At 43.1% G+C, this 144,179-nt stretch overlaps 1 protein-coding gene and 1 long non-coding RNA gene across 2 annotated transcripts; one reads left to right on the top strand and one right to left on the bottom strand.

The window, feature by feature from the left end:
• Window positions 1–62,768: 62,768 nt before the first annotated feature.
• Window positions 62,769–121,274, bottom strand: LOC140185156 (A disintegrin and metalloproteinase with thrombospondin motifs 15-like). Its single transcript, XM_072238545.1, has 9 exons — window positions 120,521–121,274; window positions 112,116–112,504; window positions 91,622–91,754; window positions 85,353–85,520; window positions 77,026–77,309; window positions 72,167–72,344; window positions 68,473–68,648; window positions 66,887–67,062; window positions 62,769–64,991 (listed from the first exon to the last, which is right to left on the bottom strand). The coding sequence occupies exons 1-9, from the start codon at window positions 121,050–121,052 to the stop codon at window positions 64,205–64,207; spliced, it is 2,823 nt and encodes a 940-aa protein (XP_072094646.1). The 5' UTR covers window positions 121,053–121,274; the 3' UTR covers window positions 62,769–64,204.
• LOC140185157 (uncharacterized) lies at window positions 118,732–129,054 on the top strand. Its single transcript, XR_011882508.1, has 3 exons — window positions 118,732–118,900; window positions 127,709–127,791; window positions 128,816–129,054. It is a non-coding gene; the product is annotated as an uncharacterized lncRNA (long non-coding RNA).
• Window positions 129,055–144,179: the final 15,125 nt, after the last annotated feature.

The raw sequence follows: 144,179 nt of genomic DNA, 5'->3' as shown, positions 1-144,179 counted from the left end.
TCCAGGTGAGGCAAAACTTCACCTGTGAGTCTGTTAGGATCATTTATTATGTTCAGTGCTCCCAGTGTGGCTTCCTGTATTTCAGTGAGACTCGACATAGATTGGGAGACTGGTTCACCAAGCACCTACGCTCCGTCTGCTAGAAAAAGCAGAATCTCCCAGTGGCCGCCAATTTTAATTCCAATTCCCATTCCCATTCCAAAATGTCAGTCCATGCCCTCCTCTATTGTTGCGATGAGGCTACACTCACTCAGGTTGAAAGAGCAACAGCTTATATTCCGTCAAGGAAGCCGCCAACCTGATGGCTTGAACATCGATTTCTCGAATGTCCGGTAATGTTCTCCCTTCACCATTCCCCATTCCCATTTCCCTCTTTCACTGAATCCCCTTACCTGCCCATCACCTCCCACTGGTGCTTCTCCCCCTTTACTTTCTTCTATGGCCTTCTGTCCTTTCCTATTAGATTCCCCCTTCTCCGGCCCTGTATCTCTTTCACCAATCAACTTCACATCTCTTTACTTCATCCTTCCCCCTCCCAGTTTCATGTATCACCTTGTGTTTCTCTCTCCCTTCCCCCCATTTCTTACTCTGACCTCATCTTTTTACCTCCAGTCCTGATGAGGGGTCTTGACCTGAAATGTTGACTACACTATTTTCCATAGATACTGCCTGGTCTGCTGAGTTCCTCCAGCACTTTGTGTGTTGCTTGGATTTACAGCACCTGCAGATTTCTCGTGTTTGTTGATAGTTTCTTGATTAGTAAGGGCATCAGAGGTTACTGGGCAGAAAAAAGGAGAACGAGCTTGAGAAGGGTAACAAATCAGCCATGATGGAATGGCAGAGCAGACTCAATGGGCTAAATAGCTTAATTCTGCTCCAATGTTTTATGGACTAGAGTAGTTGCTCCAAAGGCCCTGTCTCTATGTTGTGTGACTCACTGACTCTAACCTCTTGTTGCTTCTTTCAATGCAACAGCCCTCTATGTTTATTTACCACATGTGTCTGGCAGACTGACCGAAGTACATCTCAGATAAAATGGCTCTTTCACTTTTGTCATGGAAACCTGTGTTTGCCCTTCCTAAATAAGCACCCATTTGGCTCCTAGATTAAGCTGTTGGAATCTACAACTGTTCATCGATAGTTCTATAAAGAATCTTCATGAATTAGAGTCTGTATTGGACAAAGGACAGGTGAGAACCCTTGTAGCAAAATAGCTTCTTCAATGATCAACTCTCTCTAAATGAGAACCTCCATTTTCTACAGAGGACAACTTAGACAACAGATTTAAAAACACATCTGGTGTGCGTTGTTCTACAGAATACAGCTGGAACAATAAATCTACAACTGTTTTTATGTTGCTGTGATCTGGAGCCATTTTTGATACTTTCTGATTATTAAAATAATATTGAATAACAGTGAAACCTGCCACATGAAACTCACACAACAGGAAGCACATGGGCTGGCAGGGAATATCTGAGCTGCATCACACCCAATGTTATTTCGGCCAGAGTGAATTAAATCGGGTGTGAAATCAATGTTATGTCTCATCTCATCCATTTCATGATGTGGGGGTTAGATTTTAAAATTGGGTGTGAATTCCAAAACCTGCCTCATGCCTCATCATTGGTGTGTGTTCCCCGATGTATGGAGAAACATATTTCATCTGGGAGCTGAAATCCAACTCAGAGTTTGACAGATTGTGGTTTTACTTTAACTTTTGAGCCAAGCTCGGTCCACACACCCTGCTGTATTTAAACACCAGCTGACTGACACTGTGTAGAGGGAGAGGTCCAATAACTGCTTACAGTACACCAGAGCCAATGTGATATTGTACTGTAACTATCTGGAGAAGAAAAGTATGAGTAAAATAGTGTGATGCGGTGTTAGGACACCCAAGGTGGCCAAGCATATCTCAGTTTAGCTCTTGGAATTGACCATTAGCCCTTGAGAGTCCAATGACTCAGAATCAGATTTATTATCATTGAATTAGACACTCATTGGATATTTTTTGTTTTTTGCACCATCCTCTGACCTCTCTCATTAGCAAGATATTTTTCCCATAGAACTGCAGCTCATTGGATGTGTTTTTGCTTTTCGCACAGTCCTCTGTAAACTCTGGAGACTGTTTTGTGTGGAAATCCTAGGAGTTGCTGAGATACCCAAATCACCCCATTTGGCACCAACAATCATTCCACAGTCAAAGTCACTTAGATCACATTTCATCACATTCTGATGTTTGGTCTGAACACCAACTGAATTTTATGAACATGTCTGCATGCTTTTATGCATTAAGTTGCTGTCACATTATTGGCTGATTAGAAGAGGCCTCTGTTGCTCAGATTCAGTCAAGCTTGTTGCATCCTACCTGCTTAGATACGCAAGCCAGGACAGTATGATATGGAGAGCAAGGTGTTGCCTATGTAACAAGCTTTCCCTCTCCATGCATCTGATAAACCCAAAGGAACTGATACATTTTGGTACCAGCAGCGTTGCAGGAGTTGCCAGTCGGTGTTGAACTCAATGTAGGACTCCCATAGTGACTCCAGCTCCAAACATTTCCTCAGAGTTTACTCCAGAAGCCTTCCCCATGAGTGAGTATAGCCACAAGGCAGTGGAGGTTTGAGAGCAGAGTCTTCCTTCTCCTAGATGAGTTGGCTGACGAGCCCCATCTTCCTGAAGCGACTGATTTTAAGGTGTCAGTAACCCACCTTTGCCTCTTCTCCTGTCAGTAGAAACAGGTCCGCCGGGCTTAGTTGCCAAGCCACATGTGAAGGCTGGGAGATGGATCTGGTAGTGAGAGGCTATTTGAGACGCACACCACTGGAAGCATTTAATAGGTAGTGGGAGCTTGTCCCCATTACTATCCCCGGCAAGCCAACCTTCAGGAACCAATGATTAGCTGATCAGATATTTCCATTAATAGAGAGGTGTACAGGTGTACCTAATAAAGTGGTCTCTGAGTGTATGACGTGAAATTTGTGGCATTGTGGCAGAAGTGCAGTGCAAAGACGTAAAAGGTATTAGAAACGAACAGTGCAAAAAAAAACCCGGAAAGAATGAAGGTAGAGTTCATGGGTTCATGAACCATTCAGAAATCGGATGGCAGATGGGAAGAAGTGCTTTCTGAATCATTAAATGTGGTTTTTCAGGCTGCTGTTCATCCTCTCCAGTGGTAGTAATGAGAACTTACTTCAAAGATTGATGTTGAGTTGCACAAGTTACAAAGACCACAACCCTGATTCAGATTTATTCTGAGTCTAAACAACACAAAACAGATCTACCAGGATGAAAGTTGTCTGGCAGAGTGACTTATTTCAGTTACTGTTACAGCATTTGTCTCACCCGTCTTCACAAAGCTTTCATTGTGAATCTCACCACAGTTAGCATGATGCAATTACAGCTCAGGGTGGTGGAGTCCTGAGCAACATTCTGTCTAATTTTTTTACAGCTGCATCGACCAGCCATTGCTTTGATCAGGAACTTTTTACACAGCCTGAAAACTACGCGGTACTTTAAATGGTTTTTCTCGCAATTTGTATACTATGAGTATTTATACTTTACACTTCATTGTCGCCAAACAATTGGTACTAGAACGTACAATCATCACAGCGATATTTGATTCTGCGCTTCCCACTCCCTGGATTACAAATATTAAACATTAAAAATAGTTAAAATTAGTAAATATTAAAAATTTAAATTACAAATTATAAATAGAAAATAGAAAAATGGGAGGTAAGGTAGTGCAAAAAAAACCGAGAGGCAGGTCCGGATATTTGGAGGGTACGGCCCAGATCCGGGTCAGGATCCGTTCAGCAGTCTTATCACAGTTGGAAAGAAGCTGTTTCCAAATCTGGCCGTACGAGTCTTCAAGCTCCTGAGCCTTCTCCCGGAGGGAAGAGGGACAAAAAGTGTGTTGGCTGGGTGGGTCGTGTCCTTGATTATCCTGGCAGCACTGCTCCAACAGCGTGCGGTGTAAAGTGAGTCCACGGACGGAAGATTGGTTTGTATGATGTGCTGCGCCGTGTTCGCGATCTTCTGCAGCTTCTTTCGGTCTTGGACAGGACAACTTCCATACCAGGTTGTGATGCACCAGAGAAGAATGCTTTCGACAGTGCAGTTATAAAAATTAGAGAGGGTTTTAGGGGACAGGCCAAATTTCTTTAGTTTTCTCAGGAAGTAAAGGCGTTGGTGGGCCTTCTTGGCAGTGAACTCTGCTTCGTTGGACCAAGTCAGGTCATTTGTGATATTGACCCCGAGGAACTTAAAGCTTTTGACCTGTTCCACTTGCGCACCACTGATGTAAATTGGGTCGTGCGGTTTGCTACTCGTTCTGAAGTCAACAACCAATTCCTTTGTCTTGCTGATGTTGAGAGATAGGTTATTGTCTTCGCACCATACCACCAGGTTCTTAATTTCTTCTCTGTACTCAAACTCATCACTACCTGAGATACGGCCTACAATTGTTGTGTCATCAGCAAACTTATATATTGAGTTTGATGGAAACTTGGCTACACTATCATGGGTGTACAGTGAGTACAGCAGGGGGCTGAGTACACAGCCTTGTGGGGCACCGGTGCTCAGAGTGATTGTAGAGGAGAGCTTGTCCCCTATTTTTACAGCCTGGGTCCTGCCTGTGAGGAAGTTGAGGAGAATGAGGAAATTATAGATCGTAGCTACAGGGAGGTAGTTACGCCAAAGGAGCAGAGGACAGGAAATTGGGTCACTGTCAGGCGAGGGAAGAGGAAAGGGCAGGCAGAGCAGGGTTCCCCTGTGGCCATTCCCCTCAACAACAAGTATACCGCATTGGATACTGTTGGGGGGGATGACTTACCTGGGACTAGCTGCAGTAGCCGGATCTCTGGCACTGAGTCTGGCTCTGCAGTGCAGAAGGGAGGGGGGAAAAAGAGGAGAGCGGTACTGATAGGGGACTCGATAGTTAGAGGTGCAGATAGAAGGTTCTGTGGTCGTGACAGAGAATCCAGGATGGTTTGTTGCCTCCCAGGTGCCGGGGTCAAGGATGTCTCTGATCGATTGCATGACATTCTGAAGTGGGAGGGTGACCAGCCAGATGTCGTGGTGAATATCGGTACCAATGACATAGCAAGGAAGAGTGAAGAGGTCCTGGACAGTGAGTATAGAGAGCTTGGTAGGAAGTTGAAAAGCAGGACCTCAAGGGTGGTAATCTCAGGATTGCTACCTGTGCTACGTGCCAGTGAGGGTAGGAATAGGATGCTCTGGAGGAGGAACAAGTGGCTGAGGAACTGGTGTAGGGGGCAGGGTTTCAGATTTCAGAATCATTGGGACCTCTTCTGGGGTAGGTGGGACCTGTACAAGAGAGACGGGTTACACTTGAACCACAGGGGGACCAATATCCTTTCAGGGAGGTTTGTTAGTGCTATTGGGGAGGCTTTAAACTAGATTTGCAGGGGAATGGGAACCAGAGTGCCAGAGCTGACAGTGTGGCTGGGGTGAAAATAAATGATATTGAAAGTTTAAGCAAATCCGCTTATGGAAAGGTTGTGAGTGGTGGTAAAAATCTGAGGTGTATATATTTCAATGCTAGGAGTATTGCGGGGAAGGCGGATGAGTTGAGGGCGTGGATTGACACGTGGAATTATGATGTTGTAGCAATTAGTGAAACTTGGCTACAGGAGGGGCAGGACTGGCAGCTTAATATTCCAGGGTTCCGATGTTTCAGATGTGATCGAGGCAGAGGAATGAAAGGTGGGGGAGTAGCATTGCTTGTTAGGGAAAATATTACAGCAGTGCTCAGGCAGGACAGATTAGAGGGCTTGTCTACTGAGTCCTTATGGGTGGAGCTGAGAAACAGGAAAGGTATGGCCACATTAGTGGGATTGTATTACAGACCACCCAATAGTCAACGAGACTTGGAAGAGCAAATCTGCAGAGTGATAGCAGGTAACTGCAGGAAACATAAAGTTGTGGTGGTAGGGGATTTTAATTTTCCATACATTGATTGGGACTCCCATACTGTTAGGGGTCTAGATGGTTCAGAGTTTGTAAAATGTGTTCAGGAAAGTTTTCTAAGTCAGTATATAGAGGGACCAACTAGAGGGGATGCAATATTGGATCTCCTGTTCAGAAACAAATTAGGGCAAGTGACAGAAGTCTGTGTAGGGGAGCACTTTGGTTCCAGTGATCATAACACCATTAGTTTCAATTTGATCATGGACAAGGATAGATCTGGTCCTAGGGTTGAGGTTCTGAACTGGAAGAAGGCCAAATTTGAAGAAATGAGAAAGGATCTAAAAAGCGTGGATTGGGACAGGTTGTTCTCTGGCAAAGATGTGATTGGTAGGTGGGAAGCCTTCAAAGGGGAAATTTTGAGAGTGCAGAGTTTGTATGTTCCTGTCAGGATTAAAGGCAAATTGAATAGGAATAAGGAACCTTGGTTCTCAAGGGATATTGCAACCCTGATAAAGAAGAAGAGGGAGTTGTATGAAATGTATAGGAAACAGGGGGTAAACCAGGTGCTTGAGGAGTATAAGAAGTGCAAGAAAATACTTAAGAAAGAAATCAGGAGGGCAAAAAGAAGACATGAGGTTGCCTTGGCAGTCAAAGTGAAGGATAATCCAAAGAGCTTTTACAAGTATATTAAGAGCAAAAGGATTGTAAGGGATAAAATTGGTCCTCTTCAAGATCAGAGTGGTCGGCTTTGTGCAGAACCAAAGGAAATGGGGGAGATCTTAAATAGGTTTTTTGCGTCTGTATTTACTAAGGAAGCTGGCATGAAATCTATGGAATTGAGGGAATCAAGTAGTGAGACCATGGAAACTGTACAGATTGAAAAGGAGGAGGTGCTTGCTGTCCTGAGGAAAATTAAAGTGGATAAATCCACGGGACCTGACAGAGTGTTCCCTCGGACCTTGAAGGAGACTAGTGTTGAAATTGCGGGGGTCCTGGCAGAAATATTTAAAATGTCGCTGTCTACGGGTGAAGTGCCGGAGGATTGGAGAGTGTCTCATGTTGTTCCATTGTTTAAAAAAGGATCAAAAAGTAATCCGGGAAATTATAGGCCGGTGAGTTTAACGTCAGTAGTAGGTAAGTTATTGGAGGGGGTACTAAGAGACAGAATCTACAAGCATTTGGATAGACAGGAGCTTATTAGGGAGAGTCAACATGGCTTTGTGCGTGGTAGGTCATGTTTGACCAATCTGTTGGAGTTTTTCAAGGAGGTTACCAGGAAAGTGGATGAAGGGAAGGCAGTGGATATTGTCTACATGGACTTCAGTAAGGCCTTTGACAAGGTCCCGCATGGGAGGTTAGTTAGGAAAATCCAGTCGCTAGGTATACATGGAGAGGTGGTAAATTGGATTAGACATTGGCTCGATGGAAGAAGCCAGACAGTGGTGGTAGAGAATTGCTTCTCTGAGTGGAGGCCTGTGACTAGTGGTGTGCCACAGGGATCAGTGCTGGGTCCATTGTTATTTGTCATCTATATCAATGATCTGGATGATAATGTGGTAAATTGGATCAGCAAGTTTGCTAATGATACAAAGATTGGAGGTGTAGTAGGCAGTGAGGAAGGTTTTCAGAGCCTGCAGAGGGACTTGGACCAGCTGGAAAAATGGGCTGAAAAATGGAAGATGGAGTTTAATACTGACAAGTGTGAGGTATTGCACGTTGGAAGGACAAACCAACGTAGAACATACAGGGTTAATGGTAAGGCACTGAGGAGTGCAGTGGAACAGAGGGATCTTGGAATACAGATACAAAATTCCCTAAAAGTGTCGTCACAGGTAGATAGGGTCGTAAAGAGAGCTTTTGGTACATTGGCCTTTATTAATTAAAGTATTGAGTATAAGAGCTGGAACGTTATGATGAGGTTGTATAAGGCATTGGTGAGGCCGAATCTGGAGTATTGTGTTCAGTTTTGGTCACCAAATTACAGGAAGGATATAAATAAGGTTGAAAGAGTGCAGAGAATGTTTACAAGGATGTTGCCGGGACTTGAGAAACTCAGTTACAGAGAAAGGTTGAATAGGTTAGGACTTTATTCCCTGGAGCGTAGAAGAATGAGGGGAGATTTGATAGAGGTATATAAAATTATGATGGGTATAGATAGAGTGAATGCAAGCAGGCTTTTTCCACTGAGGCAAGGGGAGAAAAAAACCAGAGGACATGGGTTAAGGGTGAGGGGGGAAAAGTTTAAAGGGAACATTAGAGGGGGGCTTCTTCACACAGAGAGTGGTGGGAGTATGGAATGAGCTGCCAGACGAGGTGGTAAATGCGGGTTCTTTTTTAACATTTAAGAATAAATTGGACAGATACATGGATGGGAGGTGTATGGAGGGATATGGTCCGTGTGCAGGTCAGTGGGACTAGGCAGAAAATGGTTTGGCACAGCCAAGAAGGGCCAAAAGGCCTGTTTCTGTGCTGTAGTTTCTATGGTTCTATGGTTCTATGGTGAAGATCCAGCTGCAGATCTGAGTGCTAAGGCCCAGGTTCCGGAGCTGAAAATTGAAAGGTCACATACTGTTGATTTCATTTATTAATTGAAGGGTTATAATGAAATACAGTACAACTAAGAAAATCTTTCACACTTCATAAACCTTTTCTAGGTGCATCCAGTTCCAGCTGCACAGTAAAGATGTACCAGTAAGGAGGTTAATCGGCCATTGTAAATTGTCCTGTAGAAGGCTAGGGTTAAATAGGTGGGTCACTCACTGCATTATATCTCTAAGTAAATAAAAATAAAATGTTATAATCAGAATCAAAATCAGGTTTATTATCATCGGCAGACGTCATGGAAGTTGTTGTTATGTGGCAGCTGTACAATGCAATACATAATAATAGAAAAAAACTGAATTCCAGTAAGTATATATATATAAAATTGTTAAATTAAGTAAATAGTGCAAAAAAGAAAATAAAAAGTAGTGAGGTAGTGTCCATGGATTCAATGTCCATTCAGAAATCGGATGACAGAGGGGAAGAAGCTGTTCCTGAATAGTTGAATGTGTGCCTTCAGGCTCCTGTACCTCCTCCCTGATAGGACCAATGAGAAAAGGGCATGTCCTGGGTGAAGGGGGTCCTTAATGATGGACACCGCCTTTTTGAGGCATGTCTTGGATACCACGGAAGCTAGTGCCCATGATGGAACTCACTAAGTTTACAAATCTCTGCAGCTTACTTTCATCCCGTGCAGTACCCCCCACCCCACCCCATACCATACTAGAAATTTGCATGTGTCTTTGGTGACATAGCAAATCCTCTCAAATCTCTAATGAAATATAACCGCTGTAAATGTATGTGGGACCAGAACAATGCACACTGCAGAAATAACACTATGCACAAGTATGTTTGCTGAGACTATATTTGGAATATATATTCTAATCAGATATTTTTACAGATGCTGGAAATCCAGAGCAACATACACAAAATGGTGGAGGAACCCAGCAGGTCAGGCAGCGTTTCTACTTTTGTTTCATATTGAATCATTTCACTCTGTTGCTGAGCAGAGTTTGAAGGCAATATACTTCAGAGTCATAAAGTCATAGAGATACAACATGAAAACAGGCCTTTCAACCCACTGAATCCACGTTGAACATCGGCCCCCTATTTACACTAATCTTATATTGATCCCATCTTTTATTTTACCCACATTTTCATTTTCTTTCCCCCACTTCTATAACTAACGTACATACTAAGAGCAGTCCAGAGTGAGCAATTAACCCATCAAAGCATGCAACTTTGGGATGTACAGTGCTGTGCAAAAGTCTTACACACACATATATAGTTATACAGTATACTGTATACAGCTAGGGTGCCAAGGACTTTTGCATAGTATGGTATTTGTCAACATGGAGCAGAGAGCAAGTTTGTAAAACAGGCGGGAGCAAAAGATGTTGGGAATGGTGAAGGTGGAGCACCACGGGAGGGGTGTGGGACAGGAGGCAGAGAAGGAATGCCAGGGTAGGGGCTGGTGCGGGTGCAGACACACCCAGCCCTTAGACCCAGGCAACGTCATTTGATTCCAAACAACTGCTTTATTAAACATTACAAAATGTCACTCTGGTGACATCTTCCTGATCCCTCCTCCCTCCCTTCCCCTTTTTCCAACCATGGCTCCCCTCTCTCTGCCCCCCTCCCACTCTCAGTCCACAATAGGGAAGCATATCAGAATCAGATTATCATCACTCACATATGTCATGAAACTTGTTTTTTTTAGTGGCAACAGGACGGTGCAATACATACAATTACTACGTGCCTGAGGCTTTGTCACAGTACATTAGGAGGAAACCAAAGCACCAGGAAGATATCCATGCAGTGACAGAAAGATCGTGCAAACTCCAAATCGACAGCATCCTAGATCAAGATTGAATCTGGGTCGTTGGCATTGTGAAGTTGCAATTGTACGAGTAGAATCAATTGTTGCCTATTGGGCACATCTGAAACTCAGTGATTAAAATTTAACTCAACTATGCATTAGATTCCATCTGAAACTCATAATGAGGAAACAGAGCAAATGTGTCCTGAAGGATTTGGGCTTCTGAGCAATGGGATCTTTGTTACAATAATGGTATGAGAAGTCAAACCCACATAAACTTGGCAAGTTCAGTCACACTGGGCTACATCTGGGCTTAAATCACCGCGGTTTGGGAGAAGTGTAGTCCATAGAAATTGGCACAAATAGATTTTTATTTGTGCCGTAATTTTACCTGTGTGATTAGTTTTGAGCTAAATTTTGGCTTGATGTTGATCTCAGTTTGGGTTGGATCAAGGCTGGTTTACTCATTGGACTTGTTTGTTTAATCCTGAGACAAAAAATGTATTATATTGTTAGAAAATCCCATAACAGCATCTTCTGCTTAAACTAGAAACGAATATCATTTTTTTTTGAATTTGTATGCAATATTCCCATAAATGGATTAGATATTGATAAGGATGAATAATGTGCAAGAGTTCAAAAATATAAGTACTTTGCTTCTCAACACTCTGACATTAGAGGAAGGAGCATCAGTAGGAGATTGTAAAAAAGTATGGCTTCACTCAAGATAACTACAACCTTGCTGTAAGGTTTGGTGGTTGCTGTGCCTTAATGACCCAGAGAGCTATGCTGCCTGAAGTCAGGGCCTTGTGCTTTGACTCTTAGTGGGATCACCCATGCAAAACAGGTCAAAGGGTAGAGGCCAGACTAAGAGTGGGCCACCGGTTCTCGAGATTCGGGGGTTGCTCAGGGCTAACAGCCCTAAATGGTAAAAAAACAAATTGTTACAAAAATTGCAATGAAGAATCCTTTTACATCTGAGTGTGACAGTATTCTTGGCCAAGGGCAAACAATGATGGAAGACCTTCATTGCTGTCCTAAGTACCAATGGTATAATGGGCTGTAAGCAACTGTAATGCCCTGGTTAAAATTTTTACTGCTATGCTGTAGGTATTTTATCTTAGTCATTCTGTAAGAGCAGTCTGTTTTGCTTTTAACATGTTTGGGTTTGAGCTGAGTTAAGGGGCTTTGTGGTTCAACTTAGGAATGTTGTGTCAGCCAATCAGGATGGTGGAATTAGGAAAAGATTCTGGAAAATGCTGGGCGGAGAGGTTTTGGTGACAGGCACTGGTGTGGGTCGAGATCTTTTTGGCAGGAGCTTGGAGAAAACAGGAGGAAAAGTGGCTGAGGATGCCATCCCTGTTGCACAAGGTGCTTTGTGCAGATTATTGGTTTCAAGGAGGAAGGACCAATACAACCGTGGAGGAGTCCATTTGTTCAAGACGGCTTGCGAGTGACATTCGGAAGGTGGTATGTGATTTCACGCAGACCAAGGGTCCAGCGCATGAGTTAAAGACAACTTCAAGATGAGCTCCAACTTATGTGCACATTTGGACTGGGTTAACTGTAATGGGCATATAAAAGTTGCTGGTGAACGCAGCAGGCCAGGCAGCATCTCTAGGAAGAGGTGCAGTCGACATTTCAGACCGAGGTCTCGGCCTGAAATGTCGACTGCACCTCTTCCTAGAGATGCTGCCTGGCCTGCTGCGTTCACCAGCAACTTTTATGTGTGTTGCTTGAATTTCCAGCATCTGCAGAATTCCTGTTGTTAACTGTAATGGGCTTTTTTTTATTTTTTTCCTTTTCTTTTCCCTACTAGCTGTTCAATAAAGCTGACATTTGTAAATATACTTACTTTATAATTGTATGCAGCGTATGATCTGTTATTTCTTGCTGACAGCTAACTGCATAGGGGCTGTAGTTACACAGATCGAGGTTCAGGTGGGCGGGACATCCCAACTTCCTGGTTTTGGTGGGAAGTCATACTGACCCTAAACCTACGGAGTTTGAGAAAAGTAGTTTTCTCACCACTGCATCCGGTGGCTGCTCACAAGGGGCTAATGAGCCGCATCTCTCGAGATGCCTGGTAATAAAGAGGTTTCATAAGTATTCAAGAGCTGCTGAAATATAGTGTCATGTAGTTCTTTGCAACATATACAGAGGTACTCAGTGGCAACATTGGGAGGCGCTGGACATCTCCAAGCAGAAAGAACTGGATTTGCATTTCACTCCAAATTAAATGGATTCAGATCAGGAGAAGCAGTTACATCATCTGGGATTCATAGAGTAATATAATCATAGAGTGCTACAGCACTGATAATCATAGTCATACTTTATTGATCCCGGGGAAATTGGTTTTCATTACAGTTGCTCCATAAATAATAAATAGCAATAAAACCATAAATAATTAAATAGTAATATGTAAATTATGCCAGTAAATTATGAAATAAGTCCAGGACCAGCCTATTGGCTCAGGGTGTCTGACCCTCCAAGGGAGGAGTTGAAAAGTTTGATGGCCACAGGCAGGAATGACTTCCTATGACGCTCTGTGTTGCATGTCGGTGGAATGAGTCTCTGGCTGAATGTACTCCTGTGCCCAACCAGTACATTATGTAGTGATGGGAGACATTGTCCAAGATGGCATGCAACTTAGACAGCATTCTCTTTTCAGACGCCACCGTCAGAGAGTCCAGTTCCATCTCCACAACATCACTGGCCTTACGAATGAGTTTGTTGATTCTGTTGGTGTCTGCTACCCTCAGCCTGCTGCCCCAGCACACAACAGCAAACGTGATAGCACCGGCCACCACAGACTTGTAGAACATCCTCAGCATCGTCCGACAGATGTTAAAGGACCTCAGTCTCCTCAGGAAATGGAGATGGCTCTGACCCTTCTTGTAGACAGCCTCAGTGTTCTTTGACCAGTCCAGTTTATTGTCAATTCGTATCCCCAGGTATTTGTAATCCTCCACCATGTCCACACTGACCCCCTGGATGGAAACAGGGGTCACCAGTACCTTAGCTCTCCTCAGGTCTACCACCAGCTCCTTAGTCTTTTTCACATTAAGCTGCAGATAATTCTGCTCACACCATGTGACAAAGTTTCCTACCGTAGCCCTGTACTCAGCCTCATCTCCCTTGCTGATGCATCCAGCTATGGCAGAGTTATCCGAAAACTTCTGAAGATGACAAGACTCTGTGCAGTAGTTGAAGTCCGAGGCGTAAATGGTGAAGAGAAAGGGAGACAAGACAGTCCCCTGTGGAGTCCCAGTGCTGCTGATCACTCTGTCGGACACACAGTGTTGCAAGCACACGTACTGTGGTCTGCCAGTCAGGTAATCAAGAATGCATGACACCAGGAAAGCATCCACCTGCATCGCTTGTCAGCTTCTCCCCCAGCAGAGCAGGGTGGATGGTGTTGAACGCACTGGAGAAGTCAAAGAACATGACCCTCACAGTGCTCGCTGGCTTGTCCAGGTGGGCGTAGCCACGGTTCAGCAGGTAGACAATGGCATCCTCAACTCCTAGTTGGGGCTGGTAGGCGAACTGGAGGGGATCTAAGTGTGGCCTAACCATAGGCTGGAGCAGCTCCAGAGCAAGTCTCTACAGGGTCTTCATGATGTGGGAGGTCAATGCCACCGGTCTGTAGTCATTGAGGCCGCTGGGGCATGGCGTCTTCGGCACAGGGACGAGGCAGGATGTCTTCCACAGCACAGGAACCCTCTGGAGCCTCAGGCTCAGGTTGAATACATGGCGAAGTACTCCACATAGCTGAGGGGCACAGGCTTTGAGCACCCTGGTACTGACACCATCCGGTCCTGCAGCCTTGCTTGGGTTGAGATGTTTCAGCTGTCTTCTCACCTGTTCAGCTGTGAAGCCCACCGTGGTGGTTTCGTGTGGGGGAGGGGTATAGTCATGAGAGCAGGGTGGGGGACAGTGAGGAGTGGTAGGAGGGGAGAGTGGAATATGTTGGTTGGGGACCGACAACAGATGGCTCATGTGGGGGATGGGCAGGGGCCACAATGTCAAATCTGTTAAAGAACAGGTTAAGTTCGTTGGCCCTGTCCACACTGCCTTCAGCTCCTCTGTTGCTAGATTGCCAGAACCCAGTGATGGTCCTCATCCCACTCCAGACCTCTCTCATGTTGTTCTGCTGGAGTTTCCACTCAAGCTTCCTCCTATACCTGTCTTTAGCCTCCCTGATCCTGGCTTTCAGGTCCCTCTGTATTGCCCTCAGCTCTTCCCTATTTCCATCTCTAAACGCCCTCTTTTTAGCATTCAGGATGTCCATAATGTCCTTTGTCACCCATGGCTTGTTATTTGAATAACAAAGGACAGTTCTTGGTGGAACAGGCCATTCAGCCCATTTAATAAGTGTAGAACTGTTATTCTGTCCATTACCCCATACTTGGACCACAGCCCTCCATACGCCTCCCATCCATGTATGTATCCAAACTTCTCCTAAACATTGAAACCAAACCCACATCCACCACTTGTGCCAGCAGCTCATTCCATACTCTCACCATCCTCTAAGTGAAGAAGTTTCCTCTTAGTTTCCATTAAATATTTCATCTTTCACCCTTAACCTATGACCTCTAGTTCCAGTATCTTTTAACTTCAGTAGGACAAAGACTGCTTCCACCTACCCTTTCTGCACCCCTCATAATTTTGAATAGCTCTGTCGAATATCCCCTCATTCTCCGATGGTCCAGGAAGTAAAGTTCTAACCTATTCAACCTTTCTCTATAACTCAGTTTCTCAAGGCAAAAACTACGTCGACTCAGGCCTAGGGGGCCAGCATCAGGCACGATGACAGACTCTCCACTTCTCCCTCTCCGTCATCAGTGTGTTCAGTTCATCTACATTAGCCGCGCCGCTGTCTTCCAGGAGCGTGTTGACCATAGTCTTGGGAGGGCGCATAGGGTTCCTCATCAAGGCAACTTACTTGTAAATTTTCAGGGAATGAGATGGACATTTTCCAAAATATTTCATGCTGTTTTAACCTGGCAGGCTCTCCCACCACCAAGGACATGCTACCTTCCCATTTCTACCATCTGGGAGGAGGTACAGAAGCCTGAAGATACACATTCAATGTTTTGAAACAGCTTCTTCCTCTCTGCCATCAGATTTCTGAACAGACAATGAAACAACTCAGGAACACTATTCACTATTTTTTGTTTTCTTTATGCACTACTTATTTAATTTAATATATATATCTTATTAGCTGGTTCATTAAGGGAGAGGTTAGTGGGGATAAGCTCCCACTACCTATTAAATGCTCCCAATGGTGTGCACCTCAAATAGCCTCTGACAACCAAGTCTAACTCCTGGCCTTCACATGAGGCTTACCTACTAAGCCCGGTGGAGCCATTTCTACTGACAGGAGAAGGGGCAAAGTGGGGGGTGAATGGTGCTTAAAACCCATCACTTCTGGCAGATGGGGTTCGTCATCCATGGCTGCAGCTCATCTAGGAGAAGGAAAATTCTGATCTCAAACGTCCACTGCCTTGCGTCTATACCCAATCATGGGGAAGGCTTCAGGTGTAAAAATCTGGAGCTAGAATCCCTAAGGCAGTTCTGTGTTGAAATCAATGCTGACTGGCAACTCCTACGTCACTGCTGGTGCCAAACTGTATCGGTCTCTGCCGTTCCTTTAGTTCATCAGATTCATGGAGAGGGGATGTTTGTTATATGGGCATATCGTACTGCCCAGGCTTGCATATCTAAACAGCTCGAATGCAATACCATGGTTGACCCTGACCAGCGGAGACCTCATAACAATATATATTTCTTATTGTAATTTATAGTTTGTTATGTATTGCACCGTACTGCTGCTGCAAAATAACAAATTACATGACATATGTCAGTGATATTAAGATTCTGATTCTGTCTCCTTAAATGTTTTTTTTCCTGAGATTCTGGGAGTAAAAAATACTGAAGTTCTCTAAGGAAAGTTTTATATACATAGGGGGTCAATACCCATATCCCTCAGTGCTGGGCTGTGGATTTGTTTCAGCATCAGTTCACCCTAATCATTCCCACAGTTACATTCTCATTGAACATTGAACATTTCCACTGTAGGTCAGGGCACTTCTCTTTATAGCACCTCACTCATGAGATACTATTGCTTTCCCATGACATGGTCTCTATATACTTCCCTGTCGCCAAGCTGAGAACATGGGTTACAAAATTATTTGCCTCATCACTGGAGTGATAGGAATGTGCGGAAAAACCAGCCTGTTAGCTCATCACTTGTGGATTTCCATCAGGGTATGCCCTGCTCAGAAGCCTGCTGCAGAGCTCTCTTCTCGCTGCTACCATGGGGCAGGAGGTACAGGAGCCTTAGGTCCCACACCACCAAGTTCAGAAACAATTATTAACCTTCAGCCATCAGGCTCCTGGACCAGTGTGAATAACTTCACTCCCCTCAACACTGAACTGACCCCATAACCTACAGGCTCACTTTCAAGGATGCATAACTCATGTTTTCAGTATTATTTATTTTTATTTGTACAGTTTGTCTTCTTTTGCACGTTGGTCATTTGTCTGTCTTTGTTTAGGTATAGTTTTCATAAATTCTGTTGTATTTCTTTATTTCCCTTTAGCTGACCGAAAGAAAATGAATCTCAGGGTAGTATATGGTGACATATACATTCTTTGACAATTAGTTTACTTTGAGCCCAGCGGAGCAGTGGGCTGACGAAGCACCACTCCCATGTGTATTGCAGAAGGACTTGCGGCAGATCATTCCACACACAGTTAATTCTCCATTTCAACAAGGAATTTCCTGTCATTAGGAATGAGAAACATTAGACATCCCAGAGCACTAGTTCATACTTCCCAGCGACTGATTGGATGACACCTGTGGGAGCCGAGGAGAAAATCACTATGAGTACATGAAAACAATCATTCTTAAGGAGACAGCCATGGTACCGAATATTTGATAAGCTAGTTAGAATATCTTGGAAATCATCCTTATATCCACATTCAACAGGTCAGGCAGCATCTAAGGAGGGGAGATGTCTCCCCAAAACCACAACTGTTTATTTATCTCCTTAGATCAGGGGTTCCCTAACCTTTTACATGCTGTGGACCACAGGTGGGAAGCTTTGCCTTAGATGCTGCCTGACCTGCTGAGTTTCTCCAGCATTTTGTGTGTGTTACTCTGGATTTCCAGCATCTGCAGAATCTCGTGTCATTGTATCCACATTCCACTATTTGCCTTCCTTCCCATTGTAAGTGACAGACCCTTTCTTTTGAATAAAAAGTTATCAGGAGAATAGGTTCTTTCTGCTTTCAAGGAAATGCTGCAAGATTCTACAAAATTATCTGTATTATTTTTTCTGAAATCCCAAATTTAAGTTTCTAGGAAATTAGGCTATACAGGCTTTTGCTCGTACTGATTATAATATTGGGGGAAATTTTTAATGCCAGGAACCTAACCAAAGTATTAGTCCCGAGTGACTTCAGAGTGGAAAGAGCTCTTGTCATAACACAAAATGTGGATGATCATGGTCTTTCCATGACCATGATTGCCTTTGGCAATTTTTTCTACAGAAATAATTCGCCATTGCCTTTTTCTGGATAGAATTATTACAAGATGTGTGACCCCATTCATTATCAATACTCTTCAGAGACTGTCTGCCTAGCATCAGTGGTCACATAACCAAGTTTTGTGAGATGCACCAGCTACTCATACGACCATCCATCACCTGCTCCCATGGCTTCACGTGACCCTGATCGGGAGGAGCTAAGCAGGTGTTACACCTTGCCCAAGGATAACCTGCAGGCTAGAGGAGGGAAGGAGCGTCTTGCACCTCCTTTGGTAGAGACGTATCTCCACCCTACCACACAACAAAATAATTAGTCCAATTTTTGTGTTTGAAATAAAGATTAAAATAAAAATTCCCTTTATTTATCACACGTGCGTTGAAACACATAGTGAAATGAGCCATTTGCATCCAATCAAATCAGTGAGGATCGTACTGGGGACAGCCCACAAGTGTCACCATGCTTCTGGCACCAACATAGCATGCCCACAACCTTACATCTTTTGGAATGTGTGAGGAAATTGGAGCACCCTAAGGAAGCCCATACAGTCAAGGGGAGAACGCACAAACTCCTTACAGAGAGCGGAGTGAATCAAACCCTAACCTTACTGCTGACACTGTAAAGCTATGTGCTAACCACTATGCTACCATACTTCCCTACAAGAGCAGCTGAGGATTGCTTTGTGAATATTTGTCTACTAATATCAACGATTGTAGCATCAGTCCTTATCCTTGGATTCCATCAACTCTGTGATACTTTGATTGCCGTCACCCTCAACCTTTGACTTTGATTGCCCATTAACAAGTAGTTATTAATTTCTCTTTTAACTTCCTGCTCTATAACTAAGTTTCCAGAGTTGCAAATTGGAGAGGAGATAGTCAGTATAAAAAGGTGAAGGGAGGGTTGGAGAAAGAGCTAGCAGGTGAATCCAGGTGAGGGGTTGCTCGGCCGATGGAGGAGGGGAGAGACTGGGAATGGTGTCGGGAGCTGGGAGGTGATAGGTGGAAATACCAAAGAGCTGAAGATGAAGGAAATCCTTTATGGATATACAAAACAATTACCAAGGACAAAATGCAGGTTCACTGGTTTTGAGGGAGAACGTCTGATAATAGCTGTGAGAAGATGGTCCAGAGGGTTGGGATCTTTGATGAATGTTGCCTGTCCAATCAAATCAAATGAATGGTAGGGGTATGGAGGTCTATGGACTGGTTGTGGGTTGATGGGAGTAGATGGTTTAAATGGACAGTACAGACTAGATGGGGCGAGGAGCCTGTTACTGTGCTGTACCTTTCTATGACTCTGACTCCAAATTGATTCAATCAAATAAAAATGTTGAAAATCAAAAAAAAATCTGAAGATGATGAAAATCTGTAAAGACAACATCTGGAAACACTCAGCAACATCTGTGGAAAGAGAAACTGGTTTAACACCATTGTAGTGTAGCGGTAAGCACAATGCTATTACAGCTCCGGGCGTCCTGGAGTTCAGAGTTCAATTCTGGCTCCGTCTATAAGGAGTTTGCATGTTCTCCCCAATGACCACCTGAGTTTCATCCAGATACTCCAGTTTCCTCCCACTGTTCAAAGACGTAGCGGTAAGTATATTGATTGGTCATTGTAAATTTTCCTGTGATTAGGCTAGTGTTAGATAGATGGGGTGCAGAGCGGTGCAGTTCTTTGGGCTGGAAGGGCCTGTTCTCTAAATAAATAACATTGCAAGTTGGAGTTCCAACAAAAGGCTTTTCACCTGAAAGATGAGTTCTGCTCCTCTTTCCACAGAAACTGCCCAATATACCACATTAGTAGAATTTTCTATTTTTTTTTTATTGCACGTTTCTCCCAGCAGCCAAATTTTGCTGTAAACTTCAATGGGTTAAGCTGGGACATGTTCAGTGGGCACAGTTAAGAAACCTGCAGAAGTTGGAGCTGAGTTGGTGGACAGGTACTGGCAGATGATTTTTAAAGTCCATTTTCAATAACAAACCATCACCTTTGAATATAGGTTGCATCCGTGGCAGTTTGGTGTGTTAATGTAATTCTGATATGCTGAGATTTCCTGTTGAATTTCTGAGAAGAATTCAGGGTCAAGTTGGCTTCTCGCTAATGTACAAAGGTGATAGGATTTGGAACTTTGCAGCTGTAGTCTCAGCAGCTTAATCTGAGTCCCATGGTAATCGAACCCTGTAGAGTTCACAAGTATCTGCCACAATAGAAAAGCAGTAACTTTCACATCTTCAGGGCCCCTGATTAATAACAGGTGTGGAGCTGCCTTTTACCAAAAAAACCCTGCTGTCAAGAAGATAAAGTTGTTCCAAATATCTTACCAAGTTTAAAAATAAGTTAGTAGACTAATTTTTTCAAGTTGATAAGGTCCCTAATACATTTGATATCACTTAATCTTCCACATCCATACTTTGTCAAGGTCTTGACATTATTTGGTAATCTCTCCTACCACAAATTTTGACCTTATATTAGATGGCTGCATGAAACCTGGTGAAGCAGTAACATTCTGCAGTCTGCTGCAGAAACCCAGCTGGAGACCGACATACCTGATGGTTGGGGAAGTCTGCCCTGGAGTAATTACTGTGCCTGAGACAAGACAGTCAATTTTAAAGCACCTTAGATGCTCCTTCAACCAGCAACCTCAAACACACGAAATTCTGCAGATGCTGGAGGTGTCGAGCGACACCCCACAAACTGCTGGAGGAACTCAGCAGGTCAAGCAGTATCTATGGAGAGGAACAAAGAGTTGGCGTTTCAGGCAGAAACCCTTCATTAGGAACTAGAGAGGACAGTAGGAGAAGTCAGAATAAGAAGATGGAGGGAGGGGAAGGAAGCATGTTATACAAGATGATGGTGGAGACAAGTTCCCAACAAGGAATTGTGGCTGTGTTAGTGAGTCTGGTTCAGCACATGGTCGAAGAGGTGGACAACAACAGAGAGGGGGGAGGGGGGGATGCGAAAATAGAAGACATCTTCCGGGTAGACATCCCTCAAAGAGACTTTGGAGCGGAGCAGCAAATCGTAAACACAAGTGATTTGCAGATGCTGGAGATTCAGATCAACACACACAAAATGCTGGAGGAACTCAGCCGGTCAGGCAGCATCTATGGAAATCAATAAACAGTCAATATTTTGGACTGAGACCTTTCATCAGGACTAAGGAAGTGGGAAGAAGCCAGATTAAGAAGATGGGTAGACAGGAAAGAAGCCATGGGGAACAAGACAGTGACAAAGACAAGTTCAGAGACATAAATGGTATAAACACACTGTAGTTACTTTCATTTGACCCATTCACTGTTCTTTAGGCATTAACCTATTTTCTTTCTGTGTTGATCTATTTTGTTAAGATAAAGATAATCTTTATTTATCACATGTAGAGTTCTATACAATAAAGCTTTCGTTGTGTGTATATATATTATATATAGCTAAAGTGCCTAAGATTTTTGCACAGCGCTGTCTCTGTCAACATGGAGCAGAGAGCGAGTTTGTAAATCTGGTGAGACCAAAGGATGTTGGGAATGGTGAGGGTGGAGCACCACCGGGGTGTGTGAGACAGGTGGCAGAAAAGGAGAACCAAAGGCCACGAGTGGCGTGGGTACAGACGCACTCAGCCCTGAGACACAAGGCAAGGTCATTTGATTCCAAATAATTGGTTTATTGATCATTACAGAATGTCTCTCTGGTGCTTCTCACTCCCTCCCTTCTCCTTTTCCCAAACATGATTCCCCTATCCCTGCTCCCTTCCCACTCTCAGTCCACAATACAGACCCATATCAGAATCAGGTTTATCATCACTCACATATGTCACGAACTCACATGATCACGGACAACATACAAATTCCTTACTGACAGTGGTGGGTGTCGAGCCCCAATCTTACAGCTGGTGCTGTAAAGTGTTGCGCTGACCGCTAAGCTACAGTTGTACCAAAGGAAGTTAATAATGGTGTTAAGCCAGCAAAATCAGAAAAAAATTGCACTTGAATGTGTTGGCCATGTAACAATCTCCTCCTGATATTAGTCCACTGTGGCTGCCTGGATCTCCTGGTTGCCAGTCATTTTAATACTCCTTCCTATTGGTTACCAGCCAGTTTAATTCTCCTCCACTGATTTGTCCATCACCTACTGGGGTCTTCCTTCGTTGCAGTGGATGACCATAACTTCTTCTGTGCCTCATCATCCAATTCACTTCCAGAGAGAACTGCCTTCCTGGCCTTTGGATCTCATTGTAGATCTCATCCATTCAGTCTGCCAGAGCTGACTTCACATGCTAGGATAGGACAGCATGGTTCTATCTCACTAGGTATGAGGCACACCACCTGCCTTCACCTGGTTCAGACCACCTGTCGGGTGCTGTACCAGAGTGTGTCTACTTTGAACCATGGGTGAGGGCTGAGTGTCTGTCCAGTGGGGACCAAAGGAGTGTGAGCTGCCTGAGACTGGACACAAAAAGCCCGTTCACCACAGGTGCTACCTGACTCTGGACACCACATACACCCCAGGTCATTAGATGCTGTTGAAATACCTTTAATGGCATTGCATTGCTCCTTTGTAGATGGTGTAGATAGACTTTGACTCATTAAACAATATCTCTTGATATTGTACAATGGGCTGTTAAGATGGTAGCAAGTGGCTGCCTCTTCGAGCTCATCTGCAGAAACAGCTAAAATCCCTCTCTTTAGTGTCTCTTTTTTTCCCATTTCAAGGTAGGTGGAGTTCTGTTGAGGTCCTGATCTGCAACGGCACTCAATCTGTGTTTTTTTTTAAATGTTGGATAAGTTCCCGTTCCTGGAGCTCACCGGCTGACGGTTTTCATACATTCTCCAGGCATGACTTGGAAGTTGAGGCCTCCAGGGTGTAGCCCTGTGGACAGCCAATTCCAGGCCAGTATTGCTGACTGAGGCGTCGCAGGAGAAGAAACATCATGGTGCTGTGGACTGAGGTCTCTGTACCCGAGTGATCGCGCTCTCTTTCTCCCGAAGGTGGGGAGAGTTTGCTGCTGATTCTCAAGTCAGAGAATCTTGGAATAAAAATGACGCGGCAGACTGTAACATTGTAACAGTGACCGCCAGTGAAAATGGGTGACACCTCTCTGTCCCTTGTTAGTGAGGGAGAGCCTGTGGCATGTTGAACTGTCGGTTAAACAATAGTTTGCATTGACGGCATATGATGGTCTCCCTTTGGGTGCTTTGTTATTGGCGGTGGGGTCTGATGCTTTTTGATGAAGCGGACAGTGGGGAGAGTTGATGCTTTGCTGCTGCTCGAGCGGGGAGGTGGGAGGGGGGCTTTGGGGTTCTAATCTTTTTCTGTTGTTCATTCTTTTGGGGTTCTTCTAATTTTCATGGATGTCTGTGAAGACTAAATATTTCAGGTTGTATGCTGTATACATTCTCTGATAATAAACAGAACTACTTGAACCATTTGATTTGATCTATTTGACTTAAATCCAGCCTTATGGATAATATCAATATGGAACTGTAGAATCAGAGATTCATACAACACAGAAAGAAGCTTTCTGTCCATTGAGTCTGCACTGAAAACCAATCATCCATTTACACCAGTCTTACACTCAGTCCATTTTATTCTCCCCAATTACCATCAGATCCCCCCAGATTCAACTACGCACCTACACACAGTGGCCAATTAACCTAGCAATCAACACATCTATGGGATGTGGAAGTGGGGATGGGGGGAATGGAGTCTTCAGGAAAATCCATGGGGTCATAGGGAGAGCATGCATTGAAAGTCTGGAGATTTGGTGTGTCACCAAAGACTTTCATGAACTTCTATATAGATGGAGGGATATGGTCCGTGTGCAGGTCAGTGGGACTAGGCAGAAAATGGTTCGGCACAGCCAAGAAGGGCCAAAGGGCCTGTTTCTATGCTGTAGTTTCTATGGTTCTATGATTCTATATACAGTGTAAAACATTCTAACTGGTTGCATCAAAGATATCTTCAAGAGGTAGTGCCTCTGGAAGGCTGTATATCCATCACTAAAGAACTTCACCATCTAGGATATACCCTCTTCTCATTATGACTAGAGAGCCTGATGACCCACACTCAATGATCCAGAAACACCTTCTCCACCACCATCCATGAAAGAATGGTCCATGAATCCAGAAACATTCAATATTCCCAAACACAAGAGATTCTGCAGATACTAGAAATCTTGGGTAACACACACACAATGCTGGGGGAACTCAGCTAGCCAGGCAGCATCTATGGAGGGGAGCAAACAGTCGATGTTTTGGAATGAGACTCTTCATCAGGAGTGGAAAGGAAGGGAGAAGAAGCCAGAATAAGAAGGTGGGTGAGGGGAAAGCATGCAAGCTGACAGGTGATAGGTGAGACAAGGTGAGTGGGTGTGGTAAGAAGCTGGGAGGTGGTAGGTGGAAGAAGTGAAGGGCTGAAGAAGAAGGGATCTAATAGGAGAGAACAGTAGACCATGAAAGAACAGGAAGGAGGAGAGGCACCAGAGGAAGGTAATGGGCAGGTGAAGAGAAGAGATACTATTTCTTTATTTTTGTCATTTATAGTAATTTTATGTCTGGGACTGTACTGCTGCCACAAAACAACAGATTTCACTCCATCTAAATGAGTAATAATAAACCAGATTTTGATCTGGATTCTGATTCTGATCACTGGACATATGAAGCACCAGCTTCACAAGACATGCCACTGAACCACGCTGAAACTATTGATATCAAACATGTATATTTCTATATTTTGGAAGCAAGGTCCAAAATAATAGAACAATTAAAAAGTTCATTAATTGCTTCTATCCGTTATTTTTTACAGAAGGGTATATGGTTTCAGTCCCTGCAGAAAGATAAAGAATAAAACTTGCTCCAGTCTTAGCAATAGTTGACACAATTTGAGACACATTTTGACAAATGCCTCCAGTAGATTTCCCAGGAATTTGTAAATCTGTGCTGCCTCCTTGCAGTGCAATGCCAATGTCAGGATTTCACAAGGTCCACATTGCTCCTTCATAATTCAAAATGAATTTTATTGGAATTGCAGTTGGTTTATTATTGTCACTTATACAGAGATACAGTGACAAACTTGTTTTGCACACTGTTCATACAGATCAAATCATTACACAGTGCATTGAGGTAGAACAAGGGAAGAAGGGAAAACAATAATGATGCAGAATAAAGTGTAAAAACTATTGAAAAAGTGAAGGTTAACAATATAACACTACACTAACATGGCATAGTTCTCTTGTATATTCATGCAGCAGAATTGGACCAAACACTAGAAGATAAAGATATCTATATTTTGTTAGCTATTACAACATGTAAGATAGATGAAAAGAGACGTATATCAAGTAGATGGACACAGACTTTTTCTCAGAGCTTAAGTAACTAATATACGGATCATAATTTTAACACCTGCATCATGATCTCCATCAGCTTTATACTTATGACTGTGTGGCTAAGCACAGCTCCAATATCGTATTTAAATTTGCTGATGACACCACTGTCGTAGAATAAATCAAAGGTGGTGATGAATCAGCGTATAGGAGGGAGATTGGAAATCTCACAGGGTGGTGCCATAACAACCTCCTACTCAATATCAGCAAGACCAAGGATCTGATTATTGACTTTAGGAGAAGGAAACCAGAGGTCCATGAGCCAGTCCTCACTGGGGGATCAGAGGTGGAGAGGGTCGGCAACTTTAAATTCCTCAGTATTATTATTTCGGAGGACCTGTCCTGATCCCAGCACGCAAGTCCAATTATGAAGAAAGCACGGCATTTAAAACCTTGACAAACTTCTTTAGATGTAATGGAGAGTATAGTGCCAACAGTGAAATATTCCTAAAACCAATGGATTAACTTTCAAGGACTCTTCTCATGTTCTTGATATTTATTGCTTATTTATTTATTATTATTATTTCCTTTTTTTATTTGCACAGTTTGTTGTCTTCTGCACATTGGTTAAACGTTCAAGTTTATGCAGTCTTTCATTGATTCTGTTATGATTATTATTCTATAGATTTATTGAGTATGCCCACAAGAAAATGAATCTCAGATTTTATATATATAGTGACATATATGTACTTTGATAATAAATTTACTTTGGACTTTGGAAATATAGGGGGATATGAGAGAAATTTTTTTGATAGAGAGTGATAGGCGCATGGAACACCCTGCCAGGGTCTGGTGATAGAGGCGGATACATTAATAGCATTTAAGGAACCTTTACATAGGCACAAGTATGATAGAAAGATGAAGGTTTATATAGGAGGGAAGGTTTAGATTGATATTTGAGTAGGTTAGGGTTAAAAGATCGGTACAACATCATAAGCTGAAAGGCCTGTATAGTGCTAGAGTCAGAGTCAAACAGTACAGCCCATCTAGTTCATGCCAAATCATTACTCTGCTTAGTCGCATAGACCTACCCCTGGAAAATAGCCCTCCATACCACTCCCATCCATGTACCTAGCCAAAATTTTTGTTAGTGGTGAAATTGAACCAGCTTCTACCACTTGCACTGGCAACCCATTCCACACTCTTACTACCCTCCGAGTGAACATATTCACACTCATGTTCCCCTTGAACATTTCGCCTTTCACCCTTCACCCATGACTTCAAGTTATTGTCTCACCCAACCTCAGTAAAAAAAAACAACTTGCATTTACATTATATATACAGTATCTCTCAAATCTCCCTTCAATCTTCTACATTCTTGGGAATAAAGTCATAATCTATTCAACCCTTCCCAAAAACTCAGGTCCCCAAATCCCAGCAACATCCTTCCTAAATTTTGTCTGCATGCTTTCAATCTTATTTACAAATTTCCTGAATGTACATGACCAAAACTGCACACAATACTCTAAATTAGGCCAAACCAATATCTTATACAACTTTAACATAACATCCCAACTCCTGTACTCATTGCATTGATTTATGAAGGCCAATGTGCCAAAATCTGTCCTTGCAATTCTATCCACCTATGACACCACTTTCAAGGAATTATAGACCAGTATTCTCAAATTCCTTTGCTCTACCACACTCCTTAGTGCCCTACTGCTCGCTGTGTAAGACCTACCTTGGTTGGTCCTACCAAAGTGCAACAACTCACACTTGTCTGCATTAAATTCCATCTGCCATTTTTTAGCCTATTTTTCCAGCTGATGCAGATCTCTCTTCAAGCCATGATAGCACCCTCACTATTCACTACACCCCCAATCTTAGCGTCATCTGCAAATATGATGATTCATATTTGCATTTCGGGCCGGAACCCTTCATCAGCACTGTAGAGGGAAGGGGCAGAGGCCATATAAAGAAGGTGGGGGGAGGGTGGGAAGGAGAAGGCTGGTAGGTTCCAGGTGAAAAACCAGTAAGGGGAAAGATAAAGGGGTGGGGGAGGGAAGCAGGAAGGTGATAGGCAGGAAAGGTGAAGAAGGAATAGGGGAAAACACAATGGGTAGTAGAACCTCCGCTCCGTCCGCCACAACAGACAGGATCTCCCAGTAGCCACCCAATTCAACTCTGCTTCCCACTCCCATTCAGATATGTCCATACATGGCCTCCTCTACTGCCATGATGAGGCTAAACTCAGGTTGGAGGAGCAACACCTCATATACCGTCTAGGTAGTCTCAGCCCCTTGGTATGAACATAGAATTCTCCAACTTCTGGTAATTCCCTTCCCCTCCCTTCCCCTATCCCTATGTCACTCTGCCCCCTTCTCCAGCTGCCTACCACCTCCCTCTTGGTTCCGCCTCCTTCTACTACCCATTGTGTTTTCCCCTATTCTTTCTTCACCTTTCCTGCCTATCACTTCCCTGCCTCCCCCCCCCACCCCTTTATCTTTCCCCTTACCGGTTTTTCACCTGGAACCTACTAGCCTTCTCCTTCCCACCCTCCCCCCACCTTCTTTATAGGGCCTCTGCACCTTCTCCCTACAGTCCTGACAAAAGGTTTCGGCCCGAAACGTCAACCGATCTTTTCCATGGATGCTGCCTGACCAGCTGAGTTCCTCCAGCGTGTTGTGAGTGTTGCACCTACCACATACAAAACCATGTAGACTATCCTTAATCAATCCATGTCTATCCAAGTATTTATATATCTGATCCCTTGGAATACCTTCTGTAGCAACTTCTGCTTTGAAAAAGGCACACTCGGTAAATTCATGCCAAAGAAACAACTTCATCTTGAACATCAAAACCGATATGTATATACAGAGGCTTTCACAACCCGTACGGCATGGCAGGAACACTATATACAGAGCACACCGGAAGTAAAAAAAAACGGAAGTGAAACCCACCCCTCCCCATTATCCTAATTAGTATTAACTTATTTTTAATAATGCTCAAATTACAACACTTCTCCCCCCTTTAAAATCCAACATTCACCAGATGTGAAAAAAACTAGGAGATGTGTGGAGTTATTAATGTGCGTACCCCTGAAAACCTATACTAGTATCTCACCAACAGTTTATCAATACAGCACATCTGGAAAACATGACAGATTCAACATTCAGTCTAACTACGACAAAAAAAAACTATCCCATCAAAGATTTAGTCTGTCAGGAGGTTTACAAGTGCGCTGTGATCTGTGCACTACCCCCAGTGACCCAGCAGGCACCACTGGTGATGGTGTTTTGGGTGGGTCTGGTATTGGGGGCATGAGAGGGGTCTGTGTGTCCGCGTGAGAATGTCCATCCTCCTCAGGGGATTTCGACCCCTCTGCCAGCATCTCTCCCTCAGGCAAAGTCACTGGTGGACATGCTTCCACCGCAGTCTGTCTCACAAATGGAAACTCTATGGAACTGTCTGCCTCTGAGCCGGTATCATGACTCAGGCGCACATGGTCCTGATGTCTGCGGAAAACCCGCCCATCAGTCAGCTTAACAACATAGGAGACGGGACCACTCTGGTTAGGAATAACCCCAGGCAGCCATTGCTGATTATTTCTCACATAGACATTGTCATCCGGTTTCAACTGCCTCTCTCACACATGTTGATCATGTCCCTCCTTCTGCTTTTCCTGCCTTCTCTCCACTTTCACCTTCATGTCCGGGCACAGCAGGTCCAATCTTGACTTGGATCAGCATCTCTGCTGGAGTGCGGGCAGTCGTAGTCTGTGGCGTGAGGCGGTATTTAAACAGGAAACGTGAAAGCCACATGCTAAGAGAGTCCCCTGTCATCAGTTTCAGGCCTTCCTTCACTGTCTGAACAGCCCGCTCAGCCAAACCGTTGGAGGCTGGGTGGAAAGGGGCCGTCCAAATGTGACGAATGCCTTTCTGCTGCATGAGCTCACTGTACAGCTCATTGGTGAACGTCGGGCCATTATCAGTGACCAGAATGTCAGGCAACCCATGGACTGCAAACACTTGCCTGAGTTTGTCTATGGTTGAGGGGGCTGTGATGTTGCTCATGATGTGAGCTTCGATCTATTTAGAATGCGCATCTACTATGACAAGAAACATCTGCCCCATAAAAGGGCCAGCAAAATCCAAATGTAGCCTAGACCAGGGGTGGTCTGGCCACTCCCATGGGTGCGAAGGAGCTGGTGGCATATTCTGATTAGTCTGACATTGCGTGCATGGTTTTACCTTGTTCTCCAGATCCTGATCCATTCTTGGCCACCAAACGTAGGATCTTGCAAGGCTTTTCATTCGAGACACCCCTGAATGAGTCTCATGAATTTCCTCCACAATCTGTGAACGGCCAGGGGGAGGCACGATAACCCTCGCCCCCCCCAGAAAATGCAGCCATCCTGCAGACTGAGTTCTGTCTTGCGTTTGGCATAAGGCCTCAGTTCCTCTCCTTCCACGACTCTGGGCCCACCTTTTAAAAGAAAAGTCTTGACTTAGGACAGGACTGGGTCCCTCTCTGTCCACTGCTTGATCTGGGTCACCTTTATAAGTATCTCTGACAGCCTCTCCAATGAAAACACAGTCTCTGGAGGCACATATGTAGTAACAGGTGTCTCAGATAAAGGTAGTCGACACAGTGCATCAGCATTTGCATTATTCCCACCCGCTCCGTACACTATAGTATACAGGTTTCCCCTGCCATCCAAAGGTAGAGCGTTCCTATGAAACGGTTCGTAAGCCGGAATGTCGTAAAGCGAAGAAGCAATTACCATTTATTTATATGGGAAAATTTTATGAGCGTTCACAGACCCAAAAATAACCTACCAAATCATGCCAAATAACACATAAAACCTAAAATAACAGTAGCATATAGAAAAAGCAGGAATGATATGATAAATACACAGCCTATATAAAGTAGAAATACTTCTCCACAATCATTGCCGGCACTGTTCTCCGTAGCAAAAATCTCACGCAAGCGCTGTTGGCAAAAACACTCTCTCCAGTGACCTTTAAGCTATGAAGCTGCCAAACCATACCAAATAACACGTAAAAATACACAGCCGATATAAAGTAGAAATATGTATGTACAGTGTAGTATCACTTATCGGAATTGGGAAAGTGCAGAGCACACTGATGATGGTGTGTTAGACTTGTTGGAGTTTGGGTGGTGCAGTGGCCCCCACCCTCCAGGCCGCCGAGCGATATATTGCCGCGAAGCATGCAGGGGTACAGCGGTAGCCGGGAGGCACACAGCACATCTTTAAGAAAAAAGCCGAAATAAACATGCTAATTAATTAGGTGCTGCCTGGCACGTAATTGTCAGCCCAGATCAGTGTCGACTACCGATTGCGTCACCTCTGATCTGGGCCGACAATTACATGTCGGGTGGCACCTAATTAATTAGCTTGTTTATTTCGGCTTTTTTCTTAAAGATGTGCTGTGTGTCTCCCAGCTACTGCTGCATTCTCCGCGAATTGGAACAGTATCTGTCCGGGGCCCGGGGGTTGGGGTGGTGGGACACGGGGGTGTCATCTCATTGTCGATCAGGGCAGGTAGCTCATCTTCTCCTATGACTGCCCGCCTCGATGTCGAAGGTCGAGGTTCATCGTCTGCTGTGGCTGATGTGGAAGGCTTGCTTGACTGCTGAGCCTCGGACATTTATAGATAATACAGTTCTTTGTAAGCACTCAAACCATCCTGCAAATATCCCCTAAACCGACGTACCCTTTAAAAATTAAAGTTGTACTTTATCATTTCTTATTCGGTTTCGATTGTTATCCTTTCCTCTTCCAATTGCATCAGCTCTTCACCTATCAGTTCTTGGTCATGGGATGCCAAAACCTCTTCAACATCATCTTCGTCAGCTTCCACAAGCCAAACTCACTTAGGCCTTACTTCGTTCACCACGATTGAAATGCCTAATTATGTCTAGTTTTACACTAAGTGTAACACCCTTACGAGCTCTTTCAGGCTTTTCTGATACCATAGAACTCATCTTACAAACGGCTGCTCACAGACACGTGTTTAAGCAATGCTGACCAGAATGCAGTTCCGAATCTGGGGAAGAGCGGCTGCTCGGGGTGCACGCTGCCTTTTATCACACGCTGCTTTTTCGTAACAGGCAAAACACATTCTGTTAGCGAAAACAGGGAACTAATGTAGGTCTTTCGTAACAGTGAGGTTTCGTAAAGCGAACGTTCGAAAAGCGGGGAAAACCTGTACTGGTAGGCTGACACTGTAAGAGCCCAGTGCTGTACCCTGGCTGAGGCTAGCGGTGGGATGCATCTAGTCTCACTGTACAGGCTCAGTGGTTTATGGTCCGTATAAATTGTAAAAACACACCCATAAAGGTACTGATGAAAGCATTTGACTACAAAAACAATGGCCAGACCTTCTTTGTCTAGCTGTGAATATTTCTTCTCAGCAGCTGTCAGGGTACGTGAAGCAAAACCAATAGGCTTCTCTGAATGGTCCTTCATTACATGTGAGAGAACTGGCCCGACTCCATAGGGCGAGGCAGCGCATGCCAGGGTGATCTCCTTGTCTGGGTCATAGTGAACAAGCAGCTTCGCTGAGTGGAGTTCTTTCACTTCCTTGAAAGCTTTCTCCTGCTCTTCACCCCACTGCCACTTAGTGTCATTGTGAAGCAGCTTATACAGTGGGGTCAAAACCCTTGAGAGGTCAGGAAGAAACTTGCTATAATAATTCACCATGCCCAAAAATGATCTGAGTTCCGTGATGGACTTAGGGTTTGGGGCTTCCTTAATAGCTCTCACGTTGTCCTCCACAGGGAAAAGCCTCTCAGCTGTGATCTTGTGTCCCAGGTAAGTCACACTCGATGCCAGGAACACACATTTTCCACGTTTCAACCACAGCCCTGCGTCTGAGAGCCTCTTCAGCACCTTTTCTAAATTAGCCAGATGCTCCACCTCCGTAGCCCCTGTGATCAAAATATCATCAGGGTACACTGCTACGTGCGGAATCCCCTGCAGCAAAGTGTCCATTGTCCTTTGGAAAATGGCAGGGCTGGACGCCACTCCAAACACCAGGCGATTGTACTTGAATATGTCATATGGGGGCGGGGGGGCGCAAGGAGCAGACCCAAATGCAAGACACAGACACTGAAGTACGAGGAACAGGACTTGACTAAAGACCTAGGACAAGAACACAGACTTGGGCTAGGACATTGGCTAGGCAAGCGGGACCAGGACAAGGAACTGGGGACTAGGAGCCTGGACTTGGACTCCGAGCCAGAGACTGGACGAGGACCCAGAACCTGGGTCTTAACTCGGGCTCAGACCCCAGAACCAGGCGAGGACATGACGTGGCTTGAGTTCTTCATGGCTTGGGTTCTTCAAGGCGAGGACATGACAAGGCTTGGGTTCTTTGAGGCAAGGACATGATGAGGCTTGGGTTCTGACTCCGACTCAGAGACCGGACAAGGACCCAGAACCTGGGTCTTGACTTGGGCTCGGACTCCGGAACTAGGCGAAGACATGACGTGGTCTTGGGAGACAGGACTAGGTGAGGTTACAGGACAGAACGAGAGACTTCTGGGCAAGATGAGGGAACTCCAGCACAGGACAAAGTGCATGGACAGGACGAGGCACATGGACGGGACGGGAACATGAAGCCTTAACTTGGTACTCAGGAACAGCCGAGCCTTGGACTTGGGTTGACAGGAATGCAGAACACAGAGCCTTGGTCTTGGGAAGTACAGGAACACAGAGCCTTGGTCTAGAGCACAGGAACACAAAGCCTTGGACTTGAGAGACAGGAACACAGGGACATGGAACACAGAGCCAGGACCCCTCCTTGGGTACAGGACTTAGGGCCGGAACTCATACACAGAACACAGAACCAGGACCCCTCCTTGGGAAAAGGACTTGGAGCCAGGGCTCTACACAGAATGCTGAACACGACGAGACAGATCCCAACACTAGGTGGCGGCAAACGGCCGGGCCTACCTAGCAAAGGCGAGGACACAGAGACAGTTCCAACTCAACAATAGCCAGTTCCTTATCTGGACACAGCAAGGCTCCTGTCACTCTCCAGTGGCAGAATTTGACAAGGTTGCAGGCAAGGCTCCAGAAGGAAGGGGAAGGGAAAGGGAAGGGAACAGTCCAGCCTCAGGGTAACAGCAAAGACAGCCTGGCTAACCCAAAAGAGGCAAGGACAGGATACTGACAAGACAAACCAGCACCCACACTTGAACCCAAGGTCACTTATATTCCCAGCCCTAAGATGAGCATCAGGTGCCTATGATTAAGCCCAACTGAAACAAGGGACAGCCAGAAGACCCAGAGTCCGGAGTCCATGGACTGGCCCGTGAGCCGGAATGCAGACTTCACGGACCAGATCTTGACAGAATAATCCGTTGTGCGTATTAATTGAAACGTATTCCTTTGAATCCTTGTCGAGCAGCAGCTGTTGGTAAGCGTGGCTCATGTCCAGCTTTGTGAACAGCTTACCCCCTGACAGGGTCATTCACCCATGGCAATGGGTACTCCTCCAGCCTAGAGACCTGATTCACCGTAAACTTATAATCCCCACATATCCTCACCATTTTGTCTTCCTTCAAAGCTGGAACAATGGGAGCCGTCCACCTTGAAAACTGGACGGGCTCAATAATGCCCAGCCTCTGTAAACGTTCCAGCTCCTCCTCGACTTTGCCTTTCATGGCATAGGGCACTGACCTGGGCCTAAAAAAACGTCGTGTAGCCTCAGGGTCGACATGGAGTTTCACTGTCACGCCCTTTAGTGTTCTTAGCTCGTCCCTGAAAACATCACTGTACCACTGCAGAATGTCCTCCGTCGTGTGCGCATACTTAATTTCATGCCAGTTTAGCTGGATTTTGCGAAGCCAATTGCAACCCAAAAGACTGGGTCCCCTGCCCTTAGCTATCACTAGCCTGGCTTCAGCCTTCTGACCCCCGGCTGAAATGTCCACATATAACACCCCTAAATGAGGTATAGGCTGCCTCGTATAGGTTCTGAGTTTGAGCTTTGACAGTCTAATGGGAGGCAGGTTGGACCCCCATGTCCTCCTGTAGGTCTCCTCACTAATGACTGATGCGGTAGCCCCTGAATCAATCTCAAACTTAATGTCCTTTCCCCTGACAGTGACTGTGGCATAATATGGTTCAGGTGGTTCCTCATGTTTCCACTCCAAACATGTTGTAGGCACACGCTGCCTCTTCATCTGCTTCTTCTAGATGGTGTGTGGCTGCCTGAGCCTGTTGAGCTTTCCCCTGCCCAGGCTTAATCTTACCCTTTAAACTTCTGCACTTTTTAGCTAAATGTCTCTTTTTGCTACAAGCATGGCAGAGAGTGTCTTTGAATTTGCAGTTATTTGCATAGTGCGTCCCTCCACACTGGAAGCATTCCACCCGCTTTGCCTGTTTACCAGTCTCCCTCCTGACTTGGTGCACTGCCACCGACTGCGACCCCCCATATCCTTTCTGGATATCCTTGACATTATTAGCAGCCATCTCCATGCCTTGGGCAATCTCTAAGACTTTCTTGAAAGTCAACGGTGGGGTCTCCCCTGACAGGTGGCGTTGTATGCCGACATCATTAATACCGCATACTAATCTATCACGGAGCATGTCTTCTAACACCGCTCTGAAATCACAATGCTCCAACAGCTGCCGAAGCTTGGCCACAAAATTGGCCACAGACTGACCTGGCTTCCTGAAACGGCTGTGAAACTTACACCACTGGACTATCACAGAAGGTTTCGGATTGTAGTGGCTCCCCACAAGCTTGACCAGTTCGTCATATGGAATGTCTCCCGGTTTTCAAGGTGCGGCTAAATTCCTTATTAGATTATAAGTCCTGGCCCCACACACACTCAGGAGAATAGAGCGCAACTTAGCCTCCTCAGTAATTCCATTAGCACAGAAAAAGTGTCCCAACCTTTCCTCATACTCTGGCCAGTCCTCCGTTACCTCCACAAATTCAACGATAGTCCCAAACGTAGCCATCTGAACGTGAGGCCCCTTATCGGTGCTGCTGCTCCCGTTCGAAACTTGCCGACACGTCAACAAAACCAGTTCACCTCATCGTCAAAAATATGTATTAACTTCTGCTTTGAAAAAGGCACACTCGACAACTTCATGCCAAAGAAACAACTTTATCTCAGATGTCAAAACCGATATGTATATACAGAGGCTTTCACAACCCGTACGGCATGGCAGGAATACTATATACAAAGCACACCAGAAGTTAAAAGAACGGAAGTGAACCCGCCCCCCTCCATTATTCTAATTAGTATTAACTTACTTTTAATAATGCTCGCATTACAACACCTTCCAAACTTTCCCACAACTGATATCAGACTCACTGGTCTATAATTTCCTGGTTTCTGCTCAGTGCTTTTTACAAACAGCAGGACATCATTAGTCATCCTCCAATCCTCTGGTACCTCTCCTGTCACTAGGGATAATTTAAATATCCCTGCTAGGACCCTGGCAATTTCTGTACGAGTTTCCCGTAGGGTCCGAGGGAACACCTCATCAGACCCCGGGGATTTATCCACCCTGATTTGCCTCAGGGCAGCAAACACCTCCTCCTGTACAGGGTCCATGAAGTTGATGCTACTTTGCCTCACTTCTATAGACTTTGTATCCATATCCCGAGTAAATACAGATGCAAAGAATGCATTTAAGTCGAGACCATTAGACATAGGAGCAGAATTAGGCTATTCAGCTCATTGGATCCGCTCCACCATTCAATTATGGCTGATCCTTTCTCTCCCTCTTCAGCCCTACTTCCTGGCCTTCTCCCCGTAACCTTTGATGCCGTGTCCAATCAAGAACCTATCAAGCTCTGCCTTAAATACGCCCAATGACCTGGCCTCCACAGCAGCATATAGTAACAAATTCCACAAATTCACCACCCTCTGGCTGAAGAAACTGCTCCACATCTCTGTTTTAAATGGACGCCCCTCTATCCTGAGGCTGTGCCCTCTTGTCCTAGACTCCCCCACCATGGGAAACAGCCTTTCCACATCTACTCTGTCTAAGCTTTTCAACATTCAAAATGTTTCAATGAGATCCTCCCTTCATCCTTCAAAGTTCCAGCAAGTTCAGACCCAGAGCTATCAAAGGTTCCTCGTATGATAACCCTTTCATTCCTGGAATGATCCTTGTGAACCTCTTCTGAACCTTCTCCAATGCCAGCACATCTTTTCTTAGATAAGAAGCCCAAAAACATAGAGTGATGTCTTGTGGTGTGCTCAGCTGTGTCTATAACTCACTGTAGTCTCTTGCATTCGTGTGCAAAGCAGTAGCTATTCCAAGCTATTATGCATCCAGATAGGATGCTTCTTTATGGTAAGGGTCAACAGGGACACTGTAAGTGGTTCCAACTGAAGAGTGGCAGGCATCCAAGTTTCATTGCTCCAATTCCCCGGAGTATGGTTTGCTGCCACTGTCCCTTTAACACATAGACTGTCAATTACTTCCTGCCACGTTCCTTCATGGAATGTCTGTACTTAAATCTTTGTGTTAAGCACTCTGTGCTCAATCATAGGAGTCCCATTTCTAGTACTGCTGTTTGTGATTTTGTCTTTGGATTTCGTTTGTGACACCTTGTTTAATTTCGAGTTTGAGTCAATTCTAGACCTTACTCTGCACCTGGGTTCGCCAATATCCATAGCTCTCTCATTTACAGACAGCTAAATTTCTTAAAGCCTCCCGAGGAAGTAGAGGTGTTGGTAATCTTTCTTGGCTCTAGCATCTACGTAGTTGGACCAGGTCAGGTTATTGGTGATGTTCACACCTAAGAACTTGAAACTCTCAACCAACATTGTTGATATAGACAGGATCATATGCAGCACCCCCCTCTTTCTGAAGTCAATAACAGACTCTAGTTTTGCTGACATTGAGAGAAAAGTTGTTGACGTGTGACCATGTCATTAAGCTCTCTGTCTAGGACTGAGACTGACTTCCAATCATGTGTCAGTTCAATACAATGAGGGAAAAATATTCGGATTTGTATATTTTTATACCATGTTTACTAGCTTTCATTTCAACATTCCTTCTGGAATCCTCCTGACCTCACAGCTTTCTACAAATTGACAATGTAAAACAAAAGCCACTGCTACCTGTAAGGAGTTCGTACGTTTTCCCCTTGACCACATGGTTTCCTCTGGGTGCTCTGGATTCCTCCCACAGTCCAAAGAGACACCAATTGGTAAGTCAATTGGTCAGTGTAGATTGTCCTGTGATTAGGCTAGGGTTAAACCAGGAGAATGCTGGGTTGTGCAGCTCAAAGGGCCGGAAGGACCTACCCCGTGTTGTATCTCAATAAATAAATAAATAATAATGCTACACTGACTGCAGCCACTTCAGTCGTCTGGGGATCAGTAATTTCACATAAGCGGAGGATTATTTGCTTGGTCACCACAGGACATTTTCCAAAACAAACACTGCACATCAACTTTATTCTTGGCTGTTTATAACATCATGTCCTCCCCAACTTTTGTTTGTTTCACCACAGATATCTTCTTAGAAAGTAAAATGGGAAAAAAGAAAATGTAGGCCATTTCTTTCCAAAGAAAACCAATGACCAGCAACGCTCATCATTGTCAGTTAGCCTACAACACTCCACTGTGGTTTAAGATTATTAGGTATTTGAGACCTTGTGTTGATCTAGATCATGGTCATATCTAGCTCTTGCATAAGTATTTCACTGAACTTTAAAAATCAGCTTTATTTGTCACATGTATATCTAAACATAGAATGAAATGCAGGCAGTGTAATGAGTCCTCATGAAGGGATTCGGCCCAAACTGTGAGCTGTTTACTCCTTTCCACAGATGCTGTCTGACCTGCTGAGTTCCTCCACCATTTTGTGTGTGTTACTCTGGATTTCCAGCATCTGCACAATTGCTTGTGTTTGCGAAGTGCATTGTTTGCATCAACAGCCAATGGAGTCTGAGGGTGTGCTGGGGGCAGTCTGCAAGTGTCACCATTCTTCCGCCACCAAGGATGACCACAACTTTCTAGCTGTAACCTGTCTGTCTTAGGGAACCAGAGCACCTAAAGGAAACCCACACAATCAATAGACAATAGACAATAGACAATAGGTACAGGAGTAGGCTATTCGGCCCTTCGAGCTAGCACCGCCATTCACTGTGATCATCGCTGAACATCCACAATCAGTATCCAGTTCCTGCCTTATCCCCATAACCTTTGATTCCGCTATTTTTAAGAGCTCTATCCATCTCTTTTTTGAAAGCATCCAGAGACTTGGCCTCCACAGCCTTCTGGGGCAGAGCATTCCATATATCCACCACTCTCTGGGTGAAAAAGTTTTTCCTCAACTCCATTCTAAATGGCCTACGCCTTATTCTTAAACTGTGGCCTCTGGTTCTGGACTCACCCATCAGTGAGAACATGCTTCCTGCCTCCAGCATGTGCAATCCCTTAATAATCTTATATGTTTCAATAAGATCCCCTCTCAGCCTTCTAAGTTCCAGAGTATACAAGCCCAGTTGCTCTAATCTTTCGACATATGACAGTCCCACCATGCTGGGAATTAACCTTGTGAACCTACGTTGCACTCCCTCAATAGCAAGAATGTCCTTCCTCAAATTTGGAGACCAAAACTGCACACAGTACTCCAGGTGTGGTCTCACTAGGGCCCTGCACAGCTGCAGAAGGACCTCTTTGCTCCTATACTCAATTCCCCTTGTTATGAAGGCCAGCATGCCATTAGCTTTCTTCACTGCCTGCTGTACTTGCATGCTTGCTTTCAGTGACTGATGTACAAGAACACCTAGATCTCGTTGTACTTCCCCTTTTCCTAACTTGACTCCATTTAGATAATAATCTGCCTTCCTGTTCTTACCACCAAAGTGGATAACCTCACATTTATCCACATTAAACTGCATCTGCCATGCATCTGCCCACTCACCCAGTCTGTCCAAGTCACCCTGCATTCTCATAACATCCTCCTCACATTTCACACTGCCACCCAGCTTTGTGTCATCGGCAAATTTGCTAATGTTACTTCTAATTCCCTCGTCTAAATCGTCAATATATTTTGTAAACAGCTGCAGTCCCAGCACTGAACCTGCGGTACCCCACTGGCCACCGCCTGCCATTCCGAAAGGGACCCGTTAACCGCTACTCTTCGTTTTCTGTCAGCCAGCCAATTTTCAATCCATGTCAGTACTCTGCCCCCAATGCCATGTGCCCTAATTTTGCCCACGAATCTCCTATGTGGGACTTTATCAAAGGCTTTCTGAAAGTCCAGGTACACTACATCCACTGGCTCTCCCTTGTCCATTTTCATAGTTACATCCTCAAAAAATTCCAGAAGATTAGTCAAGCACGGCTTCCCCTTCGTAAATCCATGCTGACTCAGACCAATCCTGTTACTGCTATCCAGATGTGTTGTAATTTCATCTTTTATAATTGACTCCAGCATCTTTCCCACCACCGACGTCAGGCTAACTGGTCTATAATTCCCTGCTTTCTCTCTTCCTCCCTTCTTGAAGAGAGGGACAACATTAGCCACCCTCCAATCCACAGGAACTGATCCTGAATCTATAGAACATTGGAAAATGATTACCAATGCATCCACAATTTCTAAAGCCACCTCCTTAAGTACCCTGGGATGCAGACCATCAGGTCCCAGGGACTTATCAGCCTTCAGACCCAACAGTCTATCCAACACCATTTCCTGCCTAATATAAATTTCCTTCATCCATTACCCTAGGTCCTTTGGCCACTGTTACATCTGGGAGATTGTTTGTGTCTTCCCTAGTGAAGACAGATCCAAAGTACCTGTTCAGCTCATCTGCCATTTCCTTGTTCCCCATAATAAATTCACCCGTTTCTGTCTTCAAGGGCTCAATTTTGGTCTTAACTATTTTTTTCCTTTTCACATACCTAAAGAAGCTTTTACTATCCTCCTTTATATTCTTGGTTAGTTTACCTCCATACTTCATTTTTTCTCTGCATATTGCCTTTTTAGTTACCTTCTGTTGCTCTTTAGAAGTTCCCCAATCCTCTGGCTTCCCACTCATCTTTGCTATGTTATACTTCTTCTCTTTTATTTTTATACTGTCCATTACTTCCCTTGTCAGCCACGGCTTCCCCTTACTCCCCTTAGGATCTTTCTTCCTCTTTGGAACGAAATGATCCTGCACCTTCCGCATTATTCCCAGAAACTCTTGCCATTGCGGTTCCACTGTCATCCCTGCTAGGGTATTGTTCCATTGAACTTTGGCCAGCTCCTCCCTCATAACACCATAGTTCCCTTTGGTGAATCATGGGGAGAACATACAAACTTCTTGACAGTGGCAAGAATTGCACCCCAATCGCTGCTACTGTAAAGTATTACATTAAGAGCTACACTACCGTGCCACCCATGGTAGCCGGAGATGAATTTACCTTCGACTGCTGTAAGAATATGAGGTCATTGAACAATCCTTCCTGGCAGTTTCCTTGTCATTATCAATGTACTCACCAGTCCCTGTGTAAAAACCTACCTACAGTACTGTGCAAATGGCTTAGGCACATGTATATAGTGAGGGTGCCTCAGACCTTTGCATAATACTGTAGCACGGAGAGTGAGTTTGTAAATCAGGCGGGAGTAAAAGATGTTGGAAACAGCAAGGGTGAAGTGCCGCAAGAGGGGTGTGAGGCGGCAAAGGAGGAGAGCCAGATTCGAGGGTTCGCGCAGGTGCAGATACACCCAGACCTGATACACCAGGAAAGGTCATTTGATTCCAAACAATTGGTTTATTGATCATTACAGAATGTCTCTCTGGTGCTTCCCACTCCCTCCCTTCTCCCTTCCCCTTTTCCCAACCATGATTCCCCTCTCCCTGCCCCCTTCCCACTCTCAGTCCACAGTAGAGACCCATATCAGAATTAGGTATATTATCACTGACATATGTCATGAAATTTGTTTTTTTGGCAGCAGTGCAGTGCAATACATAAAATTACTACAGTGCTATGCAAAAGTCTTAGGCACCCTTGGTATATCTATGTGTGCCTAAGACTTTTGCATAGTACTGTACCTCTAACATCCCCTTTTCTCACAGAATCTGTGAGAAAATAGGTTGGAGGTGACATCCCTCCATACACAATATCTTTAATTAGGAAGAGAAAGATCATGGAAGCTGTAACTGATCAACAAAGAAGCTTTGGAGAAACTGAGATCTCATTGAAACCATTGTCGAGTGCATAGAATGTATAATAAAGAACATAGAACAGTACAGTACAGGAACAGGCCCAACAGCCCACAATGTTGAGCTGAACCAATTAAATTAGTGATCATTAGTGACCAACTAAACTAATCTCTTCTGCCTACACAATGTCTATATCCTTCCATTTTCTTCACATTCATGTGCCTGTCTAAACATCTCTAATATTTCTGCCACCACCACCACTCCAGGCAGTGCATTCCAGGTACCCACTAATCTCTGAATAAAAAAATTGCTCCTCCATCCCCTTTGAAATATCCCCCTCTCACCTTAAATGCATGCTATCAGGTATTAGATATTGCAACCCTTGGAAAAAGATTATATCTGCCAATCCATCTATGCCTCTCATAATCTTATAAACATCTGCCCTCAGCCTTTACCACTCCAGAGAAAACAACCCATGTTTGTCCAACCTCTCATTATAGCACATGCCCTCTAAACCAGGCAACATCTTGAAAAATCCCTTCTACGCCCTCTCTATAGCCTCAGCATCCTTCCTGTAACGGGGTGATGAGAACTGTGTGCATCCCAGCTAGAATTTTATAGAGCTGCAACATACTGTAGCTGTGGAGAGTTCAGGCAGGAAGCAAGCCATACTGAGGTTACAGACTTCTACAAAGGTATCGCCTTGTAGGGTTGCTAAACAACTGGAGCTGCTGCAAGGAAAACAGACGGTGAACAGTAGGCAAGCTGTACATTCAGCAGTAGTAAGTCAAATATCCAACAGCCAAGAAATATAAATCAAAGCATGTCACAACTGTACCAAAATGGAAAGCAGAAGTGAGGATGAATCAACAGGGGACCACACAGACAGCTCAGTTACAGGAGACAGTTGATAAGGAGAAATTGAGCAAAGTAGGCAGCACTAAAGCAGCTGGGAATGAGAGCAGAGGATGGGAGGATCAGTGTGATAACATTGCAAAGGCAATGTCAGCATTCATTTCATAGCATATGAAATAAAAGATGTAATACTTTATAAGGCATTGGTCAAACTGCACTTGGAATACTGTGAGCAGCTTTCGGCCACATATCAAATAACAGATGTGCTGCCATTGCAGAGGATCCAGAGGAGGTTCACAAGAATGATTCTGTGAATGAAAAGGTTCGCGTACGAGAAATAGTTGATGGCTTTGGGCCTGTAGTCACTGGAATTTAGAAGGATGAGGAGAGATCTCATAAAAATCTATTGAATATTGAATGGTCGACATAGAGTGGATGAGGAGAGGATGTTTTCAATAGAGGGGGAGTCTAGGACCAAAGGATACAACCTCAGAATACAAGGATGTCCTTTTATATAAAAGGTAAGAAGGAATTTCTTTAGCCAGAGGGTGCTGAATCTGTGGAATTCATTACCACAGACGGCTGTGGAGGCCAAGTCATTGGGTATATTTAAAGCAGAGGTTGATACGTCTTGATTAGTAAGGGTGTCAAAGGTTCCTGGGAGAAGACAGGAGAATGGGGTTGAGAAGGATAATAAATCAGCCATGAATGAATTGTGAAGCAGACCCAAATCACCTAATTCTGTTCCAATATCTTATGGTTCAACAGCAGCACTATCTCATCTGCCTCAGAAAATGAGGGACAGAGATGATAAAGAGCTCAGAAAATTAAAGACAGCAAAGCCAAGAGGTAACACTTGCTGAAGGATGAAGGCCAAATACAACAGGAAGAGCGAGAAGCTAGAAGGGTTGATTCAGACAAATAGAAGTGAACTTTATTTACCACATAAAGCAAGGTCATATTTAACTGAAGTATCCTGATAGTAAGGCTATCAGTCTCTTTAGTATTGAGTAGCATTTAGAAATACAAGAGCCTTTCCTTTAGATTGTTCTTGGTCATATCAATCGGTCTAACAATAAAATTTCACATCACAATCCGTTCAAACCTAGCAGCTGACTGCAGCAGAATATCCTCTGAAAAGTCTATACAAACCCACAAGTGATAAATAATTCTTTTAGGTAAGACCAGAGCAGGCTGCTTCCTGATGTTCTGACCTGAACTCCTCTGTATGTCCCACACTGTGTTTTAGTTCTGTGTTTCTGACCAACAATTGCTGACAGTACAAAGATACATGTTTTGTGAATGTTTTTATGTGTGAATTTACTAAACCAAGATACAATCAAAGTTTTAAGTTGAGTTTATTGTCATATATACAGTACAAATTCATGTATGTACAGGTGCAATGAAAAACTCTCAACACCCCCACCCCATTGAGTGAAGAAGTTTCCTCTCATGTTCCCCTTAAACATTTCACCATTCATTCTTAACCCATCACATCTAATTGTAGTCCCACCCAATCTCAGTAGAAAAAGCCTACTTGCATTTATCCTATCTAGACACCACATAATTTTGTATGCCTCTATCAAGTCTCCCTTCAATCTTCTATATTCTAGAGAATAAAGTCCTAACCTATTCAACCTTTTCCTACAGCTCAGGTCCTCAAGCCCTGGCAACATCCTTGTAAATTTTCTCTGTGCTCTTTCAAACTTATTTACATCTTTCCTGTAGGTAATTGACCAAAACTGCACCCACTACTCCAAATTAGGCCTCACCAACGTCTTATACAAATTCAACAAAACGTCCCAAATTCTGTACTCAGTACATGGATTTATGAAGGTCAATGTGCCAACATCTTTCTTTACACCACTGTTAAGGAATTATTGATCTGTATTCCCAGACTCCTCTGTTCTACCGTGCTCCTCAATGCCATACTGCTCACCATGTAAGACCTACCCTGATTGGTCATTCCAAAATGCAGCATCTCACACTTACCTGCATTAAATTCCATCTGCCATTTTCCCAGCTTTTCTAGATCCCACTACAAGCTTTGATAGTCTTCCTTGCTATCCACTGCACCCCCTATCTTGGTGTCAACTGCAAATTTGCCAACCCAGTTGACCACATTTCAACTTTAAAAGCAGTTTGGTTAGGCACATGGACAGTAGGGATTTGGAGGGCTATGGTCTCAGTGCAGGTCGATGGGAGTGGGTAGTTTAAATAGTTTTAGCATGGACTAGATGGACCTGGGCCTGTTTCTATGCTGTACTTCTCTATGACTCTATAACTCTATGACATTATCGTCCAGATTGTTGATGGCAAACAACAATCGTCTCAAGTTCTTAATATTTATTGCATATTTATTTATTGTTTTTATTTTGTATTTGCACATTGCTTTATTGTCAGCCCTGTTGGGTGTGGTTTTTCATTGATCCTATTGTGTTTCTTGGATTTACTGTGTATGCCCACAAGAAAACAAATTTCAGGGTTGTGTATGGTGGCATGTATGTACTTCGACAATAAATTTATTTAGAAATTTGAACCTTCTACCCTCCAACTCCTACACCCCGAGGTAAGTCTTAGGTTGTGGAATCAGATCAGAGTTGAGGTGAATGAAGTTATTCAAATCAGTTCAGGAGCCTGATGGTTGTAGGGTAATAACTAATTTGTACTACGGCCTGATAAGGAATCACCAATGCCTAGGAACAGAAAAGTGTACAGAAAGTGGTGGATAACAGCCTAGTCTAGCAGAGGCTGCATCCAAGAAGGCACCATCCATCATCAAGGATCCCCACTGTCCAAGCCATGCTCCCTTCTCACTACTTCCATTGGGCAGGATGTACAGGAAGGAGCCTTAAGTACCACATTGCCCATTTCAGGAACAGTTTTTACCCTTCAACCATCAGGGTAATAACTTCATGCACCTCAACTCTGAACTGTTTTCACAACCTACAGGATCACTTTCAAGGACTCCACAATTCATGCTCCTAGTATACAGTGGTGCTAGAAAGTTTGTGAACCCTGTAGAATTTTCTCTATTTCTGCATGAATATGACCTAAAATCTGATCAGATCTTCACATACGTCCTAAAACTTTATCTAGAGAACTCAATTAAATAAATAACACAAAACATTATACTTGTTCATTTATCTATTGAGAAAAATGGTCCAACATTACATGCATTTGTTGGAAAAAGTATGTGAACCTCTGGGGTAATGCTATTTGGAGTCAGGTGTTCCAATCAATGAGGTGCGATTGGAAGTGTGGGTTGTAGAGGTGCCCTGTCCTATAAAAAAAAGACACACAAAGTCAAGTTACTGACAGAGCCTGGTCTTCTCAAGGAAGATCCATTTATATGCACCATGTCGCAATGAAAACAACTTTCAGAGGATCTTAGAAGATGAATTGTAGAGATGCATGAAGCTGGAAAAGGCTACAAAAGCATTTCTAAAGACCTGAGTGTTCATCACACCACGGTAAGAGAAATTGTCTAAAAATGGAGGAAACTCAGTACTGTTGCTACTCTCCCTAGGAGAGGGCATCCTGCAAAGATCACACCAAGAGCACAACATGCAATGCTGAAGGAGGTGAAAAAGAACCCAAGAGTAACAACAAGAGACCTGCAGAAATCTCTAGAGCTTGTGTCCACTATAAGAAAAACACTGAACAAGAATGGTGTTCACGGAAAGACATCACAGAGGAAACTACTGCTCTCCAAAAAAAAAAACTGTTGCATATCTCAAGTTTGTAAAACAGCACCTGAATGTTCTACAATGCTTCTGGGACAACGTTCCGTGGACAGATGAGACAGAAATTGAACAATGTGGCCAAAATGCACATTGCTATGTTTGGGGGAAAGGGGACACTGCACACCAACACCAAAATCTCATCCTAATTGTGAAGCATGGTGGAAGGAGCAACATGGTTTTGGGGTGCTTTGTTGTCTCAGGGCCTGGACAGCTTGCAATTGTTGAAGGAACATTGATTTCAAAATTGTATCAAGACATTTTACAGAAGAATATCAGGGTAGCAGTCCATCACCTGAAGCTTAATAGAAGTTGTACAATGCAACAAGACAATGATCCAAAAGTCAAGAGTAAATCAACAACAAAATGGTTTAAATAGAAGAAAATTCATGTTTTGGAACAGCCGAGTCAAAGTCCTGAACTTAATCCGTTGTGGAAGGACCTGAAGCAAGCTGTTCAGGGAAGGAGGCCCACCAACATCCCAGAGTTTTTTAAGGGTGAATGGCCAAAACTTCTCCAAGCTGATGTGCAGGACTGATCAAAAGTTACCGGAAACATCTGGTTGAAGCTATTGTTGTACAACGGGGTCACACCAGTTACTGAAAGCAAAGGTTCACATACATTTTCCAACAAATACATGTAATATTGGATAATTTTTCTCAATAAATAAATGAACAAGCATAATGTTTTTAGTGTTATTTATTTAATTGGGTTCTCTTTATCTAGTTTTAGGACGCATGTGAAGATCTGATCACATTTTAGGTCATATTTATGCAAAAATAGAGAAAATTCTACAGGGTTCACAAACTTTCTAGCACCACTGTACATGAAAATCAATGGATTCCTGTCACCTGTAAGTTGAAGACCCCACCAAAATCAAAGTAAAATAAATGTACCATCAAAGTATGTATATGTCAGCACATGCTAGCAGGCATTTAAAAGGAAATAAAGAAATACAATAGAATATATTTGAAAACTATACATAAACAAAGACGAACAACAAGCCAATGTGTAAAAGAAGACATGGTGCAAATACAGAACTGTGCAAATGTTTTAGGCACATACTGCGAGGGTGCCTAAGACTTTTGCACAGTACTGTAAATAACTAAATGAGTAATACTGAGAGCATGTGCTAGAGCCTTGAAAGGAGGGTGTCCTTGATGATGGTTGCTGCCTTCTTGTGGCACTCTGTGTAAAAAAAAGCTGCCTCAGATGGATTGTGGTGTGGGGAGGAAGTGGAAGGTGAAGGTTGGAGACAGCTGCTGGAGGAGGCTAAGCAGGAACACAAAGAGCCTCCTGTGCTGGAGATTCTGAGGTTGGAACTAGATGTTGAGGGGAGGAGGAAATCTGCCTGTGAAGTGGGTGGATGGTACCTGGATATTTCTTCCAAAATCTTTTCTCTCTATGTACAATATTGTGCAAAAAGCTTAGGCACATATATGTATAGCTAGGGTGCCTCAGATTTTTGCCCAGTACTGTACCTATCCAAATATCTTTCAAATGTTGTTATTGCACCTGCCTCAATACCTTTAACTGTATTCAGTGACTTAGCCTCCAGAGCATTCTGTGGTACAGAATTTGACATTCACCTTCCTCTGAGTGAAGGAATTTATTCTCATCTGCCTAAAGACACACATTCAATAATTCAGGAACAGCTTCTTCCCCTCTGCCATCCAATTTCTGAATGGACATTGAACCCATCAACACTACCTCACTACTCTTTTATTTATATTTATTTATTGTGCTACTTATTTAATTTAATGATTTAATACATATATATTCATACATAATTCACAGTTTTTTTCTCTTTTATTAAGTATTGCATTGTACTACTGCTGCAAAGTTAACAAATTTCACAACAATACAGAAGCCTTCAATTGTAGAATTGTTAGAAACAGACTCAAATTAAAGTATTAGGGTTAATATCATTTGGCAGGCCCAGGGTGAAATTTTACATCTCACAATGCCCTCCATTGGTTGGGGTCTACCATGGGTATTGCATCCTAGCTGTCTAAGTGATTCACAAGCCAGGGCAGAAAGAACATGGAGAACAAGCTGTTTCCCATGTAGCAGGCTCCCCCTCTCCATGCAGCTAAGGAACCCAAAGGAATGGCAGAATCCAATACAGTTTTATACCCACCAGTGGTGTCGCAGGTGTTGCCAGTCAGTGTTGAACTCGACATAGGACTGCCTTAGGGACTCCAGCTCCGGATTTCTCCCTTAGGGTTTATCCTGAAGTCTTCCTGCCTTCCTCAAGAGTGGGTATAGCTGCAAGGCAGCAGATTTTTGAGCTTAGAGCTTTCCTCCTCCTAGGTGAGCTGCCAACCATGGTTGACGAGCCCCATCTGCCCAGAGTGACTGGTTTTAAGGCGCCAGTAACCTGCCTTTACTCCTTTTCCCGTCATTAGAAACGGTTCCACCAGGCTTAGTAGCTAAGCCACATGTGAAGATTGGAAGCTGGATTTATATGTCAGAGACTATTTCAGGTGCATGCTCTTGGGAGTATTTAATAGATAGTGGGAGCTTATCCCCACTACCACCCCTGGTAATGACAACATAAGGGAACCTATAAACCTTTAGCTAATGCCTCTTTTAAAAAACAGACTTTAAATTGACCTTAAATAGTGAAAAATAAGTATTGTGTAAACTTGCTAAGTTATCGGCCAGGTAATGAGATAATCATTGCATTATTCTTGTATGTATCTAAGAACAACTGTTTAAGCAGAATAAGCGATTGGTATTCAAGAGAACCTATTTACCATGTCTATGGCCCATTTGTTGAGAGTTTAAATGGATTCATTTCAACATCAGATGAACTCAAATGTAGGGAGAATAATTTTTTTTATATTAAAGGCTGCAGTTTGCTAACATTCAATTCCAATATGCATCTGTGCCAGAGAAGATTTTCCCTGAACAAGTTCATGGAGCTGAGAGGCACTGTAACTGAAATGCTCCTGCTCTGTTGACAGGCAGCAGGAATTTTCTTTTATATAATATAAATATAATTTTGAAATCAATGTTAATATAATTGTGTAATACTCTGTAATTATGTGTTAATGAATATAATCTATAAATATTCTAAATAATAAACGTACTACAACTTTTACTTTGAACCATTTTAGGCTTCAATGTATTTACATTGTCAGTATTTCAAGTTACACCACTGTTACAAATTGTAACAATAAAGACAGAATGGAAGTCAATAGCTCTTTTTTAATAAACCAGCTGAATGCCGACTCCACCTAGTCAAAGCTTTTAATTTTTTTTCATTGTGCCTGCCAGTTGTTTTGACTACCTGACATCATTTACTGGTGTTGTAAATTGTGGTTTGCATTTGTTTGATATGCATATTACTAAAATAACCATTTAAAGTGTCACACAGTTTTCAGGCCACATAAAAATTTCATGCTCAGATGCACAGCTGTAAAAAAACTAGAGGGAACATTGTTGAGTAGCATTACTTAAATTGCAGTCATTAGAATTGTCCAAGTCCAGATCAGGTGACTCAACTTATTGCTGCTTTGCTGCATTTATACTTCTGATCCAAGTTTCATTCTAGTAAAAATTGAGCCACAATCTAGCCGTTAAGATTCTTTTATTAAAAAGGAATTTACTCTGGTGGCAGAAGAATGCAGGAAGGCAACGCAGTGTGAGAAAGAGCTGTGAGTGATAGTTAGTGAGAGGTAACTTGATAGAGGTGTACAAGATGATAAGAGGCAAAAATCGAGTGGACAGCCAGAGACTTCTTCCTACGCTTGAAATTACTAACACGAGGGATCAAAACTTCGATGTATTTGGAGGAAAGTATGGGGGAGACGGGTTCAGAGATAGTTATTTTATGGAGGGAGTAGTGGGTGAGTGGAATGTGCTGCTAGGGGTGGTGGTAGAGGCAGTGAAAACAAGCACCAAATGTAAATGGAGCTGCGTGCAGAAAAAGTGCAAGGAAAACTCCAAAAATACAGGAAAGTAAATAACAGAAATCTGATTAAGGATGTGGGAACCTGACAGGACATGCTCTTATATTGGAATAACATCATCCAAGTATTCTGGAGCAACTGGAAGAACTAGCATTGCAAGTGACGTTTATGAAATACAATTATTTTATTTTAAATTTTTTCATATTTTAATTGAAAATTCAGTTTTTCATTACTGCTAATGTTCATCTATTGAGAAGCTGTTGTTTTAGCATTTTCTAATTGATTTTGTGTACATCATGGATGAGATCAAAAGTGGAATTTCCCTCAGTTACAATCTGTAAGTTTAACTCATTATCAGTTGCCATTAAAAGTTTACACAGGCAGTTTAAGATTAATAATTACCTCAAGGATGCATGCTCTGCCCACTGTTCTACGCTCTTTCCACCCACGACTGTGTGGGCACTACTTATTTAATCATTACTGATTTTCGCACTACTTATTGAATTTAAATTTTATGAATATATTTCTTATTATAATTTATAGTCTTTTATTATTATATATTGCATTGTACAACTGCTGCAAAACAACAAATTTCATAACATATGCCAGTGATATTAAACCTGATTCTGATAAAGAAATATAGAAATCACTTTTATGTAAGAAGATATTTTGGGTCATGAAGAATGTTTGTTTCCTGAAGCCATTCAAATAGGTCTCAAGCTGCTAAAGGAAACTTTTTAATGGCCAGTGAGGGACTCAGAGTGGATGAGTGCCAGTCTCAACACTAGACAGGAGTAAGCAGGGACTCTGAGTGGATGTATGCCAGTCTCAACACTAAACAGAAGTTAGCAAACAGAAAGACAGCCAGCAACTGTAAGGCAAACCTCTCTCTGCATTTAACCAAGGATCATCAGTAATTAATTGATCCTTGAACTTCTGTCTTTAATGTTACTTCATGGATCCTCTCTGCTCTCTCCACTGCCAGTCAGGCTACACAAGGTGTCTTCAGCCCCCCCTAAATATGACTAGAAGGGAGTTCCTGCCATTTGGCTATTACTGAGCCACAGTTGCCCTGGAACACCCCCATCTCTGGAATATGCAGGTTCTCGTGTCTCCACCCTCTGGGTCTCGGATTACTCGCAGCGCACTCCTTAATTTTTATTCTTCTTGTGAATGTTGTGTCTCTAATGCTATGTGCCTGTGACTTTGCTGCAAGTGAGTTTTTCATTGCACCTGTGCATGCCTGTACTTATGCATATGGCGTAGAACAGAACAGTACAGCACAGTGAAGAATCAGAATCAGGTTTAACAGCACCAGCATATGTCATGAGGTTTGTTGATTTTACAGCACATTGCAACACATAATAATAAAAATTATTAATTACGGTAAGGATATGTATTAAATAGTTAAATTAAATAACTAGTGCAAAAAAAGTAGTGAGATAGTGTTCATGGGTTCAATGTCTGTTCAGAAATCTGAGGCAGAGGGAAAGAAGCTGTTCCTGAATCGCTGTGTGTGTATCTTCGGGCTCCTGTACCTCCTCCCTGATGGTAGCAATGAGAAGAGGGCATGTCCTGGTTGATGGGGGTCCTTCATGATGGATGCCGCCTTTTTGAGGCACCACTCCTTGAAGTTGTCCTGGAACTACTAGTGCCCATGATGGAGCTAAATGAGTTTACAGCTTTCTGCAGCCTCTTTCAATCCTGTGCAGTAGCCCCCTCCCCCTTACCAGATGGTGATGCAACCAGTTAGAATGCATGGTACACCTGTATAAATCTGCATGTGTCTTTGGTGACATACCAAATCTCCTAATGAAATGTAGCCACTGTTCTTTCTTTGTAACTGCATCGATATGTATATATCCTCAGAGATAATGACAACCTTTGGCCTATGATGTTGTGCCCACCTTTTAACTTACTCCAGGATCAGTCTAACACTTATGTCCCACATGGCCCTCTATTTTTATTTATCTTTCCTTTAATAGACTTGACTTTGACTGTAACTAAGTACATGCTATGCCAATGGTGACAATGCAAAGTTGGTCCAAGAAGAATCTTGCTGTTAAGATCAGCAGGGCAGAATCAGCTTTATTATCATTAACAGATGTCATAAAGTTTGTTTTGTGGCAGCAGTACAGTGCAAGACATCAAAATTACAATAAGTTATTGTATATGTAAATACATATGTACATAGATATATACTGTACATAATACAAAAGAGAAATAGGAGGTGGAGTTCATGGGTTCATGAACTGTTCAGAAATCTGATGACAGAGTTGAAGAAGCTGTTCCTGAAACATTGAGTGTGGGTCTTCATGCTCCTGTATCCTCCTCCCGATGGCAGCAATGAGAAGAGGGCAAGAACCAGTGAATTCTAGACCCAAAGCCTTTTCCTGTGCCTCTTTATTCATGCAAAACTTTGGGCTTCAGTTTTGTCAACCTATAGATGCACTTTCAAGGACACTTCACCTTAGGGTCTCGATATTACTTGGTTATTTATTTATTATTTTATTATTATTTCTTTTTTTTTGTTTTCTTTTTGTGCCTGCACAGTTTGTTGTTTTATTTTTGCACATCCGCCCTGTTGGGCGCAATCTTTCATTGATTCTGTTGTGTTTGTTGTATTTACTGCGAATGCCTGTGAGAAAATGAACCTTAGGGTTGCATATGTACTTTGATAATAAATTTACTTTGAACGTTGAACTTTCTAATGTATTTTTACATGTTACTTTCTGAAACAGTAAAAGCTATTAATTTTTTTCTTTGCATTTTGCTTCTAAGAAGAGGAAACAGAGGGATAATCTAGCAGTTGCATGCAATATTCATCGACCAATAACGCTGGCAAGGAAATAAAGCCAATGACAGCTTTAATTGCAAGGGAACTAAAATGAATCACGTACTTTATCTTGCCACAGTCTATCCAAGTTATTCAAGAGCAAAGGAGTAAGTGTTTTGTCTAATAAATTCTGGATAATACCTAGAAACAAATATAATTGCCAGAATTCACATGGTTAGTACAGTAATGGTCACAGAGGGGATAATGCTGCTTTCATTATTTATTACTTGTTTCATAGAAAAGAACTCCAGTTCCCTGAGTCACAGTCCAATTGCTGAAAGGCAGATTGGGAGAATGAATTAACTTGTACCATACTTATGTAGGATATTTATTTCTTGTTATTTATTTAGAGATACAGCATGGAATGGGCTCTTCAAGTTGCACTACTCAGCATCCCACCAATTTAACTCTAACCTAATCTCAGGATAATTTACAATGAGCAATTCACCTACTAACTAGTACATCTTTGGACTCTGGGAGGAAACCAATGTGCTCACAGGAGGGATGCACAAACTCCTTACAGGCAGTTTTGGGAATTGAACCCTGGTCGCTGGCACTGTGGAGTGTTGCGCTAACCACTATGCTACCATGCCACCCCAGTTCAATAGGTTTCAATAGGATCCAACCACGCACCCCACCCCACCATTTTTCTAAAGTCCAGCGAGTACAGGCCCAGAGCCTTGAAATATTCCTCATATGTTAACCCTTACATCTTTGGAGTGTGGAGGAAACCAGAGGTCCCGGAGGAAACCCATGTGCTCACAAGTAGGATGTAAAAAAACTCCTTACAGAGGACGCTAGGATTGAACTCGGAACTCCCACTACTATATTAGCCAAATACACAACTGAACTAAGTGGTTTGCAGCTACTGTGTTCTATGCAAGCCAGGCTAAATTGCAGGGGCCTTAGCAGAGATACTTAAAACATCCTTAGCCACTTGTGAGGTGCCAGAGGATTGGAGGATAGATAATGTTGTTCCGTTATTTAAGAAAGGCTCTAAGAATAAGTCTGGAAATTATAGGCCTGTGAGCCACATATCAATTGTGGGAAAGTTATTGGAAGGCATTCTAATGGATTTGATATACAACTATTTGCGTAGACAGGGACTGATTAGGGATAGTCAACATAGCTTTATGTGTGGTAAGTCGTGTCCAACCATCGTTTTTCAAGGAAGTTACCAGGAAAGTTGAGAAGGCAAGGCAATGGATGTTGTCTACATAGACTTTAGCAAGGCCTTTGACAAGGTCTTACATGGAAGGTTTGTCAAGAAGGTTCAATCGCTTGGCATTCAAAATGAGGTAGTAAATTCGATTAGACATTGACCGTGTGGGAGAAACCAGAGAGTGGTTATAGATGGCTGTTTCTCAGACTGGAGCCAGTGACTAGTGGAAAGCAAGCAGGAGCCCCTGTACCTTCTCTCTGATGGCAGCAGCAAGAAGAGAGCACGACCTGGGTGGTGGGAGTCTTTGACGATGAATGTTGCTTCCCTGCATATAGATGCTTTCAGTGGTGGGGAGAGCTTTACCCGTGATGGACCAGACCATTTGAAGGCTTGTCCGTACATTGGTGTTCCCATAACAGGCCGTGATGCAAACAATCAATATACTCTCCACGACACATCTGTGTAAGTTTGTCAAGGTTTTAGATGGCATGCTGGATCTTTGCAAATTTTTAAGGAAGTAGAGGCACTGCTGTGTTTTCTTCATATTGGCGCTGGCGTAAACCTTTTAATCAGAGCGGCGATCGAGATTTGAAGGCAGAGTTTCGCGGCATTTTTTCTGAGTTGCGGAGCGACCAATCAGTAAGCGTCAGTGCGTAAAAAGCGCTACCTTTCAGTCAGGTCCGCGTTCAGGATTTAAAAAGCAGAGTTTCGAGCCAGTATTTTTCCCCCCTGAGTTGTACAGTCAACGTCGGGAGTGCATAAAAATCAGGCCGGCGATCAAAACTTTAAAAGCAGAGCTTCGCGCCGTTTTTCTGGGTCGAGGAGCGACCAATCAGCAAGCGAGAGTCATTAGCAAGGGCCAATTAAAAAGCACACGTGCAAGCGGCGCAGATATTCCTTTTGAGTATGCTAGCGTTTATGGCTTATCGGTCTTGGATGAGGTAAATTGTCTTGTAAATTACTCTCGCTGTCCTTATTTGTTCGTTCTCCATTTGTTAGGGCATAGTAGATTAGTGAGGTTTCGTTGGCTCCAGGGGCTTTGTTTTGTACTATGTGTGGGATGCGGGAAGTCTGAGGATCCTGAGAGAACGTGTTAAAGAACTGGAGCTGCACCTCGATGACCTTCAATTTATACGGGAGAATAAAGAGGTGATAGTCAGGAGTTACAGAAAGATAGTTATCCCTAGATTGCAGGAGACAGGTAACTGGGTGACTGTCAGGAGCAAGGGGAAAATGCACAGTCAGTGCAGAGTACACCTGTGGCCGTTCCCCACAATAATAAGTATACACCTTTAAATACTATTGTGGGAATGATCTATCCGTGGGGGAGCCATAGTGACTGGTCTCTGGTGCTGAGGATCAGAAAACCAGAGAGGTGAAGATGACTGTAGTGTTGATAGGAAATTCCTTGTTCAGAGGAATAGAGACGAGGTTCTGTGGGTGTGATAGAGACACCTGCATGGTATGTTGCCTCCTTGGTGCCAGGATCAGGGATGATTTAGATCAGTTCCATAGCATTCTCAAGGGTGAGAGTGAGCAGTCTGAAGTCTTCATACATATTGACACCAATAACATGGGTAGACCAAGTGAGGAAGTCCTGAAGAGAGATATTAGGGAGCTAGGTCAAAAGCTGAGAAACAGGATTTCTGGGGTAGTCATCTCTGGATTGCTGCCTGTGCCATATGCCAGCAAGGGTAAGAATAGAATGATCTGGAAGATGAAGAACTGGTACAGGGGTTTAGATTTATGGATCGTTGGGATCTCTTCCAGGGAAGTAATGACCTGAGCAAAATGGATGGCTTACACCTGAATCTAAGGGGTCCAATATCCTTGTGGGCAGGTTAACTAGAGTTGTTCGGGAGGGTTTGAACTAATTTGGCAGGGGGTTGGGAACTGGAGTCATAGTGCTGAAGATGAGGTAGTTGGTTTACAAACAGAGGCAATGTAATATTGAGGCGTGCCTCAAGGCCGTGTGCCGAGCCCTCTTCTGTACTCCCTTTTCACCTAGGATTGCGTTCCTGTACATGGTTCTAACTCCATAATCAAGTTCACAGATGACACGATGGTGGTTGGCCTGATCAGAGGGGATGATGAGGCAGCCTACAGGGATGAGGTCCAGCACCTGGCCGTGTGGTGTGCTGACAACAACCTGGCCCTTAACACCCAGAAGACCAAGGAGATCATTGTGGACTTCAGGCATGCTAGGAGTCACACTCACGTCCCCACCTACATCAATGGAGCTGTAGTGGAGCTTGTATCAAGCTTCAAATTCCTTGGTGTCCACATTTCTGAGGATCTCACTTGTTCCCTGAACTCTTCCATCCTGATCAAAAAAAGTGCAATAGTGCCTTTATTTCCTGTGGAGCATCAAGAAAGCTCACCTCTGTCCCAGGATACTGCTGGACTTTTACCGCTGTACCATTGAGAGCATACTCACCAACTGCATCTCAGTGTGGTATGGCAATTGTCCAGAATCGGACCGCAAAGCACTCCAGCATGTGGTGAAAACTGCCCAGCAGATTATTGGCACCCAATTGCCCACCATTGAGAACATCTACCATAAATGCTGCCTGGGCAGGGTGAAAAGCATTATCAAGGATGCATCTCACCCTAACCATGAACTTTTTACTCTCCTCCCATCCGGTAGGTGCTACAGGAGCCTCCGCTCCCACACCAGCAGGCACAGGACGAGCTTCTTCCCTGAGGCTGTGACACTGCTGAACCTCTCATCACAGCGCTAAGCAGTATTGCACCTATATTGTACTGTCTCAGTACTTTTATATTTGTGTGCTGTAGCACTTACTTTTTATTCGCAGTTATTTTGTAAATAACACTATTCTTTGCATTTCTGGTTAGATGCTAACTGCATTTCATTGGCACAATGACAATAAAGTTGAATATAATCTAATGTAGACTGAGGGTCCTGGCAAGGAGAAGCTGATGATGGGGCAAAATTGCATTCAATGGTGTGAGATGCAACATAACAGGCGGACAAAATTGAAAAAGGTGAGTACAGGACTGAAGATGTTATATTTGAATGAGTATATGGAATGAGGTAGATGAACTTGTAGCACAGTTACAGATTGGCAGGTATGATGTTGTAGGCATCACTGAACAGAGGCATGAATTGGCCAGAATTCATTGGAAGGGAACACTGGCAGGGATGATGGTAGAGCAGCAATGGCTGGAACTTCTAGAAGCAATTCAGAAGGCACAGGATATATACTGTACATCCTAAAGAAAAAGACTTGTGTCATCTTGCCTTTAGAACAACCATATCTAACAAGAGGTCAAAGCCAACATTAAGGCCAAAGAGAGAGCATATAATACAGCAAAAATGAGTGGGCAGTTAGAGAATTGGGAAGCTTAAAGTCATTAAGAAGGCAAGCTAGCCAATAATAAAAAGGATGCCAAAAGTTTCTTCAAATACATAAAAGAGGGGTGAAGGTGGATATCGGACCACTGGAAAATGATGCTGGAAAGGTAGTAATAGGGGAATGAGGAAATGGTGGATGAACTGAATACGTATTTTACTTCACTGTGGAAGACACTAGCAGTATGGTGGAAGTTTCAGGGGTCATGAAGTGTGTGAAGTTACCATTACTAGGGAGAAGGTTCTTGGGGAAACTGAAAGGTCTGAAGGTAGATGGTGTACACCCCAGGGTTCTGAAGGAGGTGGCTGTAGAGATCATGGAGGCATTAGTAATGATCTTTCAAGAATTGCTGGAATTGTTTCCAGAAGATGGGAAAATTGCAAATATCACTCCTCTCTTCAAGAATGGAGAGAAACAGAAGAAAGGAAATTGTAAGCCAGTTAGTCTCACCTCAGTGGTTGGGAAGATGTCAGAGTCGATTATCAAGGATGAAGTCTCTTGCCTGACAAATCTATTGGAATTTTTTGAAGAAATAACCAGAAGGATAGACAAAGGAGAATTGTTTGATGTTGTGTACTTGGATTTTCAGAAGACAAGGTGTCGCACATGAGGCTACTTAACAAGCTGAGTCCGTGGTATTGCAGGGAAGATACTAGCATAGTTAAAGTAGTGGCTGACTGGCAGGAGACAGAGTGGGAATAAAGGGAGCATTTTCTGGTTGGCTGCTGGTGACTGGTAGTGTTCCACAGAGGTCTGTAATGGGACTGATTTTTTTTTTACATTATATGTTAATGATTTGGATGATGGAATTTTTTAGATTATGGGGACACTCAGTCCTCGTCTATTGTCATTTAGGAATGCATGCATTAAAAAATGATACAATGTTCCTCCGGTATGATATCGCAGAAACACAAGACAGACCAAGACTAAAACTGACAAAAATCACATTAATTATAACATATAGTTACAACAGTGCAAAGCAATACTGTAATTTGATAAGAACAGACCATGAGCACAGTAAAAAGAAGTCTCGAAGTCCCGATAGCCCCAACATCTCATGCAGATGGTAGAAGGGAGAAACTCTCCCTGCCATGAGCTTCCGGCGCCGCAAACTTGCAGATGCAACACCCGACCACAGCCGACTCTGAGTCCATCCGAAAACTTTGAGCCTCCGACCAGCCCTCCGAGCACCGAGCACCATCTCTGCCGAGCACTTCGACCCTGCCCGGTCGCCGAGCAACGAGCAAAGCCGAGGATTCGGGGCCTTCCTTCCGGAGATTTCAGATCACACAGTAGCGGCGGCAGCGAAACGGGCATTTCAAAGTTTCACCAGATGTTCCTCTGTGCTCTCACATCTGCCTCCATCAAATCAGAATTGTGCACGGCATCCTACTTGACAGATAACAGATATTCATCACCAGAGAGGCCGTGCGCGCTGTACCATACTGCCATTTTCTCCTCCTCCTTTGTTGATGGCTTTGTTTCAAAGTTTGCAGATGATGCCTAAGATGGGTGGAGGTGCTGGTAGTTTAGTGGAAACAGAGAGGCTACAGAAGGAGCAAGACAGGTTAGGATGATGGGCAAAGAAGTGGTGGATGGAATACAGGGTCAGGAAATGTATGGTCATGCACTTTGAAGAAATGAAAGGGTTGACTATTTTCTAAATGGAGAGAAAATGTGAAGAACTGAGAGACAAATGGATTTGGGAGCCTTTGTGCAGGACTCCCTGCAGGTTCATTTGCAGGTTGAGTCTGTGTTAAGGAAAGCAAATGCAATATTTGCATTCACTTCAAGAGGACTAGAATATAAAAGCAAGGATAAAGTGTTGAGACCTTATATTAAAAAAAACTGGTGAGGCCTCACTTGTAGTATCGTGAGCAGTTTTGGGCCCCTTATCTTCAAAAGGATGTGTTGAAACTGGAGAAGGTTCAAAGGAGGTTCATGAAATGATTCCTGGATTGAAAGGCTTGTCATATGAAGAGCGCACGATGGCTCCTGGCCTGTATTCTCTCGAATTCAGAAGAATGGGGGGTGATCTCATTGAAACCTATTGAATGATTAAAGGCCTTGATGGTGTATGTGGAGAGGATGGTGGGGGAGTGTAAGACCAGAGGATACAGCCTCAGAATAGAGGGGTGACCTTTTAGAACAGAAATGAGGATGAATTTCTTTAGCTGGAGTTTGATGAATCTGTGGAATTCATTGCCACAGGCAGCTGTGGAGGCCAACCAGTGTGCAAAAGATGACAACTGCAAATGCAAAGTAAAAGTAACAATAATAAATGAGCTTTAAATATCAGGAATATGAGATGAAGAGTCTGGAAAAGTCCATAGGTAGTGGGAATAGTTATTATTTTTAGTTTTGCATACTTGCATTTTTTTACATTGTCAGTCTGTATACGTATAGTTTGCATAAGTTCTATTATTTCTTACTTTCCTGTAAATGTCTGCATGCCAGTGGGCACCCTTCAGTATTAACCTCATAATCTACTCGTGCATTACCTTCTCTGCTACAAATATAATGATTTCTCTTTCCCGTTTCTGATAAAGTGTCCCAGACCTGAAACATTAACTGTTTCTCTCTCCATGAATGCTGCCTGACTGTTGAGCTTTCCTGACATCTCTTCCACAGCTGGGTAACATCAGATGGTCATTCATTTTACAACTCAGACACAGGTTAAACAAGGCAGTAATTTGAAACTTGTTTTTTTTCAGTTTCTTGATACAACCTATGTGCCTCTGTTTATGATGCCCATTACACGCCTCATAGCTGGCCAATGCATAGTGGCATCAGCACCAGACTTCAAGGCAAATGGTCCTGAGTTCAAATCCAGTCAGCCCTTGCATACTTTCCTTCTGTGCTGGGTTGAGGATCTGGCTAGCAACTCTGCCTCGTTTTTATATTTTTTTGAAAAAAAGGAAACGGCAAAAAAATGCTGCCTGATGTGCCGCAAGCCATGAGAAGGAACAACACGTGCCTCATAGGATCACTATGTCATAGAGGGGGGGGGGGAAAGCACAGAAGTAGGCCTTTCATCCAATTGGGTTCATGCTGTAGATTCTCCACATTCTCACCCAGGTTCTCCCACCTCCTACATACTTGAGGCAATTTACAGTGGGCCAATTAACCTACCAACTGTACATCTTTGTGATGAGGGTGAAGCCAGAGTACCCAAAGGGACATAAATTTAAGGTGGTGTAGTGGCATCTGCACTAGACTTCAAAGCGAGTTGTCCTGAGTTTGAATGCAGCCAGCTCCTTACACACTTTCCATCCGTGCTGCGTTGAGCATCGAGCTAGCAACTTGGCCAAATTTTTTTTTTTTTGAAAAAAAACAAATGCTAAGGAGTCAGCAAGGTTGCCACCTGATGTGTCACGTGGTGTGGAAAAGAACAACAGCACAAAATGCTGGGGGAACTCAGCAGATCTGGCAACATCTATGAAAATGAATAAACAGTCGATGTTTTGGGCTGAGATCCATCTTTTTAAGGTATTTGAAGGAAAGTGTATGGGGGATGTCAGAGATGTGTTTTTTATTTATTATATATACACAGTAGTGGATGTGTGGATCACCTTGCCAGGGGTGGTGGCAAAGGCAGATACTTTGAGAGTCTTAAATAGGCACATGGATAATAGAAAAGTGGAGAGCTATGTGGGAAGAAAGGGTTAGATTGATCTTGGAGTAGATTTTAAAAAGTCAGCACAACTTTGTTGGCCAAAGGTTCTGTACAATGCTGTAGTGTTCTATGAAACACATGTAGTCACAAGGGGAATGTGCAGACTCCACAGAAACAGCATCAGAGGTCAAGATCAAATTGAGGTCACTGGAGATGTAAGATGGTGGCTGCACTCACTCTGCTCACCTGAGGGTTGCTGAGAGACCCAGCACATTAATACAAGGCCATCAAACTGATGCAATTATCTTCTGAATTAAAATTAATTGTTCCAACATCTATACAAGTGTGCTGCCTGTGGTAATGATGTGAAAAGAATAATGGTGCAGTAGCAGTCAGCACAACATTTTACAGCCCCATGACTGTGTAGGTTCCCTCCGGGTGTTCTGGTTTTCAAAGACGTATAGGTTTGAGTTATGCAAACACGAGGAAATCTGCAGATGCTGGAATTTCAAGCAACACACATAAAATCTTCTTTCAGTTAGTCCTGATGAAGGGTCTCGGCCCAATACGTTGACTGTACCTCTTACTAGAGATGCTGCCTGGCCTGCTGCATTCACCAGCAACTTTTATGTGTGTAGGTTTGGGTTAGTAAGTTTTAGGCATGCTATGTTGCTGCTGGAAGCATGGCAACACTTGAAGGTTACCCAGCATAATTCTCGTTGATTTGATTTGGCACGAAATGATGCATTTCACTATATGCTTTGAAACTTTGAAAGAATAGATTCCAGGTAGTACATCTAAGCTGGGAGAATAGAGCTTGGTCATGTAAGTACATTGTGTTAATACACATATGCATTTCACTATGTTTCAATGTACACATGATAAATGTGCAGCCCGAGCAGCCCGAATCCTCATCCAGCTTGTGCACTTATTCAATCTTTCTGCTTTGGAGAAGATATTTGAAATTCATTAGAAATTTGAGTTTTGAAAGTTATTTTTGCAGATATTCTGTGAAATGAGAGATATTGTGAACCACTTGACATTATTTTTATGAGTTGCCTTTAAATATTATACACAGTGGCGTGGGTCGTTAATGCAATAACGTCAATCTAATCAGCCGATCATGTGGCAACAACTCAATTCATAAAAGCATGTAAACATGGTCAAGAGGTTCAGTTGTTCAGATCAAGCATCAGAATGTGGAAGGAATGTGATCTAAGTGACTATGGAAGGATTATTGGCATAAGACATGGTGGTTTATGTATCTTAGAAACTACTGATATCCTAGGATTTTCATGCACAACACAGCTTACAGAGAATGATACAAAAAATATCCATTCAGTGTCAATTTTGTGGGGGGAAAAGTGCCTTGTTAATGAGAGTGGTCAGAGGAGAATAGCCAGACGGGTTTGAGCTGATAGGAAGGTGACAGTAACTCAAATAATCACACATTACAACAGCAGCATACGGAAGAGCATCTCTTAATGCACAGCATGTTGAACCTTAGAGTAGATGGGCTATGTCAGCAGAAGACCACAGGCATACACTTGGTGACCACTTTACTAGGTGCAGGAGGTACCTAACAAAGTGCCCGCTGAGTGTATTCTGTGTGATAAGGGACACTGTGAACTAATCCACTTGACAGTATTGGATGAGATGTCTTTAAATAATTTAGTGGCAAAATTCCCTTTCACTCTTGGCACTAATTGCATGTCAGATCATCCAGCTGGACACAAATCCCCCACATTTTGTCTCATGAAGCTAACCCTAAGCTTAAACACGAGATTCTGCAGATGTTGGGAATCCAGAGCAACACACACACAAAATGCTGAAGGAACTAAGCAGGTCGGGTGGCATCTATGAGGGGAATAAACAGTCAATGTTTCGGGCTGAGACTCCTCATTAGGATAAACCTTTCTATATGTCACTATCAATAAAATGACCAGCAGTTCATAGATAGTTATGGTTTTATTGTGCACAATTAAACAGATGTATACATGGTATACATAACAGCCAATAAACGCTATTTATGCCCTTTGCAATTAAAAAATGCAAAAGAGTAATATAAACCCCAATAACATATGAACCATCTTTTAGATGGAAGAGCAGTAACTGCAGTCCCTCCCAACCAGAACACAAGTGAAAGGGTTACAGAGTCTGGTATAAATGATATTTTCTTTAAAAAAAAAGTACTGCACAATACAAAGAGAAGATTTAACAACCATCGATGCAAGTGGCTTTCAACTTTAGTGAAATACTAAGAATTTGAACCTTTTCTTGGATGAAACATTTGTATGAATTGTTTCTTCATGTAACAAATATATTTCTAGAATTATCACAAATGTTTGCAGGCAAGGTATAAAATGTGCAAACATGGACAAAATGTATCACTTCATAGTTATAATCTCACCACACAAAAAATGACTTGAATTGTCAGTTTGGTTTTACATTGATGGTTTTTGGAACCTAATACACACAATAAATAATGTTGCCAGCATACAGAAAATGATTGATGCACCATGTAATATTGTCCCTATCAGAATAAATTATTATATATAAAACATAGTTTACTAAGAGATTGTCAGAAGAGATCATTTTGCGAACAGGTTCAGCTACCAGATACTATAATGCTCACCTCAGACATAACGTCTGCAGTGTTTAACCTGACTTTAGCAAAAGCCTAACACCTTTTTAAAAAATAGAGTTAGGATCTAGTGTAAAATGTTGCAATGGTGACATCAGTTAAACCTGACCAAATGTCACATTACATGTCACACAATAGTATTACTGGGTAAAATATTCTATTGGTTTCACAAACAAGTTTTATCTTCCTAATATATTTTATTTTAAAAAAGCATATTAAATTCCCTGTTTACAAATGAACTCACTTCCACATCTCTGAAGTTAAGAATGGTCACCTATTACCATTGACCTATTAATATATCACATTAGGACATCCCTGCATTACATTTATTGCAGTTGCACCTACACTGGTCCCTGTATTATTGTTAAACGCTCAATGGTGGAAAAAAAACATCATCAAACCATAGAAATCTTTGACTGCTTCTAACTTGGTGACAAACTGCATTGTGTAAGTGTCCAATAGGCAGTCATCACTTCTTACATTAGTACAAGGTCAATGAAGTCACCAAATCAGTTTAACGCCAACATACAAATGCCAGAGGTAGACTTCAACATGTAAATTTTAGGTAATTTCATTCCTAATTATACATCACAGATCTCCATGTTTCCCAATGTGAAGCAGTTGTTGGTTTTAATATTCCATTTGGGTTCAGGCGTAACAGATATAGCCATCACTTTAAATCACTGATCACCTGCCATTACTAAAGACTATGCTATCTGAAATAATATCCACTGAGGGTTTTCAGCAAGGTCTAACAGTGCAAAAGTCCAGCTCTTGTGGCTTCTTCCTTATACTGCAGTGTTCCCTGGGTAACGCGTGGCCAGTATCAGCCTTACATTTGATTAAACGTCTCTTGAATCCTTTGCCGCAGGTCTTTGAGCATGGTGACCAGCCACCGATCTCCCACACCGGGCAGGGATCTCCACATTGCCGGATGACTTCTGGTTTCTGGGTGGTGTCACAGTCAAATGCTATTTTTCCGAGATTGTCTTCACACTCAACAGATCTGTGCTGCAACCCATTTCCACATGAAACAGAACACTCAGACCAGTTTCTCACTACCCATTTATAAATAGGCCTCTTATAGTCTGGTTGCCGCAAGTTTATTTTATTGAATTTGCTCAAACTTTCATTGTTCAATGAGACTCCTTTTGTGTCTTTTTTATGAGGACTATGCAAAGATTTATCTTCCCTATTGTCCTTGGGTAGGTAGAAGGAGTAGCGGACTCGAGGGGGGGTCATTTTTCCAACTGATAGGACTTCAATAACCAATGGTTCTTGGATGGGTCTAAAGGCTTGAAGGCTTTCAACAGAAGTTGCTGTCCCACTATACCGCAGCAGGCTTCCCTTTATGACAATGTCCCGTTCGACCGCAGAAACAATATAGTGACCATTGAGTATGTACTTTCCATGTTCATTCTTAACAGCCAGATAGTTGTCATCATTAGTCATGCCTCGGTATCCTCTTTGCTTGATATCTATACTGGTGGCTCCGACTGGAATCGTCACAATATAATTATATCCATGTCTGTTGAAAGAAAACAGCTTTAATACTGTAATTATGGTAAATAATATTATTTGAGAATCTCTTCTCTTCACGAATTCTTTATTCCACCTTTCATAATCCCAGACCTTCCTTTTCTCTTTAGAGAGAAAGAGGATGAGAGGTGACTTGATAGAGGCGTGCAATATGATTACAGGCATACATTGAGTAGATAGCCATAGACTTTTTCTCAAGGTGGAAATGGCTAGTATGAGGGGTATAACTTAATGTCTCAAAGACCTTTTCAACCAATTGATTTCTTGAAGTATAGTCACTGTTATAGGACCGTAAGATATAGGAGCAGAATTGGCCCACTTGACCCACTGAGTCTGCTCTGCCGTTTCATCATGGCTGATTCATTTTTCTCTCAGCCCCAACTCCTGCTTTCTCCCCATATCCCTTCATGTTCTGATCAATCAAGAACCTGTCAACATCTGCCTTAAAAATTCCCAATGACTTGGCCTCCACAGCTGCCTGTGGCAACAAATTCCACAGATTCACCACTCTCTGGCTAAAATTTATCCTCATCTCTGTTCTTAATGGAAATGCTTCTATAGGCTGTGTCCTCTGGTTCTAGACCTCCCCACCATTGGAAGCATCCTTATATGAAGGAGCATAATTTTAAAGTGATTGGAAGGGACATCAAAGGTAAGTTATTTACACAGAGAGTGGTTGAAGAATGGAAATTCCCGCCAGGGGTGGTGGTAGAGCCGGATACATTAGGGACATTTAAAAAACATGGATGATAGAAAAAAGGAGGGTTATGTAGGAGGGAAGGGTTAGATTAATCTCAGAGTAGGTTAAAAGGTCAGCACAACATTGTGGATTGAAGGGCCTGTACTGAGTGGTAGTGTTCTATGTTCTATGTTACAAGCCTGAGCTTTCTATATCCCAATCGATGGAATTTTTCAAAAGTGGTCCATTGTTTTCTGAATTGTGAGGCTCTGCAGCTTAATTTTGTTTCCAGCTTTGATCATGTGACCTTGCCAAATGAGAAAATTGCTCACAGTCCCTCAACTCCTACTCTACGTGTTGACCAGAGTAAGTGAACACAGCTCTCAATCTTCTCCCCTCTCCTTGTTTCAAAACTTTGATCCCATCCAGTGTCTTTCCCAGAGTACTCTAACTATTTATCAGTGCTATAACAATGGACACATCAACGTTATCTACAACATGACTAGGTGATTGTTTGTATAGCTAAAGTCTGTACAGAGCTGCACCAACATTGCTCCATTTTCACCGTTCACTTGTTCTAGTCTAGTTCACCTTCAGAGAAGTTTCATTTATTGGGTATTTCCTTAAAGGTTGATAGGCATTTTTCACTATGAAAATATAATGATGTTGACTTTATGATCCCTCTTGTGGCTCCCTCTCCTTGTTTCAGCTCTTTGATCCCATTCAGTGTTTTCCTCAGAGTAGCCTAACTGTATATGGTGCTATAACAATGGACACCTCTATGTTATCTACAACATAACAACATAACAGGGTGATTGCTTGAACATCTCGAGTCTCCACAAAGCTGCACTAATTTTGCTCCATTTACAAAAGAGTTTCACTTATTGGGTGTTTTCTTAAAGATTAAAAGGCATTTTGTCACTATTAAAATGTAATGGTGTTGACATTATATTTCTACTTGTGTATGAAAATGAGAAATTATCTTTGAACTTGTATAAGAGACATAGGGTCAAACACTACGGACACAGGACCTTTGACCCCACTGTGTCCTTGACAACCAAAAATACCTATCTAAACTAATCCAATTTATCAGCATGTAGCATTAGTTAACTCTCAAATTATAATTGTCTTTAATGGTATTAAAGTGAAATAATACTATATTAATAACAATTAAGTATAAATGAAAGGAAAAAGGAGAAACATACATGGGCTTTGTGAATAAGCCTGAAACTTTCTTGCAGCTTTTGTGATCGCCTCCACATATTCCACACTTGTCAAATTTCTTCTTGGAGCCCAGTCTTCCATCACAACCAGCTTTTATACACTTGCCTTGGACACACACGGCTGAAGTGTCTGGCATGCATGGAGTTCCATCCACTACCTGGAGGTTCAAGATCAAGATTGTTTAATGTCATCTCCAGTACACCAGTATAAAGGAGAACAAAATAATTGTTACTCCAGATCCCATGCAGTACAAAATAAATAGAAGATTAAGAACACAATAACAAAATTGAAGCACAATAAAAATAAATACATAAGATAGCTAATATACATAGATTGATTGTATGTCCATAAAGTAACACAAGGCTGTATATGAGGTGACTGACAGGAAATAATAAAATGTTGGGTGGAGATGTTGATCAGCCTTGCTGTTTGAGGAAAGTAGCTGTTTTTGAGTCTGGTGGTCCTGGCATAGACACTATGTAGCCTCCTCCCTGATGGGAGTGGGACAAACAGTTTGGAAGGACATAATAATTTAGGATGCTCTTTCATCCTCTCAATTCTGCTTAACATTTTGTAAAACTTCTCTGCCATGACTCGGTATCCCTTTCGATGTAGGGAACCAGAACTCACATCAATCTCTGTGCAGTGCAGTCAAAGTTCAGCACTCATTCTGAAACATTCCACTGTGTGGAAGGAGCAGATGATGAAACAGATTTCCACCAGGGATGGCAGAAAAGTAGGATGTTTTAAAGTGAGGATGGTGTGTATTTCCACTGTAAAGGGAAATGAAAATCAAACACCTGTAGACACTGGAAACATGAACGAAACGTTCCAGACCATTGAGTCACACTCACAGAATATGGAATAAGACAAGATTGAGATGAGGAGAAATGCCTTTACCCAAATAAGATGAATGCCAGATTCTCTACCACAGAGTGCTCTGGAGGCTAAAGCATTGAATATATTTAAGGAGATAGAGGAAGAAACAAAACAACATTTAAAAGATATTTGGACAGCTATATATGTTCTCGAGTGATGGGGTGGAGATATGTCTCTACCAAATGAGGTGCAAAGTGCTCCTCGCCTCTGCTAGCCTCGGTAAGGTGTAGCACCTGCTTAGTCCCTGATCATGGTCATGTGAAGCCATGGGAACAAGTGGTAGATGGTTGTATGAGTAGCTGGTGCATATCACAAGTCTTGGTTATGCAACCACTGACACCAGGCAGACAATCTCTGAAGAGTATTGATAATGGCTGTGGTCACCCGTCTTGTAAAGACACTGCTCAGAAGAAGGCAAGGGAAAATCACCTCTGTAGAAAAATTTGCTAAGAACAATCATGATCAAAAGACCTTGATTGCCTATTTCATACAAGCAATAAACTTAACAAGTTTAAAAAGAAAGCACCTGGAGTCTGCATTCTAAAGAGCGAGTCACTTGAGAAAAACACAAGGAACTAAATGATTAAAAACTCTCATTAAACAATTCAGGTGCTCTAAAAACCTCACAGCCCAATGCTCTCCAGCATCCCGCACAAGCCCGAAGAGCTCAGTACAATATTATGCTTACCTTGGGTGCAAGAACATAGAAGTATCCAGTTCCATTTGCTCTGCACACAAGCTTGCATTTGTCCCTCAAAGATACTCCTGAGTATTTTGGAACCCACACAACAGATGGGGCAAGTCTATTGGTATTGACATTGTAACCATTGAAGGATTCACACTGCTCCTCCCTGAAACTTTTACCTGTAGTTTGAATGGAAATATAAATAAAAACAAAAACAGCAATCAGAGGGGATTAACCATAACTAATCATCATACCTGTAGTGTGGCAAGACTGTTCCTTCACCCTTGACTATATTGGATCTTGAGGTTTCTGTGATACAAATGTGCTTCCAAAGTCAAGAATGAGGCATAAAACTTATTGCTTATGTCCATTTTACTAAACGTCACAAGAGCAAAGTTAAAGAAGAAATGTTGAGAAATCAAAGAAAAGACCCTATGAAAAAGCTTTTGTGGTCGTCTCATACCCAGACTAGAGATAGCAAAATTTCATTGGTAACAATTAACATAAAATAGCCAGGTTCATGTGATGTGATACCTGCTATGGAAAACTAAAAGGGTTCTAGAAAATACAGAAGCAACTATACCATAATTACTGGAAAATTCAATGAACAATTACCATAGGCCACAGGACTATAACATGTAGGAGCAAAAGTAGGCCATTCAGTCCATGGAGTTTGCTCTGTTATTGAATTGCCTGATTCTGCTATTATTTGGCCTAATAATTAGGCCATTAGTAAGCCAAATAATAGCTTAATTCTGCTCCCATGTCTTATAGACTTACCTGTGAAAAGAGGAACCAGTCAACATTTTCATCAGGAGGAAGGGTCTTCAACATGAAATGTTGACTTGCTTCTCTTTCCAACAGTTCTGTTTTTGTTGCAAATTCCTGCTTTTGTAGTTTTATTACCTGTGACCTCAGCAGTTCTATAACTAGATTTACTCTGTCAACAAATTTTCCATCTTTGGACTCTGACTTACAAATTCTTACCAATGACGGGTAATGAATGGTGTTTCTAGACCTGCTAAATTCTATAACTTCCAATGACAATTCAGAGCATACAAACAAAGAAATTAAAATAAAATGGTCAAATTTTTACTATTCAGATGTTTTTATATACTCCAATGTGTGGTGAATCTGTGGAATTCATTGCCACAAGGGGCTGTTAGAAGCCACGTCATTGGGTATATGGTGGAGATTTATGGGTTCTTGATTAATCAGGATGTCAAAGGTTACACGCAGAGGCAAGGTGAATAGGATAGAGATGGATAATAGAGTAGCCATGATGGAAACCCGATGGGCCGAATAGCCTGATTCAGTTCCTATATCTTATAGTCTTGTGGACAAAGGAGTAAATGTAACATGAAACTTTTGGGGATTTTCTGATGAATCAGTTTCTGCTTTACTCTTACAAATCTGTCCATCATTTTGAGTGATTCCTTTCAACAATGTAATTAAACATAATTTTTGTACTCGAGAAATTCTCCATTATTAATAGATAAAATAGACATTATTCTTCAACTGATATGAATTTAATAGAGTGAATCCACTCTGGTCCTATCTCCGTGTTCCTGGCATCACTGTGGTGAGTGCAGTACTGTGCAAAAGTCCTAGCCACCCTATATTTTTTATATGGATTCAGGTGGTATGGCCTCCACAGACCCCTGATCTCAACATCATCAAGGCTGTCTGTTGAGACAGAAGCAAGTGAGACAGCCAAAGTCTGCAGAAGAACTATGGTAAGTTCTCCAAGGTGCTTGGAACAACCTACCAGCCGATTTTCTTATTAAACTACACAACAGTGTACCAAAGAGAATTAATGTAGATTTAAAGGTAAAGGGTGGTCACACCAAATATTGATTTGATTTAGTTTTTTACTGCTTATAGTATTTCCTTAATATTTAGAAACCTTTCATTTCATTATTTTTGAAAGAATCTTCACTTTACAGAGTTTTTGTTACACGTGCATAAAACTTTTGCACAGTACTGTAAGGTAAAATAGGCATTATTCTTCAATTGTTACAAATTTAATTGAGTGAATCCACTCTGGCCCTATTTCACGGTCCCTGGCATCACTGCGGTGAATATACTGTATGTCTCAGTAATGACTAAAGCGAACATCTGTGCCACTTATGAAAATATTGAACAGAGTCAGGGAAAGTATTGCTGTTTCATTGAACAAATCTTCTGAGCATATGACTGCTTTGAATGTATAACATCTGTTTCCCCTTATTTAAAAAGGATAGTGATTTGGGGATTAAATCTCAGACTTTACAAAACATTTTTGTAAGCGCAAAGTTCAAAATTCAACATTATAAAGAACACTCTTTGCATTTTCTTTCACAAATGAAGTATTAATTACTTCACATGAAGAGCACTACCACTTTCAAGAACTTTTTTTGTTCAGGTTAAGCTGGTTACAAACTGGTTTCAATAAAACTCCTTCATCCTGCTTCAGAATTGTGTATGTTTTCCTCAACTGGGTGCCTCATTATTTGCCTCTCTGGGTGAAATTGCCATCAATATTAACAATCTATAACTTTTCAATACAAAGTGGAACTTTCCAGTGGCTAAACATTTTAATTCCCATTTCCATTTTGATCAGGTTGTATGGAAGACCAGCAGTTGCCCATGCTGCAAGTCTCTCCTCTCCACGCCACCGATGTTGTCCAAGGGAAGGGCACTAGGACCCTTACAGCTTGGCACCGGTGTTGTCGCAGAGCAATGTGTGGTTAAGTGTCTTGCTCAAGGACACAACACGCTGCCTCAGCTGAGGCTCGAACTAGCGACCTTCAGATCACTAGACTGATGCCTTAACCACTTGGCAACACATTTCCATTTTGATATGTCGGTTCATGGCTTCCTCTTGTCCCAAGATAGGGTCACGCTCATGGTGGAAGAGCAACCCCTTTTCTTTCTGGGTAGCCTCCAACCTGATGTCATGAATATCGATTTCTCCTTCCGGTAAGGATTTTTTTTCCCTTCCCCTCCCCTCTTCTTCTGTTCCCCACTCTGGTCTTTTACCTCTTTTTATCTGCCTATCACTTACCCCTAGTTACCCAATCCTTCTCCTCTCCTATCAGATTCCTTCTTCTCCAACCCTTTACCTTTCCCACACACATAGCTTCACCTATCACCTTCTAGGTCATCTCCTTACCCTCCCCCCACATACTTTATTCTGGCATCATTCCCTTGCTCTTCAGTCCTGAAGAAGGGTCTCAGCCTGAAACTTCGACTCTTTATTCATTTCCATAGATACTGCTTGACCTGCTGAGTTCCTCCAGTATTTTGTGTGTGTTGCTTTTCAATATAAAAATTCAAATCACTTCAAAATCAACCCTGAAACAACCAAAACTGATTGCTGGAAAATGCAGCCAGCAAAGTGCCGGAAAAAGGGATGGGTTCTCAGTAACAGAAGGATGAGAGCACTCTATTCCTTGAAAGGTAGTCTGTGTCAAATCAGAAAGGAAGGAGTTGATGAGAGATGAGAAAACAAGGTAATGATGATGTGTTAGATCTCTTGAGGAAACCAGATGGTAAATCATCAGTTTTAACGGTCCTATTTTATTCCTTACTTTACGATAAACTGTGCGTTACAGAATGTATGTAATGGGATGGCCCCAATAAACAGACAGCACAAAATACATCTGTTGTTCAAAGCTGGATAAATAACACAATGTGGCTTCAATAAATGTCTTACCATTGTCAGGGCATGGCTCCAAATTGCATGAACGGTATTTGACACGGATCCCTTCACAATATCGTCCTCCATTGGCCGGGACTGGTTTGTTGCACTCTCTCTTGGCAAGCTGCACACCACCTCCACATGTACGTGAACATGATCCATAAGGACCCCATTTTCCCCATCTTCCATCCACCTGCAACAGATAGAGATCATTTGTACAGGTGCCAGCCCTTTATGCCATGCCTGTATCACATACAATGTACTTGGTGCCAATATTACAAAATAATAAAGTCTCCATGATACCATTAACATTAAATGAAACCCAGCTGTAAGTGAGCCTTAGGTCCCACACCATCAGGTTGAGGAACAGTTATTATCCTTCAACCATCAGGCTCTTGAACCAGCGTGGATAACTTCACTCACCTCAACTCTGAACTGATTCCGCAACCTATGGGCTCACTTTCAGGGACTCCACAACTCATGGTCTCAGTATTTTTTTTTTATTTGGCTGTTTATTTATTTGATTGCTTATTTAGCAAGTTATTTATTTAACTGGTATTTATTTTTTTATTAATTTATTTATTTATGTGCTTTTTGAATTTGCACATTGGTTGCTTTTGTCTTTGTTTTTCTGTATTTTTTCACTGATTCTATTGAATTTCTTTGTTCTACTGTCAATGCATGCAAGAAAATGAATCTAAAGTAGTAAGAGTGGTGCCTCAGAAAGACAGCTTCCATTATTAAGGAACCCCACCACACAGAGCATGCCCTTTTCTCACTGTCACCATCAGGAAGGAGGTACAGAAGCTTGAAGGCACACACTCAGTGATTCAGGAACAGCTTCTTCTCCTCTGCCACCCGATTTCTGAATGGACATTGAATCACTGAATGCTCCCTCAATACTTTTTTTAATTTGTTTCTTTTTTGCACTACTTATTTTAATTAAACCATGTAATATACATATATACTTACTGTAATTTAGTTATTTTTCTATTTTTGTTATGTATTGCATTGCACTGCTGTCACAAAGTTAACAAATTTCACGACATGTGCTGGTGATATTAAACCTGATTCTGATTCTGTTAGTCATTGACACAAGCAACGCATTTCACTGCATGCTTCAAAGTTTTAATGTACATGTGAAGTGTAAAGCTAATCTAATCTAATTGAAGACTGTTCTGTTGACCATAAAGTTTATTGATTTCAATTTCATTATCTATAAGTAGCAATCTTTGCAAACCAGGAGAGCCATATGCTTCTTTGTAATTCATGCAGTATAACGTTGTGCTGTTATACTAAGTAAGATTTTTTTTATTTCTATAACACAAGCCATATCTTGGATGAAGAAAATTGTGCTGGGTCATAATTATCCACTTATATTTCGTTGCTATCCCACAAAATCTTATCCAGATGCTTCATGGCTTGTTATGGCGACGGCTCTGCCCAACATCACAAGAGACTGCAGAGAGTTGTGGACACAGCTCAGCACATCATGGAAACTAGCCTCTCCTCCGTGGACTCTGTCTACACTTATTGCTGATTTGGTAAAGTAGGTACCATAATCAAAGATCTCATTCACCCTGGACTTTTTCTCTTATGCCCCTTCCCATCAGATAGACACAAAACTTTTTGTATGATAGGATATGCTTGACCTCACAATATAATAGCTTCATTTTCTGCCTGCACTGCATTTTCTCCGTAACTGTAACACTTTATTCTGCATTCAGTTATTGGTTTCTCTTGAACTACAGTACTGTGCAAAAGTCTTAGGCACCCTAGATTTTTTATATTGTTTCAGATGGTATGGCCTCCATAGAGCCCTGATTGGAACATCATCGAGGCTGCCTGGGATTACCTGGAGAGACAGAAACAAGCAAGACAGCCAAAAGTCTGCAGAACTGTAGCAGTGGTGAATCTGCAGAATTCTTTGTTACAGGCAGCTGTGGAGCTGTTATTTTAAAATAGTAATCGATCTAATACTATTTGCATTCGGTAAAGTAGCCAGCATAATTAAATCTTGTTGTTTGTCTTCGTCCATCTTCATCCATTACATCACAGTTATTATTTTGTGAGAGCAACAATGCAAGATAAAGCAAATCACGCCTGACGATGTTTCCTGACATTGCTTTGTAACTGTTTTACAGAAGAACTGCTTCTGAACAGCCGATGCACAAGTCTGAGGGTTCACACACCTCAAATATATAGAACATAGAATAGTACAGCACAGTACAGGCCTTTCGGCCCACAATGTTGTGCCGACCCTCAAACCCTGCCTCCCATATAACCCCCCACTTTAAGTTCCTCCATATACCTGTCTAGTAGTCTCTTAAACTTCACTAGTGTATCTGCCTCCACCACTGACTCAGGCAGTGCATTCCACGCACCAACCATTCTCTGAGTAAAAAACCTTCCTCTGATATCCCCCTTGAACTTCCCACCCCTTACTTTAAAGCCATGTCCTCTTGTACTGAGCAGTGGTGCCCTCGGGAAGGGGCACTGGCTATCCACTCTATCTATTCCTCTTATTATCTTATACATCTCTATCATGTCTCCTCTCATCCTCCTTCTCTCCAAAGAGTAAAGCCCTAGCTCCCTTAATCTCTGATCATAATGCATACTTTCTAAACCAGGCAGCATCCTGGTAAATCTCCTCTGTACCCTTTCCAATGCTTCTACATCCTTCCTATAGTGAGGTGACCAGAACTGGACACAATACTCCAAGTGTGGCCTAACCAGAGTTTTATAGAGCTGCATCATTACATCGCGACTCTTAAACTGTATCCCTCGACTTATGAAAGCTAACACCCCATAAGCTTTCTTAACTACCCTATCCACCTGTGAGGCAACTTTCAGGGATCTGTGGACATGTACCCCGAGATCCCTCTGCTCCTCCACACTACCAAGTATCCTGCCATTTATTTTGTACTCTGCCTTGGAGTTTGTCCTTCCAAAGTGTACCACATCACACTTCTCCGGGTTGAACTCCATCTGCCACTTCTCAGCCCACTTCTGCACCCTATCAATGTCTCTCTGCAATCTTTGACAATCCTCTACACTATCTACAACACCACCAACCTTTGTGTCATCTGCAAACTTGCCAACCCACCCTTCTACCCCTACATCCAGGTCGTTAATAAAAATCACGAAAAGTAGAGGTCCCAGAACAGATCCTTGTGGGACACCACTAGTCAGAATCCTCCAATCTGAATGTACTCCCTCCACCACCACCCTCTGCCTTCTGCAGGCAAGCCAATTCTGAATCCACCTGGCCAAACTTCCTTGGATCCCATGCCTTCTAACTTTCTGAATAAGCCTACCGTGTGGAACCTTGTCAAATGCCTTACTAAAATCCATATAGATCACATCCACTGCACTACCCTCATCTATATGCCTGGTCACCTCCTCAAAGAACTCTATCAGGCTTGTTAGACACGATCTGCCCTTTCTCAAAGCCATGCTGACTGTCCCTGATCAGACCATGATTCTCTAAATGTTTATAGATCCTATCTCTAAGAATCTTTTCCAACAGCTTTCCCACCACAGACGTAAGGCTCACTGGTCTATAATTACCCGGACTATCCCTACTACCTTTTTTGAACAAGGGAACAACATTCGCCTCCGTCCAATCCTCCGGTACCATTCCCGTGGAGAACGAGGACATAAAGATCCTAGCCAGAGGCTCAGCAATCTCTTCTCTCGCCTCGTGGAGCAGCTTGGGGAATATTTCGTCAGGCCCCGGGGACTTATCTGTCCTAATGTATTTTAACAACTCCAACATCTCCTCTCCCTTAATATCAGCAACTTCACTCATATTGTCCTCACCATCATCAAGTTCCCTCTCATTGGTGAATACCGAAGAGAAGTATTCATTGAGGACCTCGCTTACTTCCACAGCCTCCAGGCACATCTTCCCACCTTTATCTCTAATCAGTCCTACCTTCACTCCTGTCATCCTTTTTTTCTTCACATAATTGAAGAATATCTCTGTGGGAAACTTGCAGATCTTTACAGAATGGGTTTCAGAATCAGACTCAGGTTTAATATCACTGACATAGGTTGTGAAATTTGTTGGTTTGCAGCAGCTATACAGTGCAATACATAATACATAAAAATTATAATCTACAATAAGAAATATATTAAATGTATTTTTTAATCTAGGCCTAAGTTGATACTTTGAGTTGTCAGATACTTGATAGATTATCATACTCATTAAAGTAGAATTTGTTAGAATCTATTTGATTTGGCTAACTGCTTTTTGACATTCATAACTTGACATTCAGACCAGGCACGGACATATACTTCAAACGTAAGTTCTCCATTTGACAGAATTTCTGGTGTGATTCATTTCAAAAAAAAAGTAACAAACTTATGCAGTTATTTTGATATATCTACAACACTAAGGATAACAGTTCAGTGACGCAAAGTTAATGATTATGCTTCCAGCCAACTAAAATCACAATGCATTATTGAATGTTACTTCTGAGTGAACAGAAACATTGTTGGTAAAATGAAGCCAATGAATGCTTGTGGGTAAATGATAAACCAGCCATGCTGCGACTGATTCAATATAATCCACACATTAAAAAATTATTATATTTAGATGGGAAACAAACAAGATATACCATGTAATCTTAACTGATTGTAACTAGAAAACAAACTACTCCATTCTTTAACCATAAGTCCAAAAGACATAGGAGCAGAATTAGTCCACTGGCTGATTTATTATCCCTTTCAACACCATTCTCCTGCCTTCTCCCCATAACCTTTGATACCCTGATTAGTCAAGAACTTATCAATCTTTGCTTTAAATATACACAATGACAAAATTGATTTTGAGAGGCACCAAGGTGATGGTTTTGAGTCACAGATATTACCTTGTGCTTTGTCACATCATGCATTGGCACACAAGTGCCCTTCATACAGAATTTCCCATCTCCACAGCGTGTTCCATCTGCCCATGGGAAGTGTCTCGTCTGGCACACCAGCTGCCCTTGGGCTCTCCCTGTACACCACAGTTTCAGGCAAGGCTGCATGTATGGGCATGGCTTCGAGTTAACCCCAAATGCCAGTTCACACTGCCTGTTCAAGTTGTAGCTCTCACCAGGTAGGTTGTTGGGTAATGTGATAGGTTTCATTGGCTCATCCAAAAGGCAGTCACCTGTGGACAGAAGAAATTAGCAACTGAGGCTCCATTGATATAGGTCAGTACAATCAAATCAAAATATGTTTTGTCTTGATTGAGAGGCTCGATCCAAAACATCAATTATCCGATTCCCATAAGACCATTAGACATAGGAGCAGAATTAGGCTATTCAGCCCATCAAGCACTCCAACACTCCATCATAGCTAATTTATTAACCTTCTCAACCCATTCTCATGCTTTCTCCCCATAACCTTTACAACCATTACACCAACCATACAATAACGTGGCACATGCATCCTTTGGGTAAGTAACATATAAAAGTTAGATGTGTCTATGGAACACAAGAACATAACAAGATGGTAATGGGAAAAGGCCAATCAGCCCATCATGTCTGCCTTAATATTTAACATGATCATGGCTGTTCCCCAGGCTTCATCGCTTCTGTCCCATTCCCCTTACGCCTTCAGTTCACTGGTCTTTTGAAAATACCCCCAATGAACTACTCTCCAGAATCAGGCAGGATTCTGGAAGTTCACCACCCTCTGCAAGGAGAAGTTTCTGCACTCCTTTACTTTGAATTCAAAGTGAAAGTCAAACTAAATTTATCATCCAAGTACGTACAGTATATGTGACCATATACCACCTTGAGATTCATTTTCTTATGAGAATTTACAGGAAAATAAAGAAATACAATATAATTTATGGAAAAAACCACACATACGTAAACAAAGACTGTGCAAATAAATAAATAAATAACACTGAGAGTCCTTGAACACCTCCTAATCTTCTGACTGTACCCCTTTGTTGGTGGTTCTCCCACTGAGTGGAAACGCCTTAATATTGACCCAGTCATGCTACCCAACCCTCTCACCCAGGAATTAGCCCACTTTATCTCATATGGACTATCTCCATTCTCATATTTTTTCTTTCTCCCTCTCTCCCTCTTCCCCCCTCTCCCCCCATTCTCCTCTCTCATCCCTGACTTGTTTTACTGATCATTTTCAATCAGTGCCCTCTGCTTACCAATCCACCTGCCTGTGGAACTAACCTTTTATCCAACACTTATAGAATTATAGAAATTCGTTATTGAAATGTAAGAGAAGTGAAAGGAGTTAATTTGAAATTAACAAAGACCATTTTGGAGGTTCCTCCACCATCAACTCTGCTCTCAAATGCATCTCCCCCATTTCACGCACATCTGCTCTCACTCCATCCTCCCGTCACCCCACTAGGAATAGGGTTCCCCTGGTCCTCACCTACCGCCCCACCAGCCTCCGAGTCCAACATATTATTCTCCGTAACTTCCGCCACCTCCAACAGGATCCCACCACTAAGCACATCTTTCCCTCCCCCCCACCCTCTGCTTTCCGCAGGGATCGCTCCCTACATGACTCCCTTGTTCATTCGTCCCCCCTATCCCTCCCCACTGATCTCCCTCCAGGCACTTATCCTTGTAAGCAGAACAAGTGCTACACATGCCCTTACACTTCCTCCCTTACCACCATTTAGGGCCCCAGACAGTCCTTCCAGGTGAGGCGACACTTCACCTGTGAGTCGGCTGAGGTGATATACTGCGTCCGGTGCTCCCGATGTGGCCTTCTATATATTGGCAAGACCCGACGCAGACTGGGAGATAGTTTTGCTGAACACCTACGCTCTGTCCATCAGAGAAAGCAGGATCTCCTAGTGACCACATATTTTAATTCCACATCCCATTCCCATTCTGATGTGTCTGTCCACGGCCTCCTCTACTGTAAAGGTGAAGCCACACTCAGGTTGGAGGAACAACACCTTATATTCTGTCTGGGTAACCTCCAACCTGATGGCATGAACATTGACTTCTCTAACTTCCGCTAATGCCCCACCTCCCCCTCGTACCCCATCCGTTACTTATTTAAATTCACATATTCTTTCTCTCACTCTCCTTTTTCTCCCTCTGTCCCTCTGACTATACCCCTTGCCCATCATCTGGGTCCCCCCCCCACCTTGTCTTTCTTCCCGGACCTCCTGTCCCATGATCCTCTCGTATCCCCTTTTGCCAATCACCTGTCCAGCTCTTGGCTCCATCCCTCCCCCTCCTGTCTTCTCCTATCATTTTGGATCTCCCCCTCCCCCTCCCACTTTCAAATCTCTTACTAGCTCTTCCTTCAGTTAGTCCTGATGAAGGGTCTCGGCCCGAAACATCGACTGTAGCTCTTCCTAGAGATGCTGCCTGGCCTGCTGCGTTCACCAGCAACTTTGATGTGTGTGGCTTGAACTTCCAGCATCTGCAGAATTCCTCGTGTTTTGGAGGTTACTTCCTCTTTTTTATCCTTCTTCATTTTTATCCTTCCTCACTTCAATCCCTCATAATTTTGAACACAACAGCATAATTTTTCTTATCCTCCTCACTCTAAGGAGAACATTTCTTTCATCCCCATTCTCACAACATGTGAAGATCACTTCCATGAGTCCATTCCAATAAATCTCTCCACCGTTGACATCTTTTCTGAAGCGTGGGTCCCAGAAATGTGCAGTAAATTTATTAAATAACCAAAATGCCAACAAAATTCTTATCATAGATTTAATAGATGGAATACAATGAAATCAATTGTTAGATCACTGCAGAGAGAGCTCACAACTCTCAGTAATCTGGCATGAGTAATAACCATGTATAATGCATTCACTTCCAAGTCACAGAGCAAACTTTACAAAATGGTCTCTGTTAATTTCAAATTAACTTCTCCCACTCCATTTCTATTTAAATATCATACATCTATAAATCCTTGAATGTTGGACATCTGTAAGAACTTCGTTCAGTTGGACTGTTTTTTTTAAAGAGGTCTTTTCTTGAGCAAAAGGGCAGCACTCTAGTAATCCTTACAAACAAGTGATCACACCATGTGACATTTCAAATCATTGGGCTGTAAAAATATCCAGTTCGCTTAAGCTTTGAATTCAGACAGCAATGCAGGTCAAGCAACCTTAATAAAACCTTTGAACTCTGCCTGGTTCACTCAGTCGTAAAAATGTCACCTCAGCAAAAGTTTCCGAAGCTGTAACAAGATTAACAATGTCATGCCATGTGATTTTGTCAGGCACACAACAATCACTGGAGCTGCCTCAGTGTGAAGCTCTTCAGTGGTGGTGGTAAATGCTACTGTATTTTCAGCATAAGACCAGAAGAGTCATTGAAAACTTCCTTCCCACATCTACTTTATCTAGGCCTTTAAATATTTTGTAGCTTTCAAAGAGATCCCCCTCTCATTCTTCTAAACTCCAGCAAGTCTGGTCCAGGCAGAAATACTCCTGCATTAACCTTCCCATTCCAACCCTTTTCCATAAGACATAGGAGCCGAATTAGGACATCTGACCTATCCATTCTACCCTGCTATGGCTAATTTATTTTCCCTTCCAGCCCCATTCTCCTGCCTTCTCCCAGTAATCTTTGACACCCTTAGTAACCTAGAACTCCACTTTAAATATACTCAATAACTTGGCCGCCACAGCTGTCTGTGGCAAAGAACTTCACAAGTTCACAGGCTAAAGAAATTCTTTCTGATCTCTATTCAAAAGAGACATCCGTCTATTTTGAGGCTGTGCCCTCTGGTCTTAGACTGTCTCACTATTGGAAACAACCTTTGTACGTTCACGTCATCTAAGCCTTTCACTCTATTTAAATCTTCCTTGACAATGCTGGTGCTTTCCTGACTGCAACTTACCGCTGTTTGATTCCACAATTTTTGCACCATCAGTCTTATCCTGATGTATGTAGATTGGGTCAGAGTGCTGGTCATAAAGTTACACAGCAGTAAAAAAAACAAACCCTTCAACTCACCACTTCCACTCTGAAATTTTATGCCCACCTACACCAATCCCATTTTAAAGATTTCGAGATTAGCTTCATCTATCACATACATCGAAGTGTCCAGTGAAATTGTTTGCGTCAATAACCAACACAATCCATGGATATGCTGGGGGCCATGTTTCTGATGCATAGCATGCCACAGCCTACTAACCCTAATCAATACGTCTTTGAAATGTGCGTGGAAACCATTGCACCCAGCGGAACCCCACACAGTTATGTGGAGAATGTATAGACAGCGGCGGGAATTGAACCCCAATATTACAGCTGCCACTATAAAGCAGTACACTACCTCTATTCTACCATGCCACCCATAAGACAGAGGAGCAGAATTAGGCCAATCAGCCCATCAAGCCTGCTCTGCCATTCCATCGTCCCTTCGACCCCATTCTCTTACCTTCTCCTCTAATCCTTTAATTAAGAACCTATCAACTTCCACCTTAAATATACCCAATGACTTGGCCTCCACAGTGACCTTGGCAATGAATTCCACAGACTCATCTCCATCTGACTAAGAAAAATCTCCTTCATCTCTGTTCTAAATGGACATCACTCAATTCCGAGGCTGCACCCTCTGGACCTAGACTCCTCCATTGCGAAAACATCCTCTTTGACCTCCTGCCATCAGGTAATAAGAAGCAGAACTTTCAGGCTGGGTAACAGCTTCTTTCCCCAGGCTGTTCAACTTCGTAACATCCAGTACACATGTACACCCTGACTGAATGCCATACCACCACAACACCAACCCCCCCCCCCCACACACACACAACTCCCCAACTCACAGACACACTCTCATCCTGTCCAAATCACAGACATGCTCTCATCCTGCTCCGGTCACTTTTCATGTTTTATTGTTGCTGTTTCACATATTTATACGATTGTTTTATTATAACAGTGTCAGTAATATTACACTTCAAACTGTATGTCAACCTGTCAATCTTCAGGCCATGTCACTCAAGGACTTGTGCTAATATTACTTTGTGACTCTTTGTGCTGAACCATGAACAATATGTGCTGTGTGTAACTATATGGACTGTGTTTTGCACCTTGGCTGCAGAGGAATGATGTTTTGTTTAGCTGTATACATGTCTATGATTGAGTGACAATAGACTTGGACTGGAACTTGATTGGAAAACATTTTTAAAAAGTCCCTAAAATAATCAACATACACAAATTTTTTGAAGGAATTTAGCAGCCAGGCAGCATCTACGGAGGGAAATAACAGTCATTGTTTCAGGCCAAGACCCAGATGCTTCGTCACCTCCATAGATGCTGCCTGACTTGCTCTGAAATATCCAACATACCATGGACTTGTCCCTAATCACGTTTTCTTTGCAGTGATATCTTGTCTTTTTCTTTTCACTATCTTCCATAATTTATCAAGATCACGATTGTTTATTGTCATACTTAAGTACACGAGTGGAAAGGAGAACAAAATCATTGTTAGTCCGGATCCGATGCAGCATTAAAAAACACAAGCATAAATAAAAAATAAAAACAACAACAAACACAAGAAATTTAAACATGAAAGCAATCCTATAAAACACAATGTACAGATAACAGCTCTGTGTTTAGTCTGAAGCTGTGTCCATGGTGTTGCGGCAAACAGGCCTTTCACTGTACCTGCATCTCACCGTTCCTGTGCACATGATAACAAAGTCGACTTGACTTGACAACAGGGATAACAACATAAGAACATAAGAAATAGGAGCAGGAGTAGGCCATCTAGCCCGTTGAGCCTGCTCTGCCATTCAATAAGATCATGGCTGATCTGGCCATGGACTCATCTCCATCTACCTGTCTTTTCCCCATAACCCTTAGTTCCCCTATTATGCAAAAATCTTTCCAACCTTGTCTTAAATATATTTCCTGAGGTGGCCTCCACTGTTTCATTGGGCAGAGAATTCCACAGATTCACCACCCTCTGGGAAAAGCAGTTCCTCTTCATCTCCATCCTAAATCTACTCCCCTGAATCTTAAGGCTATGTCTCCTGGTTCTAGTAATTCCTGCCTTCCTTTCTGCATTTAAATGCTCTGGAGAATTACCACCAACACTGTCTTCTGGTCTTCTAGTCTGAGAGAGGCCAACGCTATTGATTCACTCAGCCTTCCAGTGAACCTGAAAATACTGTGAAGACTGAGGAGCATAATAATCTATTTGGCCCATTGAGTCTGCTCCCCCATTCCAGCATGGCTGATCTAAAATACCATTCCAGCTTCCCACTATATCTAGGTACATCTGACAAACATGAACTAATATGGTATAATATCAAACAGTCCAGGTCCCAAGAGGCTCTCTCAAAGGACCAAAGGCATACCCAGTGGACCACAAGAGCATCCAACAGACCAAGACCATAAAACCGTAAGACGTAAGAGCAGAATTACGCCATGCAGCCCATCGACTCTACTCTGACATTCCATCATGGCTGATTTATTATCCCCCTCCACCCCATTTTTCTGCCTTCTCCTCATAACTTTTGGCACTCTGACTAATCAAGAACCTATCAACCTCTGCTTTAAATATACCTAATGTCTTGGCCTCCACAGCCATCCATGGCAATGAGTTCCACAGATTAACCACCCACTGATGAAAGAAATTCTTCCTCATCTCTATATTAAAGGGATGTACTTCTATTTTGAGGCTGCGTTCTCTGGTGTTAGACTTCCCCAATACAGGAAACATCCTCTTAACATCTACTTTATTGAGGCCTTTCAATATTCGAGAGGTTTCAATGAGATTCCCCGCGCCCCCCCCATCCTTATAAACTCCAATGAGTACAGGCCCAGAGCCATCAAACACTCCCCAAATATTAACCCTTTCATTCCCAGGATCATTCTCATGAGCCTTCTCTGGACCCTCGCCAATGCCAGCACATCCCTTCTGAGATAAGGGGCCCCAAAACTGCTCACGGTACTCCAAAGCCATATAAAGAGTCCAAAAATGCTCACAATACTCCGAGTGCCATCTGACCAATGCCTCATAAATGGCCCAGAACTACAAGTGGTGCCTGACTATGCTTTCCCTACTGATCTCATCACCCTTCATTTGTTTTTGGTCTTAGAATCGGGCTAAACCAGCCTTCAATATAATCTAGACTGATAGTCTCTGGAGTACAGAATCCCAATGACACAGCATTATCTAAGAGAAGAAATTCCATCCTCATTTGCTTCATAATCTGCCTGATGACCATTTATTCTGAGAAGATGTTCCTTATTTATATATTCGTTTGTGAGGGTGCACATTTTTGCTTCACCTACCCAGTCAAGCATTGAAATGTTACAATAACATTGTGTCTTATTTCTCTGACCTCCCATGAGTAGAGGCCTGTATGCTTAACCTTTGAATTCAATTCCAGTTTAATTGTCATTTAAGCATACATGAATACTCATGAATACAGCCGAACAAGAGAGCGTTACTATGGGGTAATAGTGCAGAACATAGTCTAACAGTCACACACAGGACACTTCATTTCATTTCAGGAATCAACCCAGTAAACATCCATTGAACTGCCTGTGATACACTCAGTGGTAATTTTATTAAGTACTTCCATTCTGTGTTGATTGTTACAATCTGTAACAGTGTTGTAACTTGAAACACTGACAGTGGAAATACGTTGAAGCTCTAAAATGTTTCAAAGTAAAGGTTGTGGTACATTTATTTTTTTAGAATATTTATGGATTATATTAATGAACATAATTAATTGCAGAGTATTTCATAATGATATTAACATAGATTTCAAAATTGTATCAGCATAATTTCAACATTATAATAACATTATATAAAAGAAAATTAAGCTGCATGGCAACAAAGGCTACGCATTTCCAATATGCTTGGCCGCACACCTGTGCAGCTTAGGGGGAACAGTGTACAGGAGGTAACTAATAAAATGGACACTGAGTGTATTCTCCTCTGTATCGTTGGTTAACAACTTGTCTGATGTCTGATTCAGATTCAGAGTCTGATCTCATTCCCTGTCCATCACTCAGCCATGATTATAATCTTCTTGTTCCTCCACAATGGATCTATTGTTTTAGACAGGGGCATAGTATCACAGTATTGTGTGGGCTGTACTGCAACTTACAAAGAACAATAGACAAAATTAATTGTATTGCTCTTTTGTGCAATTCAGTCTGCAACAGAGAGAAGATGGCACGGATTTTTCACTGACACAAAAGCATTCAGAATTCACACTATGCAAGATATCCTGACTCACCGTGACCACTGTCCAGGAAGTCGGTAATGATAGCCGCGCTGCACACTGACCATGGTCTGGAACGGTCAATGTGTATTAGGGTGGGAGACATCATGTGATTGTCCTTTAGCTTCCCAAATACATTTTCACATGCCTTGACGTTGTCATGGGGCATATTAAAGACGTGACCTAAAATCCAAAGGGAGGAAGTTTTCAGATAATAAATCCTGTTTGTTTGCATCAACCTTCCTTTATAGAATCATGAACAGATACAACACGGAAACAGGCTCTTCGGCCCACGGTAGCATGATGTTGTTACATCTCGGGCCATTGAAGTTCAGAGTTCAATTTCGGTACTGTCTATAAGGAGTTTGTACATTTTCTCGGTGACCATGTGGATTTCCTCTCAGTGCTCCAGTTTCCTTCCACAGTCCAAAGATGTACCAGTCAGTAGGTTAATTGGTCATTGTAAATTGTCCTGTGATTAGCGTGGTATTAAGTAGGTGGTTTGTTAGGTGGTGCGGCTCATTGGGCCGGAAGGGCCTGTTCCGCACTATATCTCTGAATAATAAATCAATAAATAAATAAATTTCCACGAATCCTGCATGAGGACCAGTCCTTACACTCCACACATTCCCACCAACTCTCCCCAGATTCTACCACTCACTAGTACATTAGGGGCAATTTAAAGCAGCCATTTAAACCGCCAATCTGCATTCGGGGTGTGTTAGTGGACCTGGATCACCCAGAGGAAATCTACATGGTCACAGAGAGGACACACAAACAGACAGCATCCAAGGTGAGGATTGAACCCAAGTCTCTAGTGCTCTGAGGCATCAGTTGTGGCTTTGTGCTACCCAAAGCATCTTCAACAAAGTAAGATGTCCCAAGGTGTCATAGAGTGATCCAGTAGTAGAACACAGAAACAGTTCATTCAGCCAAATGAGGCCATGCCAACCTTAACATCCTCCTGTCCATTCCCATTTGCCCACACCCCTTCAAGCCCTCCCCTGATCCTTTCCAAATTCCACGACATTTTACTCTGCTCTCTTTGGCGCTGGGGCTGATGCTGTGAGAGTGCTCAGGCTGCTACGCATTTCAGTGTCTGTGAGCTTCATGGTGATTTGCCCTGCTTTCTGATGAACTGAGACCAAGGCTTTGGGCCTATGCCGGCTGCTCCGGGGATTCGGTTCTGTGGACTCAATTTGGTTTGGAATGCTGTCGCTTGCTTCTATTGTTTGCATGACTTGTGTGTTTTTCATTCTTTCTCTGCGCATTGCGGTTCCCCAATCTACGTTGGGTCTCAGCAGTGTAGAGGAAGCCGCATCGGGAGCACGGGATATAGAAGACAACACCAACAGATTCACTGGTAAGATGTTGCCTCACTGAGGACATGCATTCACCAGATATGAACAGAAAAATAAGTTAACCAGCAAGCTCTCAAAGACAATTTATTGTGGTATTCCAGGACTTAACTAGGAAATGGTGAAACATCGGTGTCTCTTGACTGTTAAGAGATGTCCACACACATCACATTGTTACACTGAGACCCATTTCCTCACCCTGGAATTATCTTACTGCAATAATTGGGTTAATATAATACTCTTCTCACATTCTCAAAGGTGTGTTAAAACGTTGTCATTACATATACTTTAGCCCTACTTAGTGTCACAACCACAGATTTGGCAGTGCAGCAGATACGGCAATTGCGCTCGTGAGTATGCACGTGTTAGCTCATTATTATTTTATTGTGATAGTATTCAACTCCATTCGTTCCATCTTGAACACAGCACAGCAATGCTTCACTGCCTGCTTTCATTCCGCCTTGCCTGAGGAAATGGGACTGTCGAGTCAACTGACTGTGAAGACTAGCGGTCTCCGTTTTATATTTAATTATTCCTTTCAGCCGCAGCGTAGGCTTTGCTTTCCATTTGAGTGTTTTAGTTAATGGCCCTGTTTGGCCTAGCGTTTATTGCTTTCTTTTCCCTCTAACTCTGTTTGCATTAAAGTCGGGACTATCGACCCACTTCAGTGTCTCGCTTGGGCCATATCCAAACGTGGTGACAGCAAGTCTTGAATACACAAAGATGGACCCAGCAGAGAGATAGCAGCTGACTCTGGCCCTGAGATTCATTGGTCAGGTAGGAGACAAACCACAGGCAATGGAATCTGTTCTGAGTGAAGTTACAGAGGAAATGAGGCAGATAACCTCGTGCCAACAAGCCCAGTTTCATCTGGAGGAACAGGTATCATCCCTAGCTGCAACGGTTGACCAGCTCACTGCAGACGGTCGGACTCGGGTGTCTGCGATTTCCACACTCACGGCTGCCATCCATGAACTTACTGTGAACAGCCAGCATCAGCCGTTAACATTCTCGCCAACGCAATTCAGCAGCCTCTGGCTGTCTCACTCCTAGTCACAGCATCTCGAAGGTCCTCTTTTTCTGCTGTCCCGACAATCTCTGCTACTAATGCTCCCGCTCCATGCCCGGACCAGAGCCGACACCCACGTACGTACAGGAATCGATGGTTGCAGGGATTTTATTACCCAGTGCGAGCTGACATTCCAAGCCCAGCCTGGTCGTTTTGGTGATGCGTGAAAACTGGCGTGCGTGGTCAATCTTCCAGAGGGATGTTCACTCAGCCTGCTCAAAGCTTTACGGAAGCAAGGATACCCCGCAGCCCAGTCGTTCTGACATTCCGTTACGGAGTTAAGGAAGGTTTTTAATCTTCCAGTACGGGGTCAGGAGGCTGCCCACCGACTCCTGGACCTGCGCCAAGGCAGAGGAACGGTGAGAACCTATTCAGTTAAATTCCGTACCCTTGCAGTAGAGACTGGATGGAATGAGAGATCTCCATCACTGCCTTCCATTGTGGACTGAATGCAAGGTTCTGGCATGAGATCGCTGTCTGGGATGAGCAGGATAGTCTGGATGACCTGATTAATCTGGCTATTCGAGTTGACGACCGGGTGACTGAGTGGTGCAGGGAAAGAAAGGTTCAAACTTCCTATGCGCTGTCTGATCACCGTCTTTCCTCATCCTCTCTCCCTCCCTCACCACCCAGCACCCAGCCCATGGAGGAGCCTATGCAAGTGGGGCGCATGCGCCTGTCTCAGGAGGAATGGGAGCAGCGCTGGAGAACAAGTTCCTGCCTCTGTTGCAGTGATCCAGGACACTTCCAGGCAGCATGTTCCAAGTGTCCGGTAAAAGAGAATACCCGTCAGCAGAGAGGGGAATCCTGATGGGTCGGTTCTCTCTTCAGTCAGCTTCCCCTGATTCTGTAATGCTCGCAGCTTCCTTGTCGTGGAGGTCTCAGACCCATGAACTTAAAGCGTTTATTGACTCCGGTGCAGCCGGGAATCTAATGGACATCTCTCTCGCTCAAAGATGGGGAATTCCAACTCAGAAGTTAAGAGTAAAGATCAACGTCAAGGCGCTGGACGGTCGGCCTCTGGGCACCGGCCAGATTCACCTTTCCACCCAGCCCCTCCAACTGGTGCCCGAAGGCAACCATCATGAAGAAATATCTTTCTATCTGGTTAATTCACCTGAACTGCCACTGGTACTTGGTCTCCCCTGGTTATCCCAACATAACCCACGGATCAATTGGTCTCTGAAGGTGCTCCAAGAGTGGGGACCGGCATGCCTCTCTACCTGTCTGGGTCCAGCTCAAACTCCATTCCATGAATCCCCTCCTGTGTCTGCTAAGGATGTAGGCCTGTCTGGGATTTCGGCTGAATATGTGGATCTCCTTGAGGTTTTTAGTAAAAGAAAGGCCACCACCCTGCCCCCACACCAGCCATACGACTGTGCCATAGACCTCCTACCTGGCACTAGTCCTCCCCGGGGCCGGCTCTTTTCCCTCTCTTGCCCTGAAACGGTGTCCATGGAGGAATACATCAAGAAGGCATTGAGCGTGGGGTTTATCCGTCTGTCAACCTTGCTGGCAGGAGCGGGCTTCTTTTTTGTGAGCAAGAAAGATGGCAAGCTCTGTCCCTGCATCAATTATCGGCCCCTGAACATCACTGTGAAGAACTGCTACCCTCTTCCCCTGCTGGCATCTGCATTTGAACATCTCCAGGGAGCAACCATGTTTCCAAAATTGATCTGCGCAATGCTTACAATCTGATTTCCATAAGAGAAGGGGATGAATGGAAGGTAGCTTTCAACACCTCTAAATACCTGATGATGCCTTTTGATCCGGCCAACTGTATTCCAGGCCTTGGTTAACGATGTGCTCAGGGAGCTGTTGAACGGGTTTGTGTATTTAGTTGACTTGTTTGTCTATTCCCACTCTCATCAGAAACGCATCCAGCATATCCGAAGAGTTCTCAGACGGCTCCTCGAAAATAAACTGTACGACAAGCCCGAAAAATGAGTTCCATAAAGACAAGGTGTCGTTTTTTGGGCTATATACTTGCCCATCGAGTGGTTTCCAGCCCCCAATCCAATAGCCAGACTGGGAGTGAACCAGGAGTTGGAGACAACCCTGCGGTGGCATCCCCACACCCTGGAGCTCCCAATTGGTTTGGGCAGAGATCGCCCACATTAAACTCCAGTCGTCCTCCACAGGTATGTCTCCCTTTGGATGCCATAAAGGATTCCAGCCACCACTCTTCCCTGATCAGGAGACTGATGTAGGAGCTCCTGCTGCTGAATAGCTGATCCAGTGCTACGAGCGCACCTGGAGAGAGCCAGAGCTTCTCTGCTGTGCGCCCAGAAACAACATGCCCAGCAGGCTGATCGGCTCCGCCGACAGGTAAGACTATTCAAACCAGGTGAAGAGGTCTGGTTGGCATCAAGGGACCTTCCCCTGAAAGTCAAGCCGCAAATTGGCACTGCGCTACGCGGGACCGTTTGTAGCAGAAAAAACTGTCAACAAGGTCTCGTATAGATTGCGTTTACCAACATTGCTGAAGATTAACCCAGTATTTCATGTTTCCCAGCTCAAGCTGGTTACTACCTCTCCCCTGGCCCCAGTCACCCTTCCTCCCCACTTGGTAGATGGTTCCCTTGTCTATACGGTGCAGTGCCTCCTGGCATCTCGCCGGGTACGTGGTAAGGTCCGGTACCTTGTAGACTGGGAAGGTACGGTCCTGAAGAACGCACTTGGATCCCGGCGAAGGACATTTTGGACAAGTTGCTCATCCAGGACACCCAGCGGACACAGGCCTACTGGGGGGGTGCGAGGGTACTGTCACAACCACGGATTCAGCAGTGCGGCAGATATGGCAATTGCGCTTGTGAATATGCACATGTCAGCTAATTATTTCATTGTGATGGTATTAACTCCATTCTTTTTGTTGTAGCGCTTGTTGAGACTTGAGATAAGCACCGCAACATTTCGCTGCCTGTTTGCATTCGGCCTTGCCTGAGAAATTGGACTGTCGAGTCAACTGACTCTGAAGACTAGCGGTATTCGTTTTATATCTTAGTAGTTCTTTCCAGCCGCAGTGTAGGCTGCATTTTCTATTTGAGAGTTTTAGTTAACAGTTCTGTTTGGCCTAGCATTTGTTTTCTTTTCCCTCTAACTGTGTTCGCATTAAAGTCAGTGAACTATCAACCTGCTTCAGTGTCTCTCGCTCCGCGCTTGGGCCATATCCGAACGTACTTACACTTGGTTGTATTTTACATGAGTGTCATCTCTGAGATTGGGGTGTCCAGGGAGGGGTAGCACCTCTGGTGAAGGGGCTTGTGTCCATTCTCGGGTCGCTGGCTCATTTTTGGTCCCCACCAGACACTGAGCTGTCGCCTGTGCTGCGAAGTACCTGTTTGCATATGACAGCAGCCACACCCTGGTACACCGCTTCAACAGGTGGGTAAACCAATATTACATTAACCCAATTATTAAGTCAGCAGGCCTCGTACCCCGGTGAGAGAGGAACATGCCTGTCCTAGCATGTGAAGTCAGCTCCAGCGGACTGGGCGGATGAGGTCAACCGTGAGATCCAATGGCCAAGAAGGCGGTCCTGCAACACTTCCTGGAGACCAAAGGGCCTGACAAGGCACAGAAGGAGTCATGGCCAACCACTGCAACCAGTGAAGACTCCAGTTTGTGAAGACTACTCGTACCATTGGACCCTGATTTCTGAGGCCGAGAGAATGGAACTGCCCTAGTGTAATGGTTTTTCCACTTGAAAACTCTCTCCCACGCAGTTTTCACTGGCACTGTGCGTTCTGAGGGACAGCCAACAATCTGAGATTGCTCTGCTCTGATTAAAATGCAGAGAACTGAAAGAAACTAGGAGTTAAAATGCCAAGTCTAAAGGGCTGCAGTTTAGCGCTTACCCAGTTCATGAGCAGTGGTGAAGGCTGATGGGAGACCATCATCTTCTATAACAGAGCAACTTCGCTTTGGGTCACACATTGTCCCCACATCTGCCATTCCTAGTGTGTCACAGGTCTGAGCACCACACAAGTCCTGGAAGTAAATAAAACGTACAGTCTTCACAAAGTTATCAGCAACTGAAGCATTAACCGGAAATGAAAAGTCGAACTATTAAAATTTTATGGGAGATGACAGCACTTTTTTCCAGGCACCCACCACTCTTGTGTGTGAGAGTGCTGCCAGGGGTGATGGTAGAGGCAGATACAATGGGGACATTTAACAGACTTTTACACAGGTACATGGATGTAAGAAAGATGGAGAGTCGTGGACTGTGTAGGACAGGGGGCTTAGATTGACCGTGCAGTCTGCAAGTCCTCTGGAGGTTGGAATCAGAATCGGGTTTAACATCACTGGCATATGTCAAGAAATCTGTTAGCTTTGCAGCAGCAGTACAATGCAATACATAATATAGGGGGGAAAACCGGAGTTACAGTAAGTATATATTAAATAGCTAGTTAAATAAGTAGTGTAAAGATTTTTTTAAAAAGTAGTGAGGTTGTGTTCATGGGTTCAAAGTCCATTCAGAAATTGGATGGCAGAAGGGAAGAAGTTGTTCCTGAATCACTGTGAGCCTTCAGGCTTCTGCAGCTCCATCCTCATAGTAGCAATGAGAACAGGGCATGTCCTGTGTGATGAGGGATGGAGAACAGAGACAGCCTCCCTTGGAGCTGGAGGACTGTTTGTGTGCATGGGCGGGAAGGACGAACAGGGCTTGTTTTGCTGTTCCGTTGCTGCTGCTCTGTTGTCGTTGTATTTGTTTCTTCTTCTGCAAAACATTGTGGTCACGCCACCATACTGAGCAGAAGTCTTAGGCACATGTATATAGTGAGGGTGCCAAAGACTTTTGAATAGTTTTGTCATAATTTTATGTATTGCACTGTACTGCTGCTGCAAAATTTTTTTTAAAAATCATGATACGTGAGCGATGATAAACCTGATTCTGATATGGGTCTCCATAGTGGACTGAGAGGGAAGGAGACAGGGAGAAGGGAATCATGGTTTGGGGAAAAGGAGAGGGGAGGGAGTTGGGAGGTACCAGTGAGACATTCTGTAATGATCAATTAACCAATTGTTTGGAATCAAATCACCTTGGCTGGTGTCTTAGGGCTGGGTGTGTCTGTACCCAAGCCATGCTGCCGCCCACCCCCCCCCCCCGAGTACTCATTCTCTGCCACTTGTCCACTTGTCCCAAACCCCTCCTGTGGCGCTCCACCCTCGCCATTCCCAACATTCTTTGCTCCTGCCAGCTTTACAAACTCACTTTCTGCTCCACACACAAAATGCTGGAGGAACTCAGCAGGCCAGGCAGCATCTATGGGAAAAAGTACAGTCGCTGTTTCAGGCCGAAACGCTTTAGCAGGACCGCAGCATCTGCAGATTTTCTCGTTTGCGCTCTCTGCTCCATGTTACTCCAGACTGACCCCTGCACATCCTTAAGTGTATTGGTTGTTAACACAGCAATGCACTTCACTGTATGTTTCGTTGAGCATATGATAAATAAATCTGAATCTGTCTTTATATTGGTGGGCCAATATCATGGGCCAAATAGCCCATACTGTGCTGTACTGTTCTATGTTCTAAAATAAACCATTAAACAATGTCCACGTTTCAAAGTTTCTGGTGTGCTGAGTATGCACGTTGTTAATTGTAAAATTAACAAAAAAAATGTCTTACTGCTGATGCAAAATCACATAAGATTTTTAACTCAAGGTGTATGCTGTCCAAATACTAAACTCACATCTGTCAAGCTAATGCCTGCTTAAATCATTCAGCATGGAGTTTGTCCTTGCCAGGAGGTTACATATGTTTTCATTTTATTGTAAATGTCACAACTGGGAGGTTAGCCGACATATGGTAAGTTTTTTTTCTCTAATCAAAACTTTATTTCCAAGTAATTTTCTTTAACAAGTCACCAAAGTGTACTTGCCAGCTGAATGCTGAAAAGCTAGATCCAGCCAGGGAGGAAGCATTCTTGCAAGAATTTAAAGGCTGGTTATTAAGCAGTCACAGTGCATGTTGTGGCACTGCATAGATTTATGCCTCTCACATATACACTGGAGATTCTGCAGATACTGGAAATCTGGAGCAACGCACAAAATGCTGGAAGAACTCAGCAGGTCAGGCAGCATCTATGGAGGGGATAAAGAAAGGAAAGTTCTTCTGACATTTTGTTTCTATATGCCTCTTATATGTTGTGTTTGCAGGCCAAAGAACTGACAGCATGCAGTGGTTGTTTTAGTTTCTCGGAGATGGGTCTTTGATTGCCACTCCAAACTGAAAGCTGAGATTGTTTCATGGTGATATGCAAGCAATGCAATATATTTTTCCATATCAGTTAGAAACTGGATGACTTTCCACATCTAAATGTAAATGCCAAAGCAACATAAATTTGAATGATTCATCTGTCAAATTCTTTGAAACTGGCTTGCTCATGAATCTAAATTTGTCAGCTTTTGAAAGCAAACACATACATTCACTCACTCACTTGTGGATCCAGTATATTTAGTTGATTATTTGGGGAGCCTTTCTTTCCTTAACCATCTGCCCTCTACCCTCCCTGTGACCACGTGGGTTTCCTTGGGTGCTCCGCTTTCCTCCCGCACCCCAAAAACATATGGATTAGCATTAGTATGATGTGGCCATGTTATGTTGGTGCCAGTAGTGAGATGTTCCCACCACATCCTCAGACTTTGTTGGTCTTTGAGCCAAACGATGCATTTCACTGTATGTTTCGATGTTTTGATGTGCATGTGACAAATAAAGGTAATCTTTGAGATATTTCATCTTTGCTTCCCTGCAGGGAGCGTGAAGCTCCTTTCACCCTCAGTGATGAAAACACAGCCTTTTCTGCACCATCCACAACAGCACCAATACACATCCACATTTCTCCCAGCCTACCATACATGCTGGAGTGAAACATTCTCAAAACAACCAGCAGTGATATCCACCACTGGCACATTAAATCCTCTTCCCCATTCACAGCTACCTGCGTTACTTAATAGAGGAAACTCTTGTGAGAAGAATTAAGCAACCCTCAGGACAGAGGTACAGGAGCCTCGAGTTCCACACCAACAGGTTCAGGAATAGTTGTTACCCTTCAACCATCAGACTCCTGAACCAGAGTGGATAACTTCATTCACCACAAACTACAGACTCTACAACTCATCTCAGTATTATTTATGTATTTATTAAATTGTTTATTATTATCATTATTATTTGTTTTTTTTTGTACAGATAGTCTTCTTTTGCACGTCGGTTACTTGTCAGTGTATGTAGTTTTTTGTTGATTCTATTGTATTTCTTTGTTCTACTGTAAATGCCCACAAGAAAATGAATCTCAGGGTAGTATTTAGTGACATATACATGCTTGGATATTAAACTTACTTTGAACTTTGTTCATAATATTCTAGTACAGGGGTCCCCACCCTTTTGAATTCCATGGACCCCTGCCATTAACCGAGGGGTCTGTGGTCCCCAGGTTGGGAATGCCTACAGATGGGCATCAAGTGATTTTCAGAATGGCTGTCCTTTGACACTGGTATATCTTGTCAAGTCTGTTCGGGTTGCATTTAAATCTGACACTAACCCAGATGCCATGAACTTATTTCTGCCTTCTGATGAATGGTTTGTAAGTGTAGTTTCAGCACACTGAAGTTGGTAATGGTAGAAGAGGCCAAAAGCTTAGCAAGAATTAATGTTTTAATGGTTTACACACCTAGTGAATCTTTGCTTCATACCGTGTCCTGCAGTGTAAGTGATCCCTTTCAGTGATTTGATTTAGAACAGCTGCAAGACCGAGGAGGTAAAAATTCACATTCACAGCTGAGTCATCAACTGGGAATGAGGTACAACAGAAGATGGATCACTGACACATGGATCTGATCATTACTGGATGGATATGCCTGCCTTAAAACTTCAATGATAACAGATCACCTCATCCCAGGGTCCTGCGAAGGGAAATAAGAGCTGGATGGGGAAATCACTGAGAGGTGGGGCTCAGTGTGGCTCCAGAGAGTGTTTGTCCAATAGATACCAATCTCTCCCCCTCTTCACAAGCTCAGAGTCTGCCCTCTTACAAAAGTAAGCTTTCTATGGTCTTTATTCAGATTGGAAATGAAATCTTAAAAAAGTTTTGAAACTGATTTCCCAGCACAAAATCCTGAGACCACAGTGCCCTTTAAGTGCTTATGGTAACATTTGAGAGCTTTTCTGTTGCAGCATCCCATCCAAATAGAACATATTGCACAGAACACCCCAGCATAGTACAGGCCCTATGACCCATGATGCTGTGCCAATGTTTTAAACTACTCTAATCTAACCCTTCCCTCCTACATGACCCTCAAATTTTCTAACATCCATATGGCTGATGGACAGTATTAGATTTACACCACACGTACCATTAAAAAAGCATATCTTTGACTTAAAGACTTTGCAAAGAGTCACTTAGATACTGTAAAGATGTGGAAGGTCTTGTCGTCGGATGAGACTCGGAACTTCTTGGCCTCAAAACTAAGTGGTATGTGTGGAGGAGGAGAAGATGGCGACGCGACGGCAGTGCGCGCAGCCTCTCTGGTGAATGATATCTGTAATCTGTCATGTAGGGGACCGTGCATAATTCTGATTTGATGGAGACAGATGTGAGAGTACAGAGGAACATCTGGAAAACTTCTGAAATGCTCGCTTCACTGCCGCTGCTACTGTGTGGTAACTGGAATCTCTGGAGCAGAAGGCCCCGAATCCTTGGCTTTGCTTGTTTCAGTGGCTGGGGCTAGGTCAAAGGCACTCAGCAGAGGAGGCTGTATCAGAGGGGCTAGTCAGAGGCTCGAAGTTTTTGGATGGACGTACTCAGTGTCGGCTGTGATTGGCTGCTTCCAAGGCATCGGCAAGTTGACGGTGCCTGGAGGTTTATGGCAGGGAGTTTCTCCCTTTTGCCACCTGCTATCGGAGACTCGGGAGTCGATCGACTCGGGGACTTGGAGACTTTTTTTTACTGTGCCCATGGTCTGTTCTTTATCAAATTACGGTATTGTTTTGCACTGCTGTAACTATATGTTATAATTATGTGGTTCTGTCAGTGTTAGTCTTTGGTTTGTCCTGTTTTCTGTGATATCACTCCGGAGAAACATTGTGTCACTTCTTAATGCATGTATGCATTTCTAAATGACAATAAAAGAGGACTGAGTGTTCTCATAATCTATCCAAATCTAACACTGTACATCAGCCGGGTAACACCATCCCTACTGCAAAGTATGGTGGAGGTAGCATCATGCTATGGAGATGCTTTTCAACAGCAGGGACTGGAAATCATGTCAGAATTGATGGGAGAGATGTAGAGAGATCCTTGATAAAAAAAAAACCTACTAGCCTCTGCCAGAAAGGGTAAACTGGGGAGGAAGTTTATCTTTCAGCAGGACAACAACACAAAGCACACTGCCAGAGCAACCATGGAGTGGCTTCAAATGAAGAAAATTGAAGTCCTTGAGTGGCCCAGTCAGAGTCCGGACCTTAACCTGATCAATCTCTGGATTGCTGTTCATCGCCACCCTCCAACTAACCTGGTACAGCTTGAGCAATTTTGTAAGGAAGAATGGACAAGTGTTGCTCCAACACATTTGCAAAGCTAATCCAAAAAGACTACTGGCTGTAATAGCTGCAAGAGGTGATTCAACTAAGTACTGAACAAAGAGGGATAAATAGTTTTGAACTGCTGACATTTTAATTTTTGAATTTTTAGATTTTCATGCCGTGGAATTTTCCCTATTTTTTAAGCTCTACTGTGAAAAATGGAGCACATGATTCACAGATAAAAATGATCAAAATACCTGGTTGTAATACTCATTAATATGAACAAAGGGTTGGGGGCTTAATACTTTTTCAAGACACAGTATATGTCACCATAAAAAACCCTGAGATTTAATTTTGTTGCTGGACATTCACAGTAGATCCATGAAACACAATAGAATCAATGCAAGACCTCATCCAACAGGACAAACAGCGAATATACAAAAGACAACAAACTGAAAATACAAAAGAAAAAGAAAATAATAATAATAAATAAATAAGCACTTGAGTTGAGTAAAATGTTCTCCTAAAGGGTTGTCTATTGGTGGGTCCTCAGATATCTGTAGAGGACAATCTGGAATCCACATATTCTGGTGCAGTGTAGGCACGAGTATGTGGTAGCTGTGGTTAGTCTTTTGGATCAAGATGTAGAACTCAATTCAATCTTAAATTACACAAAAGTGTTGAAGTCAACTAAGTCTGATTTCCAATATGGCAATCTAGCAGAAAGAATTTAACTCCATTCCAAGTTTTGTTTGGACCAGTTATAAGTTGAAGTTCCTTCCAATGATGGATTTTACTTGTTGGACAAGATGTTGAGTACTGAATTGGCCAAGCCAAAGGGGTGGGTGAGTGCGTAGAATGAGCTGCCAGCAGCAGTGCTGGATGTGTGTTCGATTTCAACATTTATGAGAAGTTTGCATATGTACATGGATGGGAGGGGAATGGAAGGCTGTGGTCCTGCTGTGGGTCAATGGGACCAGGCAGGTTAATACTTTGGCATGGACTAGATGGACTGAAGGATATTCTTCTGTGCTGTGGTGCCCTATGTCTCTGGACTCTATGAGCACTTGCAAAACTATCTCAACATAAACCAGGTTGTAAACCATAAATTCACTAATAATACCATGCCAGTGATGAGTTTTCCAGCTGTGTATTCGCGTGCCCTTCAATTGGGCAACAATTCATTAAGGAGGTCCAAAACCTGGTCACAAGACGATAGTGAGCCTATGTGCGGAGGACAGAATCCTGCAGTCCAGGTGGTGAAACTGTACATCTGCCAGTCCTCCAGCTCCAAAGCAACAGAAGATCCCAGCGGCTGGTTTAAACCTGGGGTATGGTTGTACAGCTTCCATCCCCTGGAACAGATACCATTTTCTATTGAGCTCTTATAGGAATCTAGCCACCACACATTGATTCCCCAATTTAGATTTTTAAAGTAAGATTTAGAATTTGCTTTTTTTGCCACATGTACATCAAAACATGCAGTGAAATGCATCTTTTGTGTCAATGACAAACATCGTCCGAGGATGTGATGGGGACAGCCCACAAGCGTTGCCATGATTCCGGTGCCAACATAACACATCCGCAACTTACTGACCTTTGCTAACCCATGGTGTCGTAGTTAGTGCATCGCTCTACAAGTCAGGCTGTAAGATGAGGGTACAATTCCCACAGCTGTCTGCAAGCATCTTTTACATTCTCCCCATGACTGCATGGGTTCCTCTCAGGTGCTCTGGTTTCGACCCACGTTCCAAGAACAAATGATTAGGTTTAGTATGTTGTAGGCATGCCTTGTTGGTGCCAGAGGTGTGGCAACACCTGTGGTTTGCCCAGCACAATCCTTGCTGATTTGATTTGACATAAGCAACGTACTTCATAGTATAATTTGATGTGCGTTCTAACTGGCTGCATCATCGTCTGGTATTGGGGTTGGGGGAGGGTGGTGCTGCACAGGATGGAAATAAGCTGCAGAGAGTTGTAAACTTAGTCAGCTCCATCGTGAGCACTAGCCCCATAACATCCAGGACATCTTCAAGGAGCGGTGCCTCAGAAAGGCAGCATCTGTCATTAAGGACACCGATCACTCAGGTCAATTCAGGAACGGCCTCTTCCCCTCCGCCATCAGAATTCTGAATGGACATTAGCTCACTACTTTTTTTTTAAATTTCTGTTTTTGCACTACTTATTTAACTAATGTATATATATTTACTGTATTTCACAGTTTTCTTTTTCTCTCTCTCATGTATTGCAATGGACTGCTGTGCAAAATCAACAAATTTCACAACATATGCAGGTGATATGAAACCTGATTCTGATTCTAACATGTGACAAATCTTTCATCCGTACATCATTGGAATGTGGGAGGAAACTGGAGCACCCAGAAGAAACCCACACAGTCATGAGGATTAGGTACAAACTCCTTCAGCAGGAACTGAACCTCAATCGATGACGCTATATAGCATTACATTAGTCACTATGCTACTGTGCCCCCCTGACAAATGACATCAATCTCTTAAAGTAATTGATTGCGTGGAGAACTTTGAAAGTTGCTATAGTCTGACCTGAAAACTCTTTTAGATACAGTAGAACTGTGTGTTTTTTTCCTGATCATTCCAATGTGTGAGGAGAACTGAGAAATGGAGATGAGAGAGGCCAAGACAGAAATAAACAAAGACATTTCCATCTTACTGCCAAAGACCATCACACTGTTATTCCCATATAAGATGTTGGAACCTCTGGCTACACAGAAAGAACACAGTGCACCCATTGGATGAATTTCACTGGTGTTTTCACTGCTTTACTCATTGCGACAATTCTGTTCCAATTTTACGTCAGCATCTTAAGTGCCTCATTCCAGGCACTAAGCAAGACTAATACTTGTTCAAGTCTTCGTATTTAAGAACACTGGTTTAATATCTCTACTAATAGATAGATGACAAGACTCTGTGACCTAACATTTTATGTGGCTTGAAACACATGCAAAGTGCTGGAAAAACTCAGCAGGCCAGGCAGCACCTGCGAAAAAGAGACCCTTCTTCACAACTAGAAAGAAAGGAGGAAGACATCAGACATAAGAGAGCAGCCGCTATTTGAGATGTTGAATAAAGAAAATCAGATCCTATTTTTGCATTAATTTAATCAAGTATAAAAAAACAATTTTTACTCCGGATCCAATGCAACACAATTGGATCCACTAAGGTTGAGTGGAATTACAGCCAGAGGTCATGGTTTAAGGGTGAAAGATGAAAAGTTTAAGGGGAACATCACTCAGAAGGTTGTGAGAGTGTAGAACGAGCTGCCAGAGCAAGTGGTGCATGCAAGCTCAATTTCAACATTTAAGAGATATTTGGATAGGTACATGGATGGTCAGGGTATGGAGGGCTATGCTCCCAGTGCAGGTCAATGGGAGTAGGCAGAGTAAATGGTTCAGCATGGACTAGATGGCCCGAAGTGCCTGTTTCTGTGCTGTACTTCTCTATGAGACTATGACTCTGAAGAAAACACACAATAAGATAAAAACAGAATAACTTAAAAAACAAAAAGAAATATGAATTCATAAGATAGCTTGTACTGTATACATATATTGATTATATGTCCATAAAGTAACTCTAGGTACAGAAATGTCTGTACATAATGCGACCTTGACAGGAAATGATGAAGTCGTGGTGGTGGTGGGTACATTAGCAAGTGAAGGTGTTGATCAACCTCACTACTAGAAATTATATTGTAAATCAAATCATTAGAAAACAAAAAGCATTTTGTGGGATCTATTAATTGCCTTTCAGTGCAAAATTTCCCAATCTGACTGAAGATTTTATATGAATAGTAGTAATTCCACAAATTTACTTTATTTGCGAAACTTCTAAGGAAAAATATCTTAAATAATATTACAGTATTCCCTACCCACAATGTAAAGGTAAAACCAACAGTCCTAAGTTATTAAAAAGCAAGAAGGATTCAGCACAAAAATGATACTTTATCAGAGGAAGATACTTGTAGTGATTTACAAAATTAAGTGATCACAGTTAATGGCAGAGCTTGTGAGGAATTACATCGACTCAATCCATAATGCCCATGGGGCAGCACCATAGTGTAGCAGTTAGCACAATGCTTTTCAGCGCCAGCTGTAAAATCAAGGTTCAATTTCCACTACTGTCCGTAAGGAGTTTGTGCGTTCTTCCCGTGATCATGTGGGTTTCCTCCAACATTCCAAAAACATATGGGTTACAATTACTAAGCTGCGGGCATGTTATGTTGGCACCAGAAGCAAGGGGACTCTTGCGGGCTGCCCCCAGCACATCTTGGACCATGTTGGTCATTGACACAGGCAAGTGCATTTTATTACATGTTTTGAAGTTTTTGATGTACAAATGAAAAATAAAGCTAATCTCTTTAAAACCTTGTATCAACTATCTTGTACCAATCTATTTGATTCAGTTGAGGTATATTTCTATAGCATAGCTCAGCCTAAAATAATTAAAGGCATATCCAGCAACATGTATGGACAGAGATGTCAGGGTCATTGGACAGCTCTGACTCCCAGTTAAGCATTAGGATTTTGCAATTCAAAGTTCAAAGTAAATTTATTATCAAATTATGTACAGTACTGAGGAAAATTCAAAAGCACATAGTGTGCCTAAGACTTTTGCACAGTACTATAGTAATTTTATGTATTGCGCAGTACTGCTGCAAATAAACACAAATTTCATGACATATGTGAGTGATGATAAACCTGATTCTGATATGGGTCTCTATTGTGGACTGAGAGTGGGAAGGGGGCAGGGAGAGGGGAATCATGGTTGGGAAAAGGGGAAGGGAGAAGGGACGGAGTGGGAAACACCAGAGAGACATTCTGTAATGACCAATAAACCAATTGTTTGGACTCAAATCACCTTGCCTGGTGTCTCAGAGCTGTGTGTGTCTGTACCGTCCACCCACCACACCCCCCGGCATTCCTTCTCTGCCACCTGTCCCACATCCCTCCCATGGAACTGCACCCTCACCATCCCCAACATCCTTTGCTCCCGCCAGATTTACAAACTTGCTCTCTACTCTACATTGACAAATACAGTACCGTGCAAAAGTCTTAGGCACCCTAGCTATATATTTGTGCCTAAGGCTTTTGCATAGTTCTATATATGTCACCATATCGTACCCTGAGATTCATTTGTATATACATAGAAATACAATAAGATCAATGAAAAAACACACACAAACAAGACAAACAACCAGTATGCAAAAGAAGATGATCTGTGCAAATACAAATAAAAACAAATAACAAATAAATGAATAAATAATACTGCGAACCTGTGTGGTAGAGTCCTCGACAGTGCGGTTGTGGAGTCAGTTCATTGCTGATGCTTTACAACCATTATATTATTTCTGGAAGATTTTTCAGTAAGTCCTGATGTACAATTAGTATGAGAATGTGGGATCTTGATTTTAATTTCACTGTTCAAATAATCAGCAATGAATTTACAAATGGCTTGTATGCACTTGAACATCAGGGAAAGAGCATGGATTTTATAATTAAGTAAGGAAGAATTTAGATTGCCTAATCTTTCTGACATTATACTAACCAAAATAATTGTTTTTATAGCACAGCAAAGCACTCAGTCCGAGACTAATCAGAGATGCACAATTAATTTCAGACTTGCCAGTGATGCGTGCCAAGATTAAAGTCTAACTGCATCAGATCATTTAACACGATGACCTACATCCACCAACTACTTCAGTATTAGGGTTACTGTCATCTTCGATAAAGCCTGGAATGGAAACACCAATGCCCTTGAATGGCCCAGTCCATCACAGGCAAAGCTCTCCCCACCATCGAGCACATCTACATAAAACGTTGTCGCAGGAAAGCAGTATCCATCATCAGGGATCCCCACAACCCCGTCATGATCTCTTCTTGCCGCTGCCATCAGGAAGAAGGTATGGGGGCCTCAGGACTCACACCACCAGGTTCAGGAACAGTCATTACCCCTCAACCATCAGGAAGAAGGTACAGGACTCTCAGGTCCCACACCACCAGGTTCAGGAACAGTTATTACCCCTCAACCATCAGGAAGAAGGTACAGGACTCTCAGGTCCCACACCACCAGGTTCAGGAACAGTTATTACCCCTCAACCATCAGGAAGAAGGTACAGGACTCTCAGGTCCCACACCACCAGGTTCAGGAACAGTCATTACCCCTCAGCCATCAGGAAGGAGGTACAGGAGTCTCAGGTCCCACACCACCAGGTTCAGGAACAGTTATTACCCCTCAACCATCAGGAAGGAGGTACAGGAGCCTCAGGACCCACACCACCAGGTTCAGGAACAGTTATTACCCCTCAACCATCAGGGTGAAGGTACAGGAGCCTCAGGACTCACACCACCAGGTTCAGGAACAGTTATTACCCCTCAACCATCAGGGTGAAGGTACAGGAGTCTCAGGACTCACACCACCAGGTTCAGGAACAGTCATTACCCCTCAACCATCAGGGTGAAGGTACAGGAGCCTCAGGACCCACACCACCAGGTTCAGGAACAGTTATTACCCCTCAACCATCAGGAAGGAGGTACAGGAGCCTCAGGACCCACACCACCAGGTTCAGGAACAGTTATTACCCCTCAACCATCAGGAAGGAGGTACAGGATCCTCAGGACCCACACCACCAGGTTCAGGAACAGTTATTACCCCTCAACCATCAGGGTGAAGGTACAGGAGCCTCAGGACTCACACCACCAGGTTCAGGAACAGTTATTACCCCTCAACCATCAGGAAGGAGGTACAGGAGCCTCAGGACCCACACCACCAGGTTCAGGAACAGTTATTACCCCACAACCATCAGGAAGGAGGTACAGGAGCCTCAGGACCCACACCACCAGGTTCAGGAACAGTTATTACCCCACAACCATCAGGAAGGAGGTACAGGAGCCTCAGGACCCACACCACCAGGTTCAGGAACAGTTATTACCCCACAACCATCAGGAAGGAGGTACAGGAGCCTCAGGACCCACACCACCAGGTTCAGGAACAGTTATTACCTCTCAACCATCAGGGTGAAGGTACAGGAGCCTCAGGACCCACACCACCAGGTTCAGGAACAGTTATTACCCCTCAACCATCAGGAAGGAGGTACAGGAGCCTCAGGACTCACACCACCAGGTTCAGGAACAGTTATTACCCCTCAACCATCAGGAAGGAGGTACAGGAGCCTCAGGACCCACACCATCAGGTTCAGAAACAGTTATTACCCCTCAACCATCAGGCTCTTGAACCAGTGAGAATAACTTCATTTGCCTCCATCACTGAAATGTCCCCACAACCTATAGACACACTTTCAAGGACTCTTCATCTCATGTTTTCGATATTAATTGTTTATTTATCATTATTATTGTTTCTTTCCTTTTGCATTTGCACCATTTTCTGTCTTTTGCACACTGATTAAAGACCCAAGTTGGTGTGATCTTTCATTGATTCTATTATAGTTATTATTTTATTATGGATTTATTGTGTATGCCCGCAAGAAAATGGATCTCAGTGTTGTATACAGTGACATAAATTTATTTCAAACTTTAAAATATATTGTAACAACTGCCTTAACTATTCAGAAAATTGTTGCCCCTGTTTGGACCAGGATTGTTACTTGAGTGAAGGAATCATCAAGGCTACCTTTTATCCACGTACATTCAAAATGTCATATTGTAGCTAATCAGAAACAAGAGAACATCTGCAGATGCTGGAAATCCAAAGCAACACACACAGCACGCTGAAGGAACTCAGTAGGTCAGGCAGCATCTATGGAAAAGAGTAAACAATTGATGCTTCGGGCCAAGATCCTTCATCAGGACTAATACTCTCTTTCTAGCCCTGTTAATTGATTGTTCAAATTCCTGAACTTGAGGTGGTTTATTATTGTCACATGTATCGAGATAGAGTGAAAAACTTCAGTTTTCTGCGCCACTTGAATGGGTATCAAGACATAAGTATGTGGAGGTGGTGCAACGGAAAAGCAGTAACAGAATGCTGTGTTAAGTTTCTATTGCTGCCCATGTGTTAGTCCGCTCTTCAGATAAGAAGCTTATCTGCACTGCACCTCCTAAGTGGTCTGCTGAGCTCTAAGACTCCCGCTATAAATTCAGATCAAGGGTATCCAACTTCACTTTGAAGTCGTCACTTTAGCAAATCCCAAAGTGTGATTTCTCAACCCTCTCTTTGAGTCTTTACATTTTCCCGTGCGCTACTCTCGATTGAATGGGATTTATTTCTTTATTTATTTAGCGATATAGCGTGAAGTAAACCCTTCTGACACTTCGAGCCTCGCTGCCCAGCTCCCGTTCCCCCCCCCCCCGACAAACCCGATTAACCCTAACCAAATCATGGGACAATTTACAATGACCAATTAACGGACGCAGTACATCTTTGGTCTGAGGGAGGAAATTGGAGCAGTTGGGGAAAACCCACTCATTCTACAGGGAGGACATACAGACACCCCTTAAGGAATGGCACCAGGATCGTACTCTGAACTGCAGAATGTGCCGAGCTGTAATAGCGTTGTGCTGTTGTCAACTACCCTCTCCTCATTTTACAATAAGTACTGCAATGACCTGGAGTCTAAAAAGTCCACTATCCTGACAGGTAAAAGTAACAATTGTAGTTAAATCGTAACAATTGTTTGAAAAACCTGGGCAAAAATCAATGGGGACATACTGAATTAATTAATTGACAAAACTAGCCTCTTTTCCACGCCCATCACACACAGACAGACAGACAAGCCTCCATCCCCAGGGCAGGTTGCTTCTGGGCCTTCAGTCCTAGGCCTCGTCTCACAGAGACTGGTCTGCCCAGCTGGTCTACATTTGAAAACAACATATTGAATCAAGTTTATTGTCATTCTTCATTACACGAGTGTAAAGGAGAATGAAATGATTGTTACTCCAGATCCGATGCAGCAGAAAAGAAAGCACAATAAACATAGAGAACACAATATATATAAATATAAAAGCAATCCAATAGAACACAATGTACACACATAAAATGCTGGAGGAGCTCAGCAGGTCAGGCTGCTTCTATGGTAAGGGAAAAACAGTTGATGCTTCAGGCCAAGACTTGACTCGTTCTGATGTTGGACTCATTGGCAGGTAAAAGGTGAGGGGGAAGGTGGGAGCGGTGAGAGGGAGAGATGAAGTAAGAAGCTTTGTTCTGTTGTTGTTTCTGTGCTGATGAAGGGTCTTGGTCCAGAATGTCGACAATTTATTCATTTCCATAGATGCTGCCTCGCCTGCTGAGTTCCTCCAGCATTTTGTGTGTGCCGCTCTGGATTTCCAGCATCTGCAGAATCTCTAGTGTTTACAAGTAACTGTATATAGATAGACTGATTGTATCTACAGTACATAAAGTGACACTGGTGATGTGTATGGACTGTTGATGGAGTGGGTTAATGGGTGGATGCATTAATCAGCCCGATGGCTTGGAGGAAGTAACTTTTCACTCTAGTGGTCCTGGCATAGATTTATTTAAGTTTTATTTTATTTTAGAGATACAGCGCAGAACAGGCCCTTCCAGTCCAATGAGCTGCACTGCCCAGCAACCCAACTATTTAACCCTAGCCTGATCACAGGACAATTTACAACGACCAATTAACTTACTGACTGGTATGTCTTTGGACTGTAAAAGAAAACCAGAACACCCAGAGAAAACCCACAGGCTCATGGGAAGAACATACAGACTTCTTACAGAGCACGCCGGAATTGAACTCCAAACTCTGATGCCCTGTGCTGTAATAGCTTCTTGCTAATCACTACACTACCATGACCTATTTCAAAAGGAAGAGAGATTGCAGAGCTTAAAGGTTTAGAGGAGTGTCTGGGTATGACTCACAAGTGACTTCAGAAACAAGTAACTTGGAAAGCTAAGAGAGTGTTGTAATTTACTGCTTAGGAGAATGAATATAAAAATAGGGAGCTTGTGTTATAATTATATCCAGCAGCAGAATTTCTGTGTACTGTAATGGCCTCCTTATTTAAAGAAGGATGTTAATGCATTGGAAACAGTCCAAAGTAGGTTCATTAGATGAATACCTTGGCAGGCGGGCAGGCTAGGCTGGTTGATATCTGCTGGAGTTTAGTGAAGTGAGAAGGAATGAAAGAAAAACAAAATCACCAGAGATTCTGCAGATGCTGGAAACCCAGAGGATCACACAAAAAGTGCTGGAGGAACTCAGCAGGTCAGGCTGCATCTATGAAAGGGAATAAACAGTCAATATTTCAAGCGGACCTCCAAGACGACCACAACCTTGTCATTGGGTTTGGAGGCTTGAGTGCCTCAATTGCCCAGAGAGCTATGCTGGCTGGAGTCTGGCCTTTATGCTTTGGCTCTCATTAAGGTCACCCATGCCAAACAGGTTAAAGGGTAGAGGCCAGACTAAGAGTGGTCCACCAGTCCACCAGGTTAGGTGGTTCATTTCAGGGCTAACAACCCTGACTGGTCAGACAGAACTGTTACAGAAACAGCAATGAAGAATCCTTCTACACCTGTGTGCACCGGTATTGCCAAGTCTCCGCCCGGGACCTGCATGACTGACAGTAGTGAAAACTGAGAGGAAGCTACTGGCATGATGAATACCGCTAGAGATGAAGGACCTTCATTGCTGTCCTCAGCACCAGGGCAGAACAGGCAGTAAGTATTTTGAGCAGAGACCCTTCTTCGGGATTGTAAAAGATGGGGGAAGAAGGGGAAAATTGAGTTCCCATCTCACTATTTCCATATTTATGTATCACAGTAAAAGCACTTATCACATTCTTCTAATACACAGAAGCAATAATATTATAAATAAATTAGCTAAAATATCCTTTTTCATGACAGGGGAATTTGACATTAATGCATTAAACATTTTTTAAATAATATCATTGTTTGAATTCCAGCTTCCACAGACTGAAATTACACACTTTGCAAATGAAGTTTCCACTGTTCTGAGCCCTGCATTCCACAGCCTATGACTGATGAATGGTCTCGGCCCGAAATGTCGACTGTTTATTCCTCTCCATAGATACTGCCTGACCTGCTGAGTTCCTGGAGCATTTTGTGTATCTTACTAAAACCACTGCTGTCCAGCCATATATAAGCACTGAGGAAAGAAATCGAGGTTTCCGGCTATGAGAGGTCTATTGGTACTCATTGTGTAGGTTAATTAAGAATGGCTTGTGTAGAGAGGGGCCAGAACCAGAAGGATTGGTGAGGGTGGAAAGTTTTAAAGGTGGAGAAAGAGAGCAGAGAAAGGAAAGCTTTTTTTTGTAATCAATGGTGACTTTATTGGGTACATCTGTACACTTGCTTTCTAATGCAAATATTTAATCAGCCAATCATGTGGCAGTAACTCAATGCATAAATGCAGACATGGTCAAGAGGCTGGATGTTGTTCAGACCAAACATCAGAATGGGGAAGAAATGTGATCTAAGTGACTTTGGCCATGGAAAAATTGTTGGTGCCAGAAGGGGTGGTTTGAGTATCTCAGAAACTGCTGATCTCTTGGGATTTCCATGCACAACAGCTTCTAGAATTTTCAGAGAATTGTGTGAAAAACATGTCAAACCTTGAAGTGGATGGGTTACAGCAGCAGTAGAATATGAGCATATACTCAGTGGCCACTTTATTGGGTACAGGAGGTACCTAATGAAGTGGTAATTGAGTGTATAAACCTGCCCAAAGAATGATCAATCTTATTCCTCTTCAGTCGGCTGGATCACTTCACACAAATCCTTGTTACCACGTTGAAACATTACCAGACTGAATCAGATTAAAGTATGGTTTGGTATTGATAGTTAGGCCTGACCTGGTATATATTTAATTAGTTATCTAAGCTGGACGTTAATAACCAAATGATCAAAACACTTGATCAGTGAACCCAAGGAGACACAAGGAGTTAATGTTTAATAATGTTAATGTGGACAGGAATTTCAGGGTGAGCGTGCCAGTGATTTAGAAACAGAGCTGTTCGGTCACATTAAACTTTGACATACATAAACAAATCTGTATCACCTTGCATGATGATTGAGGATGCCAATTCAACACCAGTTTAATCCAGCTCATACCAAGATTTTTGTATCTGATGTGTCGCCTCCATAACAACAAAAAGAATAGAACTGAGTTATATGGAGAGATAAATCTCTTTAGCCAGAGAGTGGTGAATCTGTGGAATTAATTGCCACAGACGACTGTGGAGACCACGTCATTGGATATATTTAAGGTGAAATTTGATAGGTTCTTGACTAGTAAGGGCACAGAAGTTATGAGGAGAAGACAGGAAGGAATAATAAATCAGCCATGATGGAATGGCAGAGCAGACTCGACAGGCTGAATGGCCTAATTCTGCTCCTATGTCTTACGGTCTTCAGCTGACAGAAATATCTCTTTCTAATAACCGTTCCCATTTATTACACAAAATAATTACTACAATGAAATCCTTAAATATTGAGTATTCTCGAATGGATCAAACAGAAGAAACTCTCAAGATCCTGGATAACATATGTTGGCTGAAAGCAATGGATCTGTAATGCAAATGGGTCACTGATCCTTGGTGAACACACACAAAAATGCTGATGTTTTGGGCTAAAACCTTCACCAGTGCCCTTCCCCCTCACATGACTTCACCAATCAATTGCCAGCTTGTACTCCTGCCCCTCCCCACTTTCTTCATTTTGTTTCTTCCCCCTTTCCTTTCCAGTCTTGATGAAGAGACCCAAAACATCGACTGTTTATCCCTCTCCATAGGTGCTGCCTGAGCTGCTGAGTTCCTCCAGCACCTTGTGATTTTGCTGCTCAAGATTTCCAGCATCTGCAGAATATTCCATGCCATTGATCCTGGAGATGTGTTTGATCTCGACAACTGCAACTGGGGGACTCAGTAATGATGGCCATGTCACAATCAGAGAGTGATAGAACCCGTCTGACTAGTTAACCTTCTTCAGAGGAAGGAATATTTACCTGGTCAGACCTCAGGATCACAGTTCTGTCATTAGCTCTGTATTACCCTCTGACGTACAGTACCATGTTAAAGTCTATAGCATACATATATATAGCTAGGGTGCCTAAGACTTTTGCACAGTACTGAATTTGCCAATGTGGAGCAGAGAATGAATTTGTAAATCTGGCAGGAGCAAAGGATACAGGGGAGGGGTGTGGGACAGGTGGCAGAGGCAAGGGGTGGCGCCAATGCAGACACACCCAGCCCTGAGACACCAGGCAAGATGATTTGATTCCAAACAATTGGTTTATTGATCATTACAGAATGTCTATCTGGTGCTTCCTACTCCCTCCCCTCTCCCTGCTCCTCTCCCTTCTCCCTTTTCCAAACCATGATTCCTCTCTCTCTGTCCCCTTCCCACTCTCAGTCCACAATAGAGACCCATATCAGAATCAGGTTTATCATCACTCACAGATGTCATGAAATTTGTGTTCTTTTTTGCAGAAGCAGCAGTACAGTGCAATACATAAAATTACAGCACTACTGTGCAAAACTTTTAGGCACCCTAGCTATGTAGTATATGTGCCTAAGACTTTTGCACGGTACTGTAACTGACCAGCTCAGGAGCAATTAGAGATGACAGAGAAATGCTGGCCTTGGCAGTAACACCCTGATCTGAGTCAGAATAAACAAAATTAAAAGTGTTACATATAATGTGTGTTTTACTTATTTTCTTCTCTTTCTGAAGTAACCCTAAAGCATGATTTATTACACATTAAAGCACTATGGGGTTATTCAAACCCTGCAGTTAATCTGATCAACCATTCTAGTAAGCCCCTCCCCCACCCCCTCTATCTATTACCCCACTATAAACACTTTAAACCACTTTTTATAATGCTGCTTGCATTGCAAATACATGCTGGTATTTATGTACTTATGCACATTTTAATCCATATGCATACTTCAACTGCGAACTTTTACATAATTCTTGATGAGTTATAATTGTTAAGTGTTGCTGTATTTTTGTTGCACTTGCGCCAACACACCACAGCAGATTCGTGATGAAATTCTTGATCCTTGACTAGTGCTTAACAGCCACGGCTGGATGTATTTTGTAACGCAGCATGCAATTCAAAGTGCCTTTTGCAGAAAAGTAAAACTCTTGATGAAGCAGAATGCAGAGAGTAGTCTAAAGAGAAGGGATTCTGAAGATTCTAAAAAAATCTCGAGCAACACACACAAAATGCTGAAGGAACTCAGCAGGTCAGGCAGCATCTACGGAGGAGAACAACCATTCGACATTTCGGCCTGAGACCCTTTATCAGGACTGGAGAAGAAGGGGACAGAAGCCAGAATAGGAAGGCGGGGTGAGGAGAGCGAGTGCACGCTGGCAAGTAATAGGTGAGTTCAGGTGAGTGGGAAAGTAGGTGGTGGGGGAGGGGTTGAAGTAAGAAGCTGGGAGGTGAGAGGTGGCAGAGTTAAAGGTCTGACGTAGAAACAATGTCATAAGATAGTCCTACCACAAAGCAAATCTTTCCCTCCCTCATCAGGGCTCTTGATGAAGAGTCTCAACCCTAAACATTAACAGTTTATTCCCCTCCATAAATGCTGACTGACTTGCTGAGTTCCTCCAGCACTCTTGTGTGTCTAAAGCAGGAGTTCCCAAACTTCTTCATACTGTGGACCAATACCATTAAGCAAGGTGTCCGTGGACCTCAGGTTGGGAACCCATGGAAGTGTTTTTTTTTTGTTTGGCCATAACTATTTCGCATCTTCACATGGGAAGAACTATGTTTCCATGGAGAACCAGATACCAGAGAACTGGAGATTGACTTTGCCGTGCTCCATTGAGTAACGCAGTGCTGAAAGTCACTTACCTGTTTTGTGAACAGAATTGCCGTATCGTAGTACTCTGGATTCTTATCGCTGGCCTTGTTAAACTTCTTCTGCCACACACAGAAGTTTCTCAGAGTGAGTGCAGCATTGCTGGAGATTTTGGGGCCCTTCTCTTCATGATTGATGACCATAAACTTCACCACCACGATGCTGATCGGGTTGAGAATGCTGGGGTGCTTGTACAACCTGGCTGCCACTGCCATTAACATGAGGACGTAGTGCTTAAGGTCATCACCGTGGAAATTAGCCATTGATTCATCCACCACCACTAAGGTTTCCACAAAGCGGGGAATGGATGCAAATCGCTTTGACCTACTGCCCTTTTTCCTCACAAATTCCCCTTCAGCTGAAGGATCCATGGTATGGGATGCTGTAATAAAAGAGACAATTAAAACGTTATAAACATGAGAAAGTCTTCAGATACTGGAACTCCAAAGCAACACACATAAAATGGTGGAGGAACTCAGCAGGTCAGGCAGCTTCAACGGAAATGAATAAACGGTCAATGTTTCAGGCCTAGACCCTTCTTTAGGTTTTAGCAGATTAAACATTAGAAGGTTTTAAAACACTCTGAGCATCCTTTTGCTGGAGTAATTATCATTAAATAAGCATTAGCTGAATGCTTAAAGTAAATTTATTATCAAGAATGTCATCACGTCCTACCTTGAGATTCGTTTACTTGCAGTCATTCACAGTAGAACAAAGAAATACTGTAGAATCAGAAAAAAACCTACACACAAAGACTAACTGATAACCAACGTGCAAAAGAAGGCAAACTGTGTAAGTAAAAAAGTAAATAAAGAATACCGGGAAGATGAGTTGTAGTTTTATTAGCAAAAGTAAAAGTTGTCATTAATAGACAATTGCCCGGAATGAAATATCTGACAACAGATCAAACCAATGATGGCTAAAACCAATTTTAATTACCAGTTAATGATTACACCAGCAGTCTCAACTCCTAAACTGAAAATCTCATGGAGTTGAAAGCAACTCCGGACTTGTGACAGGTTTGATGAATTGAACCAGGCAAGTCACTATAATCCGGTAACGCACTTAAAATGTGGAAGAACTCAGTAGGCCACGCAGCACCTATAGAAATTAATAAACAGTCAATCTGATATATTTATTTCTTTATTTATTTCTTTATGTATACAGCATGGGTTAGACCCTTCCAGCCAAATGAGCAGCACCACCTGGCAACCCACAGATTTAATGTTAGCCTAATCACAGGACAGTTTACAAGGACCAGTTAATTACTAATCAGTATGTCTTTGGACTGTGGGAGGAAACTGGAGCACCCAGAGGACACACATATAATCACGGGGAGAATGTACAAGTTTCATACAGAGGTCACCAGAATTGGACTCCAAACTCCAACACCCCCAGCTGTAACAGCATCATGCAACCACTATGCTACCGTGGTGGCCCTATAGTATCCCTTGCGGAACACAAGCATTTACACAAGATCCCTTACATTTATAAACACAAGAGATTCCACAAATGCTGGAAATTCCTGAAGAAGTGACAAGTGCTACACCTGCTCCTATATCTCATCCCTCAACAACATTCAGGACCCCAAACAGTCCTTCTAGGTGAGGTGACACTTCAACGACAGGTATGTCAGGGTCATCTATTCTATTCAGTGCAGCCCCCTCTATATCTGTGAGACCCGGCGTAGACTGGGGGACCACTTTGTCGTGCACCTTCACTCTGTTTGTTGCAAAAGGGAGGATCTACCAGTAGCTATATGTTTCAATTCAACTTCACATTCCCATTCCAACATGTCAGTCCATATCCTCCTCTGCTGCCATGAAAATCCTACAAAAAATAATGAATACAGCCCAGTCTATCACGCTTAAAGCCCTTCCCACCACTGAGCACATCTACACAAAATGCTGTCACAGGAAATCAGCATCCATCATCATGGACCGTCACCACCAAGGATATGCTTTCTTCTCACTGCTGCCATCAGGAAGTAGGTACAGGAGCCTCAGGATTCACACCACTGGGTTCAGGAACAGTTATTACCCCACAACCATCAGGCTCTTGAACCAAAGGTGATAACTTCACTCAACTTTATTTGCCCCATAATTGAAATGTTCCCGCAAGCAATGAACTCACTTTGAAGGACTCCTCACCTCATGTTCTCAATATTTATTGCTTATATATTTACTATTATTATTTCTTATTTTAGTATTTGCACAGTTTGTTGTCTTCTGCACTCTGGTTGAACACCCTAGTTGAGTGGTCTTTCATTGATTCTGTTATGGTTATTATTCTATAGATTTATTGAGTATGTCCACAAGAAATGAATCTCAGGGTTGTATATGGTGACATACAGTATATATGCTTTGATAATAAATCTACATTGAATTTTGAACGTTGATGAGGCCAAACTCAGGTTGCAGGAGCAACACTTCATATTCTGTCTGGGTAGCCTCCAATCTGATGGCATAAACATCAATTTTCCAACTTCCAGTAATTTCTCCCCCTTCCCTCATTCTCCTTTTTACCATTCCTCATTCTGGTTCCTCTCTCATCCCTTCTCTTCATCTCATCTACCTGTCACCTCCCCCTGGTGCCCCTCCTCATTCCCTTTCTCCCATGATCCACTCTCCTCTCCTCTCCAGTTCCTCCTTCTTCAGCCCTTTATTTCTTTCTCCTATCGCCTTCCAGCGTCATACTTCATCCGTCCCCTACCCACTCACCCGGTCTCACCCATCACCTACCAGCTTGTACTCCTCCCCCTCCAACCATCTTATTTAGGCTTCTTCTCCCTTCCTTTCCAGTGCTGATGAATGGTTTCAGCCCAGAATGTTGACTGTTTATTCCCCTCTGTAGATGCCGTTTGACTTGTTGAGTTCCTCCTGCATTGTGTGTGTGCATGTTCCACATATTTATAAAAGTAATTATCCATGTATTAAATAACTACTGCCTGACATTTGCAGAATTTTTGGAGATTTCCAGACTGGTGATTAATGACCAGGAGTTATTCTGGCACAACACTAACAGAGTCCTGCTTGCATTGATGTTGGCATGACCAGTTACAAAGAGATTAGCTTTAACTGTCATACTTACACTGGGTGACAGGTTGGAGACACGTCTCTACCAAAGGAGGCGTGAGGCGCTCCTTCCCTCCACTAGCCTGCAGGTCACCCTTGGGCAAGGTGTAGCACCTGCTTAGCCCCCAGATCAAGGTCACGTGAAGCCATGGGAGCAGGTGGTGCACATAACAAGTCCTGGTTACACGACCGCTGGGGAGTATTGATAATGCCTGGGGTCACCCGTCTTGCAAAGACACTGCCCAGAAGAAGCCAATGGCAAATCACTTCTGTAGAAAAATTTGCCAAGAGCAACCATGGTCATGGGAAGACCATGATCGCCCACGTCGTACGACACAGCACATAATGAACAAACATTGAAACATCAAAACATACAGTGAAATGTGTCATTCTGTGCTGCCGCTCTTATGGAACTGACATAGTGTGCCCACATCTCACTCACTCTGACCTGTTTGACTTTAGGACATGGGGAAGGAAACCTGCAGGGAGGACGTACAAACTCCTCACCGACAGTGGCAGGAAGTGAGCCCGATCGGTGGTCACCATTACTGCTAAACAATGCACTAACTGTTAGGCCACCATACCATGTGCAAAAGCTGCAAACACGAGGATGTGACTCCAATGAAGCTGCCAGGCTGTTAAGCCAGGCGATTTGTTATAATAGACTTTCCCAGCAGCCACATGAGCAAACCTGCCAAATTCGCATTGAGGTTACTGCTAACAGAAGTCAGCAATGCTGGCTTAACCCCTAGTTTAATAAATGTACCATTTAAAAGTCGGCACTGAATTATGTTGCCAGTCATAAGTCATAAGGAAACTAAAGATGTAATAGAAATATCTTAGATTAGCTACTGCCGATACAGAGTGAGGATCTGCCATGGAGTCATGGAGTATTACAGCATGGAAACAGGCTCTTCAGCCCCTCTCATCCATGCCACCCACGGTATTAGTCCCAAATGAGTCCCTATCCATTCTGTCCATTGCTCATTCCAAATGAGTCCCCATCCATACTGTCCATGATGCTAGTCCGAAACGAGTTTCCATCCATTCTATCCACAATGCTAGTCCCAAACTAGTCCTCATCCATTCTGTTCATGGAGCTTGTACCAAACTAGTCCCCATCCATAATGTCCATGGTGCTCTTCCCAAACTAGTCCCCATCCATTCCGTCCATGGTGCTAATCCCAAATTCATCTCCATCCATTCTGTCCATGGTGCTAGTCCCAAACGAGTCCCTATTGGTTCTGTCCATGGTGCTAATCCCAAACTTGTCTCCATCCATACCATCCATGGAGCTTGTCCCAAACTAGTCTCCATCCATACTGTCCATGGTGCTAGTCCCAAACTAGTACCCATCTTTTCTGTCAATGGTGCTTGTCCCAAACTCATTTCCATCCATTCAGTCCATGGTGCTCATCCCAAACTAGTCTCTTTCCTTTCTGTTCATGCTGCTTGTCCCAAACTAGTCTCCATCCATACTGTCCATGGTGCTAGTCCCAAACTTGTTCCCATCCTTTCTGTCCATGGAGCTTGTCCCAAGGTAGTCCCCATCCATACTGTCTATAGTGCTCTTCCCAAACGAGTCCCCATCCTTTCTGTCTATGATGTTAATCCAAAACTTGTCTCCATCCTTTCTGTCCATGGAGCTTGTCCCAAACTAGTCCCCATCCTTACCCAATTTCCCTCGGGATCAATAAAGTATAACAATAAAGTACATCTATCTATTTATCTATCTGTCTATGATGCTTGTCCCAAAGTAGTCCCATTTGCCCATAATTCCTCTTATCCATGGAATTATCCAAATGTCTTTCAAATGCCACCAAATTTCATCCATCAAAAATATCATTAATTTTAAATTGATATCAACCAATTATTATTCTTGTTTCATCTGGGAATCAATTACGTGTTTGTGGAGAGGAGAATCTGAAGAATAGTTTGAATAGATTTAACTGAAGAGAAAGTGAAAGTAGCAGCTGATTCATCATGGAGAATTGCATAAAATCACAAAATGGAAACAAGCAATTCAATACAGATGCACGAGAAAGTCTGCAGAAGCTGGAAATCCAAAGCAACTCACACAAAATTCTGGATGAAATCAGCAGGTCAAGCAGCATCTATGGAGAGGAATAAACAGTCCCTGTTTGGGGCCAAGACTCTTCATCAGGACTGGAAAGGAAGGTGCAAGATGCCAGAATAAAAAAGGTGGGTGAAGGGAAAGGAGGCTTGCTAGGAGGTGATAGGAGAAGCCAGGTAGTGGAAATGGTAAAGTGCTGGAGAGGGAGGACTCCGATAGGAGAGGAGAGTGGACCATAGGAGAAGAGGAAGGAGGAAGGGACCTGAAGGGAGTAATAGGCAACTGGGAGGGAGCAAAAGGGGAATAAAGGAAGGGTTTTTTTTTACCAGAAGAAGAAATATAGAATAATCACTACAGATCCTGGTACAGAAGCATCAGGAATAGGACTACCAGTTGACAAAAGGTGAATTTCTCATCTGGCAAGGAAAAGATGAATATATTTGGTCCTGGTAGATTTATGATTAATAATGAATGTTGACACGTGGACTTGTTACATTGTGGAACAGTCCCTCTGGCTGTACATCAGCCCCATGCTGCTGATCTACAGTCCCTCAGTAGGGGGGGGGTCACTTCTGGGATGGGAGCTGGTGGTAGGTGGTGATACGAGCAGGTGATGGATTTCACAAGTCCTGGTTATGCGACCACTGATGCCAGGCAGACAATCACTGAAGAGTATTGATAATGGCTGGGATCACCCACCTTGTAAGGACACTGCCCAGAAGAAGACAATGGCAAACCACTTCTGTGGGAAAAAAATGCCTAGAGCAATCAAGTCATGGATAACACCATGATCACCCACGTCATACGAGATGGCAATAATGATGATAATCTTTAATTTACTCCCTTTAACCTAAAAAAATTTGAATTAACTTCTATTTTATTTTTGTGTTTATCTCAAATTTTATTCCACACTCTGAAGTATATGTAAAACTTTAGTTTAAAAAAAAGTGACTTTCTACTTCCAGGTTTGCTTTCGAAGAATTAGTCAATGTGATTGGCAGATCGTCCTTCCCTGATGACATCAGAGCTGCCACGCCCCAGGGATCCCCTTGAACTGATGACTGACAGATGGCAGTAAAATTTGAATGGCTGCCGGCGCTGACCTTTATTGCAAAGCGCGAAGCCAACTTGTACTTGCTCTGCACTTGTAGCTACAACAATCTGCATTTGTGCAGCAAGAAAGTAGTCGGGCACTAGTGCTGAATCAAAGAAAGAGGCTGGGACAGGCCAGTGAGATCTTGGTCAAAAGGAGGAATCTAAGGGAGGAGAGAGAGAGAGGGATGGGGAGAGAGGGAGAGAGTCGAGTGTTCGTCGAGCGAGGGGGGATGGGGGAGTGTATGTGATGAGAGGAAAAGAGGGAAAGAAAGAGAACGGGAAAGAGAGGGAAAGGGTAAAGAATTTGGGAGACGGCAGAAGGGATATTTCTCAGGAGCTTGGCGAGAGTCTGGGAGAGGACAGGACCAGAGGAGAGCGAGTGAGAGGCTGGCCGAGGAGACGCGGGCCAATAAGCAGCGGCGAGGGGCGGTCAGTGAGCGGGACCTGGTGATCAGGCAGCCGTACGGTGAATGAGCTCAGGTGGAAGTTCAGAGGTTGGAGCATGGAACAGGAGGATCCAAGGCGCGGGGGAGAGGTAATGTCACCGGAATGGGTGTTGGAGGTGGGGTCTGTAACGGCACCTAGAGGTTCGCAGAGGACTAAGCCTTAGGTAGAGTGAAGGTGGCGGTGATTTGGCCGGTTCAGCAGAGGCAAGCAGGCAACAGCAGGACAGAACGGCCGCTGCGAGCCTGAAGATGCGAAGGACGCGCAGTTAGGACTAAGTTAAACACGGATCAGAAGAGGGGCCTCGAGTTGCGGAGCCCAAAGGGTTAACGGTTAAAATCCATCGTAGTGCCAGAAGCCCCAGGTCAAATCTGCCGGAAGGGAGATACGCCGATCACGCAGATCGATACACCGACTACCTGGATCAATATCCATCCTACCACCTAGACCGGTAACCCGATTGCCTTGATCGATACCCAAACACTCAGATCTATGCCATTAAGATCGAAATCCCTAAAATCGATATCAATACTCCTATCATCGAGATTGATTGCCTGGATCAACATCCAGATCGTCTAGGTCAATACCCAAATCACTTTATTCCTTTGATACCCCGATCACTCGGGACGATATCTCTGTCACCGAGATCGAAACCCCGATTGCCTCGATCGATCCTCATCGCTTGGATCGAAATGCCAATCAAAAAGATCGATAACCCAATCACTGGGATCGATATCCGGATCATTGGTTCCAATATCCCAATCATTTAATTCAATATCCTGATCATCGTAATCGATACATCGAATGCCTAAGAGACACGCTCAGCGATTCAGGTGATATTAAATCTGATTCTGATTTCTGTACGGTTTGCAGTCATCGGTATCGAACCCGCGGTCACCTGGTCTGCAGAAAGTCCTGCAGCCGCCGGGGGGCGGAGCGGAACGCCGCCAGAGGTGTGCCAGGCCCACATCTGGCGGAGGGGAGGAGACTATCAGCCGCGGAACACGGAGCCCACTACTCGCCAAGTCAGAGCCCGAAACTGGACAGCTGCCGAGGGTGGGAGCGGTACACTGCCCAGGTACCTGGTATATTCACACTCTCGTCACAACCTGCCGTTCCCCGGCATTGCGCGCTAAAGGCTGCACGCAGGGCTGATATTTAATAAATATTTTACGTAAATCCAGAACTACAGAAACGGAAGGGCGCAAATGCAAATAACCCCTCTGTTGGAGCGATGTGGGTGACTGCATTGTCCAGTGAGTTGCAGGAACGGCTGGAAAATTTCCATCAGCCAAACAGTGCAACGCCAAAACCACCAGGTGCACGAGAGTCTCTGCAGATGCTGGACATCCAGAGCAACACACACACACACACACACACACACACACAGAATGCTGGAGAAACTCAGCAGGTTAGGCAGCATCTATGGAGAGCATTAAACAGTTACTGTTTCGGACCAAGACCTTTCACGTCAACAGTTGATTCCTCTCCATAGGTGCTACTTGGCCTGCTGAATTCCTCCAGCGTTTTGTGTTGGTTGCAGAAAGCAGGCGGGTCCTGAGAACATCGTAGAGTTCCCAGGGACCGAGAAAAGGTTTCTGTAAAAGCTGTCTCCATTCAAGGCAAGAGATTTAGAAACATTTGGCAATATTAAAATGAATCTGCCATTGCACTTCTCACTAGAGAGACAGACAAGAAATGTTCAGCTCACCTTTAAATTTCTCCAGCACGGCTCGGTTTGCGTGGGTCACACTCACTCCACACCGGGATGTGCCGTTAGCCAGGGGCGCGGGCACACTCCTGCGGAGGATGACATGAGTAGCGTCGCTGGCACTTGGGGTCCCACTCTTGTTTTTCACCGGCTGGATGAGATATTCCAATCCATTGGAGCCAAACGCCCCGTGCATCCCGTTGCACAGACTGAGCGCCGCGTAGGATTCAGGCTCTTCGTTCACGAAGCCCGAGTAGAAGCAATGGTTCACGTTGGTACCCCAGGCGGCAGTGGGAGATGCGTCAGATCCCACCGACTGGACAGTGAAACCCGGCGCTAGGAAACTGGAGTCGGGCACCAAATTCAGGAAGAACTCTTGGTTAAACGCCTCGATTTTAAAGTCCACACTCTGCCCATTGTACCCGAGGTCCAGACGCACTGGGGTAACAAACTGTCGCTCCATGGAGAGAGCGCACCGACAGAATCCCAGAACAAACCCCACCACTGTCAGCCAGCGACCCTCCGACAACATTGCCAGATAATTACTATTATTTTTCTTGGAAAAAAGTGGGTGCAATTCCTTCTTTTAAAAAAAGTCTAAACTGAATCCTTTATTCAGGGGAGTCCCTTTTTGAGAAATAATTGGAAATCCAGAAACCTCTTCCTCGCAGTCTGTGCACTTCAGAGAGTAAAATCCGCGGCGGCGTGAAAGATGCTTCATCACCTCTGCTACCTGAGTGTTGGAGTGTGGAGGGGCTCTGGGGTTTATATACATCCCGTCATGTGTAAACACCAGCAAATCAGAATAGGGACCTCCCGTAAAATGCTTATTGGCCGGGTGTTTCTTCGTCTCAATATAATGTGGTGTTCCAGCCACTTACAGGCAGTTTGGACCCACACAATATCATCAGTCGCATCGGATGCGGATGGGAAAAGTGTTGACTGATTATTACCTGACACGTTGCCCCCGTTACCCCCTCATCCCACCCACCCTGCGACCCCACTTCGCTTAATCCTCACCTCGCGGCAGACACCAGTTGGTCTCTCCGCCTGGATTAATGTTTCCAACGGTGTCCGGGTCCCAGTCCCGGTGAACGGAGTGTCTGTTCAATAACGCGCAGATTGTCCGGGTGCAATAAATTTCAAAGGCGGGGGCTGCTTTGTGAATGGAAATGAACTGTAATCTGTTGCAAACACACACACAACACGCTGGGGAACTCAGCAGGTTAGGAAGCATATTTTAATCAGCGGGCATTCTTGCACTGACTTCACGCGCTAGGTGCCTTCACATTAATTGCGCGGTGCGGATCTATGCAGGGAGACTGAGAAACATCACGGTCGCTCTGAGTCCTCCGCGCCGCATAGCTGCTGTGGGAGCCGTGCGCGAGATTATTCATTTTGCTCTGAACCCGGAGCGTAGCACGGAGACTCTTCACTCCTCGCAGCGTCCGAAGTGGGTCAGGGTTCCAACCCGTTGCAGGAATCACGAGTGTTCGTGTCGACCCTGACCGCCGGAGTCATTGCACCTTGAGCTGATAGTATAGTCCACTAACACTGCAAGTGGAGAATCGAAAACGACACTTAATCCTGTCCTATCTGTTTGAATAATACACGCTCGTATTAACGAATAGCCCGATGCCTCATTTACCTAAACCGCGGGTCAGTTTGCAACTAGCCGGCTGGGAATCGGAGAAATTGCAGCAATATCAGCAGTTTCATTAAAAATCTGAGCGACACTAGCCGTTGCCATTAACCCGTGCTTGGTGCATTTGGGGCGGGGGAGGTGTTCGGGTGCTGGACGTCAGTGGAGCCGAGCAGAGCTCCGGGGCTGGAGGCTGCAGCGTGTCTGGGAGCAGAGCGGGGAGTTGCCGCCGGCGAGGCCGCTCGGTCCCCGGGAGCTGAGGGTGCCAGAGCACCGCTGATGGGGCGTGGGGCTGGGGCGGGGGCGGGGGGGGGGAGGAGTGTGGAGAGAGGGACAACTATCTCGCGGTGCTGACTAGTCCTTCCTTAGAGCCCTGTTCGTCCCTTGGAACGCTCCAACGCAATTCACAGCCAAAATTGCAAGAACAGGTTATGTTGTTACACTGTGGGCACAGTTGGTGGCCCCAAGGGAAGGTCTCCCCCTCACCTGGCACCGCTTGTATACAATGTTTTTTTTCAAGTTTCACCACCTGAGCGTTAAGGTCCCAATCCCCATTGATTTATCCCCCAATTCAGCGCTCACTAATCTCCAGGAATATAAAGAGTGCCTTCTAAATGATTTCTGTTTAAATTCGCAACCTGAGGATTTGGGGGAATACATTCGCCTTAGCTGTAACAAGGCGCGGCACCGCCACCTAATGGCCGTGTCGGGTAATTTCACCGGCTGGTCTAAGAGGTAAATTCAGATTTAGTATCAATGACTGAGATGGCGTGAATTTTGTCGTTTCTCGTCAGGAGTACAATTCAAAGACATGGAATTACGATAAATTACAAATATAAATAATTAGTGCTATATAAAGTAGCCAGGTAGTGTACATGGACGATTAAGAAATCTGATGGTAGCGGGGAAGAATTCTGATTCAGATTTATCACAGGCACATCGAAACATACAGTGAGATGTGTCGTTTGCGTTAACCACCAACACAGTCCAAGGATGAGCTGGGGGTGGGGGCAGCTCGCAAGTGTCCCCATGCTTCCAGCAGCAACATAGCATGCCCACAACTCATTGACCCTAATCTGTACGTCTCTTTGAACGTGAGAGGACCCAAAGGAAACCCACACGGTCACAGGAAGAACGCACAAACTCCTGCACTGTTCCCTCTAATTGTTCTTACAGCTGCGCGGACCAACCATTGCTCTGAACAGGAAATTTTTACACGGCCTGAAAACTGAGCAGCACTTTAAGTGTTTTATTGTAATATGCATAATATAAATAAATGGAATGAAAATTGAAAAATCACATACTTTTGATTTGATTTATTTATTGAAGAATATAGTGAAATACAGTACAACAAAGAAAACATTTCATGTTTCCTAAACTTCTTTTCATCTGTCTTCATTACAAATTCATTGTCTATAAACACTGTCCAGATTAATTTCACATTCAGATGAAAGATGTGTCTTAATCCTCATTAGATCATCCACTTGTTTCACTTCTTGTCTGCTTCTGGATTTACATTTGATTGAATTCATAAGACTGAATCCATATTTGCAGTCAGCATTAGAAGCTTGAAATGTTCCAACAATGTCAGCAAGAATTGACAATTCTTCAAATTCTTCATTTCTAAGCACATAGTTCAAGATATCAGTGAATGTATTAATTGAACCAGTCTTAACTTTCTCAGAAATAACAAGTTTGAAATCACAGTTTTGCTTCGATATTTCTGAGGCAACACTTTTGTTATAGTTTGTTATAGTAGCTGAGTATTTTTTGTCAATTGTACATCATTCTCTCATTCAAATTCAAAACTTGTGTTTGCAATAGCAACAGTCAAAAGCCTGCCTTTCTCTTAACTCATCGTCAAGAAATCTATTAACCAAGTGATTACACGCACATGTTGAATGAATCAAAGAGTAGACACAGTACCAACATTAGAACTTACAGATGCAAGCAGATCTTTCACTTTGTCACACCAATAAATTGTATCGATAAGATACTCAGACTGTACCTTGTTCATTTTAGCTTTTGCATACTGCCGTGCTTCAACTGCATTCAAACAGATTTTCTAAAGGAATTTACAAAGAGATGCCAGATCTTCTGAAACGTTGTTAATGACAATTAATGCTATTCGATATTGTGGAATGGTCAAAATCTTCAGGCAGTAGTTGCTGATTGGATCGTTCCATACATTAACTTGCTCTTTGCAATACTGGATCAAAACTTCGTAATTCCTCATTAAAACAATAATGGTAAAATGTTTTGACAGCCATCTTACTTTGTTTAGTGGTGTAAGTGACACAACATCACAGTCTGTGGCATTAGCTAATTCTTCTAGCTTTCCTTTTTTAACCAACAACCTGCTGAACATAGTACACACCATTCATAGCAGTTTCTATATCCTGCATAATTGATATAGTTCTTCCAATTATTAAAGTCATTTCAAAATTATATTAATATCGTACAAAAGAAAATTCCAGCTGCACTGCAACAAAGTTTATGTGTCATGGTGAATGCTGGCAATAACAAGGGCAGAGGAATGACAGACTGCCACGTAGAGACGGAAACAAGAGATTATACGTAGGAATTCCAACAGTGTATCAGTGGCTCAACTGAGTGATGCTGTAAGAAGCATTCTCAAAACTAGAACCCCCCCCCCCCAATAAGCGCTAATCAGGAGTCTGCTTTAAGTAATCACAGAACACGGAAAACTCTTGTCAGTCAAAATTAACTTAACAAGGTTAAACTGAAAGCACCAGGGATTTACAACTCATGTTAAGACAACAATTAACAAATCCAGGTGCTCTCAGAAGCCTTTGGTGCCTAATGCTCTCTGGCGGTCTGCACAGGCTGGAAGAGCTCGTTACACAATTTGCAGAAGAGCATTTCACTTACTGTGCCTTGCGGACAGTGGCAGAAGTGAACCCGGTTTACTGGTGCTGTAAAGCATTGGGCTATCCTGCTGTGCTAATGTCTGGCATGCTGGTCTTCATCAGTCAGGTCATTGAGTAAAAGAGTTGGGATATTATGTTGCAGTTGTACAAGACGTTGTGGAGTATTGTGTACAGTTATGGCCACATTGGTATAGGCAAGGTGTTAATAAGCTGTAAGGAGTGCAGAGGAAATTTACAGGAATGTTCTCAAGACTTGAGGGCCTGAGCTTTTGAGAGAGCTTGAATAGGATAAGACTTTATTCCTTGTACAGTAGTGACTTAAGAGTGATCTCATAAAGGTGCTTAAACTAAGTAGAGGCATGGATAGGGTGAATGCACAAATATATCTTCTCAGGGAAAGGGGATCAAAACTAAAGCAGATAGATGTAGGTGAGAGGGGAAGCATTTAAAAGTGACCCAAGGAGTAACTTTTACATGCAGAGGGTGGTGAGTATATGGAATGAGCTCCCAGAAGTAATTGAGGCAGATCAATATAGCCATTTAAGAGACATTTCAATAAGTATATGAATGGTGGTGGATGGTCGTATGAGCAGCCGGTGTCTTGATGAATGTCGACTATTTATTCTTTCTCATGGATGTTTCCTGGCCTGCTGAGTTCCTCCAGCATTTTATGTGTGTTGCATATCACAAGACCTGGTTATGCAACCACTGATGCCAGGCAGACAATCTCTGAAGAGCATTGATCATGGCTGGGATCACCCATCTTGTAAAGACACTGCCCAGAAGAAGGCAGTAGCAAACTATTTCTGCAGAAAAGTTTGCCAAGATCAGTCCTGGTTATGTAAAGACCACGATCGCCCATGTAATAAGACATGGCACATAACAAATGAAGGATCTAAATGGGAAACAGTTAGAGGATACAGACTAAACTTAGGCAAATAGGACTAGCTTAGGTGACACGTTGGTTGGCATGAACAAGTTGGGCCAAATGGCCTCTTTCTATGCTCTATAACCCTATGACTCAATGGCATTTACCTGCATTAACTTTATATCCTCTCAAAAGATACTGACCTCTTTCTAAATTATACCCAGCATTGAGCCTTGAATTCACAGAAACATAGAAACACAGAAAACCTACAGCACAATACAGGCACTTCGGCTCACAAAGCTGTGCCAAACATATACTTACTTTAGAAATTACCTAGGGTTACCCATAGCCATCTATTTTTCTAAGCTCTGTGTACCTATCCAGGAATCTCTTAAAGGATCCTATTGTTTCCGCTTCCACCACCGCCGCTGGCAGCCCATTCCACGCATTCGCCACTCTCTGTGTAAAAAACTTATCCTTGACATCTCCTCTGTACCTATTCCCAAACACCTTAAAACTGTGCCCTCTCGTGTTAGCCATTTCAGCCCTGGGAAAAAGCCTCTGACCACCCACACGATCAATGCCTCTCATCATCTTACACACCTCTATCAGGTCACCTCTCATCCTCCATCGCTCCAAGGAGAAAAGGCCAAGTTCACTCAACTTATTCTCATAAGGCGTGCTCCGTAATCCAGGCAACATTCTCGTAAATCTCCTCTGCACCCTTTCTATAGTTTCCACATCCTTCCTGTAGTGAGGTGACCAGAACTGAGCACAGTACTCCAAGTGGGGTCTGACCAGAGTCCCACATAGTGGTAACATTACCTCTCGGCTCTTGAACTCAATCCCATGGTTGATGAAGGCCAATAAACTATATGCCTTCTTAACCACACAGTGAACCTGCACAGCAGCTTTGAGTGCCCTATGGACTCGGACCCCAAGATCCCTCTGATCCTCCACACTACCAAGAGTCTTACCATTAATACTATATTCTGCAATCATATTGGACCTACCAAAATGAGCCACCTCACACTTACCTGGGATGAACTCCATCTGCCACTTCTCAGCCCAGTTTTGCATCCTATCAATGTCCTGCTGTAACATCCGACCGCCCTCCACACTATCCACAACACCCCCAACCTTTGTGTCATCAGCAAACTTACTAACTCATCCCTCCATTTCTTTATCCAGACCATTTATAAAAAATCACAAAAAGATGGGGTCCCAGAACAGATTCCTGAGGCACACCACTGGTCACTGACCTCTATGCAGAATATGACTCGTCTACAACCACTCTTTGTCTTCTGTGGGCAAGCCAGTTCTGGATCCACAAAGTAATGTCCCCTTGGATCCCATGCCTCCTTACTTTCTCAATAAGCCTTACATGGTGTACCTTATCAAATGCCTTGCTGAAATCCATATACACTACATCTACCTTCATCAATGTGTTTAGTCACACCCTCATAAAATTCAATCAGGCTTGTAAGGCACAACCTGCCTTTGACAAAGCCACGATGGAGGATTTCTGCCTTCCTTGGACAGAGAATTTCAAAGTTAAAATCTTCCCTAGTTGACAAACTGCATCTCCTCTCTGAACCTGATTGCCAAACCCTTTATTTTGAGATGACGACCCCTTGATTCACGGTATAGCAGTTAGGTGGAACATCATCTTTATGTGCACTCATTACTTCAAGTTCCGACATAAATTCAATTACCTTGTTACAAATGCTGTATAGATTCAGATAATGGACATTCAATTTTGTCTTTTTGTTCTGTGCCCTCCTCAGGTCAAGTCAAGTCAAGTCCAGTCAAGCGTGTTGTCGTGTCATGTGTACGCAGCGAGGTACAGCAACAAGGAAAAACCTAGCAGGTACAGACATCACACAGGACATAAACGATGCATCAATTATATACAATAATAAAGCAAAACACTGTGCAAAAAGACAGTGCAAAATATCCATAAAACACTATTCAATTCCATTTTATTTTTGCAACCAGACTTCCCTCTTTTCTTTCTTTACTTTCTTGGTTTCATGGCTACCTGGTAACCGAAGGAGGGCCTCAGCCTGAAACATCAACAGCGTAGCAGTTAATAAAATGCTTTACAACACCAGCAATCAGGGTTAATTGCTTCTCAGTGCAGTAGTTCCCAGTCAAACTGAAGCATTGATACAAATAGTAGTAATTCCACAATTTTAACTTATATATTTGGAAAATATTTTGAATAATATTATAGTGTTCCCTGCCCACAGGTGAAAGGTAAAACCAACCCCACTAAGTTATTAAAAAACAAAAGGGGTTCAGCACAAAATGATACCTAAAAGAGGAAGGTACTCCTGATGATTCATAAAAAAACAAAAGCTCATAATTAATGGCAGTGGTCATGAGCACTTCCATTTACTCAATCGATGATACACTATAGCGTAGCGGTTAGTGCAATTGCTATACAGTCCAGCAATCAGGCATCGGAGTTTGAGTCCTGCCGCTGCCTGTAAGGAGTTTTCACATTCTCCCTATGACTGCGTGGGTTTCCTCCGGGTGACCCAGTTCCCTCCCACATTCCAAAGACATGCTGGTTAGGTTAGTGAGTTGTGGTCTCTAAATTAGTCCTGCAGATTTCTGCGGCATTCATGGATTCAGGGTCTGGGCTATTTGCTTTGCTTTGCTGTATTTTACTAATATCTTACATGTGCTTGCGATCCTGTATGTGCTATGTGTACTTTGTGCTATTTATGACTGCTGGTACTGTGTTTTGTACCTTGGCTCCAAAGGGCTGAATGACAATTAAACTTGAATTGAATTAGTATTTTGGAAGCCGCAATGTCAATAGATTCAAAGCAGGATCCTGATGAAGGAATCAATAAAGCAAGTCTTACCTTCTTTATGTTCTACAGGCTCAGGTGATTACGAAAGACATCTCTTTTTCAAAGGGTTACCCCAAAAGTCCTTGATACTTCAGTTCTGTTGGAGCCAGAAGTTTGGCAACATTTACAGGCTGCCCAGCACAATCCTCGCTGATTGATGCAAATGACGCACTTCACTGTATATTTGTGACAAATAAAGTTACTCTCATTGTAATCTTATCTCATCGTTAAAACACCTGGTTTACTGAAAAAAATCTGAGCGTAAAATCTATGGGCAATAAACTGAAGTTGCTGGAAGTCTGCATAGAAAACCAGATGCTGGCATACACATCAGGTTGGGCAGTGCCAGATGTAAGCTCAGGGTTCAGTTCCCATTGCTGTTTGTAAGAAGGACCCCTCTGGAATGGAGTGTTGAATATAATCATGGAATGATTGGGATATCCGTCTTCATCCATCACTGCACCACACCTCTCCAGCCGATCCCGTTGTTACTCTCCAAATTAGTCCTACCCTCCATCTCGACTGAATTATAATCACCTGAAGAGGATTAGTATCGTGGATGCACCAATGTCAATAGATTCATTGATGAAGGAATCATTAAATCAAGGCTCAGGTGATTATTAAAGATGACTCCTTTCCAAGGATGTGCTCCAGATTTCCTTGATATTTTCTAATCTCTCTAAACCCCATTCCCCCACTTACTCCCGTAACTTTCGACACCCTAATTGATCAAGAACCCATTAACCTCCCCTAATTGAATTAGATTATCTTATCTCTATGGAAAGTTGCTGTCAAACGTACCTTCAAAATAATCGTTATCCTTGAAGTATCAACTCATTAGATTCTTCGGGACATGTCCCAAGTTACTTGAAAAACTTAAAAAAAACGTTCTTTGTGCGGTTACCTGATTTTTTAAAATAAAATGTTCTTCTTTTATATCCTTTGGTCTTAACCACAATTTGCTGAAAGAATTGATCAACTTAATGTATTTGGTTTGATCTTGACACTGTCCTGCTTTCCGCACGCAGTTTTGTAGTGCTGTCTACACCTACTCCTCCTCTCTCAATACTATTCAGGGCCCCACACAGTCCTTCCAGGTGAGGCAGTACTTCAACTGTGAGTCCCTTGGGGTCATTTACTGTATCTAGTATTGTGTACGGTGCTCCTGATGTGGTATCCTCTACATTGGTGAGACCTGTCATAAATTGGTTACCTTCGTCGAGCACCTTTGCACCATCCACCACAAGTGAGACTTCTTGGTGCCCAAACGTTTTAATTCCCATTCACATTTAAATGTGTTAATACATGGCCTCCTCTTGTGCCAAGATGAGGCCTCCCTCAGGGTGGAGGAGCAACACCTCATATTCTGTCTGTGTAGCCTACAACCTGATGGCATGAACATCGATTTTTCCTTCCATTGAACAAATCCAACCCCTCCATTCCCCACTCTGACCTTTTACTTCTTCTCACCTGCCTATTACTTTCCCCTGGGTTCCCTCCTCTTTCCCTTTCTGCTATTGTCCACTCTCCTCTCCTATCAGATTCCTTCTTCTCCAGCCCTTGATCTTTCCAACCCACCTGGCTTCACCTATCACCTTCCAGCTAGCCTCTCCCCACCCCCCACCCCACCTTTTAATGCTGGCACCTTCTCCCTTCCTTCTCAGTCCTGAAGAAGAGTGTCAGACCAGAATGTCAACTGTTTACTCTTTGTGATAGAAGCTGCCTCAGCTGCTGAAATTCTTCAGCATTTTGTGTGAGTTGCTTTGGATTTCCATCGTCTACAGACTTTCTCATGTTTGTGATCTACTACTGTATCCAGTGCTCCCAGTGCAGCCTCTTCTGCATTAATAATAATATACTTATTTTTATTACACCTGAGCATATCCTATTCTGATAAGAAGTACACACCACTAAACTTAAATGAAAGCACAACCCAGAAAAATGAAGAAATTATCACTACAGATGAGCGTGACCCTCCATGGAAGACATCCCCATGATCTGAGCGGACCAGATGTTGACAAGGAAGCATTGACTGCTTGACTCAGAGTTGGAGATCTTTTCCAAGAAACAGAAAGATTCCTTGTAGCAATACAGGTCCAGGTGGTTAACAAAAAAAGGATCAAAAGCAGATATTAAAAGACCATTTTCAGACTGGAGGAGCAACACCTCATATTCCATCTGGGTAGCTTCCAATCTGATGGCATGAACATTGATTTCTCTTCCAGTAATTTCTCACCCTTCCCCTTCTGTTTTTGCCATTCCCCTTTCTGTTTGCCCCTTTACCCTTTCTCTTCTCCTCACCTGCCCTTCATCTCCCTCTGGTGCCTCTCCTCTTTCCCTATCTCCAATGGTCCAATCCCCTCTCCTATCAGATTCCTCTTCTTATTCAGACATTTATCTCTCCCACCTATCATCTCCCAGCTTCTCACTTCCCCCTCACCCAGTTTCACCTATCACCTGCTAACGTGTACTCCTTCCCCTCCCACCACCATCTTCTTCTTCTTCTTAGCTAAGATAGACTGGCAAATGACACTTAAAGGATTGACGGTAGATATGCAATGGCAAGCATTTAAAGGTTGCATGGATGAACTACAACAATTGTTCATCCCAGTTTGGCAAAAGAATAAATCAAGGAAGGTAGTGCACCCGTGGCTGACAAGAGAAATTAGGGATAGTATCAATTCCAAAGAAGAAGCATACAAATTAGCCAGAGAAAGTGGCTCACCTGAGGACTGGGAGAAATTCAGAGTTCAGCAGAGGAGGACAAAGGGCTTAATTAGGAAGAGGAAAAAAGATTATGAGAGAAAACTGGCAGGGAACATAAAAATGGACTGTAAAAGCTTTTATAGATATGTAAAAAGGAAAAGACTGGTAAAGACAAATGTAGGTCCCCTGCAGACAGAAACAGGTGAATTGATTATGGGGAGCAAGGACATGGCAGACCAATTGAATAATTACTTTGGTTCTGTCTTCACTAAGGAGGACATAAATAATCTTCCAGAAATAATAGGGGACAGAGGGTCCAGTGAGATGGAGGAACTGAGCGAAATACATGTTAGTAGGGAAGTGGTGTTAGGTAAATCGAAGGGATTGAAGGCAGATAAATCCCCAGGGCCAGATGGTCTGCATCCCAGAGTGCTTAAGGAAGTAGCCCAAGAAATAGTGGATGCATTAGTGATAATTTTTCAAAACTCGTTAGATTCTGGACTAGTTCCTGAGGATTGGAGGGTGGCTAATGTAACTCCACTTTTTAAAAAAGGAGGGAGAGAGAAACCGGGGAATTCTAGACCGGTTAGCCTAACGTCGGTGGTGGGGAAACTGCTGGAGTCAGTTATCAAGGGTGTGATAACAGCACATTTGGAAAGCGGTGAAATGATCGGACAAAGTCAGCATGGATTTGTGAAAGGAAAATCATGTCTGACGAATCTCATAGAATTTTTTGAGGATGTAACTAGTAGAGTGGATAGGGGAGAACCAGTGGATGTGGTATATTTGGATTTTCAAAAGGCTTTTGACAAGGTTCCACACAGGAGATTAGTGTGCAAACTTAAAGCACACGGTATTGGGGGTAAGGTATTGATGTGGGTGGAGAATTGGTTAGCAGACAGGAAGCAAAGAGTGGGAATAAACGGGACCTTTTCAGAATGGCAGGCGGTGACTAGTGGGGTACCGCAAGGCTCAGTGCTGGGACCCCAGTTGTTTACAATATATATTAATGACTTGGATGAGGGAATTAAATGCAGCATCTCCAAGTTTGCGGATGACACGAAGCTGGGTGGCAGTGTTAGCTGTGAGGAGGATGCTAAGAGGATGCAGGGTGACTTGGATAGGTTGGGTGAGTGGGCAAATTCATGGCAGATGCAATTTAATGTGGATAAATGTGAAGTTATCCACTTTGGTGGCAAAAATAGGAAAACAGATTATTATCTGAATGGTGGCCGATTAGGAAAAGGGGAGGTGCAACGAGACCTGGGTGTCATTATACACCAGTCATTGAAAGTGGGCATGCAGGTACAGCAGGCGGTGAAAAAGGCGAACGGTATGCTGGCATTTATAGCGAGAGGATTTGAGAACGGGAGCAGTGAGGTACTACTGCAGTTGTACAAGGCCTTGGTGAGACCACACCTGGAGTATTGTGTGCAGTTTTGGTCCCCTAATCTGAGGAAAGACATCCTTGCCATAGAGGGAGTACAAAGAAGGTTCACCAGATTGATTCCTGGGATGGCAGGACTTCCATATGAAGAAAGACTGGATGAACTGGGCTTGTACTCGTTGGAATTTAGAAGATTGAGGGGGATCTGATTGAAACGTATAAGATCCTAAAGGGATTGGACAGGCTAGATGCAGGAAGATTGTTCCTGATGTTGGGGAAGTCCAGAACGAGGGGTCACAGTTTGAGGATAGAGGGGAAGCCTTTTAGGACCGAGATTAGGAAAAACTTCTTCACACAGAGAGTGGTGAATCTGTGGAATTCTCTGCCACAGGAAACAGTTGAGGCCAGATCATTGGCTATATTTAAGAGGGAGTTAGATATGGCCCTTGTGGCTACGGGGGTCAGGGGGTATGGAGGGAAGGCTGGGGCGGGGTTCTGAGTTGGATGATCAGCCATGATCATAATAAATGGTGGTGCAGGCTCGAAGGGCCGAATGGCCTACTCCTGCACCTATTTTCTATGTTTCTATCTTTCTATGTTTCCCTTTTCCTTTCCAGTCCTGATGAAGGGTCTCGGTTTAAAATGACAACTGTTTATTCCTGACCTGCTGAGTTCCTCCAGCATTTTGTGTCACCATTGAGCACATTGCCATGAAACGCTGTCACAGGAAAGCAGCATCCAATATCAGGGACCCCCACCACCCAGGACATGCTCTCTTCCACTGCTGCCATCAGGAAGAAGGTACAAGAGCCTTGGACTTTGTTACTCTGGATTTCAAGCATCCACAGAATCTCTTGTGTTTATAATCTGTGGTGGAGATGCTATTTTTTAGATCACAACCACTGTGCTGTCGTTATTCACGAGCCACTTAAAAGCAGACCTAGAATACAGTTAGAAGCAGCAAAATCAAGAAAACTGCTAGATTTTGTTTAAATTGAACTTTATGTGACAATTTCAAAGAAGCTTACATTTTCAAATTTCAAAGTAATTTTATTATCAAAGTACATATGTCACCATATACAATCCTGAGATTAATGTTTTTGCAGGCATACTCAATAAATACATAATAGAATAATAACTAATAACCATAATCGAATCAATGAAAGACCACATCAACTTGGGTGTTAAACCAGTGTGCAAAAGACAACAAACTGTGGAAATACCAAAAGAAAGAAATAATAATAATACATTAGCAATAAATATCAAGAACATTACATGAGGAGTCCTTGAAAGTGAGTCCATTGGGGTGGGAACATTTCAATGATGGGGCAAGTGAGGTTATCTCCTTTGGTTCAAGACCCTGATGGTTGAGGGGTAATAACTGTTCCTGAAACTGTTGGTGTGAGTCCTGAGGCTCCTGTACCTCCTTCCTGATGGCAGCAGTGAGTAGAAGAAAGTGAGAAGGTCAAATGCTAATTAGATACTATTTTTAGAAGTGGAACTAGATAGTTAAGTGTGTGGTGACAGTTGTTTGTAAGGGTGTACATGGAAGGAGAGTATTCAAAGTTCAAGGTAAATTATCAATGTACATACCATGTACAACGCTGAGATTCATTTTCTTGCTGGCATTCACAGTAGGACAAAGAAACACAATAGAATCAATGAAAAACTGGACACAAAGACTGGCCAACAATCAATGTGCAAAAGAAGACAAGCTGTGCAAATCCAAAAAAATGCAAGTAAAAATAATAATAAATAAGTAAATAAATAAATAATACTGAGAGCTTGAGTTGTAGAGTCCTTGAAAGTGAGTCCATAGGTTGTGGAATCAGTTCAGAGTTGGGGTGAGTGAAGTTATCCACAGTAGTTCAAGAGCCTGATGGTTGATGGGTAATAACTGTTCCTGAACCTGGTGGTGTGGGTCCTGAGGCTCCTGTACCTCCTTCCTGATGGTTGAGGGGTAATAACTGTTCCTGAACCTGGTGGTGTGGGTCCTGAGGCTCCTGTACCTCCTTCCTGATGGTCGAGGGGTAATAACTGTTCCTGAACCTGGTGGTGTGGGTCCTGAGGCTCCTGTACCTCCTTCCTGATGGTTGAGGGGGTAATAACTGTTCCTGAACCTGGTGGTGCGGGTCCTGAGGCTCCTGTACCTCCTTCCTGATGGTTGAGGGGGTAATAACTGTTCCTGAACCTGGTGGTATGAGTCCTGAGCCTCCTGTACCTCCTTCCTGATGGTTGAGGGGTAATAACTGTTCCCAAAGCTGGTGGTGTGGGTCCTGAGGCTCTGGATCCCCCTTCCTGATGGCAGTAGTGAGAAGAGAGCATTCACTGGATCATAGGGGTCCTTGATGATAAATGTTGCTTTCTGCTGTTTTCACTTTTTGTAGATATTAGCTGTAAGAGCATAGCACAGTAAAGGCCTTTCAGCCCATTATGTTGCACTGACCTTTTAACTTACCCCAAGATAAATCTAGCCCTTTCCATTCACTGAACTCTCCATTTTTCTAGCATCCATGAGTTTCTTAAATGTTCCTCATGCATCTGCCTCTACCACCACCCCTGGTGAGGAGAGGTTGAACAAATTTGGACTCTTTTTTAAGGAACATCAGAGGCTGAGGGGAAACTTGATAGAAGCTTATAAAATTATGAGAGATGAAGTTAGGTTAGAGACACATCAACCTTTTTTTTTCGCCCAGAGAAGAAATGTAAATATGAGCAAACATTGTTTTAAGGTGGGTGGAGGGGAAAGTTTCAAGATTTATGAGGCCAGTTTTGTTTAGGTGCCTACAGTGAGCTGCCATTGGAGGTGATGGAAACAGATATGACAGCAATGGAAATTCAAGAAATTCTGCAGGTGCTGGAAATTCAGGGTAACACACACAAAATGCTAGAGGAACTCAGCAGGCCAGGTAGCACCAGTGGAAATGAATAAACAGTCAGTGCTTCAGTCTGAGGCCCTTCTTCAGGACTGGAAAGGAAGGGAGAAGACACCAATATTAAAAGGGTGGGGAGGGGAAGGAGAATAGCTAGAAGGTGATAGGTGAAGCCAGGTGGGTGGGAAAGGTCAAGGGCTGGAGAGGAAGGATTCTGGTTGGAGAGGAGAGTGGACCACAGGTGGAGGGGCACCAAGGGGAGGTGAAAGGCAGGTGGGAAGAGATAAGAGTAGGGAATAGAAGAAGAGAGGAGGGGAAGGGATTTTTTTTAACCAGAAGCAGAAATCAATATTCATGGCATCAGGTTGGAAGCTACCCAGACAGAATATAGGATGTTGCTCCTGCACCCTGAGGAAGGCCTCCTCTAAGTACTTGGAGGCTACTAAGGTGGGATATAAGGTGCCCCTTCTCCACCCTCAGGGTGGCCTGATCGTGGCACTGTTTATATGATATATAATTTATACTGTTTATATAAATATTACGGCAATTATTATGAAGCACTTAGACAGACACATCAACAGTCAGAATACGGAGGACAATGGATCATGTGCAGGCAAATGGGATTAGTTTAAACTGGTACAGACAGATGGGCTGAGGGACCAGTTCCTGTGCAGTACTGTTTTGTGCAAGAAACCATTGCTGCTGTTGTTTAATAGGTCTTCACTAATTTTCCATAGTTCGTGGCCAGTGTTCAGCTTGCTGTTCCGCGAGGTTGACTCATCTCTGCGTTGAACTGAGGTTGTGGCCTACAACTAATGGGCTTCTGAATCGGCTGTAGTGATGACTGGCTGTGGACTGACCTTCGTGGAATTCAGTCCCGAATGCTGTTTGCTTCTTTTATAGTTTAGACCATAAGATATAGGAGAAGCAGTAGGCCATTCGGCCCATCGAGTCTGCTCCGCCATTCCATCACGGGCTGATCCAATTCTTCCAGTCAATAGTTTGCACGATTTGTTTTATTTTCTCTGCACCTTGGGTTTTTGACAGTCTTTTATAATGGTTTCTATTGTGTTTGTTTGTTTTGTGGCTGACTGTATGGAGATGAATCTCAAGATTGTATAAAGTATACAAATTTTGATAATAAACTTAACTTGAACTTTGCACTTTGAACTAGAAAGACAGCTGCAATAGGTTACCTACTTGTAAAAATCCTGATTATTCAACTTCCTGTGCATGATGCTGAAGTGTATTGTTGGCTGTCACAGAGCCACGATGGGTCAGACATACCCTCTGTCTCTCTGCTACAAACAGGCCTGACACCATGTCAAAGGTCAAGGTTCCAGACTGCAAAGTTTATCTTTCTCATGAAACATTCTGCACGACACTGGACATGTCCAAGGTCAAAGTAAATTTATTATCAAAGTACATATATGTCTCCATTGACTACCCTGAGATTCATTTTCTTGTGGGCATACTCAATAAACCCAAAATCTATAACAGAAACAATGAATGACAGCAAATTGTGCAAATACAAAAAGAAAGAAATAATAATAATCAATAAATAAGCAATATGTATCAAGAACGTGAGATGAACAGTCCTTGAAAGTGACTCCATAGTTTATGGGAACATTTCAATGATGGGGCAAGTGAAGTTGGGTGAAGAGCATAATCGGTGAGTGGTTGTAACTGTTCCTGAACCTGGTGTTGCGAGTCCTGAGGCTCCTGTACCTTCTTTCTGATCACAGCAGTGAGAAGAGAGTATGGCCTGGGTGGCAGGGGTCCCTGATGATGGATGCTGGTTTCCTTCAACTTTGCTTCATGTAGATGTGCCCAGTGGTGGGGAGGGCTTTAACCATGATGGATTGGCATGTATCCACTACTTTTTGTAGGATTTTTCATTCAAGGGCATTGGTGTTTCCATACCAGGCTGTTCTGCAGCCAGTCAATGTACTCTCCACCTCTCCACTACACACTTATAGAAGTTTGTCAAAGTTTTAGTTGTCACGCCAAATCTTCACAAACAGCTAAGGAAGTAGAGCTGCTGCCATACTTTCTTCTTAATAGCATTTACCTGCTGGATCCTGGACAGGCCCTCCGAAATGATAACACTGAGGAATTTAGAGTTGCTGACCCCTCCACCTCGGAACTTCCGATATGGATAGACTCATGCACCTTTGGTTTCCTCCTCCCGAAGTCAATAATCAGCTCCTTGTTCTTGCCGATGTTGAGTGAGAGGTTGTTGTTGTGGCACCACTCAGCCAGGTTTTCAATCTCCCTCCTGTATGTTGATTCAGCCTACATCAACAGTGTCGACAGCAAACTCAAATATGACAGAGGAGCTGCACTTAGCCACACGGTCAGCAGTGTAAAGTGAGTAGAAAGGGGCTAAGCACCTGTGCTGATGGAGATTGTGGAAGAGATGTTGCTCTGAAGGAAGTCCTGTCACCAAGAAAAAAGCAAGAGCCCACCCCCAGCTTCTCCTCACAAGCAGATATAGCAACAGGGAGCCACTTCCTTGGGATCTCATGGGAAATCATGCCTTCAGGAGAAAAGTACAGTGGATTGGATTAGATTAGCTTGTTCATCACATGTACATCGAAACGCAGTGATATGTGGTGTTTGCGCCAATGACCAACACGGTCCAAGGGTTGTACTGGGAGAAGTCCGCGAGCGTTGGCACGCTTCCGCAACAACATAGCTTGCCCACAACTTACACACCCTAACCCATAGATGTTTGGAGTTTGGGAGGAAACCCATGTGGTCATAGTGAGAAAATAGAAATTTCAAGCCTCTCAGGACAGCACAAGAAATACCAGAAGTTCGGTGGGTTTATATCTGTGCCTTCACTTCGACACCCACCCAACTTCCCACCTCTCCCCTGCCCGACAAGCCTCCATTCCTTTGTTTATCAGCTATCCTCCTCTGCTTCAAGCATAATCAAACATGTAAAGCAATTCAATGTCACGGTAGCCCAGCGGTCAGCACAACGCGATTCCAGCTCAGAGCGTCAGTGTTCGGAGTCCAGTCCTGGTGTCCTCCGTAAGCAAGATTGTACATCCCTTCCTGTGTGCATGTGGGTTTCCTCCTTCAGTTCAAAGATTGAACGGTTAGTTGGCTAACTGGTCATTGTAAATTGTCCCGTGATTAGGCGAGGGTTAAATCAGTGGGCTGCCGAGAGACGCAGGTCAAAGGGCTTTTTTTGCCCTAATTGTGTTTCTTCTAAAGATTGTGTGTAATTTTTGTTTAAGTTATGCTTATATCGTGCTTTGTGCCTGTAATGCTGCTACAAATAAGTTTTCCACAGCACCTGTATGTACTCGTGCATATGACAATAGACACAACTTTGACTTTGACCCTAACATCTTTCGGAGGGAAATAGAACTGTCTTCATCAAAAAACGGTGGAAGCAGGGTATTTATTATTAATTAATTTATTTAGCAAAATAGTCAATGTGAACATAGTGTTGCTGAACTGCAGTGATGACATTGTATCAGTTGGTTGAAGAACTGATTGGTTGAAGGGAAGTAGCTGTTCCTGAACCAGGTGGTGTGGAACCTTGGGGTTCTGTACTTCTGCAAGAAAATGGCATGGCCTGGATGGTGAGGATCTTTCGTGGTGATGTTCTTGAAGCATTGCCTCCTGTGGATACCACTAACAGTCAGGTTGGATGTGTCTGTGATGCATGTATTAGGCTGAGTCCACTGCTTTCTGCGGCTTCTTATGTCCCTGCACATTCGAATTACCATACCAGACCATGATAGAACCAATCAGAAAACTTCTAGTCATGCGTGGAAACAACCACGAGAAAATCGGGCCCTTCGGCCCATCATGTCAATGTTGGCCATCGAGTTCCCATTTGCACTAATCATATTTACCAGCAGTTAGCCCATAGTTTTCATGCTTTTACAATTCAAGTTCTCATTTGCTTGTCCTAAATGGACTACCCTGTATTTTTATAATCTGATTGCTAGGTCTGGATTCTCCCTCAGGAGGAAATGTCCTTTCCACCTCCACCCTGTCAAGAGCCCCCATCTGAACTGTTGCAATTGTTGGATTAGTCTGTTTCATTGCAGCTTAACAATTAATTACCTGTTTGTATTTTTATAACTACAGATATCCATGTATACTACATAAAGATGTAGTGGTTCAGTAGTTACAGCTGTTTGTATGTAAGCTTCTCTGGTACTGCATTATTTGAATAGAGCTATCTGATTGGCTGGCTCTTATCTACAAATTTGAATGAAATGTTTCTTATTTATGAGTATATAAAGAACTAGGCATCTTTTTATTTTTTCTTGCCCTTCTGTTACTGTCTGTTTTTTGTTTTCTTTGTTCTATTAACACTTAATAAAATGATTATAAAGCCACAAGTCTTGTGACTCTTTCCTGACTTCTGAAAGAACCTTGGATTGCAAACATCAGAATCCAACACAAGCAATGGAATGAGCTACCAACAGAAGTGCCAGATATGAGTTCAATTGCAACATTTAAGAAACATTTTGATAGGCATACGGATGAGAATGGTATAGAAGGCTATGATATGGGTATAGGTAGAGGGAACCAGGCAGAAGACCATGCTGGCACAGACTAGAAGGGAGAAGGGCCTGTTTCTGTGTTGTAGTATGCTGTGACTCTATGACTTGCTGACCCCACAGCACCTAGTCTTACTGCTCAAGAGATGCAATGTAAGAAAATAGGGCACGTTAATTTTGCTTGTTTCAAACAGAAAATGCTGACTAAGTTGTTCAGTTCAAGGAAGCTTGCAGACTAGATTGATAATCATTGATGTATTAATAGTTGAACGGTTTGTGCACTAAAGAGAGTCAGCTTCACAGCATTAATTGGAGAACTCTGTCTCCAGAAGCTTTCAGACTAATTGTGTAAAGGGTATCTGGGAAAAAAAAATCATGTGCACATGAAGTCACCCAAATGGCAAAGAAGACAGTATAAATTTAGAGATCAGTTCAGGCTTATTAGGAAAGGTCCAGGAACATTAAGAAGAATGACAGAAACTTGGGGTGCACTAGAATCCATTCCGTTGTTTTCATGTTCTGCAATGGACAACTGTGGCTCATGAGTATGTCTTTTAGCTTACAGGAACTGTACCTGTATTTTGGAAATCATTTGTCTTTTAGAAATGGTTTGTAATTTAGAAGGCTTTTATTGGATAGAAATCTTCTGTGAGATTTAAATGTGTTTTAAGAATTCTGTCTGGATTTAAACATGTATCACTAAAAATAAACGAACTGCGTTTAAACCACTTTGTTATCTGGAAGCATCTTCTTGGTAGAGGGAGGGGATCCACCACTAGTATTGTGGGTATTGACAGCAAACTCGCCGTAGAGAATAAACAGGGAAGTGATCTAGCCTTTGAAGATTGGGTAGTTACAGTATAACCTCCCTTTAGGGAGGGTACCCATAGCTATCTATATCAGATAGGTCTTAAGATCTTTGTTTGAGTTTAAAACATAAACGTTGAGTTTAGAAGATTCTCATCAGCAAACTCAACACCATCATAGCACAAGAATCCAAACCTAAATTAGAATTAGAATGGGAGCTCAGATATTTTGCAGGATAATCAGGAATCGTGTCTTCATTCAGAAGGAAATGGGATTTGCAGCAACTGGCAAGATGTAGGAGCAGGCTGAGAGGTTAAAGGAGAGAAATCAGGTTCACACTTTCACTTATGAAGCTGCAGGTTATTGTTAGCACCAAGTGTTAAACTAGGAGCAGAAAGGATGGAGAGACAGGGTTGAGGTGCAGATCAGCTGTGGTGCCAATGAACAGTCAGGAATTAAATCAAATCAAAGTCAAAGTATATTTATTATGCAAGTAGATATACTACCCTGAGGTTCATTTTCTTGCAGGCATTCACAAAAATAAAGAAACAAAATAGAATTTACAAAAAAAACATAGACTAACAAAAAAGCAATGTGCAAAAAGAAGACAAAGTGTGCAAATTTTTAAAAATACTGAGAACATGAGTTGTAGAGCCCTTGAAACAGTCTGCAGATTGTGGAATCAGTTCAGAGTTGAGATGGCTGCAGATGCTGGAAATGTTTTGCAACACACTCAGAATTCTGGAGGAACTCAGCAGGTCAGATAGCATATATGGAGGGGACATGTTGGGTTCCTCCAGTACTCTGTAAAAGTGAACGCCCTCTTGTGTTCAAATATTTTTTTGGGTTGTTTTGGCAAAATTAGACCAACACTGCCATCTGGCGGTAGGATATAGTGCTGCATCTCTATTTACATTTATTAGTTTTGTACCTTTTTAGAAAGATAAAGAGGAGATATAGATTAGATTTATTTGCCACGTATACTCAGAAACATGCAATGAAATATATCATTTGTGTCTAATCAAACCAGCGAGGATTGTGCTGAAGACAGCCGAGTGTCGCCATGCTTCCAGTGCCAACGTATCATGCCGACAACTTACTAAACCTAAGCCATACGTCTTTGGAATGTGGCAGGAAACTGGAGTACCTGGAGGATACCCATGGAGTTACAGGGAGAACGTATAAACTCCTTCTGAACAGCGTCAGGAATTGAACCCTGATTGGTAATTGCTGGCACTGTGAAGCTACTGCATTATCCACCACCCTACCCTGCTGTCCTTCATTCACACGATCAGAAATGTTCAATAAAATAATCATACAAGGTGTAGCATCTGCTTGCCCCCTCCCACCCCAGTCAAGGTCACATGAAGCCATGGGAGCAGGTAGTGGACATTCGTATGAGCAGCTGGTGCATATCACAAATCCCGGTTATGTGACCACTGACACCAGGCAGACAATCTCTGAAGGGTAATGATAATGGCTGGCGTCACCCATCTTGTAAAGACACTGACCAGAAGGAGGCAGTGGCAAACTGCCTCGGTAGAAAAATTTGTAAAGAACAATCATGATCACGAGACCATGATCGCCCAAGTCATAGACACAGCACGTAATGAGGAAGAATAATTTCCAATCTGTTGCTTTATAAATTTATTGATAATGTTTGCTTCAACATTAAAGCAGCAAACTTGTGATTTAATGGGAGTCTAAGTATCAGGAATTGCAGAACAGAACAGGTGGATAGCATCAGATACACAACATTGCACATGAGATTAGATTACATCGTTATCATGTACAGTGTATCAACTATGAGCTAAACCAGAGTTAAGTCATAGAGAATTACGCACAGAAGCTGGCCCTTCAGCCCATTTTATTCTCCTACATTCCATGGAATAAAAACCTAGCCTGGCCACCTCCCCCTGTAAGTCAGTTGCTGATTTTCAATATCCTTGCAATTTTTTTTCTGTACTTATGTTCAGTTTAACCATATCTTTATGTACATAGTACTCCAAGTGCAGTCTCACCAGTGACTTATATAACTAATATGATGTCCCAAATTATGTACACAGTGCCCCAACTGATGATGGCCAACATACGAATGACTTTTTTCACCACAATGTCTGCCTGTGATGTCACTTTCAATGAACAAAGCACTTGTACTCCTAAGTCCCTCTGGTCCATTACACTACCTAGCAGCATACCATTCATAGTGAAGGTCCTACACAGATCTGACTCTCCAATATACTGTATATGATATGTATGATAATGATCTAATAGGATGTGTGATGTGTGATGTTGCCTGTTGTGACTGTGAGCAAACTGACCATGGACGCACTGAAGCTGGTGCTATAGAAGTCTTCATTCAGCAAAACAAGCAGGCATCATATTCAAGACATGCTTGGAAGAAGAGTCCTACCTGACCCAATATTACATGGCATTTTTATATGCTAAAGATCAAAGGTAACAACAGGACAATTCTATAGTTACAGTATATCTGCTATACTTCCTTCGAATTACATATAATTTTCAAACACTTCCTTCTTCACACCAACATTCCAGACACCCAAAATGAATGCTAATTCCCACTGACTCTGGGCCACATTCATTTACACGCAGGCATCTGAGGTCAAATGAAGTGTTTCTTTGCTTGCAGTCAACCCCAAAATGCAGCTCCAGGAGGACAATTGTTCAGAACTGCATTTTAAATTCAATCTACAACCCATATTCAGGTCTGAAGACTGTCTGCTGTTGAAATTAGCATTTTCTGTATACCATAACTCCTGAATACACCCAAACATTGTCTATCTGATGCTATGGCCTCCTGATGCTGCTGCAGGTTTTTGATTGCACTTGTGCAGGTAACAATAAATTCAACTTTGACTTTAATAGAACATAGAACAGTACAACACAAGAGCAGGCTTTTTGTCCCACCATGTCTGTGAAGAATATTAAACCAATCCCTCTAACTCTGTGATTCATATGGCTCCATACCATGCATATTCATGTGTCTATCTAAAAGCCTCTTAAGGACCACTATTGGAATTGATTTTCCATTGTTACATGCACAGTGCAAAGCTTGTCATGGATACTGT

This window comes from Mobula birostris, chromosome 20 (assembly GCF_030028105.1).
Source record: "Mobula birostris isolate sMobBir1 chromosome 20, sMobBir1.hap1, whole genome shotgun sequence".
NCBI lineage: Eukaryota > Metazoa > Chordata > Chondrichthyes > Myliobatiformes > Myliobatidae > Mobula > Mobula birostris.
Note: the sequence above shows the minus strand (reverse complement) of the source record. Positions and strands in the feature narration are given on the sequence as shown.

What these genes read in the sequence shown, in the direction of transcription:
- LOC140185156 (XM_072238545.1), bottom strand. Translation starts at nt 121,052, where the DNA reads ATGTTGTCGGAGGGTCGCTGGCTGACAGTGGTGGGGTTTGTTCTGGGA. An exon ending in CGTGCTGGAGAAATTTAAAG is followed by an intron (nt 112,505 to 120,520) that starts GTGAGCTGAACA and finishes CTTTTATTACAG; the next exon opens with CATCCCATACCATGGATCCT. An exon ending in ATGATGTGACAAAGCACAAG is followed by an intron (nt 72,345 to 77,025) that starts GTAATATCTGTG and finishes TATCTGTTGCAG; the next exon opens with GTGGATGGAAGATGGGGAAA.